The 142663-nt window shown below is 44.7% G+C and overlaps 2 protein-coding genes across 3 annotated transcripts; one reads left to right on the forward strand and one right to left on the reverse strand.

Annotated features, from left to right (window-relative positions):
• Positions 1-8951: 8951 nt before the first annotated feature.
• On the reverse strand, positions 8952-16589 carry PTGS2 (prostaglandin-endoperoxide synthase 2). 2 transcript variants are annotated; one of them, XM_066324692.1, is made up of 11 exons: positions 16514-16589; positions 16052-16168; positions 15797-15940; positions 15229-15372; positions 14662-14843; positions 13723-13806; positions 13323-13569; positions 12127-12413; positions 11820-11967; positions 11340-11671; positions 8952-9819 (listed from the first exon to the last, which is right to left on the reverse strand). In XM_066324692.1, exons 1-11 carry the CDS (start codon positions 16566-16568, stop codon positions 9769-9771), a joined length of 1791 nt encoding a protein of 596 aa, XP_066180789.1. In that variant the 5' UTR covers positions 16569-16589; the 3' UTR covers positions 8952-9768. The 2 variants fall into 2 exon arrangements, with proteins under 2 accessions (XP_066180789.1, XP_066180787.1); XM_066324690.1 differs by having other exon boundaries at positions 8952-11671.
• Positions 16590-52610: 36021 nt separating this feature from the next.
• PLA2G4A (phospholipase A2 group IVA) lies at positions 52611-110980 on the forward strand. Its single transcript, XM_066324693.1, has 19 exons — positions 52611-52647; positions 56515-56617; positions 56777-56909; positions 63123-63204; positions 76973-77121; positions 79569-79682; positions 82118-82155; positions 83878-84016; positions 89100-89236; positions 92633-92855; positions 93598-93712; positions 96097-96234; positions 96566-96658; positions 98014-98085; positions 99847-100089; positions 105109-105293; positions 108150-108345; positions 108548-108705; positions 109543-110980. Exons 3-19 carry the CDS (start codon positions 56877-56879, stop codon positions 109672-109674), a joined length of 2247 nt encoding a protein of 748 aa, XP_066180790.1. The 5' UTR covers positions 52611-52647; positions 56515-56617; positions 56777-56876; the 3' UTR covers positions 109675-110980.
• Positions 110981-142663: the final 31683 nt, after the last annotated feature.

A 142663-nucleotide genomic window follows, 5' to 3' on the forward strand; every position in this document is an offset into this window, starting at 1 on the left:
CATTTCCCAATGCAATGCCCTTTCTCATATCCTTCTTCTAGAACATCCTCACCCCAGAGGTCCTGGGGTTCATCCCCACACTGTGGTGATGGGTCTTGAGCTCAACCAAGGGAGCTCGTGGAGCTTTTCCAAAGGCACTGAGCCAAGCAGTGAATGCTGCCTATTAAAATGTGTGTCTGCTCTGCACAGCCTTCCCAGGAAACTTCTCCAGGTCTTTTTGCCTGCAGAGAGCTCTGCTAGAGGAGAGGGGAGTGAGTAAACACTGGAAATGGCAGAAAGAGGGAGTGGGGAGCTCTTCTGCCCTCACCCAGGAGGTGCTTCCTTTGTTCAGGCTCTTGGAGCAGTAGTCAAACCCTAAATAATTCAATTTAAAGCTCCACAGCACAGCAAGACTGCCAGTCTTGTTGCCAGGACACCCACGGTCAGCACTGCTGACTTTAGGCAGCTGCAGGGCTCTTATCTGTGCTTCTCCCCCATTTCCCTGGCGTCCATGAACACGTGGGTGATGTGCTCAACTTGGTGTCCTGTAGGGGTGTCCTTTGAGAGGTGCACAGAAGGTGCCAGGGCTTTCCTCACACTTGGGATGTGCTGGGGTGACTCTCCCATGTTGCTGTTCCCACCTCCCACAGCCCTGTGCTGGGAACCCCAAGGACCATGGCATCACACAAAGGGCTGGGCTTTGTCAATCAGTGTCCTGTAACTCTGAGCTCTTTGCTGACCCCACAGACAGCCCAAGTCTCCCTTTCCTATCAGACTGTCCCTTTCCCTGGGTGGGGATCACTCTGTGACTGGGCTCTGCTCGGTGACTCCAGGGTTGGGTTTGTGATTGGCTGCATCCCCCCAGCATTCCAGGGCTCTGTTCTGCACAGGCTCTGGGAAGGAGGTGATGCCGTAGCAGAGCCTGCACCCCTCACATCCTGCCCTCCTGGAGTGCATCAGATGCGCCACGTAGGGCTTGAAAATATGAACGGGTTGGTGTCTCTATCTTCACACGCCTTCACAGGCTGACATCAAACAGTCAGAACAAACAAATAGCTAGGGTTTTCCCGACCCAATTTAAATAAATTTGGGTTGCTTCCCAGAAGAAGTTTTGCTGTGCTCCAGCATGACTTTTTGTGCTTGACAATAGCTCCACTTTGCATATGGGGGGAATTTTAAAACCTTTCTCCTTGTCCCAGTTCATTTGAGGGCAGCATTAAATGTCTTAATTTTCCTTAGGCTTTCAAACACCAAACAGCTAATACATACCATGTTAAAAATCTTTTTTTTTTTTTTTTCTCTGATAATTGAAGAAATATGATCCAAGTGCTGCAAGCATATTTTGGCCTTTTGTTTCTTTTTAGAGCATTGTGGTCCTGGGAATACACTGTCCAGGTGATGCTCTCTCTGCCAACTCTAAGTCCAAAGAACTCTACTCCAGGACTAGTGGTAGGCAGGAGAAGATCTGTCATCCTACAAAAATGTTCCTATTTTATGGTGGAAGAGAAATGGAAACCTAAAGCTGTCGGTTTTCTAAATGAAAGAAAGGAATTGATGAGGAAAGAGTGACCCTGAAACGGTGATTTCATTGGGAGTTAATGTACTTGCCCGGAGGATTGAGGCATCACAAAAGCTCATCCCAAGCACTGGCCCAAGAGCCTCCAAGAGAAGTTGAACCTCTGCTCTCCCTGGCAGATTGAGGGGAGGGGGAAGACCTCAGCTGTGTTTTGACCAACACATTCCTTGCTAGACCCGAGAAACACTTCCCAAGGACGCTTCAGTTGAAGTTGGCTTGTCTCCAAAGTATTACATCTTAACAAAAGACTGATTTGTCTGAAAATTTCCATGGGCTCAAGCTGAGAGGTTTCCTTGCTTCCCAGGACACAAAGGAAATGGAAATGAACTGTTTGCTATGGCAGGGGCAAAAGGGGATTCCAGCTCTGGGCGAATGCGGCTCCACACGTCCGCTCCTTACTCACCCTGAGTCCACTCGAGATGCGTAATGTTATGGAGCAAAATAAACTTCCCCTAAAGATGCTTTTGTTGGAGATCAGGAAAAGTCCAGGGCCCAGCTTGAGTCCAAAGGGATTTCCTCAGCACTGGCCATGGCCCACAACATCTGAACAGAGCAATTCCATCCTTGTGTCTGCAAATAGTACAGGGGGGTGGAACAAGAAGATCCAATTCATTCCATGATCCTATGACTTTGTGCTTAGGGATGAGAAGGTTAAGAATTTGGCTAGTAGCCATGCAGGGACATTGTAAGGAGATAGTAATTATTTTTTTTTACAAAAATGAAAAAATAATTTGAGAGTAAAATCCCACATTGCTTTTCTCAATGCTGCACTCAGCCAGAGGGACCTTAGCACTGCCCTCCCATGGATTTTTCCTATTGTGTTCCCCTGTTACCATTTATGTATTTATTTATTTTAAAATTGGCTTCACTGCACCTCTTGTGATTTCTGATATCATTGTGAAGTAGGGCTGAAGCCCTTTATTGCTTGACATGCAGTTTTTTATCTTGATCTCAGTAAGCCTGTATTTCCTTCAAACTTTGCTTTTATTCATTGCAACATCTCTACGTTATATTCTATTCTAAATAAAAAAACATTCTTTTTCTTATAATATGTTCTTAAATTAATATATTATTAAATTCTCTATTACTTAAGCATATATTCTTGTTTAAGTGCTAAACAAGAAGCCTAGAAAAGGTTTTATCATTGTCTGCAGAGGAGTATTTTACATTATCAAGATCTAAACTTAGAAGATGCTTATTATAACTTTTAATACTGGATTGGGAGACACGGTCCAGCTCTTACCTAAAAAGCAATAAACACAAAGCACCCCTCCCTTTCCCCTAGGAATGGTCCTCCCAGGACCACATTCCTCCTTTAAAAATAGGTCTGAGGATAGAACTGGAAAAGGGCCTGGGAAGAAAAGAGGAGGTCCAAATTTTCACATTTTCAAGCTTTTAGATAGATTTTGGATTGGTGAAAACTAGCTCGTTAAAATTACAAAGTAAAATTTGCAGAAAATTTGACTTGTATGAACTTGTTTTACAAGTAAATGCACTTTACTTCTTATCACTTTGGAGTCTCTGCCCTGTCAGGTTATGAGAAGCAGGGAGGGGAAATGAGGAGGGGGCTTGTTAGGGGACTCAAAGTGTGCAATCATTAAATTATTTTGGATTCACCATCACCAGTGAAGTAAGAACTACTTAATTTGAGGAGACTTGAACCTGGCTGTGAACTGGAAGGTGGGGCTGTCTTTGTGCAAGTCAGGCAATGATGGATTGCTCTGTCAAAATGTGTGTGTGCATTTATGGCCCTTTATTATTGAAGAATCTCAATCGTAACCTCCCATGCTGCCTACCCATTCAGGTGCTGATTCATGAGTAATGTAGCTTCTTTTTTAAAGGAAGGATCTTCCTGTGAAAATAGAGCTAGAGGCAAATAAATAAAAATTTTATTAGTCACTCAAGATGATTTACTTGACTTCCAGTTTCCCCAGTAAATTTTGTACTTGCTGAGAATGAGCAAACAGATTTGATGTGATGGGGAACAGCACATCCTTCTCTCAAGGTATTTTTTTCTCAGATAAACTATTATGAAATCATTCCTCAGTCTGTCTTCTGGTTCCTGGTCTCTAAGTGAAAGGACAAAAAAAAAAAAATTAAATTTCTATTTTTGAGTTTGGTCTTGTAGTATCTGTCTGAAATCAGAAGTGACAGAAATCTCATGGGAACCTTTTTTAGGGAGCTTCCCTGTTCATTTTTTTTGCAACGTCAGGAGATGCAGACAAGCTCCTGAGTTTTTCAGAAGTCAGTTCTATATCTGATTCCCAGCTGAAAGAAGAGCTTTTCAGATTGGTTCAGGAGCATCCCGAGGCACTGGTTTTGTGTAGAATCACACCGGCACTTTCTCAGTGTATAACAAATTCCATGGGAAAAGGGCTTTGCATCTCTCTTGCCGTTGCATTCACTCAAGAACGAGGGTGGGAAGTGCAAATGCTGTTTACAACAGCCCGATGCCATGCAAATCATGTGCAATTTCTCCAGTTCCACCTCGAACAGTGCCAGCTGAAGGCACTGGAGACCTGGCTGTTGAATAAACAAATTTTAAGGAAAATGGTGCTCAATGTTCGCTTATTCGAAAGGAAGGCTTAAAGGGATTTACGAGAAATAGCTGCAACAAAGGGTGAATGAGGAAGTGACTTCAAAGAGGAAATCAACTTCCTAAAAAATCAGGAACCCCGGGGATTTTGATTCTCAATTCACATGAGAAACGATATTATTTCTGCTGCTGCTTTTAAAAACATGGCTGTGAAATGCTATTGGTCTTTGCTTGCTGTGAACCATTGCCTGCCCTAATTTTTCTTCTATTTAAAGGGATATTTTAACTGAAAAGCCTTTCACATTTGGCACCTCCTTCGTAAGTGAGCTGGAAAGCCTGCCTGCACTCTGGGGGCAGTGTGGACTTCACTGTCAGACAGAAAATTTCCAGAGGTGCTTTCAGGAGTGCCCAGGAGTTGCAGAAACCAAATCCCTGGGCTCTGCTGAAGCAGATTCATTTTTCAAAGTCTCATCTGTCTTTGAGTGTTCTGATACTTGTTCTGCAGTTATGGGAGACATTAACTTCATGGACAGTGTTCATATGCACCTCAAATTTTTCTCAAAATGAGATAAGCACCCTTTTTCTTTCTTCAGGCTGACGAAAAAGACATGGAAACTTCAGTTCAGTGTTTTATCCATGTCCACCTACTGAGCTGGAAATTTAATTTACAATAGAATGAAAACCATTCCTGATACAGAGTGAAGACTATGTAGAATATCCAAGGTTTCTTACTGTACAATAATGTCATCTTCTCTTTGGAATGATGCTAAATCCTTTCCTTGATTTATAAAAAGGTCTTTCTCTTCATGGTCAGATTCGGAAATCTTTTTTCCCTATCCAGCCTGGGTCAGTTATGACGACAAATACTGAAACACTTGACCTAGCAGGCAGTGAAAATACGGTTCACTGTCCACTGCCAGAAACACACCCTGAGTTTGCCTGAAATTCTACCAATTCATTGGACTCTCAGGAAATTCAGTCCATTTCTAATTTTAAAATGTTTTCTTTTTTCCTGCCTTCACTGAAATTCCCCATGCTATAAAAATCCCAGCCCTGATTTAGTTGGAATGGTCTCTCCCTCCCTGCCTCTCTGGATGTAATAGCTCTGGATGTGATGGCATCAGCAGATGGAACATCCCTGCCTTGTGTAAGAGCTGCTATTTCACCTGTGTGCCAGCTCAGCCAGGATTTGCTTTAATGAGTACCTAGCACTGCTACTTAGGAATTCTATTATTTGTTAGGCAGGATGAATTAATCTTGTCTAGGCAACAGGCTGCAAAGCCACAACTGTGAGGACACTGAGCTGTGTCAGTTCTCAGGGCAGGGTTTTGGAGCTGCTGGAGGAACAGCCATGTTTTGTTGCTCTGTCATGGCTCACTGAAGAGTTTCAGTGTTTAAAATCACACTAAAAGATCATTTTTCTGGGTTTTTACCCCAGAGTCCTGGTGCTTCTCATGGTCTTGGTTTCACCTCCCACCTCTAAGGACCTGCCAGCATAAATTTGAGGATATCCCTGTTAGCTGGAGCCTGTGTGGCTTTCAGATGCTCCCAGAGGACAGTCAACTGCAAACGTGGCAGTTTGGGGCAAACAAATGGGTGTTAAAGCTCCCTGTCAGCAGGGCAGGTTTGGACAGGGATGCTTGCACACACCTACATCCACCATGGAGTGAGCCTGGGCTACACCTGGTTACTGGGAGAAAATAAAATACAGAGAGAAGAATGCAGCTTCCACAGTGCCTTGGAAAGATTTGAGGTTTTTTTTCCTGAGACAGGAGCATGAGCTGCTGCTTTGATCTTGGAGGTCTTTTCCAACCTTACTGATTCCATGATTCTATTGAGTAAAGATCTGAGGCACCTGCAAGCAGGATGCTCCTGGTTGTGTGATACTTTGTGTTTTGCCAGTGTCCTTCTGGTAAGTGTTAAGTAATTTAACACAAAAAATTTATACATACACACACACACACACATACACATACACATATATATATTTATATATGGCTTGCAGTTGGTTAGAAGATGCAAAGTATTTTCAAGTTTCTGTAGATGTGCCCTGCTATGGGCTAAGACAGAATCGTGGAAACCCAGACTGGCTGGGGTTGGAAGGGACCTTAAAGATCATCTCAACCCCCCTGCCACTTCCAGGTGTCCGGGTCACTCCAAGCCCCAAGCCTGGCCTTTGACAGGGAAGGAGCATTGATCCAGAGATCCTCAGTGGGTATGCAGTTTGGGTTGCTTTGAAAGCAGATGCTTTGCACATTATTTGCCTTGTTCCCCAAGGTTTAGGCTTTCCCTGCTTTGCATTCTCTCTGATGGGGAACGCCCGTTGGATGAAAAGTAACCAGCATGAGTCAAATTCATCATCCTCTGTACCCTGCCCTCTCCCAATGGCAAACTAGAGAGATCTCACAAGCTTTAGCAGGTTCCCTCTCTCAAAGGTCCTCAGCTCCCAACTTGCCCAGGCCACCCCTGGCTATGCTTTCTTGAGCTTTGGCTGGACGTGAATGCTGAGACTTTCAGTGCGGATTCAGGATTTTCAGACAAGAAAATCACAGAATAGAACATCTGGTTGGGTTTGATTTTGGTTGTGATGATTGTCCTGCCAATATTAATGAAAATATCTGTATTTACTCTTTAAGTAAGCACAGAAGTCCCAGATTTTATGCTAATAGGAAAAAAAAAAAAAAAAGGACCAGAGGAAATAATTACAAATCGAATCTAATCTTGTTGCTCCTCAGTATGTTACTTGCAAACTGAAATCCCAGATTAAAGGAAGAGAAGCACTCAGGTCTTCCCAAGGAGAGTATTTTCCTTATGATATTCCTTTGGGATATTGCCACATTTCTGCCTTGTGTGGCTCTTTCCATGTGTTTCATGCAAAGGGGGTAGGATGTCTCAAATCACCTCCTTTTCCATATTTAGAGCATAAAGCTACAGCCTGCTCCTTTCTGTTCTACATGTACATTCCTACAACATTAAGGTGTTTTCCTTCCTGGTCTTCCAAAGAGAACAATACAGATTTGCAATAAGCTTTCCAGAGCTGTTCACCTATTTCACTGGCTGTGGACAGAGAGGGAACACGTGACAAATCCATGCCCTCTCTCCAGCAGAGCTACCTGTTGACTTTTCTGGATTGATGCTGAAAATCAAAGGATTATTTTCTTGCGTCCACTTGTTAGTCGAACGTCTCCTGGAATGTGGAAAAGCAACTGCCTTGGGAGCTCAGTATAGAGGTCAGCTCAGCTCAGCTCAGCTCAGCTCAGGTGCAGAACCCAATCTGGTCAAGTGCCTGCAGGGCTCCGACTCAGTGCGTGTAAGGAATTCCTGCGCAGTGGGAAGAGAGTGAGTGATGCTGGGGAAAGCCTTTGGCAGGGATGGGAGGTGACCTGCTCCCAAATCACAGAGCCCTTATGAGCCTGGATGGATTTCCTGCTGAGCCCCCCTCCCTTTTCACACTGCCTAGGGTGAAACAGTTTCCTCAGCCCAGGCTGGGGAGCAAGAATTTGGTAGGGCAGGTTTCCTCTAGGGAACATTCTTGTCTTTTGTGTCATCGGGACGTGCCCCTGCTCAGAGGGAAGGAGGAGCTCCTCCTCGATCAAACTATCTCAGCCATCATGCTCAAATCCATTTGGGCTGGCCCTTCCCTAATTAGGGCAGCAGTCACCCAAAGCACCTTCTCCATGGATGATCCTGCAGCTGCCTGTCATCTCCCACTGAAACCACTGGCCTTGTCTTCACTCCTCCCTTGCTCAGTTTCCTCCCCAAACAGGGAAGTGGCAATTCACTTGTGGGGCAATGAACTGACTGGGTGTCAAAGGAAAAAATCCCACCTGTGGTCTGTACCTGCCCCCATTCACCCACAGGCCAGAGAGGCATTGAAGTGATGCTTTTGCAAGGGTCCTCAGGATGTTGCATTTTTGGGACTGAAGATGGCCACTGAAGTGGTGAGGACTGAGTGCAGAGAATTGCTGGAGGTGCCTGGGTACAGGAGGAATGCAAAGGAACTGCACATCTGTGGAGATGGAAATGAGCTCCAAAGCAGAGGCAGAACTGTCGCACTCTCAGGGCTAGAGAGTTGTTGGGAATATTGACCTGTGGGACACAGGGATGAGCTTGGACCAAAGAGGACTTAGGGCAGCTGGAAGGAAGGTGACTCTGGGTGAAGTACTGTGGCTCTGGGGTTGGTCACTAGGCAGAGGCTGTGAGAGGACAGGGCACCAATATTGGGATGGGGGAGTACTGAGGACAGTCAGCAGTGGGATGATTGAGGGGGCCTGAGGTGACAGAGGCTGGTGCAGGTGATGAGTGACAAGCAGCAGAGTGATCCCCTGCTGCGTCTCCTTCCCAGCTTCCCCTTGTTTCTCACCAGAGGTGGAAATGTAGGAAAGAGGCTGGGGGGCCTCAAAGGTGCTCACTGCAAGAGGGGGACACATTGTTCAAGCTCCTGCTCCAGCTTTCAGGAAGCACAGCCCTGCTCTAGTCTTCTGGAGTTTCCCCTTCTGGAGAATGCCAAGCATGAAAGGAAACAGCTCTGGGCTGTTCTAGCCTGGGAAAAGGGAAGAGAGGAAGGGAAGTCAGTTACACCAAGGCAGTGTTGTGCAACTCCAGTATTGTACTTTCCCTTTGAAACTGCCAGGGCAGTGCTGGCATCTGTGCTGTAGGTAAGAGGAGCTGGCTTCTCCAGGGATGGAACAGTGAAACAGGGAAAAAAGTATTCCATCTGGGGAATTTAAGCTACAGACATCTTGGGTTTGACACATCAGAGAATTTAGTGCTGCTGGTAATGCCCTGTAATTCTCCATGTAATCAATTAAAGAACTGTTCCATTCTAAATACTGCTGAAGGAAAACACAAACAAAGGAGTCCATAAACGTAATGTTTTCAATTTATTTATATAAACAATTGCATTTTAACAACATTGTTGTCCTACAAAAATAAAGTGAAAAACAATTCACAGAATTTTAAATAAATAATCTCAAACATCCACATTTAGTGGTTGCAGAGTACAAAACGCAGAGTGCACAGGAATCCTTGGTGAAGCAGCCTGGAACTTAACCCAAGTGAGATGGTCTGAGGATTTCCTCTGTACCTACCCCAAAATAACTCAGTCTGTCCAGACTTGCCTCCCTTTGACTCTCTGCCAAGCCCTGTTCCTGGGCTGATGGCAGAAGGGTGCTCTGAAGGGTGCCCAGAGCTGGATCTGATGGACAATTTGCATGAGGAACAAGTGTCCGAGCCATGTTCACTCGTTAGCACTTACAGTACTGACCACCTCTGGATACAAGGGGAGAGAAGGTTTTCCCTTCTTCGTGCTTCAAACAGAGAAAGGAAAACAAATGCCCTTCTTGCTCCCACAGCATCCATACCAGGGACCACTCCAGATCAGCCACTGGTATCGATGGCTGCAGGAGAGCTTGGTTCTGCTGTTCATGGCCAAAATTACAGACCCAACCAGCACGAGGCATGGCTGGCTCTACACAAATCCATAGAAACAAAAGCCACAGACAAACTACACTGCTGCCAGAGCTGGTACAATGCACAAGCCTCTACAAGTGCTTGAGAGTTCAGATGAAATAGAAAACTCAAGTCCTTTTCCACAAGTAGTCAAGAAATTTTGGGCAGGGGCACAGAATACCCGGTTGCTGCTCTATTCCAGTCTGAAGTGACATTTTCTTTTTCCCTATAGTTCCCCAGCTGCTTTTATGGGAAGATCATCTTCTACATTTCCTCTCTAGAAATTAAAAAAAGATACCCTTACATGCAAAGTCTGAAGTCCTGTACAAGATCCTGTGTAACCTGTGTGCCCAGATGAGACTAGATATTTTACTGCTGGATTAGGACAAACATGACTAGGACATTTTGTGTTGGCCAGTTTTAAAGAAGCTTAAGCCACTTACTTTAAATACCTCAGTTTATAAATTATAAATTATAAATAAAATATTATCCCTCCTCCCCCACCCCCAATAAATAAAAGTACAAACTGCATGTACAGCTTGTGCACACAGGCAGAGCTACCTCCTGTGTCTGGAAGTGCTGCTGAATCTCTTGTGTTCAGTTCTCTGTGTATTTACAGAGCTCCTCAGTTTACAGCCCCTGTTTTTGGGAGCACAAAGCCGCAGCACACCCTAACTCCAGCTATATTGTCCTTCTGTTCTTAAAGTAACAGACATTAAAATTACATTATCAAGTAGACCAGAGAACTACAGCTATGAAAAGAATCCCAGTGCCTTAGGCTAAGTTTAAGACCTCCCCGGAGTTACATAATAAAAACATCCCTATCCAAATGCAAACAGCCTTGAATTGCAGCCGGAGAGTCAGTTACTGCTAAGCTCAGTATCTCATTCTCACCCCTTACACAACAAATACATCTGTCACACTTCCTTCAAAAAGAAGTAGAACCCAGGAAAAGTACTATTTTGTTTAAATATTTAAAACATTAAAAACATTTTTTAGAAGTTGTTAAAAAATTACCTTAAATATTTAAAACATTAAAACATATTTTTAAAAAAGTTGTAAAAAAATGGACTTTCATCTAAATCCAGACGTGGATTTGCAAACAAGAGACATTTAGTTATGATACAAAGTGCCCTATCTGCAGTGAGGGAGAGGTAGTATCAACAACAAATGCAACGCATTTTCTGACCTTACATAAAGAAGTGAGTCTCAAGTTTGTTTTTTTTGTTTTGGTTTTTTTTTTTTTTTTTTTTTTTTTTGTTAATTTTTGAGTGCTCATATGAAAACCATAATATCTTCTGGCAGTTTTCATTAAGTCAGATTTTTTTTTTTGTACTTTTAGGTCAATAGCTGCTTTCAAGTTGCTGAGAAAAAAAAAAAAAAAAAAGTAGTTTTTGTAGTGTTATGTGACCTATGAAAACTGCCAGACAGAATCAGCACCACTCCCCTTCATCACATATTAAAACAATAATAAAAAGAAGGTGGAACCTCTATCCACTTTGGAATACATCGTTCTGTTACAGAAGGTTTTAAACAAGGGATTCACCACTGTTAAGCGGAAACACAGAAAATCCCTTTTGTAAATGGAAGCCTTACCTCAGTAAGGAATTTAAGGCAACCCCCACAATGAAGATACTCAAGTCGTTGTCTTTTTTTAAATACTACGCCATAAATAGAATAAATAACACAGTTAAATAAATAAATAGATAGATAGCTGGATTTCTACAGCTCAGCAGAGCGCTCTTTCAGCAGGAGCGTGGGGTTGATATCTTCCATGGCAGTTTTTGAGGTACTAACGTTAATCGTGGCCTCGGTGGGCTCGGGAGGCAGGATGTGGAAGGCAGTGAAGGGACAGCCCTTGACGTTGTTGCAGATGAGCTTCTGCAGGGAGGCCGTGTTGACGATGTCGAAGCCCACCTTGCCCCCGAAGGTGCTGGGCTTCCAGTACTCGGGGGAGCAGATGGCATTGCCCATCAGCCCCTTCAGGGAGAAGGGCGCCCCAATCTCCACCATGGTCTCGCCAAAGATGGCCCCGGGCCGGGGCTTCTCCACCAGCAGGCCTGGGTACAGCTCCATGGCATCGATGTCCCCGTACAGCTCCTCTAGCTCTGCTGCCATCTCCTTTTCTCCTGCAACGAGGGAAAACTCTTAAGTGGAAAAATCCTATTTTCCGTGCAAGCAAGCCTGTCTTGCTGAAGGCCAGTAGTGACACTGCAGGACTCTGCAGGCTTCTTAAGACAATGTCTCTCATTTGCTGGGAAGGATGAGGACTGTTACCTGTAAGCTCTTCGAAGGATCGGAACGGTTTCAGCATGAAGCGTTTCCTGTACTCGTTCAAGGACTGGTATCTCATCTGCCTGCTTTGGTCAATGGAGGCCTTTGCCACTTTCTGTACTGCAACAGGAACGTTCTTCCCACCAGCAACCTGTTCACGAAAGAGGAAAAGCTGTAAGACCTCCTGACACGAGTCACGAGGAAGTTGTGCCTTTCCAGTGATTAGTTTTAAATAGCTTTATCCCATTCCATTGTCCCACCCTCAGCTCATGCCTTCGTCAGTTCACCATCAACTTGAGGAAGGACCTACCCTGCCAGCACTTTGCTTGGAGAAAGATTTGACCATATGGGAGAGTCCGTGCTCCAGCATGATGGAGTTGTTGTAGAGGAACTGCTGGAAGGTGTACTCCTGGTCATGGATCTGGAAGGTGTCAGGCAGCAGTGGGTGCCAGTGGTAGAGGGTGTTGAACTCAGCTGCGATGCGGTTCTGGTACTGAAACCTCTGGTTGAACAGCAGCTCAGGGTCAAACTTCAGCTTGAAGTGGTACCCGCTCAGGTGCTGCACATAGTCCTCTATAACGATCTTGATTGTTTCTCCTGTTGGACAGAGAAACAGGAGAGAATGTTAGCACTGCTTCTCCTCTGTGGCAGGGAAAACACCATTTCTGAACTGTTCTGAAATATACTACAGCCATCAGGACAACAAACACTTTTCTGTTATCTCTCCTAGAAAGGAATTTGTATTTTATGTGACTAAGAGGTGGAACAGTACTTCAGATCCCAAGAGTTATGGGTAGTGAGGCTGTGGGCAGTGAGGTGTTTCCTACAGCCTGTTTTCCTCCTCCCAAGACACAATTCCTTGCACCCTCCACAGAACAGCACACACTAGTATTTACACTGTGTTCACATATACAATATCTCTAGGACAGAGGGAGGGGATAATGAAGAAAGTTGACGTCTGAAAGCAAATCTCAGCTTCTGAACTACATAATACAATTGTCTTGGTTTATGGTTTCAGTTTGGGCAAGGTTTTTTCCAGCTTAGAGCACATTACCATTTACATAAGATGAATACCACTGGGCACACAATTAGACAGGAGAACTATGCAGAGTTACATTTTACATAACCATCTGAACTTTAGACTTAATCACAGCCATTCTTTGAAAACATACCTGAGCTGACCCAACCCTAGGGAAAAAAATCCCCAAAACTCCAGATCAGGCAGCCTGAGGTCATCCAGCCTCACAGGCTTTCTCTGAGAAAGAAACCTGAGCATCCTGTCTTTTCACTGCTTTCAGTTCTGCTTCCTTCAGATACGGGAACTGAGTGTCCCCAAGTCTACTTCAGTTCCATCTTTAGCAGAGCTGGGGGGAAGCTGCACCTCAACACAACCCCAGCGACAGGCCATGAAGGGGCCACTCACACCCCAATTTATGGGATAGCTTCCCCCTCCCTGCAGCCATGCAGGCTGGAGCTGGAGCTGCACGCAGCAGCAGGGGCTCTCACCTATCAGTATGAGGCGGGTGGTCTGGAAGAGCTGCTCGTCATCCCACTCGGGGTGCTGGCGCTTGAGCACGTCGCAGACGCGGTTGTGCTCGCGCAGCCAGATCGTGGCGTACATCATCAGCCCCGGCACCAGCCCAAACACCTCCTGCCCCACGGAGAACTGCAGGTGCTCGGGCACGTGGGGCGGGTACAGCATCTCTGCCTGCGTGTCCCGCACCGTCGGAGGGTACATCTCTCCATCGATCATCTGTGTGAGGGGGAAACGACACTTGGGTTAAGCTCTGTCAACTCTCTCAGCTCTGACTCACACACTTTAGATCACCTACACCATTCACATAGCATTAATTTAGGTAATCTGTGCCATCCAGTAAGAAGGCAGGAATTCTGAGCTAAAACATACCTGGTATTTTAGCTTTCCGTCCTTTCGAAGCCTCAATTTAAGTTGTCTCTCCAGAGTCTCTCCATAAATGTGGTTCAAGTCAACCTATAAAATAAAAGCATTTGGGACATGAAGCTCTCCTGCATTTTTTGCTATTTTAGGATAAGTCCCCCTTCTGTGGATACCAACAGGAGTTCACCCCCTAGATGTTTACCTTTTAATTATATTACCGCTACCTTATAAGTATCATGCACCGATATTTAAGATGACGCCAAATTATTTCCTGGCAACTGGACCCATCTCTGCATAAGGGGAGGTTGTCACATTGGCAATTTAAAAGGACTCTGTTTAAAAGTGTCAGCAACTTTTTATTATGCAGACAGCTTTCTATATATACACACACAATTTATAACTTTGGTTTGGGCACAAGAGTGACTTATAGTGAAGAGCTCTTCGTCCAAAGGATGCCTATCTTGTAGGTAAAGATCTTAAATCCAAGTCTGCTTTTGAAGTTCTTTTTAAACTGAGGCTATTAGCAGCACATATGCCATACTTAAGTGCTGGATACAGCTCTTAGGAGCTGACAGAGTCCAGAGAAGTTTTGGATACTCACTACATCTACCATCTACCATCTGCTTTAGGTGAAAGCAGATTTTTGGGAACAACTGGGCAGGTATTTTAAACAGAACCACTTGTGCAGAGCACACGGTTCTGACCCAGGAAGAGATGCTGCCAAACACTGAACTTCGGCCTGAGGAGCAGCTACAGAAGGGGTAATCCCATGGGGCTGTGGCACAGTGTGTGCACAGGTGTTTGTGTCCCCTGGTGACCCGCAGGGTGCCATTCCAGCCCTTGCAGCCTCTCAGCAGCTCCCGAAGAGCAGGAGCTCTGTCCCCAGCTGCGACCATACCCCGTGTCCCCAGCTGTGACCATACCCCGTGTCCCCAGCTGTGACCATACCCCGTGGCCGAGCGCTCTGGTGAAGGCAGGGCCCCGCTTGTGGTCTGTCTTGAAGAACTGGTGGGTGAAGTGCTGGGCAAAGAACGTGAACATCACATTTGTGCCTTGCGGGTCAGGAATAAACTTTCTCCTCAGCAAAAATTTCTCCACAATCAGCTTCGAATCTGGGAGCTCTTTCTTTCCTGTGGGAGAAATAGACAGTGAGATACTCAAGACAACCCCTTATGCAATACTGAAGTTTATTCCTAAAACAAAAAAGACTTAAGACTTCCAGTGCAACATAATGACAGCAGCATACAAACAAGCAGGATTAGCTACTTTTCTGTGCTCACTTTCTTGATTTTATTAGAAATTTATAAATTCCCTGCTTTTAGCATACAACTCAATAGCAAGAACCAGAATAATGTCTTTTAGATCTTTAAACAACACATCGAAAACATGGTTATGCCCTAAAGTCAACTACACTGAAAAAAAGGCTACAGACAAGCAGATCTCATAGTAGCTACTACTTATTTTTTCCTCTTAAAAAAGACCAAGTAATCATTATGTGTCTGGTTTATTCCTCACCTTTAACACCCATTGGTGTTGGGCAGTCAAGTCCTACTGGTGGAAGGCTTCTTGTGTAGTAGGAAAGATTGGAATATGCTTCCCAGCTTTTGTAACTGTAGTCACTATTGTAAGTTGGTGGGCTGTCAATCAAGTGTGATCTTGCTGGAAGACAAATAAGTATTTGGTTATTTTTAACTGTGCATTTTAGTCTCAAAAAGTAAATCACAAAGCCAGATCTTTGGCATATATTTGGCAGCAGTTGTGAATTCCAAACATATCAGTTCCTAATGTTAAATATGATTACAGTTACTGAATAACAGGACTGGATCCTGGCTGATCAGCCGGATCTCACTATTAACATAAGCAACGGGGTTGCTTGTCAGCAAAATCCTGGACTTTTGCAGAAAGCAGAATCAAGCTGTATGTACTTCAGCATGTTTCATACAAGCCTGCATCATGAAGAAGTCTTAAATTTTGGTGTTTCAACTTCAGTGCAATTTAGGCTGCTTGGTTTGTAGACAGATCAATTCAGTGTAATATTCTGGAGTAAGCTTTTAGAGGACTGGAAGAGACAATTCACACTTACACGTTAGTACATATCTCATAATAGTGTCCCGTAAGAAGGGAATGTTGTTGATGATATTCCAGACTCCTTGGAAGTGGGTGAGGATGTAGTGGACAGTGTTTGGTGATGGTTTCAGTGCTAGCCTCAGCCACGTGAAGAATTCCGCTGTGAACGACAATGGGAAGGCAATTATTAATTAGCTCACGGAGGATAACCTGCAACGCTGGAATTGGATTATGCATTTCATTTCCAGGGAGAGGGGTGTGGGATACTCACGTGTGGTGCAGTTCTGCCCGTAGAAGCCTGTCCTGGTGCAGTCGCACTCGTAGCGATCCGGCCCAGCGGTCATGCAGACGCCTCTGTTCTGGCAGGGGTTCGAGCAGCAAGGGTTGGCTGCGGGGGAACCAGAGCTCGGGTTAGCATCTCTGCCATGCACTCCCACCTTCCCAGCACTTTACAGAACGAAGGAAAACGCCCTGGAGTTCACCGCTGGGCAGGAAAGCATCACAGCCACTCTCCATCCGCGGTCACCTCTGCGCTACCGCGGAGCAGCTTTTTAAAGCGCAGGAACTCCCTCCTGTCTGCTGCCAGCAATAACCCCCCTCAGACGGGGAGATAATCCCTCGCAGACCAGCAGGATCTGACACTCATACACAGCAGAGAAACGGCAAGAGAGCGAGGAGCGCGAAAAGCAGCAAGGCAAAGCGTGCGTGAATCCGGAGCGCGGGGCGGACTCACCGGCGCGGCCGGCGGCCAGGAGCGCGGCCAGCAGGGCCAGGGGCAGCAGCTGCATGGCGGGGCCGGGCTGGGCTGGCTCGGCAGCTCGGAGTGCCGGCCCCGGCGGCACATCCCCTATTTATGGCAGCGCCGAGCGGAGCGGGGCTGAGTCACCGGCCGGAAACGATGGGACAGTCCGCTCTCCGCCCCGGCCCGCCCCGCCGGCTGCAGGTGTGAGGGACGGCGCGCTGCGCCGAGGGGCCGAGCGCTGACTGACGGCTTACTATCGCTGTCATTCATCGCGCAGGGGCCCGCAGGGCTGTGATCCCGCCGGGGCTGCGCAACATCGCGCTGCGGAGCGCCACGCACAGCCGGGAGGAAGGAATTTAGTGTTAGTTTAGTTTTAGGGAATTCGGTGTGTCTGACAAGAGCAAATCCTGTTCTTGAGCATTTTTGGACCAAACGGTGCCTTTTCGCCAGCACTTTTCCTTTAAATTCTCCCCCCCCCCCCCCCCTCTCCCCCCTTAGTGGCGCTGCAAACAAACTTTCCCTCATTTCTTTGAGAATACTTTGTCTTTTGGTCATATATTATGTTTTATTAATCAGAACGCCTTACTACTATTTTTAGTGCCCTGTTGCGTGAGGAGCGACAATGAAAGGAGGAGGATGTCATGCGGTTGTGCAACCGCGCAGCGTGGAGCTGCACTTTCGCCCTCGAGGTCAGCATCAAACACCAAAAACCCATAGTGGCTTCGACAGAGATAGCTTGTGAGGCTGATGGTGTTTGAATCGCAAATCCGTGACTTGACAGAAAGTGTAGTCAGGCCAATTTAAACATCAGCTTATTTTTAAAGTGCATTGTGGTCAGTGAGTAATTTGTGTACATCAGTAGTGGGTCTTCCTGGATGTTTTAGGACTGGTACACACAAAGCTACATAATCAAGAGAAGGCAGATAATATTTCTTTAAACATTTGCATGCAGAAAACACAAGCTGGGTCATACACTTAAGCAGGGGATGTCTCTCTTAAGCAGCTGAACTGGGGGCCCCTGGAGCCTGTGGCCACAGCCATGTCTTGCTCAATCTTATCAAAGGGTGATATTTTGTTCTTGCATAAGCCAGATCAATTAATTATGCTGGTTATCCAGTGGACCAGGCTATGGCATGCACAGCACCATAGATCAAGGGTCTACACACATTTTCATACATTTCATGTGTCCATCGCACACTGGCTTTGTTCCATCTCACAAAGCTTTTGTGGGTGCTGTCACCTGATAAAACTTTACTGCAAACAGCAGGCAAGTGACACATGGTGTTTAAATAAAGTGCATAGGAAAATGTTTCTAGAATGTGGAACCAGCAACTTTAAGAGGAAAACTGAAGTAATTATGTGCAGCCAGACAATCACCCCTAAAATTATATACAAAGGTAACTGTGCTGTGATTTAGAGGATCCTGGAGATACGGATAATTGATGATGCTTAAAGTTTTCAATTATTATAATTAATCAATCGGTATGTAAACCAAGAAACAGGGCAGAACTCCAGGCTTTGTGAAGAGGATGTTTCCCCTTGGGAAGCAGTAGTTCTGCAGCTGGAAGACCAGCCAGTGCCCCCCACCCTCCCACCTTCCACCCAATCCTGCATTCAGTGTGACGTGAGCTCTCTCGAGTCTGATTTTGGCTGGGGAAGGTGGTGGGGAAGGTGGGAAGTCACTTGTGTGACCGCCAGCTGCAGTAGAATTGAAAGGATTCTTCAGCTTTCAAAAAATAATGAAAAATCAGGGAGATACAATAGTGCTGCTTCTCTGAAGGCTGCCCTTCCTCACTTGTTGCTTTGGGATTATTTCAGGCAAAGAGCTGGTTATATGTCAGAAAGGGAATTTTTTTTAGAAATGGAAGTTTGCTGTGGCAGGATTCACCACCAGGTGGAGATTTTATGCGTCAACTAAGTGCTCTTTTTGTTTTAGCACATAAACAAACCATCTTTGCTAAGATGATGTTATTTTTCTTTCTGTTACTTGAAGTACCTTTTAGTCCAGGTGGGAGCAGCCTGCGGAACAGAGAACCTTCGTCAACCTCAGCCTTTTTGCATTTGCTGACATTTTTGGAGAGGCAATTCCCTGAAGCTATTCCTGTTTCTATTTTAGGTTTAACTCCATAAATTCACACCTTTCCAAGGCAAGGGTTCAGGACAGAGGATGCAGTGACCTGTAAGCATTGACATGCTTCAGTAATGCCACCAAAAAAAAGGGGAGATTGAAAGGCAACAGGGAAAACATTGTCTCTTGGCACTGGTGCTGGTCCATTTTTCAATGGGTCAGCTGAAGACAGCTGAATTAGCACTGAATTTATCCTTGAGCCTTTTTAATGTACTTGAAATATTTTTTCTCCCTTTGTGACCGTGGCAATCTCATGTTTCATAGCACAGTAGTTTCCTGGGATGTGAATCTGTTTCATTTGCTCTGTGCCTTTTTTTTGCTCCTTTATGGCAGAAAGAGCTCAGTCTGAAGTTTGCTGTCAGTTTGGATACATTGCTCCCAGAGCAAGCACACTCCGAGGCTGATCAGACACAGATACAATCACAATCCTGGATGTTCTGAAAATGTTCTTGAGAACTTCCAGAGAAAGTTGGTGTCTTTAAGCTCCTGTTTGTGCCTTTTGCAGTATTAGAACTCTCTTAACAGAAGGGTTTTGATTATGAAATTTCTTTGTGCTTTCATGGGATCACCCTGGCCAGGCAACTGGGCTCTACTTCTCTGGTCTCTTCCTGCTATGTTCTTACGGAGCACTCTGATCACTTGGGTCCCAGTTTCATTGGCACCCTGGGTAGTGCTGGGAAACATAAGTACTCATTACCTGGTTTGGAGACAAGAGAGGTTTGCTTATTTTCCCCAGGAAAACTGCAGTAAAAAGGTGCCTCGTTTATGGAGTTTCCAGGCTACCGCAATTTTGGAATTATTCGGAACACAAATCAGTTCCAGGCAAAACTACGTATGAATATAGAGCGTGTGAGAGCTGGGAGCTGGACTACCTTACCCTCAGGAGAAATCCCATGGACAGTGATTGGCAGGGAATGTTTGTTATCCAAATCAGCTTCAGTTGGGGTTCTTTTTACTCCTGGAATTTTATTGAAAAAAAAATGTGCAAACCCGCCCCGCTCCTTTTTTTTTTTTTTCTTTTTTCTTTTTTTTTTTTTTTTTTTTTTTTTTTTTTTTTTTTTTTTTTAGAGCAGCTTCCCTTTGGACTTAATTTACTGGAAAACAAAAGAAATCCGCATCTTGTATGTTATTTCCAAACCAGTAAAAGTTTTGAGGAATGTTTTCCAGTATGAGATTTTATTTTATTTTATCATTAACATCTGCAGAGAGTAAACCCTGCTCAACAAACCCTTTCCATGCCCCTGTTTTTAATAACGTCTCTGAATTCTTGTTTTAATTCCCTGGCATTCTTGACAGACTCAGTTACAAGTCAAAGGCTGTAATGAAACAGGTGAGAAGATTGACTTTACATCAGATTTACCTGCAGAGATGAGCTGTGAAGTGAGACACCTGTACAGTGCTGTGTAGTGCCCAGGTTTCTCCCAGGCCTGTTTGCTTTACAAATTCTTTGCCAGATACCTGTAGGATATCATGACTACAGGGCATCTGCACACTGCTTGGGATGTGATACACATCAGTTTGTTACCAAACCAGAGAGGAAAAGAGCACAAGAATTGCTCCTTTTTTTGCTCAGCTTAAATGTGGATCTCCACCCGATCCAAAGGCAGGCTGAGCTCTTTCTTTGGGAGGTGCCCAGACATGTATCCCCATGATTTTAAATGAAAGGGAGCGAATGAAGCCCCTGCAGAAATTGCTTTCAGAACTGTGTTTGTTTGTTCAAATGAAGTGGATTAGACAATTCCTTTCCTCATTGGGACTCCTGGTAGTCACAACTTCAGTCCTACCTGACTAGTTCCTGACAAACAAGCCCTCAATGACTTAAACTCAGCTCGGAGCTCTCTAGGACAACCTTTTTCCAAGGAGTGTAGATGAATGGAGGATGAAGCACAACATTTTTATGCTGTATGGTAGTTTGAGGTAGAGGCTGACTGAAAATTTCATTCTAGCTACGATCTGTCCCATTTTTTTTTTTTTTTTAGGTCACCAGACTTTAAATTCCTTTTTTTTGGTGAATTTAAAGGGGAAGGCCATAAACATGAGCTATTAGATAAACATAAGATTTTGGCAGCCACACTCTGGATTAGACTTGTGGATTTTTTTTTAAACTTTTTTTTTTTAATTTCAAATGATTTTTCAGAGACTGTGTTTGGATACACTTCATCTATGGGGTTTTTTCCCCCCTATATAAGCTGTACATATTAAAATGGAAAATATTTTTCATTCTTTCTTGACTGAAGAAAAGGATGTTTTTTTTACTGGCGATTGTTATTGGCAATTGTTGCCAAAGTTAAGCTGTGAACTTCCCTGCTCCTGTGATCCTGGGATTTTTTGCAGAGCCCCCATTTTTCCCCACGCAGCCTCCGTGTTTCCGATGTGGACATTTGATCACAGGGAGCTCTGAAGTAAGTCATGAGATTTTGTAACTGCCTTACATAAAGAAACATCAGCTGACATTTTATCTGCTTTTGGTCAGCAGCTGCAATTCACATTAAGGTAATTGCTTCTGCTGTGCCATTTTTAGTAAGCATTGTATATTGAAATGCTATCTTTCTGTGGGAAACCTTCACAAAAACCTTCCTTAGAGAGATTTCCAAATACATCCCTCCTCAGTGCAGAATGCTGGGATCTTCTTTTAGCAACTTCTTCCTTAACTTTTAGTGAAATCTGTCATCCAGCCTGATGTTCTTTTGTTGTGCAACTACAATCATGTGGAATTTTCCTTTGCTTTAAATACATGGACATTGAACTGGATAAGGGAAACTGAAGTAGGTTTTGCTGAGTGGAAAATTATTTCAGTGTAATGCTTTCTTACATAAAACATGCCTTTGGGTACTGAAGCTTGTTTAGCTTTATTCATTAACCCCGTTTTTCAATCAGTTTAAAGAAAGGAAATGTTACTTCTGCAAATACGATTTTTTTTCCTACAAGAGCATTTACGAGATTTACAACAGTGCAAAACCTGCTGTTCCACCCAGCAAGCTCTGCTCTGCAGGGTTTTGTAAGGTTGTCTGTGAATTCATGGTTTCATGGAATCACAAAATCCCAGAATGGTTTGGGTTGGGGTGGGACCTTAAAGCCCATCCAGTTCCACTCCCTGCTATGGGCAGGGACACCTTCCACTGTCCCAGGTTGCTCCAAGCCCTGTCCAACCTGGCCTTGGACACTTCCAGGGATCCAGGGGCAGCCACAGCTTCTCTGGGCACCCTGTGCCAGGGCCTCCCCACCCTCACAGGGAGCAACTCCTTCCCAATATCCCATCTATCCCTGCCCTCTGGCAGTGGGAAGTCATTCCCTGTGTCCTGTCCCTCCATCCCTTGCCACAAGTCCCCCACCAGCTCTCCTGAGCCCCTTCCTTTTAGGCACTGGAAGGGGCTCCAAGGTCTCCCCAGAGCAATCACATCCAGGGCTTTGAAAAGGGGGAAGCTCCACTCTGCAGCCCCTTGTTGTGACCTGTCCCTTGGTGAACCTTTCCTTCCACAGGGAAGGTGCCACCAAGGTATCCCTGGGCTCTTCCCTGGGGCCTAGAAGGGATTAAAATATTGATACTGACACACTGAGTTCCTTAAAACTGACTCTAGCTCTTCCCAGCTGGAGGCTGGAGGAGTCATCTGGTGTCAGCCAGGGAAGAATGTTCCATGACACAGCTGCCGTGGCGGCCCTTGGGATGGACAGTGCCCACAGAAATTATGGCTGTGGCTTGTGCCAGGGTGGGGAGGCTCCTGGAGCAGGTTCTGCCCACTGCAACACACCCAAACTCCCAAGGCTCCTCTCTACTCATCTTCACTTCCAGAATTAAATCAAGTCTGTTTTCCAATGGCTTGTCACTTTGCCACACTTCCAATATACCCTTAGAATTAAAAAAAAAAAAAAAAAAAAAAAAAAAAAAAAAAAAAAGTAGGAAGGAATTAAGAAATAAAAGGGATGAAATGATACTGAATGAGCTGGTTACTGGTGAGGGAAAAGGAATCAGTGACCAGATTAAAACTGTGCCCCATGATTCTTTTCTATGACAGGCCTCCAGAAACTCGAATTATTTGTAGTTACCAGTGGGAACTGGAAGCACTTGATGAAATACTGCGAGTTAAACTACTCAGGTCAGAACAAGATCAAGACAATGTACATCTCAGGAGAGACAAACTGGAGAAATTGCTGCTTTATTCAAAGTGAAATTAGATGATTGGGAAGGAGACATAGCATCATATTGTGTCTTGCCAAGAAGTATGACTCTAAGCAAAAGCAAATCATCTGAAAATTGTTCAAATGCTTTTCTGCTTTTTGAGATGGTCAATTATGCAATGGCATAAAAACCTGGCCAGCTCGCTGGGCTTAAAACCCAGCCTCCAGTGGAAACTGTGCCCTGGAGATGCTCATCAGGAGATAAAGCCTCACTGGCTTTGACTCCTCTCCCTAGAATATGCAGCTAGGGAAAATGTAAAATAATCAAAATTACAGAAATAGAAAATAATTAAGGATCTACAAGCCCTGCAATGCCTGTAAGAGCTCAGACCCACAGCCCAGAGAGTTTATATCTGCCAGGAAAAACATCCCATGTCTCTTTTTGGTGCTGGAGCTGTGTCAATCATCCCTCTTCAGGAGCACCTTCCATTGATCATTGCCATTTGGATGTCTTGGGGAACCTGAAGCCAGCCAGGTGCACCATGTGCCTGCAGAAACAGCCCTTTGCCAAGAGCAGAACTGGGGATCACTGGATCCTTAAGGCTGGAAAAGACCTTGCAGACCATCAACTCCAACCATCCAAGGGGATGTGTTCTCACACAAGAGTGTTTGTTCCAGGAACTGAAGTGTCTAGGTTAGGCACTAACTGAAGTCTAGATGAATTACTGTTTTTACAAGTAAAGTGTGTGAATTTATGGTTCCTATTATTGTCCTTCACACAACTCATCCCGTGACATGAATTTTGATGGCGTTTCGTTGTGGAGCAGTTGTAAATTTGGTTTAATACTGACATGTCTCTCTTCCACTATTTTTCTCTTTATCTGGAGGCGGTCCTGACTATACTTTGGGATTTATTTCTCATCCTGACCCCCAGTGTAGCGAAGATAAATCATACAAGCCCAACAGAAATAATCAGCTTGTCTGGTTCCGTGGTTTCCAGCAGCTCTGGAAACTCTGTGCTGGTTGCCTCTCTGTGCTCTGCTTGGAGGGAGTTCATTAAGTAAATGAGGGCTTTGCGGTGTTCTGGCCATGTGTGTTATTTTGGGGTTTCGTTTCGGATGGCATTCTTCCAGGGATTGTTTTGGAGAGAGTTGCCAGCAACCTAGGGCTAGTGGGCTGGAGGCCAGGGTTAAGTGGAAATAGCAGGGTTTATGTCACCAGCACAGAGCTCTGTCTGGGCAGCTAATTTTGGGCTGGTGCTTCTTTGAGGTAGCGACAGTTCTTGCGTGTGACTGTTTCCAGCCATCACAAAGGTTGTCACAGCCTTGGGACAGGCCATCAGTGGTGCCCAGACCAGCAGCTGGTGGCAGGGCTGGTGGGAATCACAATCTCCTGCTGCTCCAGGGAGCGTTTCTATGCCTGCCGCTCTGTAAGTGATCCAGCTATTCCTGGGAAAAGAACACTTGACTCTGTGCAGTGCCTGTGTTTCCTCTTAACTCGATTTCCGTGGGAAGGGCCAGAGCTGCCATGCAAACAACCCCCCGTGGCTCCTTTCACCACAAATACACTCCTCCACCCTCTCTCCTGGGCTCCATGAACTGGGATCATCCGGGGTCGGGCCCGTGTAGGGCGGCTGGGAATGGAAGTGTGGATGTGGCAAGAGACACCTCATGAACTTCCAGCGGCTGAACTTGTGTGAAAGGCTGGAGCTCCTTCCCAGATCCATCAAATATGGATGGTTCCACACAGAATAATTCTGAAGTGTTGCAACTAAGCTCCTGGGGATTTTAAATGTTTATAGACTTCCCAGAGGGTAGGAAAGAGGGGAAATATTTACATGTAGATAATTTCTGTTACACTTCAGCAATATGAATGCTGCACCCCTTGCCCAAGGCTCCTTGCTCTGCAGCACTAATGAATGTAAATGAGTAAAGGCAGACCTGTGAGCAATGCTGAGTGGGGAAAAAAGCCCCAACAAATGCAAAGCACAGCAGGAATGACAAGGTAACCATGTTACATCCTTTTCTGTATGCTGCACCCACTGGGCATGCAATATTTTCGTATCAGGTGATTTGTTACCTGCTCCAAAACAAGTCTCTGCAGCACCATGGAGATTTACATTGCAATGATTTGGATGCTCTTCTTATCCTTGGGCTGGAATATTTTAGGGATGGCCAATTACCTAGAAATCCTCCTCAGCACAAGGCAGTGCAAGATCAGTGTGAAATAAGGAAGTTAAGCACAGCATCAGAATCTGGACAGTTCAAATGTTCATGGTGGACAGGAGTGAGACAAGCCTGTCTGCAGAACACCTCAGATCCAATGGTTTCATACACTGCTGGATAACACTTATCTAACTAACCTGGAAACACTTCCTACGCAAAAAAAAAACCTACACAATTTCAGGCTTGCAGTCATCAAAAATTGTGTTGATTGAGGTTAGGTGTTTCATTCCATACCCTAAGGCTGTTTGGATTTTATCCACATGAACATTTCAAAACATCTCCTTGCCAGGCGTTCTGGTTCCAACTTAATTAGGAGGGTGATTTTAATTTTACTCTTTCTCAGCTGTTCCGTTTTGTTCTGATGCATAACTCAAATATTAACAAAGTCTTTACCTTCTATGCATTAAAAACTGGCTTTTCCACCTGATATAGCTCTGTCCTTATCCTAACGTGAATCTCTTTCTCTCACTTCGAATTTCACATTTGATATAGCCATTTTTAGCCTTCTTTTCAAATAACCAGTATCTGGAATCAGTCCTGATTTGGGGATGGAGTGCTCATCTCTGAGCTCTAGTGCCTGTTGTGCCTGGGATCAGGAATTCATGAACAGGAGCACTGCTAGAGAACATGTATTTAAATTCATGTCTTAGTCACCTTGGGCATATCCATATCCATATCCATACCCATATCCATATCCATTTCCATGTGTGGAGTGGTATATTTGAAGCTTGTGGCAAACAATGTATTCCACATCTGCAGAATTTTTGTTTAAAATACAATTTTTTTCTTGAGGATATGCAAAGTGCTTTGTTTTGACAGGAGCTGAAATTATTTTAGTCCAACCTGGTAAAGGGACTCACCCCTCTGCCCTTTCCATGCATCTGGGGTGGATTAGAAATGTGGCTTCCTGGAGAGGTTTTAGAATCACAGAAGTATTCAGGTTGGAAAAGCCCTCCAGGATCATCCAGTCCAACCTGTGACCACCAGAGTTAGACCAGAGCACTCAGCCCTATGAACCTTTGTCAGCCAGACCAGAGCCCTGAGTGCCCCATCCAGTCATTCCTTGAACACCTACAGGGACAGAGCAGCACCCTTCCAGTGTCTGCCCAGCCACAGTTTTGTGTTAGTAAACCTGCTGGGTACTGTGTCATGGGGGAGATGCAGATAAAAACCTCCGGGGAAAAATAAAAAAGGAAAAAGCTTTATTTTGCTACCCTCAAAACTGAAAGGTAATAATTAACATGAAGGTAAACAACGCTCACAGAAATAAATAGTTTGCTTAGTTACTGAGTAAAGTGCCATTAGGCAAATGAGATGACAAATTTGAATTGACGTGCATCCGAAAATAATCCATACAAATTTTGCAGGAGCGATAGCCACTGCTGTCATTCTTTGAGGTCACATCTCCTCCTTTTATCCATATGACGTAAGGTGGGCTGGGAGCTGTGCGAGCCTTGTTTGCTTTCCTGTTACAGGAGCTGTTCAGCTTGTCAGAAACCCCTGAAACCTCCTGAAAAGTTTACAGAGGATTATAAAGAGCTGCAAGCTCTGGAACACCGGGCTATCCCCATGTCACTGGGATCATGTGTTCAGCTCAGACACTGGATTTGAGGAATAATGGGCATGGCTAGGTGATCACTTTTGGCTTCATGTTTTCTTTCACCAGAGAATAAAGGTGAAAACGTAGCAAGACCAAAAATAATCATTTGTCTTTAGGTCCCCCGTTCCCATTGTCTTCCCACTTTGTTATCAAAAAGGAAAAATGTTTGTTTTCAAAATATTTACCAACTGAAAATGCCCAGAACTTGCTCTCAGCTGGGTGTGGACACACATATGATTCAGTCCATTTTTAGAACCTCAGAGTCCCAGAATGGTTTAGGTTGGGAAGGACCTTAAAGCCCATCCAGTGCCACCCCCTGCCCCTTCCACTATCTCAGGTTGCTCCAAGCCCCATTCAGCCTAGCCTTGGACACTTTCAGGGATGGGGAGCCCACAACCTTTTCCTGATGTTGGTGAGAGTGTGCAAGCCATGGATAGTGATGTACATCTCCTCTCCCTGACCCTGACCTCAGCATTCTCCTGGCCAGGTTTCCAGTATTTATGTTTTATGAAATTTGCTAGATAAATATGTGTAAGGCATAATAAAAGTAATTTAAACAGGAAATTGCAAATAGGAAAAAAATCAAAAATACATGATATTAAACAGATCAAAATTTTGGGGAGACAACATTTTATTTGAGATAAATCATCAGAGAAATAATCTGAGAGCAGCAGAGAATTAGAGCTGAGAATTCAGTCGTTTTTTCACAGAGGGAAGAGTTGGGCAACTGTGAAAATACCTGTGAAAATGTCCAAGAATTGCAGCTTTTGGTTAACATTAGCAAGGTGAAACCAACAATGGTGCAAGGACATCTTTGTTGTACAGAAGAGCATCTGGCTGCCAGAGAGTGATGAGCATCCTGGTGGGAAGCATCATGCCTAATCTTCCAGCTTTCTTGACAGCAATTTTTACCCTAAGAGTAGAGAGGCCCTGGCACACATTGCCCAGAGAAGCTGTGACTGCCTTTAGACCCCTGGAAGTGTCCAAGGCTGGGGTGGATGAGGCTTGGAGAAATCTGGACTAGTGGAAGGTGTCCCTGCTCATGCAGGGGTGGCACTGGATGGGCTTTAAGGTCCCTTCCAGCCCAAACTATTCTGGGATTCTGTGAATTTGCTAAACCTGAGCATGTCCAGATGTAGTGAGGAAACCGCTGCTGGTTAGCATTTCTCCTTTGGTTTCTTTTGCCTTTCTTGGTTTGCAGTAATGGATATTACTCCAGTGTGATGCAGGTTGTGTTTGTCTTGCTTTTTGTGCCTCTTTGTGGCTCATGCCATCCTGGATGGATACATTTATATAGATAGAGAGTGTGTGGAGGTATGTTTGCATATGTGGCTGGCACATCCAACCACATAAACCTTTATCTACAGAGTTTTCTGAGAACAATTTATTTGGCATGTTTGAAGCTCTAGACTTAATTCCAATCTGGCAAAGTAATCTATAGCATGTGCATTTAGAGAGGTCTGGCTGTAGATAAAATTTTAGATAAAATGTAGACAAAATCTTGCTTAACCACTACAGGAACTCGCAGTCAACTTGATTTAGATGTAGATTATTTCAAGCCCCTAACCCAAGTGGATGACATGGATGCAGAGGCTTTTTGTGGTGCTGATGAGTTCAGAATTTCTCCATGCTCTGTGCACCCCGTTTGCACCAGGGGCCTGTTGCACACAAAGAAGGCAAAATTAACACTGGCAGATGGAATTCCTGGTCTTCCTTCTCACTCTTTGCTCCTGCATTCCCATACAATCACTTGAGACTATCGATGGGGAAAAGACAAGGATATTTCTCTAATTTGGGAAGAGAGTTGAAGAATATTTGTGTGCCAGGCACAATCCTAGCGATTGCATAACTGCCGTAAAAGCACGGAGCTGTTCTGGCACTGTCAGAGTTGGCATGGAGGAGGAGCAGAGTCCTTTGCTAGAACAAACAGTTCTCAAGTCAGCTTCACTGCAGGGACCTCCTCCTTGGGATCCTTTCAGTTTTGTGGAGCCTTTTCCTCTGTGCTGACTTTAAACTGGAAATAGTTTTCATCAGGGAAGGAGCAGTTAGTTTTTTCTACCTAATCTTTCCTTGCTAATGGCCCTCTATGTCTGCTGAACTACTTGGGATTTTCTGAGCACTATTAACCTGGATTTATGACCTGAGTTAGAACTGCAAGCACTGGGACCTTCAGGAATATTAGAATTACTACTCAGTTTTTAGAAACAATAAAGCATGTGGATTTTTTATACTGAAGGATAAAAATTTCTAAAAGAAAAGGTCTGGATCCAAGATATGTTTTTGGGATTCCAAAAGTGAATCAAACTTGAAAAGTGAATCAAACTTTTCATTCCTTTTAAAAACTTTAAAAGAATAGTAAATGTGCCCCTTCAAAATTCCAACATCTGTTCCTAGGAGAGTTTTACAAAACTACTGACTGAAGGAGTGATGGCTTAGTATGAAACACAGTTTGAGTGAAGCATTGTCAAAAGGGAGAAAAATGAGATTCTGCCATCTCAAGTACAAACCTCCTTGAAATTTCCAGCAGGCTGATAATAGGTTGATCAGCAGTTAATCAAAGATGCTCAACAGTTATGGTTTCATTACAGAAATAACTTCCCAGTAATTAGGAAGTTAAGCCAGTATGATTTTGAGGTTGGTCCCATCCTGTACCACAGTGGGATGTAATAGTTTTCAGTGCAATTCCACCTCGATACTGTCATTCCCTTCTGAGTAGAGAAGAGCTGGAAGAAGTTCAGACCCAGAAATAAACCAGGTAAATGCCTGGAAGGCTGGAGTTCTGAGAGGGTAATAAAGTAGGTAAATATACAGCACAACTTGGCTCCATGACAGTTCACCTTCTATGGACATACTGGTCGGGGAAAGAAGAGTTTCAGGTGTCTTTAAAAATAGCAGACAAAGTAATGGAGGAAATATTCATCTGGATACAGGGAGGGAATCCTTAGAAAATAATGTCTTGCAGATCATCCCATTCTCTCTCTAAGAAGTGATGGAAACATTGGAGGGTGCCGAGCAGCATATGAAGAATGGAGAAAGGGTGGCCTGGTAGCAAGAAGCAAAGCAGGCACAAACTGCTTTGTGGGAGGCAGGAGAGAGGGCAGAAAGCCCCTGTCCTGTTCTCTCTTTCTCCCAGCCACGTTGGGCCAGTCCCCCCAGTGCTGTGCTGGGAGTGGCTGCTGGAGGACAGCATCCTGCTGAGCAGCCGGGGCTGTTCCCTGTGCCAGAGCCTCTCCAAGCACAGCTGCTCTGAGGGTTTTGTCTCAGCGCCTGAGAATCCCTCCAGCCCTGCCTGGAACGCACATTCCATCTCAATGACAGTGGGATTTTAGGTAGCAGGACAAATTTTAATTGTCTTTTCTCGTGTAGTTGGTAGCAGAGAGCTGCAGTATGAGAGCTTGCGTTCAGGGCTGGACTGGGAGCAGAGGGAGACATCCAGAGGAGCCAGAGCAAGGAATGCCTACTGCCCTCAGTGACACCAGCTAACTGGGGAGTCATGCCCTGGTTAGAGGCAGCCTGGGAGAGCTGGGGGTGTTCACCTGGAGAAGAGAAGGCTCTGGAGAGACCTCAGAACTCCTACCAGCCCCAAAAAGGGCTCCAGGAGAGCTGAAGAGGGACTTGGGACAAGGGATGGAGGGACAGGACAAGAGGCTTCCCGCTGCCAGAGGGCAGAGTTAGAAGCAATACTGGGGAGAAGTCCGTCCCTGTGAGGGTGGAGAGGCCCTGGCACAGGGTGCCCAGAGAAGCTGTGGGTGCCCCTGGATCCCTGGAAGTGTCCAAGGCCAGGTTGGACAGGGCTTTGGAGCAACTTGGGCTAGTGGAAGATGTCCCTGCCCATGGCATGGTAACAGGATGAACTTTCAGATGCCTTTCAACCCAAACCATTCCATGATTCTGTATATTCCATTAATGACAACATTCCATGTCTATTCTTTACTGATGGGTTTTGGGGGTTAGGTTCTTTCCTTTCATTTCTTTTTAATTAGGGAATTTTGTCTGTAAAAATAGGAAGCAGTAATGACTGGGTAGCTTAAGAAGGACAAAAGAAGTGGCCAAGCTCAAGGAAGGAGGACATCTGGTTGCAATTCTCTTATCTGAGGTTGGGCTGGTAAAAGACAGGGCTGGAGTAGCTTGTCCCTGTCTCACCTTCAAAATAGGATGGTCGGAGCTGCTGCCGCTGGAGCCCAACCCAGAGCTCCTTCTTCTGCCATGGGGTGAGCCTCTGCTCGTGAGAGCAGACACTGAACTGGGCCCTGTTAACACCCACCTCACTAAAATAAAGGGACCCATCCCCATGTGCTCGGGTGCCCGGGATCCTGAGCTCGCCTCTCCCTGCTCAGAGCTGGGTCACCTCTGTCCGGCCTCTGCTGCTCCTTCGGCACTGCTCCGAGCTCTCCCTGCACTGTAGCCCTGCCCTTCCAGCTTGCTGCTTCTGAGAGTCCTGCAGGGGCACCGGGATTGCTGCTCCAGGGTTTGGGATGCAAAGCCTCTCCTCCATCCCTTCCCATCTCTGCCAAGCCGCCGTTACCGTGTGCTCCCCGAGCCACAGCGCCCCCTGCAGCCGCGGAGGAATGATCGCACCCACCCTGCCCGGCCGGGAGCCAGCAGCGCCCCCGGTGGCTGTGAGCGGAACTGCACCGACGGGGAAAGTGCCCACAGCCGGGAGAGGCTGGGACTGGGTTTGTGTTCTCTTTGTTGTTATTGTCTGAGTTGTTGTTTGCTTGCTTTGTTATACACACTAGTAAAGAGCTGGTGTTCCTATTCTCAGACCTTTGCCTGAAAATGCCTTAATTTAAAAATTACAGTAATTTGGAGGGGAGGTGGTTATATTTTTCCATTCCACGGAGGCTCCTGAGTTCCTTAGCAGACACCTGTCTTTCAAACCAAGACAATGGGTGATGCTCCCAAAGGGTCAACAGAAATCAGAGGCCTTGAGAACCACATTGGAGAGGTGGAGTATGGGTGGAAAAGGCTTCTGGCCAAAGGATTTGTTTGGTGACCTTTACCCCTGAGCAGTGTTACAATAAATCCTAAGGATACACATAGGAAATTGGGTGTTTGTAGCAAGTAATGGCCTGGAAGAACAGCCTGCAGCCTTAAACAAAGCTGAAAACCAAAGACGTAGCAAATTAATCATTAAGCACAGTAATGGTTTGTTTTCAACAGTTTATTATAAGAAATGTAGTTTTTTATTGTCAAGTATTCATGCTTTAGGATTTTCTCCCAGTTAGTCTTAGGATGGTTTATGCATAGAGAACGCAGAAAAGATTTGGTCTTGGAAAAATGCATGTGTTAATGAGAATTAATTCCCCTGATGGAAATGATCCCATAGGATTCAAAACAAATAGAGAAGGTGGCCATTTGTGACCCATTTCAGACCAGCCTTTAAGCACACAATCAAAATCAAGCATATGTTTATATTTCTTTGACGTCAGTGGGACTTCAACAGGGTGAATGTCCTGACTAGAGAAGCTTCCATCACCTCATAGTTCTGCTGATGTAAACCTGGACTGAAACAGATATCCTTAAAGTCTCCGTGCATTTTTATGTGATGTTCAGTCCCACTGGTAAATGTGTGCACAACAGAATAAAAATGTAGTCCCAAGCTGTATTCAGAACCAGAGCTGGCTGCAGGATTGATGACAAGATTTTATATAGCTTTGTCACCGTTTGTCTCCACGGGAAGCTTTGTTTGGGGGTGTACAGGGAGAGGTCTCATTAGGGAAAAGGCATCAGGGAATATTTTTAAATTCCTTGAATGAGATGCCATGTGGAAAGGGAAGAGTTGGCCAGCAAGGAAACAAGGGTTTCTTCTGATAAGCAATGTGCTGGAATAATCTGTGTGTGCTTGGCATCAAATGAGAGGGGATGCTGATGTAAACTGTGCTGAACCTGCTCTCAGGGTTGGTTTGCTGCGCCTGCTTGCTGAGCTCTGGGCATTGACAACGAATGGTGAACACTGGTAATGGTTTATGCTACTTCTGTGTTTAAAAAAAAAAAAAGGCAAGCGGAGCAAAAGGAGAAAGGTTGGGGTGTGCAGGCTCAGGAGTGGAGGGTGCAGCTGCAGGTGAGGGCCCTGCTCTGCAGTCAGCACTGTTCCACCAAGGCAGCTGGGCGGAATTCCCCCAAACAAAAGGTGGATCAAAGAAAGGAGAAATTCTGCAAAATTCTCAAACATATGAACTGCTTTGTTCTTCTTATTTTCTGCATCCTAACTATTTCTAACAATTTGCATACCTGAGTCCCTTGTTACCATGATGATTCTTCACCAGGGTCTTTGTGAAATTACCAGTATTATCTGTGAGCTCATTCTCATGTGTTTCATTCACTTGCCCTCTCCTGCAAGTGGAGCAGGACTGTGTCCTTCTGCCAGTAGCAGGCTGGTTTGTCATACTGAAACATTCCCATGTCACTTACTGATAAAAATATAGTTTATGCTTCAGTCTGTGGGTATTTTTTTCTTCAGCTGTTTTACTTGGCACCTCCACAGGAGTAATCCCTGTTGGACTCATGGTAGATACAGAATTATGTCCCTTCACAAAATTTATTTTGAGAATATCCAGGAATGTAAAGAAGCATAATCATTGAGGACTAAGCTGTTGCACCCATTTAGTCATTATTAAAAAGGATTATGTTTATCAAATAATAACATCCTCTGCTAATTCCTTTATAAGGTTTGTTTTCTTTGGCAAATTGCTGTGTATTCTTTTCCAGTAGATAGCGATACTTGTAAGGGATGTGTAGATAAGTCATGAATCATTGGGTCAGAGAATATTCTGAGTGGGCCCCCAGCAATCATGGAGTCCAACCCCTGTCCCTGCACTGACACCACAACAATCCCACCCTGGGCATCTCTGAGGGCATTGTCCAAATGCTCCTGGAGCTCTGGCAGCCTCGGGGCTGTGCCCATTCCCTGGGGAGCCTGGGCAGTGCCCAGCACCCTCTGGGGAAGAGCGTTTTCCTGATCTCCAGCCTGACCCTCCTGTTCTGGTGTTCTGCACTCTGATCTTTTGTTCCCCCCAAGGCAGTGGGTAAGTAAGATGGAGATGGAGTTTTATGGCAGGATTGTGGAGAGAAGCCCTCCCAGAAGAGACACTGCTTGTGGGGAAGAAGCTCCCTTTTTCACATAATCATAGGGATCTCAATTTTCTTATGTAACAAAAAAACTACCTTGTCCTTGGAGGGATTAGTTAATTACGGTGAGAGGTAATGAGTAAAAACCCTGGTAGGGGCTAGTTAATTACTGTGAGAGGTAATGAGTAAAAATCCCAGGGCACAGTTCATGTTTAGGAATCATCCTCCACAGAGATTTTAATTCCTTAGGAATTTAGCTGCCTTAGGACCACCCCGTACCCCCCCAGACCCCTCCCTCTCAGTGCGGAGCATGAATCCATAGAGCTACAGAACAGGGATCACAGGGCTGGAAGCCTTTCCTTGCCTCTTACTGCCTTGAGCAGCAGCACCAGGGATGCCAGGCTGAGGCCAGCAGACCCCAAAGTTTAAGAGGATGAGGGAGGATACAGGAAAATTACCCAGAGTATTTCTGTAACTCAACATTATGCAAAAAGACCAATTGGCATAGTCAGGTCCTGAGACATGAAATGCGTTTTTTTCCTTGCTGTATTGGAATGTCCAGGTTCGTCTGCAGAGTTGTAAAAAAAATCCTTCTGCATGCCTCATGTATTTATCAGCTGTTCTGTGTTGATATCTGTGTGATGGCGGCTTTGGATATTTCCAAGTTGTAATTCTGTTTCTTAACTTTGACTTGCAGAATGATCTGTCAGTTTGTTATTCTGGGGAGAGTGATGGCTTGCTGCCGGGCAGGGTGGTGTGGGTGATGTTTGCTTCATCCTAATGTTTTCCAGCTATTTCTGGGAGCAGATGTCTTTAATCACAGGGATCCTCCACTACAGAAATAAATAATGGAAATATTCATCACTGCAAGAATTGACTGCCAAGGATCAATCTGATAAGGAACGGCAACTCACAAATTCAGCTGTTAGTGAGAAATCTTCAGGTTTGCTCTTACTCCAGAGTGCCTTTGACTGTTTATAAGACAGAGAAAAGATTTTGTAGTATCTCAGGGGGGTATGTGCAAGTCTGTACAATACCTGAGAAACAGCTGGCTCCTGATTCCTTGTTTTATTTGTATATTAAGGCAAACATGTTTATCTTCTAGCTGATCTACTCCTCAGCGTCAAGCAAAAACCAAACCTGAAAAAAATACAATTTCCTCATTCTGCAGATGTAAAAAGTTGTTCACTTTTTTGTGTATTCTGCAAATTTGGATTCAATTCTTCCTGAAACAGCAGGTTGGGAGATTGTTCCGTGTAAGACTTATTTTTGATTATTTGATGCTTGGTACCAGACTGAATCAGTACATTGAGGTTCTGCTGCTCTAGAAGTATTTTGAAAACTCAAATTCAGCCTCACAAAAATACTTTCTTTTCCCTGTGATGGAAAAGGACTGAGGGTCCGTAACTCCTACTGGTTTAAAAATTGTCCTATTTGAGTTTAACTTGTTTTACAGAGTGTTTCTTTGTGTTAGTTTCTTTGTTTCAGAGTGTTAGGGAATGTTTTTATGTGCTTTGCCTTTGTCATGACAATATAATAGGTTTAGGACATTAGGGAATAAGGTTTCCTGATAGTCAAAAATTTTGATGGTATCTAGAACCTTTCCTGAATATTAGGACATATTTAAAATAAACCCAGCTCTCTGCCTGGTGTAGTGTCTCATTTCAGTCTTTGATATAGGGTTTTCAAGTATAACTTCATTTATGGGTTTTAGACAAAGTAACAGTCAGGAGAATGAGGACAAAATAACCCAAAGAGATGAAGGCAGTGTTTGTCAGCAGAAGATGCAAAACTCAGCAAACACATTTCTCCAGAGCTTCTTATTGGTCTTCTCATTGGTCTTCTCATTGGTCAGTACCTGGAGCTTTGCACTGCTCCTGGATTTCTGTCATAATTTCTGATGTGGAACCGAGTTTCTTGTGGCCACAGCAGAGCTCAGATTGATTTTATTAAATGGAGAAGCCAAAGAGTAATGGCTGCATGGAAAGAAAAGGAAGGCATTTGAACAGAAATGGGCTCATTTGTGAGAGGGAAATGTGCAAGTTACCCTTTAAGTTACTTGTGTTGTCTTTGAAGAGCCTGAATGAGCCAAAAACCCAGTGACCCATGGTGTTAATAACAGAGTGTGAAGTGAATGTTGATGATGCCATTATTCTCAAAAGGGCAAACAAGGTTGTTCAAACACCTTCAGCTATTTAATGAAAATATATCTCCTCAAAAGTATATCTCCAATATAGTCTCTGGGTTCCTCTCAGTTTTCTTGCGATATTTGAGGGGGTTCTTTGCACTTCTTAGGAATGGAGTTGGCTTAATTGCTTTTAATTTATGTTACTTCATTAGTTACTGATTTTTAGTTTGAATTTCAAACTGAATTGTATTTCTTGTAGCTTTTTGTTTGCACTGACTTTTTCTCTAATAATGGTTATAGGACAGAGCTGAGACTTCTGGATCTGTAACTCCTCACTTCTTCCAAAGGAACATTAAATTATATCTATAAGTATGTGATAACTACATGATTTTTTTCAAGGGGAAATCAAGGGGAAACTGCTGAGCGCAGTTGCCAACAAGGTACTGGGCAAGAAGGCAGGTCAGAAGTGACAGTGGGGATAACAGATCTTCAGAATAATGAGCTTGATGCTGTTCATGTTCTTAAAATGTTTGGGTTTTTTCGTCTATTGCCTCTTTTAGTGACGGATTTTTGTTTAGACTGAGGCAACTTTATTCACATCCATAACGTAAGTGGTACTCCTGGATATAATTTAATAAAATATTTGATCCTGTACTAATCTCATTTTTAATGTCCTAATATAAACAGGATCAGTCTTGGTATAAAATTATTCTAATTTGTTGAAAAGTCACAAGTCAAAGTCAAGTGAAAAGCTAGTTTCCTGTCAAGGAAAGCTGGTAATATCAAGCCCTAGGAAGCCTGGTTTGACCCCAGAGCTGCCTCTACTTTGAGCTGGAGGTTGGATAGGAACCTCCTGAGGTCCCTTCCAGGCATTCTCCTGTGATTCTATCATTCTGTGAGGCCAGACACCATAGATACAATAGCAGCCAATTACAGGGACTGACTTCTCCCTTAATATGAAGGTTTCCCCCGACATGCTGCACTTCAAGCACTCAGGGGATATTTCAGGATCACAGGATTGTGACTGAAACCTGCTGTTATTTTAGCTCTTTGTGTTTGTTTCCATAAGTGCTATGGGTGACTTGCCCACAGCCCCAGAAAACCACCTTGTAGGTAGAAGCAGGGAGAGAAAGAAGGAGAGGAATATCAAGGAATCAGACACCTGACTGAGAACTCCCTCCAGAAGTCCCTTTTAGTGCAAAGTTTTCGCATTCACAATGGAAAATCTTCCAGACTTATTACTTATTTTTTACGTCATAGGGGAAATATTTCCATGTGGGAGTGGGGAAGTAAGGGCAGAGGCAAATTGGCTTGGAGGAAAAGCCATTTTTCTGCAGCCCTGATATATCTGATAAATGGTCTCAAAGTAAAGCGGAAAAAAAGGAATGTATTTACTCTGCCAGATGTCAGTGATAGGAGGCACCTGCTTTAGGCAGAGCCCCAGCTAAACCATGTCAGGATATGCAATTGATAAGCAATTGGCTATTTTTCACTGGGAGACATCTTAATAGCAAGTTTACAGTCCCCTCCACCTCACGGTGCTATAGATAATGATTTTCACCACAGGAGGAGAGATATTTTATCTTGACAAGAGCAAATGTCAGCCTTCCATGGAACACCTCATGTTTGTGAGCCTGACCAAAGAGTGATTTTTCTCTGATACACGGTGAAATGTCTGGAAGAAAATAGTGGGTTTGTGTGAAGCATCTGACAAAATGCCCCTTTTAGTTTACTTAATTGTGTGTTTGTCCTGCTATTCCCACTCTCCCTTTTCCATGGTTTGCCTGAAGCTGTGCCCTTGAGGACACACTAAGAGGGCCCCTGTAATTTGGCATGGCTTCCCTTAAAGTTCTGCTTCAGGAGAGACCTCTCAAGGCCCTTTTCCACACCCTGTCATTGCCTCACCACAGTCCAGGGCTCATTTCCACTGCGGAGCAGCCGCAGGAAGGGAGGGAAGCCCAGGAGGCAGTGCAGGGTCTGGGGGCTCCAGCAGCTCTGGACACACGCATGGCACGTGGGGTCAGGGACACTGCAGCAGGCAGCTCTCAGTGGGCTGAAATAGCCTGAAATTAGAAAAACAAGCTTCACATAAAAGGCAAAGGAAAGAGGTTTCTTGGCGCATTCCAAGGTTAGTTGGTGAGACACCCCACAACACAGGACCTGAAGGGTGTGGGGAAGAATGAGGGATGGGGGAAGGCAGCTGCTAAACTTCCTTTGTCACAGGGAAAAAAAAATCATGAAACCCTACCCATAATTTTCTTGAAGAAAGAGGATTAGGGCAAAAAATAATTATATGAAATAACAAGAACAGTCACAATGTATAAAAAAAGCTTTTTCTTTCTCCTTGCGTCAACAAGAAGGGAAGAGGAATTTTTGACTTTTAGTTACTCAGCTCCTTATCAGGAGTCTGAGTTGTTTCCTTGACTAGGGAGAAATCAGAGTTTTGATAATCAGAACTAACTCTGGGAGTTCTGCTGGAAATGCTGGAGTTCCCCTGTTTGCTGGGGGCTGTGTTTATTCCAGCATTTGCTATCTGTAAAACCGCAAAAACTATAACGGTTCCCTGGGAATCGTGCTTTGGAGAGATTTAAAATGCCGAGAAAGAGTCAGAGATAAACCCTGGGTTTGCAGATGCTCCCTCCTTGACAGAGTTCAGGGACAGCTGATCAGCACGTGGCTTCACACAAGTCTGTGGCTGGAGCAGGGCTGTGCCAGGGAGAAGGTGGAGCAGGAGGACCCCCAGGAATGTGGCTCACACCTCCCTGGGCACTCTCTGCCATCTCTGAGTACTGGGAACTCTGCTTCTCTTGCGCTCAGAAGGGCATCTCTTGGGCCCTTCAAATAAGGACATTTGGAGGATTTAGAGCACAGACAAGGGGGTCAGACCCTCAGCCTTGCTGGTCAATCCCCAGTCAAAGGGGAAAGGGTAACTAACTCGATGAGAACAACTTTGTTCATCCTTTTGTTATCTCTACGTGTCTCCAGAACAATACTGAGTTCCTCTGACACATTTCAGAGTCCTTTCCTACCAAGAGACGAGGTGGTCTTCAGACAGTGGTTGACTGGAAGATAAAAGGACCCAAATAATGGCACCATCGTGGATTCACTGCATTTTTCTGGTTAATGTTCCCTCAAATGGCACACTGAGGATGTGGAGGAGGAGGAGGAGGCTGCCACATCAAACAGGCGCTTTCTGAGCTGGCAGTCCCAGGCTGGCTTTCTAAACACACACTTGCCCTTCTTTGTGACAGCACTTACAGGCAGCTCTTCCCTACCCTGCCTTTTTCCTTCACAAATGAGACAGACCACTAGGTCAGTCTGTAGTGGCCAGAGTGGCTCAGCCCCTCAGTGCATCACAGCAGGGGACCAGTAAGATAATGGAGAAAATGAGGTTTCTGGCTTGCTTTGTGCCCAGGAGTGGCTTGCTGTCTTCTAATTGTGGCTACTGCTTTGCCAGACAGTTAACTTTGTTAATACGATGTGAATGCCACCTACGTGCCACTCACTTGTAGAACAGTATCCTTTGGTTTGCTGCACTTTGAGGAGGTCTCAGTTGAGTCATTTAAGCCTTTTCTTCCCCCCCTTTATCTTTGCTTTTTTATGACCACATTTTTCAAAGAAGTGAGTTCCAATTTAGGCACTGAGTTTGTGCAAAGCCCCAGCGTAAAAATGGGTCTTTGGAAAGAGCTTGACGTCAGTGTTGAAGTGAAACTCAGTCTCGTCTTTTGGTGTGTCTGGAGAAGACCTGGCATCTTCGGGAGGTGTCAAGTTAAGAGTGCAGGTTATGGGTGAGCAGGAGCTGAGGTTTGAGCCTGTCCATCTCTCCCACTGACTCACTGCAAACTCCAAAAGCCCAGGTGGGAGATACTTTTTTGGGTGTTAATCAAAGGATGACAGACTCATGGAATAGTTTGGGTTAGAAGGGACCCTAAGGCACATCCAGTTTGCACTGCAGGGACACCGTCCTCTGTCCCAGGTTGCTCCAAGCCCTGTCCAGGCTGGCCTGGGACACTTCCAGGGATCCAGGGGCAGCCACAGCTTCTCTGGGCACCCTGTGCCAGGGCCTCCCCACCCTCACAGGGAACAATTCTTTCTTAATCTAAATGTGCCCTCCTTCAGTTAAAAGCCACTGTCTGTTTAGCAGGAAGCGATGCAGCAAATAATACAATACAATTTAGAAATATATTTTCCAATTTCAGTCTATTTCAAAACACCTCAATTTTAAATCTATTAAAGCAAAACAGAAAAAAACATGTGAATGAATGGAAGGGAATTCTAAGGTCTTCTTTAATCATCACAAAGGGGAAAAGTGATCGAATTAATAATGGCTTAAAATTCCAGTTTTTAGACGGAGGTGTAAAGTGGACCAAAGGGGACTGAGTGATCAAGCAACACCTTGGTCGACCTGGCCGAGGTTCACGGGGCACAGTCACCGCTGTTTCAACACCTGTCCTTTCAAAACCAAGAGTCTGTTCAGTGAAAGTGTTACACGCGCAAAGGTTCGCGAGGTACTTGCAGAGAACGAAAGTGTTTTGTGGCCACAGCTGCTGGATCAAACACCTTGAGGAAGGCGTATTCCCACAGTATGGGGGACAGCAAGGGGGCTTTAAAGGAAGGGATATTTTAATGCAAATTCCATTTATTTGAATGCTATTTTCTGCCACATCGGACGCTCGCTCCGGCTCCGGCCAAGCGCTGCCCGCCCGCCCCTCTCCTCACGCCCCTCTCCTCCGTCCCCTGGGCTCGGTCACCGCAGCGCCCAGAGGGACGGAGCCGCGGCAGCCCCGCCGCTGTCCCCTCACACAGCCCTGTCCTCCCCTCTGACAGCCGCTGTCCCCATCGCAGCTGCTGTCCCCACAGCCCCGGCTGGCGCCCGGATCCTCCTTAAGAGGCGGTGGCGGCGCGGGCCCCTCCCCGCCCGGAGCGCGGAGTCGGCCGCGGAGAAGCGGGAGCGCGATCTGCGCAGCGGAGCCCGGCGGCCGTAAGCGCGGGGCGGGAGCGGGAGCGGGAGCGGGGCTCACCGGGGCTGGGCGCGCCTGGAGCGGCCCGGGGCGGGCGAGGAGTGGCGCCGGGGCCGGTGCGGAGCCGCCCCCGCGGCGGGACGGGACGGGACGGTCCGGGTTCGGCGGAGCCCCCGCGGGGAGCAGTCCCTGCGCCGACGCCCGCGGCCGCGCCCGCCCCGCTCGCTCCGCGCCGAGGGCTCCGAGAGGTACGCGGGGGGAGCGGGCGGAGCGCAGCGCGGGGTCCCTGAGCGGCTCCGCGCACAGCCGCGGCGGGGATGCGTGCCCAGCCCCTGTCCCCGCCGATGGCACGGAGCGGGCACCGGCGGTGGGGCAGTCCGCCGTGGGAGCTGTGGGGAAGTGCGGCGGGGCGGCTGCAGAGGCGTTTCGCAAAATGCCTGCGAGAGCAGCTTCTCTCTTAGCTGCGATGGGAGAGAAATGCCTGTAAGAGTTCCTGGCCACGGCCTTCAGCAGGTTTCTGTTCACTTACATTGGTGTGATCACGGATCAAAGTAACGGAATGGTTTGGGATGGAAAAGACCCTAAAACCCATCCAGTCCCACCCACTGCCATGCGTAGGGACACCTTCTACTATCCCAGGCTGCTCCAAGCCCCGTCCAAACCTGGCCTGGAACACCCTGGTTTTGTTGGGGCTGTGTGACCCCTGCCCAGAGCCTGTCCACCTTGTGCCTTCCCTTTGGGGAAAATCCCTTCGGGCTGCCTGAACAAGTGTGGAACTCCCCATGTGGATGATGGGATGCAGATCCCGGTTAAAGCTCCAGCCCCAAGGGAGGAGCAGTGCTGTGGGTAGGACCTGTAACTGCAGTGGATGTTCCTGGCCGAAGATGCTGTTCTGCACTCAGTAGGGTATGATGCACGTGAAGCTGTTGATGCATGGGATCAGCTGCTTTGTGGTTACCAAGAGTTGTTCGGCCTGCTAAGGATCCCAGACAGAAAGCATGAATCTAAAACTGATGTGCTTATTTTATTTTCATTTTGTTAGTGAGAGGTTTTCAAACATAGTGTAGAGATAAATGCTCTTCTAGCACTGTTGTCTCTCCAGATCTTCACGTTGGCCCTGTCCACCTTTCTGCACTCTCTTGTTCCCCTGTGGCAGAGATCTGTAACAAAAGAGAAATGCAAATATTGATTTATGCTTGAATCACATAAATTAATTTTCTTCCTGCGTGGCCAGTCAATCTGCACTGGAAAAATACCAGTTTGACTCTTGGCACCAAGTGCTGTTTATGACTTGTTTTTCTTAAAAAATCAGAAAAAAAGCAAAAAAAAAGCTAAAAAAAAAAAAAGAGAAAAGTTAGTCAATGCTGCTGCATCACAAGGGTTGGATACTTGGTTTCGTCTTAACTTGAATATGTTTCATTGGACTTTGGTATCATGAGTAGAATTTTCATGGCACTTTAAATAGGTTACTCTTGCCAGTTGGCCTAAACCAGCTAGAATGGGAAATATTTCAGGTGTTGCCATAGTTTTGCCCTCCAGTTTGTGAATTTTCTTCCTACAAAGAGGAAAAAGCATGAGCATGGGGTGAGCACTGAGTATTTCCCTCAGAGGTATTCCTGCAAATCCACTGAGCAAACTTGAGTGACACTTTGGATAACCTCAGTTCTTCCTGACAATGCCAAGGGCTGAACCCAGTGCAGTGCAGAAATGCCCTTCTGAGTGATCAGAAATAATGGGAACGGCTCTGTTGGAGTGTTTGAACTGATGTGCAGTAAATACTCAGGGATGTGGCAACCTCTGTGACTTCTACGTAAGTTGGAATAGGTCAGCGTTGGCAGTGGAACTGGAGACTTGGGAATTGGGAATTCACATCACATGAAGCCAGTTAAAAGGCTTGGGATGGAAAATACATCGTAGCAGCAAGTAGCATCTCGAGAAGATGTCTCCCCTTTGTAGCCAGAAGTTCAAGTATATGAAAACTGACTACAAAATATGAGAAAATACTTCATTTTTCATGGAAAATTTCTAGCTCAAGAGGTAAAAGCTCAGAGTATGGTGAATGTGGAGTTGAGATTAAATTCCAATTTACTTTTTACCTGACACATAACACTGCTGTGGAGCAGAGTCCCCCATCTTTCAGGACATGTATCCTCTGTATCTGAGGAAGGGGAGTGGCCTTGAGGGAGCAAAACTGAATTCTTAACTAATTGTTTAGTTGGCATTGATAAGCAAGTACATGTCAAAAATTTTGGTGCCTTATAATCTGGACATGATTTAAGCAATAAAAACAGATCCTTCCTTAAAGCTCTGGTTCAGCTAGGAATTCAGCTTCCAGTTAAAGCCTGGGGGCCACTCGCTAGACACGCTTTTAAAGTGAGTTTGCAACCGGTCTGGTTCTATTTCATTTGTCTCTCTAAACAGAAGCTCCACATAATTTGTGGAAGAATTTGTCTTTGATGTGATGGGCAGGGGCAGCAGGATCTTGCTGTGAGGTGATGAACTGTTGTCTGGGTTTGCTGTGGCACTGTGATATAACTGTGTCTTGTTCAGTAGTCTGAAAAACAAATCCCAGAACCTGCTTTGGTAATGGAAATTACCTCATCACTGCCCTAGGTTAAAATAACGTGATGTAGCAACAGAATACTTTCAAAAGAATTCTTCCTTTTTTAAAAAGAAGGAAAAAAAGCAGCCCCTCACCACCTTGGTATTCAGACTTTCCTGAGGGTTTTCACTTGCTGTTTTACCTCAGAGAGATGACCCAAATTTCCTGACTGTACCAATTTCCAGTAGCCTGTGTGTCAACGTCTGGAGCAGAGTTACTCAGCGCATGAGGCAGGGATGGGAGGTGGGCTCTAGGACAGGGGAAAGTGGTCCCCAAAGCAGGACCAAACTAAGCACCAAAAGCTTCCAATATTTTCTTGTATTATTTAAACAGATTATGGGGAAAGCAAAAGGAACCAGTCAACATTTAAACTTTACTCTAATTTTTTTTTTAAATGAAAAGTACTGTGGCAATACTGCAAGTGAGAATTCATGGACTTTTTTTAGAAATATCGATTAGTTCTCCAGCTTGAACACATTATGGAGGTGTCCAAGGCCAGGCTGGTCAGGGCTTGGAACAGCCTGAGCTGTGGAAGGTGTTCCAGCCTATAGCAGGGGTGGGACTGGATGGGATTTAAGGTCCCTTCCACCCCAAATCACTCTCGGCATCTGTGGTATTTTATAGAATGACACAGTTCCTGTGAGGGGAAAATACCAGCCATGGACTGATAGATGTACAGATTTCATTCATTTTCTCACAGGTTCATTATGGGCTGTCAGCAGTGGTGCTTCCTCAGCCTGTGCTGGTCCCGTCTCAGCTGGCAGCTGTGCCAGGGGACACAGACACTGCAGCTTTTCTCCCAGAATGTTTTCCTTTCCCAGAGAGCGGGTTGTGGGGATGACACTTTCATCTCCGCTCTTGCTTTTGCTACATGCTGGTAATTCCAAAACTCTCAGCACATGTAGGGAAGGATGTTTTTGGCATCTGGACTGACATCCAGAGTAGGAGTCAGTGTGGGAGTGTCCTAGACTCTTTAAGTGATCCCTGGAGGAAAAACAGGTGCTTCCATGATAAAGCCCATGTGGTTCCAAACACACATCCCTCAGAGCACAGAGATGATGCACTGGGGTGCCCTTTGCTCTGTGCTAGGGCCAGAGTCTCTGGGCTGGTGTCAGAGCTGGAGTGAGCGGTGCCTGTGGTGTCTCTGAGCACTGGGCTGCTGTCCAGGCTGCACAGCTCTGCTGGCAAGCCCTCTTTAATTGTGAAGTTTAATCTCCTCCCAGATGAATGGTAGTACTGGTAACTTGGAGAGAAGGATACAGAGCTGCTTTTTCTCCTGATAATATCGTTAGTTCACCTTAGGATGCTGAAAGAGTATTATTAAAAATACAGGTAAGCCTGCAAGCAAAAATCTGTCTTGCCATCTTTCCAGCTTCCCTAAATATGCAAGTTCAGGAAGGAGACACAAAATATAGAGTCGGAAGCTTCCACACACACAGGTCCTGAGCTATTTGAGATGTATCAGTCACATCTGTGTTTTTTTTGTGGTTACCTGATAGTAAAGCTGTTGAACTGACTCATCTTTGATATTCATCTGGTATTTTCCTTAGAATGATTTCAGCATAAATCAGTAAGACTCTTAATTTCTTTTCCTACTAATATTATCAGTGCCCATATCCTTTGCCAAGGAATGTGCACTTCTGTAATAAATTATCCTTTCATATTTACTGGGATTACAAAGGTCCTTATTTATGCACACTTATCTTATAATAAGATCTGTACAAATGTGTATTTCTTGCAGTAAGTGGCAGTCCCAGCCCCCGAGGGATTGCATTTTATTAAACATGCATGAAGGACAGGACTGATAAGTGGAATATTGGGATGGATGGAGCTGATGGAGTAAGAATTGGATGCACGTGTCCAGGCTGTCTCATCCCATCTGCTCCATGGCCTTGGCCAGACCATTAAGTAGAAAGATTTGGCCTTACAGGTTTGGTGTGAAGTTACTTTTGATTTGGTGGTGCTTCCTCCCTCCCCACCCATTACCCTATCTGTTTCTCAAGGATAGAGGTTATAAATTGGGTTTAATTACTAAAACTGTGTTTCTCGTGCATTTAACTTACTGCACTGTCAAGTGGATGCTAAAAATAAATGCTCCCAAGCAGAGGTTTCATTCTGTTCCATCTCAGGGAAAGCAAACAGCGCCTGTGGATGATTGCATGAAAAGGGATCAGCCCTGGCTGTGGTGTGCACCATCACTTTGCATGCTCCATCCCAAAAACTGTGCCTTTGGACCTCACATGCAAAACTGGAGCTCTATGCAAAGCCAGCAGCTGCTGACTGATCTGGCACTCCAGGAAGAAACAACATAAAACGACATTTTGGGGAGAAGGTGGTTGTAGACCTGTGGAAGGTGATAAATAGAAACTTTCTGGTTGATAACCCTGTGTTCTGTTTTTCAAAAGTAGCCTATAATGGAGAATTTTAAAAGACTTTTGAGGCACATCTGTTCTTTAATGTGATCAATATGGGTGTGTCATTAGGTGAATGTTGCAATAGTGGCCATCTTTTGTCCTAGCCAATTTCTATAAAATACAGAACTAACTGTTCATGTGCTGCTGTTCTGTTTGAATCCTTTCCTCCTTAATTCAAGCAGAACGGATGAGTTTCTAACCATAGCACTGAGTGTAACATCCTTTTATCTCCTGATAAAGGCAGGACTCTAATTTTCACAAACCTGGCGGTTTTGGACTATTGTATTGTGAAGAAAAAGGAGTTTCCCCCGTGTAACCAAAGCCCTACAGCTGTGACTTAAGGACAGTGCTGGTGAAAAACCTGACACAAATGGGAACAGGAACTTGTACAGCATATAAGAGGAGGATGCTGGGAAGCAGGTCCTGGCTTTTCTTAAATCCAAAATATTTTTATGGGTGTGTGTATTTGTTTCACTGATGATCCTCTCAGACTCCCTGCTTTTCCCAGGCATTGTGAAGTTCCCATAGGGAGCTGCTGTGAAGCCTGTGCTGATGGTAATGAGAACCACCTCTTTGCTAATGGCAAAGCCTGCCAACATCTTGCATTTCTCTGGCATTTTCCACTTGGAACAGCACATGTCCACACAGGTTTTCTTAGTGAGTGATTACATTCAGCTTCCAAGTGTTATTTTGCTTTTTATACTTAAATCCCTGTTTCCAAGAATCCCAAATTCATTGACTCAGTGTGTTTTTCAGTGAGATCTTCAACTCCCCTGTGGCCTGTAGAACGCAGGTTACATTTTTATAAGGGTGTTTTTGATATAGAGAAAATTATACTGGATATTAGGAAGAAATCCTTTCCTGTGAGGGTGGTGAGGCCCTGGCACAGGGTGCCCAGAGAAGCTGTGGCTGCCTCTGGATCCCTGGAAGTGTCCAAGGCCAGGCTGGACAGGGCTTGGAGCCACCTGGAACAGTGGAAGGTGTCCCTGCCCATGGCACAGGATAGCACTGGATGGGCTTTACGGTCACCTCAAAACCTTCTATGATTCTCTGAAATTAAATAGCTTGTTATAGGCATTAAGTCAGATCTGAGTCAAAATCACCATCTGCAAGGAATGCTGTGGGCAGGGCAAAATCTTTCTTCCCCAGCTGAGAATGACCTTTCCTGGCCACTTAGTGACTGTTTTCATTTAAGTTTTGAGTATAAATGGGGTTAAACTCACCCCCAAAGAGTTTTATTTAAACCGATCTGCTTATTTTTTGACAACTTCATGTTCTGACAAATTGACATTTTCTTTATAATAAGATTTCAAGAAAAGTGCTTGAACACCTGCACTATGTAATCTCTGCCCTGTAACGTGTCAGTCATTTCCCTTTCACCACAGAGCCAGCTCATCCATGCTTGAGAGAGCGTTTGAGTTGGCAGGGGAGGTAGTAAGTCCTTGGTGTCTTAAGAAATAGTTAAATTAGAAGCTTAGGTAGTTTGGTAAGAGACTAGTCATAGTTCATTTAAGTTTTGTGAACCAATCCTCTGTGCCTCAGAGGGGAGCATGAAAGTTCCCCTTGTGTCCCAGATTTTGCAAAGCTCTTTTAACAAGGGGATATGTAAATTTGGGGGTTCTCCCTCTCTTTGATTGCTGTCCTTTTACTTTTGAAGTCATTGTTTGTGGCTCCTTAGTGACTGAGAGTTACTGTATCCCACTCCTGAAGGCCTTGTTTAAGTTCCTGTGTTCCTATGGGTTTTGTTACTTGTGTGGGTTTTTTCTGCTTTGTGTAACCTCTGATGGCATCAAACCTCCTGATACTGGTTGAATCCCATTACAGTAAAGAAAATTTTTTTTTCTTATGATGGAGAAAACTTTCCAAGAATTTTATAAATATGTTACTTTCAGTTTTAATCCATCTCCAAAGCCTTAGTTTGGGTGCCTTAGGGAACTGGGTGTTCGTTTGTAGTGGCTTCAGTCCTTCCCTTCATCATCTCAGGGCTTGACTGTGTGTGTGGATAACATTTATCTAAAAATGAAGTGGCACCTGCTTCAAAGTTTTCTTCTTAAATCAGCAGGGCTGATTTAAAACAAACACAGCTCAGCATTTTTGCTGTGGGCACTCTGAATCCATCTGAAATGGTGGGGCAGAAAACTGAAGCCCTTGGAAAAAAGCAGGAGCAAGGCCTTGTTGGCAGGGCAGGGCTGGCAGAGCTGCCCAGGGAACAGAGAACTTGGGGAAGTTGTGAGAGCCACGGCGCAGGAAGAGGAAGGAGCTCAGGCAGGGGCAGTGAGGTGCCTGTCCCAGTGTGGTCTTTGAGCAGGAGGGTGCCACTGCTCGTCCTCTCCAATAGGACAGGACGGTGGTGGAGAGCTCAGCCAAGTCTTGTGGAGAAAATCAAACCCCCTGTGCCAACGCTTTGCCAAGATGAGGTTGCCTTCAAACACAAGCTGGCAGCTCAGGAGCCGCTTGCTCCTGAGAGGTTGTGGCTGCCCCATCCCTGGAAGTGTCCAAGACCAGTGTGGATGAGGCTTGGAGCCTGGGCTAGTGAGTGGCATCCCTGTGGGTGGAATGAGATGGTCTTCAAGGTCTTCATACATCCCTGTGGGTGGAATGAGATGGTCTTCAAGGCCCATTCCAGCCCAGCCCAGTCTGGGTTTCTGTGTAGCAGCTCAGATCCAGGGCTGAAGGTCTGCTTGGCAGGCTTGGCTGTGTGGAGCCAGGTGGGGTTTGCTCCAGGTCTGCCTTTGTTCAGCAGCCAAGGGTTGGATTCAAGACAAAGATCACTGCTGTGAAAGTACTTAATCTCTCCTCTCAAAAATAAATGTGTTGGGCATGTCTATGTTTGTGTCTGTGTGTAAAACATGTATTTATGTTACTTACTCAGACTCAAGCTTGTCAATAGCCATGAAATATTTCCATATAAATTTTACTCCCAGCATTTAAAGAGGCTGAAAAATGTTGGTGTCAGAAGTTTGTTCATGACTACTTTTACTAGAAAGTCCAGACAGATTTCCTTGAGTCACTCCAACTTTGTCATGCTTTAAGTGCTGTGACCAGAGACCAAAGGAAGTGCTGCACAATTGTCCCCTTGGCTGCAGACAGTAACCAGAGCTCGTGTTTGGAGTGAGAAGCCCCAAACCAGAAAGTTGAGTCACATTCTGCAGACATGATGAGTGGAGATGACAAAACACACCTTGTGTGTGCAGCCCTTCCTCCAGCCTGGCAGTGCCAGCAGCCTGGCTGGAGCTACAGCCTGTGCCAAAATGCCAGAAAATGCCCCAAACTGATACCAATTGAACTGAAAAAAAATATGTTGAAAGGAAATATTGACCTTACGTTCAGCTAAATTTATTTTACGTCCATTACCTGACCAGAAGCTAACTGTTAAATTTTACCAGCTCGTTCCATTTTTAGCAGTTCTTGTTGGGTTTTTGTGTGAAACTGCTGTGTAACTGCAGAAGGACTGCCAGCTGCAGTTGAAGTCTGAGTGCATCAGGCACCTTTGCATGTTGCATTCTTTCCCCAAAACCCTATAAATAATTAAATGCAAACTTATTCTAATGTTTTCCCTAGAGTTTTTGTTTTTAAACCATTCCTACTTTACAGCAGGGAGGCAAAGGAGGGGGAATGAAGGTGTGGAGAAGTCAAAGATAGGTAAAAAAACAACCTCACGAGTTCAATACAATCTTTAAAAGGCGTTGGCTGAGAAATACTTAGAGTTGGCTGAGCTCAGTGCTGTCTCCAGGGGACAGGGATGGATTTGGAATGAGATTTTTGGAGGCTGATTCTAGAGGTCTAAGTCATGCAGCAACAGTTCTTTCCACAGTACTAGTGAGGCTTCTGGAAGGGGGATCGTGAGGTTTTGACAAGGCAGCAGCTCTTGACTACAGCACAGCAGAGCAAGTGGAAAGTTTTGCCAACGTTCCAGGTAAGAAAGAAATGCAGGGGAGGTTTTTTTCCTTCCTTTCCCCCTTCACCTGAGCCTTAAAGGAACATAGTCAACAAAAAAGCTCTGCTCAGTCAGGTGTTACAGTTGAGATATCTATCATTTAATTTTAGGAGCTCTTGCATAAGTGTTTGCATTCCTGGCAAGACTTTGGAAGCTGCCGCTGGCAGTGAGTTTTTCCATTTCAGAGGGCCTGGTTCTGGGTACTTGGGGCACCCAATATCTCAGAATTCAAAAGTGAGCCTTAAGCTGGGCTTCCAATAGTGAAAATGCCCTTAAACAAATACCTTTCAAACATCCATGGAGGTGTCCAAGGCCAGGCTGGACAGGGCTTGCAGCAGCCTGGAATAGTGGAAGGTGTCCCTGCTCATGGCAGGAGGTGGCACTGGATGGGCTTCCAACCCACATCATTCCAGGAGTATATGATGGAAAGTTTATTTGTGGAATAACTAGGTTCCAGAATCCTCCTGTATAGAAATGTTGGGCATTTTTCCATCTGCTTTTCCTGATTTTACTATGCTCATAGTAAACTACCTGCAGAGATGATCATGAAATGACACAAATAATAGGTGGACTTGCGTAGTGCATTCTGATTGTTTTAGGTCTACATCCTAATTCTTTTTCATGGAACTTCCGTCAGATTTTTCACATTGCTCTTTGTTTCTTGGCTTTCTTGCTGGAAAACAAGTGAGCTGCTTCCCACATAAGCCTGACCCACACAGTGGGGATTACTGGTCAGCTGCCTGAGGTTTTCTGACCAGTTTTGAGACTCTGCCATCTAAACTCTCTGCCTTGTGGCTTTGATTTCTCTAGCAAAGGATAGTGATTGTTGCCATTTTTAAAGTGTATTCTTGGCATCTCTCAGCTGAGTTTGTTGTTCCCTCTCAAGGCTGTTTTTTATTTCCAGTGCAATTTCAGTTGAAGCAATATATGATGTTGAAGAACAGTTATTTAAACGTATTAACTCAAGGAGCTCTTTTTTTTTTTTCCTTGAATAAATGAACTCCTTATTTTGAATTTATTTAGTTCCACTTGGAAAAATCCTTTGTGAATTCGCCATACAGTGAGTTCACATATGGTGACATGGGTTTTTCTCAAAAACCTCACAGGCTGTTGCAGTGAGTGGTTTTTGTTAAGTCTCCTTTGCGTAAGCAGGATAATTGTAACATAAACCATTGTGCCCTGAATCAGTTGCCTCTTCCTCAGACCTGCAGTTGCTGTTTGTGGGGAAACTACAGCACTTGGCTGGGTTTTCAGTCCAGGGAACTTCCATGGCCAACGTGACACAGGTGGGGGGTATTCAAGCAGAGATGCTTCCAGTGTGAATATTGAATATTCCTTCTTGAATATTTCTCTTGGGGTAGCCATTCCTTGCAGAATGTAAGATAGGGAGAATGTTTTGAATCCAGCCTAATTCAGTTTTATTCAAGGACCGTGTCTGATGCCTCTGACTCACCAAGCCTTGCCTCCTGTAACCTATCTGTGGCCTGATAATTTTGCAATTTCTGTCTTTCTCACTTTTGGCCTCCAAAGTAACCTTCAGCACTAGAAAAGGTGAAATTTTACACTAGTGATGACTGTTGGGACTTTTCCAGAGTTTCAGCCCTGCTAGAGTGTTTACAGCCCTCCTTCCACTGTTGCTGTGTCACCTATACTTTCAGTAATTGCTTACAGGCTGACAGGTTATCTTTAAAAAAAGGTTCATTATCTTTTCATCTATTACCTCCCCTAAAGCAGGAAGTTGAATCTTAAAATCTCCTGTCTAGCTATGCTGTGTCAATTTCCTTGATAAGCTTCACCCCACAGTGTCCTCCAAAAATGTGGCACAAAGGTTGAACTTTTTGCCCTTCTGCTCAGAATTCTTCCTCCCACCCATGCTTCCTTAGCAAGGCATGGGGAGAGAAGTCATAGAACTACAGAATTATTGGGGTTGGAAAAGGCCTGTGCCTGATCCCCACCTTGTCACTTCCTTGGACACCCCCAGGGATGGGGACTCCACTATGGGCACTCTGTCCCAATGTCTGACGGCCTTTTCCATGAAGAAGTTCCTCCTGATGTCCAACCTCACAGCTCGAGGCCATTCCTTCTCCTCCTGTCCCTGTTCCCTGGGAGCAGAGCCTGACCCCCTGGCTGTCCCCTCCTGTCAGGGAGTTGTGCAGAGCCACAAGGTCCCCCCTGAGCCTCCTTTTCTCCAGGCTGAGCCCCTTTCCCAGCTCCCTGAGCCTCTCCTGGTGCTCCAGCCCTTTCCCCAGCTCCGTTCCCTTCCCTGGACATGCTCCAGCCCCTCAGTGTCTGTCTGGCCACGAGGGCCCAGAACTGGACACTGGACACTCAAAGTCCCTCAGCAGTGCCAGCACAGGGCACAGCCCTGGGCCTGTGGCCACACCAGGGCTGGCACAGCCCAGGGGCCATTGGCCTCTTGCCCACCTGGGCACACCTGGGCTCATTTTGAAATTCTGTCCCCAACATCCCCAGGGCCTCTTCCAGCTTCCCAGCCACTCTTCCCCTCAGCCTGGAGCTGCAGGGGGTTGGGGTGACCCAAGGCCAGGACCCAGCACTTTTTCTTGTTGCCCCTCATCCCTTTGGCCTTGGCCCATGGGTCTCCTTGGCAGAGCAGCAGACCATCTACTTTTCCGTTTGTGCTGGAAGTGGAGTGATGGGTGCTCTACACGGAGTCAGAGGTAATCCTTCCTTCTTGTGTGGGAAGCCCTAAATGAAGAAATAACATTACAGTGATTTTCCAGGATGCTAGGCAAAGTCATGTAGAAACAGAGTATTTGTTATTTCTGTTATACAATCACAGGATCAATCTTACCAAATAAAATGCTGTAATCTGATTTGATAGAAATGGAGGGTGACGTTCATACAAAAAGCCTGAGTCATTACTTAGCTTATTCTCTACCCCTTACTCTTCTCCTGATAGATTGGAAGTTAATGACTGTGCTGGTGAGTCATGCTTATTATTTTAAAAATGGTTTGTGTCTTTGATTTTTTTTAAGAAGAATTGGACAGCTTGATATAAACAACCTCCGTCTAATGATTTTTCTTACACTTATGAGGTTGTATTCTGGTGATGATATTTATATTGTGCTGTGTTTACTCATTTTCAGAGCTTTTCCACTTGGTAAGACTAACTCCAGAGTAAGCTTGTGCTCAGCATGGGAAAATTCTTGTTATCTTTTGACATATCCTATACAACTGAATTATCTGTAGGAATGCACTGAGAATGAAAATGTTCTAGTAATGATCTCTATTCGTGTGTGTATGCGGCTTCTTTTTGTGAGTTACTCTGTTATAGTTGGTCTTCCAAGACAATAATCCCTTCTCCACTTCAGTCTGTCACCTCAAGTATGAGCTGAGATCACAGAAGGCTCTTGACTCAAGGAGTGATCGAGCTGTCCACTGATAGCTTGGTACTGATGGTGTCTGAAACTGTGCCTAGCAATGCAACACCCTTGTCCTGACAGAAGGAGAGTTCACTTTTTGGTGAAAGTGAGATTTAGGCTCTCCATGACAAAGCTGAGATTTATGGCACTTGGAGAAAGGGAAAGGCTGGCTCTCTATGACACTGTCAGCTAAACTGTGGCCTGTTTGCTGTGTAATTTTGTAAACTTGGACATTGAGCAATAAAACAATGAGAATCAGAGGGTCATGGAATGATTTGGGTTGGAAGGGACCTTAATGCCCATCCAGTGCCACCCCCTGCCCTGGGAAGGGATACTTTCCCAGGTTGCTCCAAGCCCTGTCCAGCCTGGCCTTGGACACTTCCAGGGATCCAGGGGCAGCCACAGCTTCTCTGGGCACCCTGTGTCAGGGTCTCACCACCCTTGAAAGAAAGAATATCTCTCGTATGTTGAACCCAAATTTCCACTCAGTCAGTTTGAAGCCATTCTCCTTTGTCATGTCACTACAATTCCTGATGCAGAGTCCCCCTCTGGCTTCGTTGTAGGCCCCTTCACATCCTCAAAGGCTGCTGGAAGGTCTCCACACGACCTTCTGTTCTTCAGTTAACTTAATCTATTCTTTGATTACCTATAATAGACAGTTAAGCAGTCTTTGCCAGCTTAGTTAATGGTGGAAGTGCTGCCTGTGGGGTGCTTTTCCTTTAGGAAGGAATGCTGTCAGCCCCAGCAACAGCACAGTCACGGATGGTGATAGCAGCAGATATCAGGGAAACAAAACAATCTGTGTTGGTAATATCAGCGTGTCCTTGAAGATGTGTTTAGAGGCATGGCTTCCCCTGCATCTGCCAGGGGTGGGGCTCACCAACTCCAGCTCAAGTGCAGGACTTTGTGCTTGAGATACAGTCCTATATTAGTTAGGATCAGCCTGGAGGAGGCTGAGGGCAAAGCTCACCAGAAACTGCAGCTCCTTCTGAGGGGCAGCTCCAATCTCTGCTCCCTGTGACCAGAGACAGGACCCAGGGAATGGCTGGAGCTGGGCAGAGGAGGGTTTTCCTGGGTACCAGGGAAAGGTTCCTCCTCAGAGGATGCTGGGCACTGCCCAGGCTCCCCAGGGAATGGGCACGGCCCCAAGGCTGCCAGAGCTCCAGGAGGGTTTGGACAATGCTCCCAGGGATGTGCAGGGTGGGATTGTTGGGGTGTCTGTGTAGGGCCAGGGGTCAGATTGGATGATCCTTGGGAGTTCCTTCCCACTCAGGATATTCTGTGATCCCATGAAAACTTTTCCATTAGGCCATGTGGGATGGCCAGTGTGTAGGGGAAGTGTTAAGCAAGATAATTTTGGGATCACAGTTCTATTTGCTGCAGATGTTTGCAGTAAACATCCTTCAAGACTTTCTTCATGGCTCTTGATGAGCGTAATCGGGATTTCCTGCTAGTGCTGTATTTGGCTCTTCTGCCACATGATGATTTTTAGATCCTGAAATTACTCTGTGTGCTTGACCCAAACACTCCTTGGGTAATGTAGTGCGAGCTTCCAGAGGGTGCGGTGTAATTAACTGATTTGAATTAAATCCACTGTAAGGGATTAAGTATTCAAGTCACTTAAACATCTACTTTCTCTTGAGATGTCCTGCTGGCTCTGAGAAGAGCACTGTCCTCTGCCAGCCCTGGGCCCCTGAAATGGCACCGGAGCGTGTGCTCGTGTACCTGCCTGTGTTTATCACATCCTGAGAGACTCTGATTAACACAGCAAGCCAGGAGCTCCCATCTGGAGTAACGTGGCACGGGCAGGGCTGAGATGTGCCGTGCTGGTGGTTGGGGCCGTGTGGGAACCCGGGATCCCGGGGTTTGGTGTGAGGTCTCCTTGCTCCTGGCCCTGCTGTCCCCGCTGAGAGCCCTGCCCGTCGCCTGCGCTCTGCGCGGGTGTCGGGATGCAGTTGTTGATGACGTGGTTGCATTTTTGTCCATCTGCATGATCCTTGCCTCATCCAGCATGGAGGGCAGATGGCGCTTGGGGACTCGTCCTTGCCCTGCAGCCAAAGAGACTGTTGTCTGCAGAACCACGGGCGTGCTTCCTGCAGATGTTGAAACAAATGAGGCGGGGGGTTGTAGGGAGAGAGAACATGACCTCATGTCTGAACCAGTTAAGGGATCATCTGGGGAACTGAAACTCTGCCTTTAGGATGTAGGACATTAACTCGAACCAGGCTTTTCGTCCCGGATCTAACCTGTTCTCTTATTTCCCTAGAGAGAGCAGTATCCTTGGCTTGGTTTTGTGTATCCTCTCAAAGTGAGCAGGAGAGTTGGCTATGCACTTAGGGGAAATGAGTATTTTCTGGTTTTACAAATTTCCTCTCCATGATGATGACTGGGTAGCTCCTGCTGTTCCCTTTCCTGGATTGCCTTCAAAGATGGCAGCAATTCCTCCGGAAATTATATAGCTGGGCACGTTTACCATGATTCTCCAATGCTGAAGTCTTTCTTATTCACATTTCCTCAGATAAAAATGATGAAATAAACCCAGGGTGATTCCCAGCCTCAAACTATTGTTAGGGCTGACAGGAAAGGGTGGTCAGGCATGACCAGGGAAGTGCTGGAATCGCTGTCTCTGGAAGGGTTCTGAAAACATGTGGGATATTGGGACGTGGTTTAGTGATGGACCTGGCAGTGTTGGATTAATGGTTGGACCTGAGGATCTTGGAGGGCTTTTCCAACCTTAATGATTCAGTGATTAAAAAAGGACATTATAATGTTCTAGTGATTGTAATGAAACTAAATCTTTTATTGTCATGCTTTCATGTAGTTGCTCAGGAGCAAAGGTTTGGGAGTGACATAAATTGCCATTTAGGGCTTATCCTGCCATTTCAGAATTGAGCATTAGGAATCATTCCCTTGAGACCAAACCCCACATGGTGCTTCACTTCTTTTCACTTTGAAATTTCTGCTGATGGTTCAGGTCTGACCATGGTTCAGCTGGATGGGAGAACTGATCCTGTCCAGCAGTTCCCAGGGTTTTTTAGAGACGCAGAAAGATGTAACATCTTTGATGGTTGAAAACAGTTCTGGTACTTTGATGGTTGAAAACGGTTCTGACTTTGAAGGCCTCTGGTGGCCCCTGATCTTCCAGAGTGCTCAGAGAGCAGTGGTCTATGGAGAGCCTGTTGAAGAGCCATGAAGTCCTGGTTTGCAATTTGCCCCTCCAAACCTCTGTAACATCTCCAGACAGCCGGGGTTGGCTGGGAAGTTACATACAGCTCCAGTTGGAATGCCTTTCCTGGATTTACAGAGGGCAGTGTTGCTGCTCCTGCAGAGCTCACAATCCTAATCAGGAGTGTAATGCGTGGAAGCATAAATACTGCAATATATTTATGGGATAAATATAATTCCTCTCTTCTTTGTTTATCTGCAGAGCTGCTAGAAACACTGGGTTGACTGGAATTTAAGATACTTGATTTCTGCTCTTACCCTGAGGTAGAAGAAATAAACACATGACATTTCTCCAGCTCAGGCAGGTAAATACCTATATCTCCATAGCTTATGTGAAATTAAGGTCTTGTAAACAAATGAATTGTGGAAACCTTCCGAAAGAGTAGGAACTGATTTGCTCTGTAAAATATATTTTAAAAATAAGAGATGAATTTTAATTATATCTTCTTTTTTATTTATTAAAGGAGCTTTCATACTGAACTCTGCTCTGGAAAAAGGAGAAGCCTCTCCTGTGTAGGACTGAAATAGATACTTGGCAGTTGCCTTGAATAAACTAAGGCAAAAATGTCTATCATAGATCCTTATCAACACATTGTGGTAAGTAGCACTGAACCTCATATATATATATATACCATCTTCTCTGATATACACTGTCTTGTTTAATGACTTCCCTGCTGGAAGTTACTCTAAATAAGCACATAACATTGGAGTTGTTACTATTTCCTTCAAGAAATGGTAGATGTTTCTAGCTTTCTTACTTACAGTGTGGATTGGGCTAGGGCATGGGGTTTGTACTCCTCTCCTTTTTCATTAGTATCAGTGGAAGGCTAAGTTGACAATTTGGTATATTTAGATCTTAAACTGGTGTATATCACTAATGTTGGTTCAGAGAGAATCCTCAAAATATATCATGCAAACTCTGAGTGAGATGATCTGTGCCACTCAGCAGCACTCTGTGCCCCTGCTCCCTTCCTCCTATGCTTTATTCCATTATTCCTGCTGGATCCTTGTCCCAGCTGTCACTCCCTTGGGATGGCAGTGATCCAATGGATCCTGGTGAATGAGCAAAGGGCTGCTTCAATACAAAAGAAAGACAAAAATTTCTAAGGGATAAATCCTTCCCTGTGAGGTAAGTGAGGCCCTGGCACAGGGTGCCCAGAGATCCCTGTGTGCCTGCTGTGGCTGCCCCTGGATCCCTGGAAGTGTGCAAGGCCAGGCTGGACGGGGCTTGGAGCAGCCTGGACTAGTGGAAGGTGTCCCTGCCCGTGGCACTGGATGGGCTTTAAGGTCCCTCCCAACACAAACTATTCTGGGATTCCATGGAAGGATTAGAAAATCTGTTCTGTGCTGTTGGAGGTGGCCCAAGAGGAAGAAGAGGGTGAGCTCAGTCTGTGGAAGTATAAAAGTAGTAACAGGGGAAGGAGGAGGGAAATGGGAGCAGAACTGCCCTTTTGTGGGGTGAGCTGTAGCTCAGCAGCCTCTGAATGCAGCTGTGCTGGAAGTGAGTTTCCAGAGCAAACACTGGAATGGCAATTCCTGGCCAAGCCAAAATCTGGAGCCATGCTGGGTGTGTTCTTATCAGGGGTTCTCATAACAGTGCCAGGCTGACAGCAGCAACAGTGAGGTGTCTCCAGCAATAGCTGCCACACACTTGTCACAGTGTTTTACTTTGGCATGGCTAAAAATACTCCCTGTGCTTCCTAGAAGTGATTTCTTATCAACCTTGTGGTTTGTGCCCCATGCACTCACATCCTCCACACCAGTGTGCAGCCAGCAGATGTCAAACTGGCTTTTACTCCTCCCCAGTCCTGTGACCTGCTGGGAGGGAGGACAGACCTCAGGGTGATGTCTGTGTTAAAACAATACTGACTTAAATCCTTTCAGCATCAGTGCCCTCTCCTGGATGGATTGCCTGGAATGATCTGTACCTTTATGGGAGAGGTCTCTGATGCACTCGGTTATATGTCATTAAATCAGTTACATAAAAGGACTTTTTGATACCCATAACCTACAGAATGGATCTATCCTACATATATAATATAATGAATAAAAAGTGCGTAGAGTAAACGGAGTTACAACTGCCTGGGAATGCTGAACTATTGCTGATTCCAGAATCAACACTGTTCATGCAAGAGCTGATCCTTTAATTGCTTGGAAAGTGAATGGAAATCTTTGAAGTTTTTAAATTTGAAAACTGGAATCCCATTGAAATTTTGAATAGTCATGGCCAGCAGGCTCACATCAGTGCAAAAACCTTGGATTTAAATGATATTTGGCATTAAATTACTCAAAAGGATTCTACATTTTGCAGAAGTCCTTGTGCTGACTGCTGCGTGTTTTCTGATTTATTTTTTTCTCATTTTACGAAAGACTCTGAGGTATAAATTAAGATGTTCAAAAAGCTGCTGCAGGTGCAGACAGAACTGACTATTCAAAAAACGCAAAGAATTAAAGTGTGTAATACATCTTCATTTACTTTGATACGGGGGATAAATATTATACCAACGGAAAAAAAGCACTTCAAGATAAAAAAATGTGTGTAGGCACAGAAGTTTCTCTAAATTGTAATAGCCAGTGAAAGAAGAGCATGAACTCCATGAGAATCAATTACTTAAGTAAGCAGGCAAATATTTTCACTTGTCCAGCCCCATTGTTAGCTCAAGTGTCTTTAACACGAAGGAAGTAAACCCACTTTAATACTTGTGCAGTTAGCCTGTGCCAGGGCTTCCTGCTTGCCTGGCACACGGAATGCCCATGTCCTGGCGGAGCTGTGACTCAGCAGTCTGGAATATGACAAATGTGATGTGGAGCGCATGCAAATCCCTGCCTTTCTGGGCAAAACCCGCCCGCCTTACGGGAGATCCTGGGGCTGTGTTCCTGGTGGGAAGGATGTGGTGTTCGTGTGCTCTCAAATGCAGGGACATCCGAAAGAGAGCAAAGCAGGTAATTAGGGAAATTTTACTGAGGGGAAGGAAAGCGCTCAAAGGTGAGAGAGGAGCAAAGGAGGCAGGGAGAGCTGAGGTGAGGTGTGGAAACAGGAGATGCTGAACCATGGCTGTGCAGTCATGGAAAACCTTGTGGATTGAACAGTGAACACTGTCCACCTGAGTTTCCATAACTTGGAAAACCCATATTCAGACAGGGCATGGTGAAAACTTTTTGGTTTTTTTTCTCCTTTCCTCTCTAAGTGTATGGAGAAGGAGGAAGTGAAATGAAACACATGTGTAAAGTGAGGTCACTTTGGACGGTGTATTTTAGCTTTTTAAATCCACAGAATCCCAGAATGGATTGAGTTGGATGGGACCTTAAAGCCCATCCCACCTCACTGCCATGGGCAGGGACACCTTGCACTGGAGGTAATAGTGAGCTTTTGAAATTTGTAACCTGTCCTAGATTTTTAAAGGAATGTAGATGTTGCTTCTCTCAGTATTGCAACATCTAAGTGATTTATTTATGATTATGTGTTTTTCAGAAGTACTTGAGGGATTTGTTCAGATTTTTATCAAGACTTAAGGTGAACATAAGTCACTTGAGAAAATGCAGCTTAGTCATCTAAACTAGCAAGGGCTGGATTTGTAAAGACATTCAGAGTCATTACATTTCTCATGGTGTTTTCAGGGAGCTTCTTCAGAACTCCTTCTGAAAAACGAATAAAAAAATTGCTTCTGAAATATGGACATTTAGGCCTTTTATTTTACTTAAAAACTGGATCCTAAGTGGAAAATTGCCCTAATTTCCGCTTGCTCTTAATTTGCATGAAAAACCATTTATTTTGGTGTAAGAAGAGATCTAGACTTTCAAGCTTCTTGTGTCTATCTGTGTATTTTTTTTAATACTAAGAGGGAGAATGTTTATTTCAGTAGTGGCAAATTTCCACCAAGTGTATGACTATGGCCAAATATTAATAACTGTGTATAATTGTAATCCTCAGTGTGTTGTTTTGGGTGAGGCTCAGGGAAAGAAGATACTGCTTTTCTGTTTTGCCAGGCCTCTAGGTTCTCACATGCCTTTCAGAGGATCCCAGTCTTAAACCAGGCTTAATTTTCTTGGCAGTACAACAGCTGGAATGATGGGGGTTGCTGCTTAAGTCAATAAAAAGCAATTTTTGTGATGGCATTAGTAAAACAGTTATCAACTTGTAATAGAAATAGTGGTGATCTCTGTGCTGCTGGGAAGAGAGCAAACTGGTAAGTGGTGGCTTGGCCTTGCTTTGATGGTGGGCATATGAGTTTAGGTGTATGAGTTTAGGCATATGGCAGAGGCAAGCAAAACACTTTACAGAGTGCTTGTTGTCAGAGAGTATCGTGTGGTATCCCCCTTTTCCAGCCAGAGCTGTGGGACATCAGAACTGCACATGAATTTCACCTGTCAGCTGAGAACTAAACCCAGCACGCCCATGTGCCATCCTTGTCACTTCATGATAACTCCTCTTCACTGTTAAATGCTCAGGGATCTCTGATTTGTGGCCTCCAGCGAGGACAAGCTCTTTCTTGACAGCTGAGAAAAAGGAGGAGGGTAGTGTGTTTGTACTTTGGGCTGTTTCTTTTAATTACAAGGTTGAATATGACAAAGGAAATGTTTCAGTCTGTATGAAGAAACAGGCCAGTTGTGAAACCAGCTTCATCAATCTGACATACTTGGGAGATAATACAATAGGGAGATAATAAAGCAGACATTTGAGCATTTTCAGGCAGCAAACTGAAAATAGGGGGCAGCGAGAGCCAGTGCTTTCTGGAGAGTTACAGCTTGTAAAAGTTCTTGGGGCAGGGTAAATGACAGAGACGGAGTGACTTCACATAGATGTGTTCCCAGCCCTTCCCAGATACCCACGAAAATCCCCATTAACCCCGCTATGGAGGAAAACTGGACTTCTTTTTGCCCTGTGGCAGAGGCAGAAATTTGTTCAGGGAGAAGTCACATCCTCCTTCCTGTTCATCCATCTTGGAAGCTGCAGTGCAGAAGGTGACAGATGTCACTCAGTCATTGGGATGTCTTCATGTCAGCCCATGGAAGGCTGTTAAATAGGTGTTGCTTCTTAGGAACTCTGGGTTCCCACAGCTGAACCCTCTCTGCTGGGTTTCGAGGTGAGCAACATCCCACTGGGAGTATTGAGAAGAGTCTGAATTCCCCGTTTCCTGTGGTTGCTGAACCACTTGCTGTGCCATGACGGTTTCAGAGTTTCCCCCTCCTACCTGCTCACTTGGTCTTGGACCCAGATAACTCCTGTGGCTGCCGGGGGAAAATTCCAGAGCCATGCAGACAGTCCTGGCTGGAGCCTCCAGCAGCTGGCACAGCGTGGGGGTGGTTACAGCCAGATAAAGCTGATAAACTCAGTGTCTGGGTCAGGCAGTGAAGTCACCTTCTGTATCACTGTGGGCTTCTTCTCCTGGAGCCTTTGCCATGGGGATGTGGCTGTGCCTTCCTCAGGCTTCTGCAGTTGGTACCACTGGAAGTGCTTTTTAATGAGTCCTGACTCATGTCACTTGAGCACTCACAAGTCACTTTTGCTGCCTTTAGAACATCAGTTGTGGCTTTCCTTTTTTTTTTTTTTTTTTGAGAAAATGGTATGTAACCTTTAAGATGTTAACTTTTTTCTTTATTCTTGTGAGAGGGGTCCAGTTTGACTCAGGTCTCTGGGTGTGAGCTGTAGACACAAAATAAGGAGGCTTGGCTGAAACAACTAGTTCTGAAAAAAAAAAGAAAAAAATAGGAAGTATCCAGATTGAAAAAAAAAAAACAGGAAAGTACCAGGCAGAGCCTGAATAAGCATGTCCCATAGCAAAGGTATTGACTATGGTTATAAATTAATTTCAGTGAATTTCCCGACAGTGGCCTTCTCCCTGGTTGTTTTGGTCCCAGTGGCTGATAGGCTGTGTTTATTTTACTGTACTTCACAAGGTTGGTGGATGGTTAGCAAAAGATAGAAAATACACAATTGTGAGACCTGATCCTGGCTTTAATACCTCGCAATTCCTCCCAATCTCTGTAAAGCCAGTATTGGCTGCCATGCAGTCTGCAGTGGTGATTCTCAGTGGTATCCAGCAGGTTGGTCAAACTCAGGGCTGTGTAGATAAAGCAACAGTAGAGCTGATTTGGTGACCTCTTTTTATTAAGGCTTTTCCTTTTTGTTTCTTAAATTCACATCTTTTCCTACTTCCCTGGTTTGTTGAGGACACGCCTGCTCCTAGGAAAGCAGCTCCTGCTGTGTGTTTGGGCTTTGCAGGAAACGGGAACCTCCAGAAAGTGCATGAAATGTGCTGCTGACTGTTTTAACAGCTTGCTTTGCACCTTCCTTACATTGTCTTGAGGCAGCTTTCACACTGAATATTGATGTGTACTAGAAGGTACAGCACTAAATTCACCCCTTCTGTGTGCAGTGTGCATTTATCTGCTCCAGAACACAGACTTTGAAGTAATTCCCGCCGTTCTTTTTAGCAGGGGAAGGCAATTATCAAGACAAGCTGTTTTTATTTTATTTTAAAATAGCCCGGTTTTATTTTTCCCTTGCCGTACTCAGTGGTTCCTGCCTGACTAAATGCCTCGGAGCAGGTTCTGTGGTGAGGGGGAGTGTTGTTGGTTGAGATTAGTAGGTGTGGCTGCAAGAAAATCCAGCAGCCCCAGTGCAGGTACCTCTTGGTAAAGCTCCAGGGTGCAGATCAGCTTTAGGATGCTCTACCCAGTATGAGTTTCCCTTACGTTTTGACTCGGTGATTTTGCTCTCTCTGGTTTTGGACAAAATGAAACCTTATATCGATAGATGGATTTTTTTTGGTTCTGGAGCTTAATCACCTTTCACTCTCTGACTTTCAGGTGGAACACCAGTACTCACACATATTCACTGTGACAGTAAGGAAAGCCACGAATGTCACCAAAGGAGCCATTGGTGACATGCGTGAGTATCTCTCTATTTTGCCTTTCTTCTATGAGCCTGTTGCCATGCGTAGGGGGAGAGGGTGACTCTTTGTGCATTAAATGGGTGTCAGTGGGCTGCTGGTGGGCTTCTGTCTGACTTGTAAAGCCAGGGCAGTGTCCCCGTGTCTCTGCTCACTCTCACTCAGAGAACAGTCCTGCCGCTCCTTCTTTCCATTGATCCAGAAGGGCTGAGTGAGTTGTAAACGATTTGCCTACAAGCCAGCAACACCTACAATTAGCTTTTTGGCTCAGTCAGAAGTGCTGTGTGAGTGCAGTGAAACTGGAAATTGCTGCCACCTCATAAGGCTGTGGTTTGGTGGGGGAAAGAAAGAGCCCAGAGCTCTGCTGAGTCAGTGCAGAAGCAGAAAAAATATAAGGCCATTAAAAAATAAAAAAGAAACCCACCCAGATGGGTCAGCGGATCTTGTGGTGGGGAGATGGGTGACGCCAGCACTTCTTCCTCTTTCTGGGAGGCTGCTGAGCCTCTGGACTTGACAGCTAAATAGGAAACCACCAGGAAGAACAACTCTGCTCTGCTCTTAAGGAGGGAAGAGGGAGTACTGACTGAATCTGCAAAAAGAATATTCTTGCTTCCTTGGGTCTGTCGGCTTTGCTGCCAGGCCATCTCTCCCTTTTCCCAGGGCTCCCCAAGGCCTGCAGGCTGGGGTGAGGGAGCTTGAGTGTGACCCTTGGCTCCTGCTCTCCCATCAAGCTGATTTGACATACAGGTGTTTCCCAAATCCTGGAAACTACTTTTGGGTCAAACTACAGTAGCAGCTCTGACCCACAGCTTTGCTTCAGGGGGTTTTCATGACTGAAGTCTACTGTTGATGTTAGAATTGCAGGAGGGTTACTTGAGAGGGGGATATTCAGCTGCCACAAGTACAAGGGAAGAGAGAGGAGCCCTGGCCAAGGGGAAAAGAGGGAATTGGGAGTCTGTCATCCCCTGTGGGGTAAGGGGAAGGAACACACAGAAAAGATGCAGTAGTGGGTGTGTGCATGTATACAGATAAATATAATTTCATATACATGGTGGTCTTTAGATAAGAAGATCGCAGGAAAAGTGCCAGCAGAGTGGAGCAAGAAGCCCATGAGTTAGTGTGTGTAAGAAGATGAGCTAAATGAAAAGATACAGAGTCTTGAATGCAGGTGTCTGTCACGAGACAGTGTGGGCAACATGGGCAGGGAAAAAAGGGAGGTTGAAGTGGGGACCCCACGATATGATATTAAAAGGAGTCTGGAAAGGGCGAAGAAAGCCAGAAGATTACAGCAACTTTGTGCACCAGCAATTATGGCCCTATACTGTACATCAATATAATTGTATCTTTTTTCTAGAAAAAAGTCATCTTATCTTAGCAAGTCATCAAAATCAAGCAGCTGCTCAAGAAGAATGTTTTATTTTGATAAAACCTGCCAGAGTGATGCTGTAGGGCCACTGAAAACCTGCCTGGCTTCTTGTCTGAGGTGACTGCCAGTAGCCTGAGGGACCCACAGTCTGGGGCATCTCTGGGTGAGCTTCTAAAGACCCAGGGCCGGTCCTTGGGGTCCTGGCAAGTCCCCCAAAATGAGAAAAAACAGATGCTTGCTTCTTTTTTTTAATTTTGGGAAAATTAAAAGTGTTTTTATTCCTTGTCCTGAGAGCCTGGCAGCTATTTTGATCAAATAAATGATTGTGTTAATTACAGTGAGAAATGACACTCAACTTTAAAAATTTCAAAGGTTTATTAAACCTTAACAAAATACAACAAAGGACTGGATAAGGAAAAAGGGCAGTACCGAGAGCATGGAATTAAACTGGAATGAGCTTCCCTCCAAAATGGCTGCTCAGCCTTTTAGACCCCTGGTGTGGCCTCAGGCAGCCCTGGCCCCGCCCAAAGCCTGTCAGTCAACTCTTCTTGGCCGTCCATTGGTGGAGGCTGCTTTCTTTGCAGTTTGATTGGCGGTCAGGGGTGGCTATGCCACGCCCCCTGGCACCGAGCCTTCCCCATTGGCGGCTCCCCCACGGCAGGGGCGCACAGGGCACAGCCCGGCCTGCTCCTGTCCCGGCTGCCGGGGACGGCCCTGGGGAACATACGGGGAAAGGGCACTGTGGGGACAGCAGGGGACGGCCAAATGACAATAACACAGCTATACTGCAATGAAACTTCACAGCATATTCATCCCTTAATTGGGAGAGCCAACCATCACATCACCTATCTGTAACATTACTGTGGGGAGGTGCTGGAAGCTGTGAGTGGGGAAGGGCCTTTACAGGTGATTGTGCCAATGTGTGTATATATATATAGTTGTTTTATTTGATTTGCCAAAAATGAAACATGTTGAGGGACTTGCTGAACTTTCTCATCAGGTTTTTTGTCTCAAGGACAGGGAGATGGCCGTGACAGACCATGTGTGAACGCTGTTTGGGGTGGGTGCCTGAATTTCACTTCCCTCATGGATACTCCCAAGCTGTTGACTCTCCTAGGGGTTAATTTTTTCTGTTGGTGTTGCTCCAGGTTATGAACCAGAGGTGCTTTGGGAACAAGAGAGTTAATGTTACATTGTGAAGTGATGGAGACCTGGGGTGACATGAGAGATTTTGTTTATTTTGCCTTTCCAAGACTTTCTGGAACACCTCTGAGAGATCTGAGCGAATCTAAGTTTATGAAATATGCTGAAGTGCTCCGTGTGATATTTTTCATCTGGGGGCTCTGAACCCTTCCTGTGGTCAAGGAGTTTTAGCTGGCAGGTCTGGTGTGTGTGGTGCCCCACAAAGCAGGTGGCATGGAGACACTGACTCCTCTGGCATGGCCATTCACTTCTCTGTCTCCTCAAGCCCAGGCTGGGCAGATAACCAGTATTTCTAGAACAATTTCCAAGATTTCTTGAGCTCTTCATGAATGGGCGGCGTAAATGGTTGCGTCATCCTCAGGCCATTTTGTCATTCTGTGAATCCGTGTGTGGGGGTGATAAATGAGATTTCCTGTAAGAACTCACCACCCAGGATGGTGGGGAGGGGACAAAAAAAGTTTTAGGGCAGACCCTTTCTTTCTCAGCAATTCATTCAAGTCCCTTCTTATTTCAGCTCTTTGCCTCTGTAGAAGTCCTTCCTTTACTGGTGTCACTTGTTTCAGTGTCCCTGTCTGGGTGACTCCCACGCCCTGGGTACCATCTTGTAAACATCCAGGTGATGCAGTTGTAGCTTTACAAAGGTTTAAATCCTGGTTTAGAGGCTGCTGCCCTGGTAGGTGTGCTCAGCTCCTTTCCAGGCTGGAAGGTTTGTGAGCTGAGTAAGTGCAGCAGATGGGTGCTGTGTTACCTTGGCTGGCCCGCTCTGTCACTCCCTCTGTCAACAGGACGGGGAGAGAACATGATGAAAGGGTCAGCATGAGGACAGGGACAGATCTCACCTCTTACCCACATAGGCAAACGCACTCAGTTTGAGGAAATGACTGTAATTTATTGCCAGTTAATTGCAGCAGAGTAAGATAGTCAGAAATAAGGCTAAACCCACCTCCTGCTGTACACATTTCCTTCTTTCCTGCTACTTCCCTCTACCAGCTATTAATGGAGTTGGAGTCAGCCAATGGACCCTGCTGAATTGGCAGAAACACAGTTCAATGAAAAAGAAGACCAAAAAACTTATTAGGAAGAAATTGTTCCCTGTGAGGGTGGGGAGGCCCTGGCACAGGGTGCCCAGAGAAGCTGTGGCTGCCCCTGGATCCGTGGAAGTGTCCAAGGCCAGACTGGATGGGCCTTGAAGTGACCTGGGCTAGTGGAAGGTGTCCCTACCCATGGCAGGGAGAGCTTTAGAGTCCCTTTCAACCCAAACCATTCTAGCATTCTATAACCCTGCTGCCCAAAACCTGTTACATAAACCTATTATAAGGTGAAAAATCAGAAAACCTGCGTGGCTTTTGTGAGGATTTCATTATCTTAATTGGTTAGCTTGCTGCTGATTGCAGACCTTGTAAAATAACTTCTCTGACTGAATCTCTTGAAAAAGACCTTGCCTCTGGTCCAGAGAGTTCTTACTTAGCAGATGTGTGGGTTTGAGTCTACTCAGGTGCCACCCAAACTGTAGAGCCTTTCCTTACTTTCATGACAGTACAAGAACTTGTAAGAAAATAGACCAGTCCCAAACTGCAGCATCATGGAAGAGAAATGCCTGCAAACTGGGTCTCTTTCCCATAGCATCTCTCCCCTTCTGGACTTTCATGGATCTTGGTAGAAAACTGGGTCAGAGGAAGCATTGTAAAATTTGTCTTCTGTCTTTAAACGTCTGTTTAGGTGTACTGGCTTTCACAACAAATTGTGGCATCTACAGAGGAAACCAGTTGTGTGACTCTGCTCTTAACGATCACTCATCTTGCTTAATCCTGTTTGGGATTTGCAGCTTTTCCTTGCTTCATCTTGTAATGCTGTGGTAATGAACAGTGTCATTCTGGGTATTTTTAGGAAAAAATTCCCTTAAAAATGTTTAAAGTTTGATGGCTCACAGCACTGGTACTCAGCTTCTCTCCCAGTTGCTGTTCACCCCGTTAGGATCAAGGATGCATTTCCACTGCAGTTAAATTGCTCAGATAAACAAATCCTGAGAGCAGTGCAGTCACCAGAGCTCAACTCTGGTTGCAAAACTTGCCCAAACAGAGCTGGGAAGCAGCTCCTGTGTGGCTCTTGGCATGGTCAGTCCATGTCACTGCAGCCAGCTGTGGACATTCCCCCAAATTCAGGAGATGCCCTTCCTCATTGCGTCTTGCATCTCCGAAGGAAACTGGGATGGGAGCACACACACCTTTATCTGTCTGGCCCTGGCTCTGGGACCTGGGAATGAGGAAGGGATGTCCAGCATTCACTGTCTGTGCCTCACACCCCTGTGCCCTGGGGCTGTTCCCGGTGAGCCAGAGCTCCTGGGGTTGAAGCTGGCTTGGTTAAACCCAAGTCACGGCAGTTCAGGCAGGTGTGAGCAGGGTTTTAAACTTGGCCTAGCTGAAAGGAAGGAACTGGAGATTTGCCTGCCTGTGTTATGGTTTATGTTACAGCAGCTCATTCAGGACTCATCCAGCTGTTTTCTGGACTAGAGCTGGCCAGTCCTGCACTCTGAATTAGCCACAGTGCACTTACCTGTCGGAGTGCCATCAGATAAGGCTCTTCCTGCAAGGCCCTGGAGCAGGTCCTGATTTTTGCAAGGGGAAAACAAGCTAAACTGCTCCTCTTTTCCAGCCTAACAGCCTGGGAAAAGTAGGTCAGAGTTGGCCAATCCTCCGCATGCTACAAGCTGCATGTGCAAGTCTTCATGTGGCTGAAATATGGATCCATAAAATGGATAAAAAAGAAGAAATCTTAAATGAACTGTGCTTCTAACAACTGCTAAAGATGTCTGCTGCAGATCTCAGTCTAACTCTGAGGCAACCAAAGGCTAGATTTCAGTTTCCTTGGCACATCCAGTATCCTTTCCCTTTTGTATCCAGAGATATCCAGTGCTGGGAAGTGGAAGTCATGTTGGAAACCTCTCCTCTCTCTCCTCTCTCCTCAGCTCCCTGAGCTGGATGTGCCTTTGGAGTAATCAGCTGTCACTGAGTTTCTCCTGCAGAAAATTCAGTGGTTTTCCTTCAACCCACATACATCTTCTCATCCACAGCTCCTTGGGTAAGGAGTTCTGCAGGTTGCTGCTGAAGGAGATTTTCAATTAGTTTTGAAAATGTTATTTTAAAAGCATGAGCTGAAGAATCTGAACTGGGGTCAGTTTGGGGCCCTTCACAACAAGAAAGGTACTGAGAGTCTGGAGTCAAGGAAAGGGGGAATGGAGCTGGGGAAGGGGCTGGAGCACCAGGAGAGGCTCAGGGAGCTGGGAAAGGGGCTCAGCCTGGAGAAAAGGAGGCTCAGGGGGGACCTTGTGGCTCTGCACAACTCCCTGACAGGAGGTGACAGCCAGGGGGGGTCGGGCTCTGCTCCCAGGGAACAGGGACAGGAGAGGGAATTGGCCTCAAGCTGTTCCAGGGGAGGCTCAGGTTGGACATCAGGAGGAATTTCTCCTGGAAGGAGTGGTCATGCTTTGTCAGGGACTGCCCAGGGAGATTTGGTGTCCACATCCCTGGAGGTGTTCAAAAACCATGTGCATGGCACCTGGGGACAAGGTTTAGTGGGTGAACACCGTGGTGATGCTGGGCTGATTGTTGAACTCAGTGGTCTTGGGAGACCTTTTCCAACCTCACTCATTCTGTGATTCGTCATCTGGGGACTGCCTTGTATTTTGTAGGATTCCAGCTGTCCCACAGATCCATCTGTACCAAAGAAAAGCTCTTACAGCTCAAGAATGTTCATTTATGTATTTCTGACTGCACGTGTTCTGAAAGGGAGGGAGAAAATGATCAGCCTTCCTCATGTTTGCCACCACAGTAAGGAATATTTTTGTAAAGGATGGTTTTTAGTGACAGGCTTTATCAAAGCATCCAGCCAAAAGTGTTACATGACAGTTGAAATCCAGGGAATATATGCTCAGTGCTGGGTTTTTTTAAGCATTCCTGACAGTTGTGTGAATTAAAAAGTCAAGGGAAGAGACTCTTCTCCCTCACAGGCCCTGAGGTTGCACATCAGCAATATGGGAAGTCAAGCTCTAGGGCTGCTGGGGGAGTTCCAAAACCTCTAAAGGCTCCAACACCAAACACTGACCCAGTGTAAACTTGTTCTGCTGATTCAGAGCACACTGCCAGTGTGAATCTGTATTAGCAGGGTTCATGCCAGACTGGGAGTAATCTCTACTCCATCAGATAGCATAAATGTGGACTAAAAATCGTACTGTGGGTTTGGAGTAATTCAGCAGGAATGTGATGATATACCTGTACTTACTGGAGACCAGGTTACCCTGTCCAGGCTGGCATTTCCATGGACCCACAGTCAGAGCTGAGCCAGGCCTCCTGCTGTCCTGCTCGTGTCTTTGGTGGTGGAGTGTCATGGTTTGACTCTGGCCCAACACCAGGCACCCACCAAAGTCACTCACTCAGCCTCACCTGCCACAGGTGGGAAGATAAAAGAAAAATTTAATGAAGGGTTCAGGAGTTGAGATAAAGACCAAGAGAAAACACTCCAAGGCCAAAACAGACTTTGCTTAAAAGTACAAGGTGAATTTATTACTAACAAAGTTAGAGTAGGATAATGAGAGGTAAAATAAGCCCTTGTAACACCTTTTCCCCCCATCCCCTCCCAATTTCCCACCGACAGCACAGGGAGACAGGGCCTGGGGGTTGGTCAGTTCATCACCTGAGGTTTTCTTCTGCTGTCAGGGAGAGGAGTCCTTCCCCTGTGAGCCCCTGGGGTCCCTCCCACAGGAGACAGTTCCCTGTGAACTTCTCTGCCATGGCTCCACTCTCAGGAGCAGCAGCCCCAGCACACCTGCCACAGCCTGATCCCTCCTGCAGGCACACAGCCCCCCAAAACTGCTGCAGCCTGGGGCTGTCTGCCCACGGGGGCAGTCCTCAAGCACAGGCTGCTCCAGCCTGGGAGCATCCCCTCTGTCCACGGGTCTGCCACTGGATCACAGCCTCCTCCAGGGATCACCTGCTCCATCCTGGGCACCTCCATGGGCTGGGGAGGGATCTCTGCATCCCTGTGCATCCCCAGGGGCTGTGGGGGGATCTCTGCATCCCTGTGCATCCCCAGGGGCTGTGGGGGGATCTCTGCATCCCTGTGCATCCCCAGGGGCTGGGGAGGGATCTCTGCATCCCTGTGCATCCCCAGGGGCTGTGGGGGGATCTCTGCATCCCTGTGCATCCCCAGGGGCTGTGGGGGGATCTCTGCATCCCTGTGCATCCCCAGGGGCTGGGGGGGGATCTCTGCATCCCTGTGGATCCCCAGGGGCTGTGGGGGGATCTCTGCATCCCTGTGCATCCCCAGGGGCTGTGGGGGGATCTCTGCATCCCTGTGCATCCCCAGGGGCTGTGGGGGGATCTCTGCATCCCTGTGGATCCCCAGGGGCTGTGGGGGGATCTCTGCATCCCTGTGGATCCCCAGGGGCTGGGGGGGGATCTCTGCATCCCTGTGGATCTCTGCATCCCTGTGGATCGCCAGGGGCTGTGGGGGGATCTCTGCATCCCTGTGGATCCCCAGGGGCTGCAGGGACACAGCTGCTCCACCATGGTCTCCCCATGGCCTGCAGAGGAATCTTGGCTCCAGCACCTGGAGCACCTCCTGCCCCTCCTTCTCCACAGATCCTGGTGTCTCCATGTTGCTTCCCTCACGTGTTCTCACCTCCTCTTCTCTGACTAGGAAAAATTTGTGCCCCACTTTGTTTTGATTTTCTTCTGAAACCTGTTATCACAGAGGCACTGCCATCATCTCTAATGGCCCAGCCCTGACCAGCAGCAGGTCCATCTTCAAGAGCCAGCAGGGATTGGCTCTGCTGGACATGGTGGAAGCTTCCAGCAGCTTCTCACAGCAGCCACCTCTGTGGCCCCCTCCCTACCAAACAGCAGGCTGTACAAAACCAACACATGGAGTGAGATACCTCACTGGTTTAACAGTGAGAACTAGGCATTTAAATTCATTAAAAAACCCTAAACCCCTTAGACTCTGACACACTACTAGAAAAATGTTATTTTGCTTCAGTCACTTTTCAATGTATGTCTGCAAAGTGAGATAAACTAGAGAAGGCAATGTTCCTTTGTTCTTGGCACTTCTACAAATGTGGTTTGACCAGAAGCTGACTTGTTTGGGGTTTTTTTTTGCCCTTACAAAGCTGGATCAGTGGAAGCAATGGTGTCCTACAGCAGTGAACTGGGTGATAGTGCAGTACCTGTGCTGGGAGCTGGTTCTTCCCTCCACTGAAGTAATGCCAGAGATGAAAAGCACTGTCATAAAAGGCACAAATAATTTTTAATGAAGGTGTTACCTAATCCCAGGATTTCTCAAAGCATAGCTGCTGCTTCAGAGCTGCCTTACTTCCCTCGGAGTCACCTTCCGCTCACGAAATCTGGCACTGCATCACCCCTTTGCAAAATCCTCAAAGCCAGCAGCCCTGGCATTCCCTGTGGTGCCTTAGACACAAGTAGCAGTGAGTACTCCTGGGGTTTTTAGGTGGCTGTGACCTTCTGGGAGGTCTCCTGGCATCTGCATTACTGCTAGATTGTGGATTTGTCTGGAGCAGCCCAAGTATCTATTCCATGGTTGGACGGACAGTTACTGATAAGTACAGTTTTTAATCATTCTCCTTTTAAAAAACAAAAAAATCACATGAAAGTGGGAAAGCCCATGAAATTAAAATCCATTACTTTTTCTCCATGGCAAAGACACCACTTATATTTCTGTGCCACTGTGAGGTGCCATAAAATTCACAATTTGACTAGAAATTCTGTTGTCGTTTAGTTTCCTTCCCCTTCAGGGAAAGAGGGGTCACCCAGCAATTCCCATTAGCAGCCAGGCTGCTCAGCTGCATGTGCTAAACAAGTTGGATTGTGTTGCAACAAGCCAAAAAAAATGGTGGGAAATACACAAAGATGGTCATTTGGGACCCAGTAAGTTTTTGTCAATGGGATTGCACTTAATGGTGGATCAATTAGGTGTTATTGCCACTTTTTATTTTGAGATAGATATGCATGCATCTCAGTATTATATTTGAACAGGTTCTTTCTGTAATTTCTTTATGGTAATTATGCTGTTGAAGTAATTGAAATTGGAATGACTGAAATATAAATCATGTATCTGAAATATTAATCATATTAATATAGAGACCTGATGACAGCCATCTCACCAGACTAATAACATAAGATCAAATGGTTTCCAGTCATTGCAGAAAACTCTACATGTTTCCCTAACAGCCAGGTTGCTTAAAGCGTTACTCATTTTTCTCTGTGAAAATGTTTGACCCTAATTTCTGTCCACTGTGTGTTTCACTTGGTGATTCATAATGTAATTTAAAGGGAGAATCCTATAACCATGACTTAACTAGGAGATAAATCACATGAGGAAAAGTCAGTGAATCCTTACTTTCTACCTCTCAGCCATTCCTAAGGCAGCAGTTTAAAAACAGCAATGGGGATGCTGACTCTGCTCTTGGTTTTGGATGTGTGTCTTCAACCCCTGGAGCTTTGGATGAGGGGCTGTAAATCTGAATTATCACCAACATTTTGTTAATTACCTGAGACTTCATCTGCCTCCAGGCTGCTAATTGCAGGACCCTCGTTGGCATCAGTGCTGAAAGCCTTAACTGTGTTTTTTAGTGTGCAGGTGGGGTTTGAGATACTTGTTCTTGATTGTTGGTTCAGCCTGCCGCCTTGTTTCTGAGAAATGGTGATGGAGCCTTGTGTAAGGAACAGCCCCAGGAGGGCTGAGCTGCACAGAAACTCTGCTTTCCTCAGAAATGTCCTGGGAACAAGGGCAAATTGCCCAGGGGGCTGCTGTGCTGAGGATGCTGTGCTTGGTACCTCAGGCACAGCATGCAACGAAAGACTGGTTCCCCAACAGTGCTGCCCCTGCACAAAATCCTTAAGGCTGGAAAAAACCTTCAAGGTCATCAGGTCCAGATAGAGATAATTCTCAGATATGGATAATTCTCTTGTCATGACTGAACATCAGCTTTTGACCCATACACCATAACGATTCTTCCTTTAAAAATCAAAATATAGATGGCAGCCTTCCAGGGCCTAAAGGGCTCCAGGAGAGCTGGAGAGGGACTTGTGACAAGGGCCTGGAGGGACAGGCCATGGGAATGGCTTCCCACTGCCAGAGAGCAGGGAGAGATGGGATACTGGGGAGAAATCCTTCCCTATGAGGGAGGTGAGGCCCTGGCACAGGGTGTCCAGAGAAGCTGTGGCTGCTCCTCGATCACTGGCAATGTCCAAGGCCAGATTGAACAGGGTTTGGAGCACCCTGGGCTAGTGGAAGGTGTCCCTGCCTATGACAGGAGGTGGCACTGGATGGGCTTTAGTGTCTCTCCCAACCCAAAACAGTCTGGAGTTCTGTGGTAACAGTGGTGATCAAACTATTTTTAGTTATGTTTTCAGCTTAGCTTTTTTTAACATTACCTGGCAAATCAATTAGCAGAAGCCCAGGCAGGAGGAATAAAAACACTCATGCTGAGAGCGCATGCTGACTGTTTAATGTACATTTGATAACTTCAGGGTTTTGAAATACATTAAGTGAATACTTCTGTGTTATTTGCCAGGTTGCTGGTAGTTTTTGGTCCCCATCCAAGGAGTGAGATTTTGATTAATACAATATATCTTAAGGAAGTATTTAGTATCGCTTACAGCAATATCTTAATCAGAGCAAGCAGTCTTACCGTATATTTTCTCTTCATCTACAGAAGGAAGTTAATAATAGATTTTCATTTTCTTAATTGAAAATAGCTCCAAATAAACTTTCAAACATGAAAGAGCAGGTGATTAAATCTTTACCTTAGGTTGAAAAGCTAGTAAAGAGATGGAGTGAGGTGACTTGGCAATACAGATCTACCAAGACTGATTTTTCCAAGTTTAGTTGATCCATGCCTTGGGTTTAGTTTCTGTTTCAACACTTACCAGGGTTTGCCTGATAGAAAGTTAGTGATGGATCTGCATGTCAGAAGTCTGGGGTTTCTACATGCTTTGGGTAGGAAACCATTTGCTGTTTGTGTTGATAAGAAAAATTGGGTTTTTGTAACAGAGTTGGGACTGATCACAGCATGATCTGAGTGGAGAGGGAGGCATTGATGTTTTGCCCAGAACTCTGCTCAGCCATCAGGGTTTTGTGTAAAATCCAGGTTTTTGTAGGCAACTTCAGGCTCTTGGCAGAGCAAGCCTGGGTGTTTATTGCCCAAGTCATGCTGGATATCAAGACTTAGCAAATGAGACCTTGTTACTTCATGGATTTTTGCTTTCAAAGAGCCTTGCTTCTCTTGATTCTTTTCTTTGTGGCAGAGCTTTATGTAGTAGTTGAAAGGAACTAATGGAAAAGTTGGCAAGTTGGAACATCTGCTGGTGAGGAAAGACTTGGGGCTTGATCCCCCAGTTCCCCTGCCCATAACCAAGAGACAAGATCAGACAGAATTCATAAGGAGCTAATAAAGGTTGCTATTTAAAGCTTTCCACACTGATCCCCAGCTTTAAATAGCTACTTTTTTGTTACTCAAGGAGCACTGAGACCACCTCAATGTAACAATTACCTGAGCCCCACAGGTATGGAGCACAGTGAAAAACTTGAGAAGTTGGATTAGGATAACACTGAATAGGGTTTGCCTGGGGACACATTCAGAACCTCCTGAGTGGTTTCCAAGAGGCTTTTTTTTTTGGTTGTTTGGTCAGGGTTTTTTCCCCAAAAGACATTTGATTTGATTTGAAATTATCCAACTTCTTTGTTTTCCTCTTTTCCTTCTTCTCCCAGCAAGAGGGAGAAGTGGTTCTGGGCCTCAGGAATCTCAGGGATAAGGTCTTGTTGAACTCCCAGAGTTTCCAAAATTGGCCTTTATTGAAAAAAAAAGGTATTTTTAGACTTAAAATGTGTACAGGGAGAAATGTTTGGACTTGTTTTTCCTCATGATAGGATTTAATCTCTTTCCAAAACAGGCCTTTAAGGAATTGTTTGTAGTGGGTATTGGTTTGCTTGATAACATTTCACTAAAGCGGAGGACAAACTTGGAGGAGAGGATTCAGTTTCCTCCTGAGGGACAGCTGTGGTCTCTGCTGCCTCTGGCCAGGGCCAGGACCCAGGGAATGGCTGGAGCTCAGGGAAAGGTTCTTCCCCAGAGGGTGCTGGCACTGCCCAGGCTCCCCAGGGAATGGGCACAGTCCCAAGGCTGCCACAGCTCCAGGAGCATTTGGACAGTGCTCCCAGGGATGCACAGGGATTGTTGGGGTGTCTGTGCACAGCCAGGAGCTGGACTGATGATCCTTGTGGGTCCCTTACAGCTCAGGATATTGTGTGATTCCATGTTTCAGTGTTGGAAAGACGTGGGTGTTCTACCACAGCAGAGCAGGAGGCATTTCATGATCTACCACAACCACAGAAATAACTTCTCCTGGGAAGCATCTGAGCCCTGGCCCCATTTGACACAGAAAACCCCCCCTCATTGTACAGAAAACCCCTGCATGCTTTGACTTGTCAGAAAGTGCATTTTTAGGGCTGCATTCTGTGCTCTCAGGAATGGCTATTTTTAGATCCATCCGATGGGATTTTCCAATATTTTCTTTTCTCCCCCTGGTAATTCCTGTCAGTTGAGTTGCCATATCTCTGTTTCCAGTCAGGGTTCTGCTGTGTAAATAAGGACCTGATCCTGTGGTGACTCCCCAGAGCTGTGGTGGTGGCAGTGTTTCAGGGCTGAGTGCCCCTTATGCTGTGTGCTGCACTGCAGTGCTGTGACTGATTTTCTCCATCACTCCCAAACCAGCAAAGGTGAAAGAGGATCCAAAACCCACAGCAAACCGCTTGTTTTCATTGTTTTGTGGGATACTTGCTGCTGTGACACGAGCCAAAGCCATTAAAGGCTAGAAAGAGAGGAAGAAGTAAAAGCTTTTAAAAACACCACTCACTGCCTGGCAGGTGTTTGCATATTCCCAATAAACCTGACTCAATCCCTGTGCCATTGTGTTTGCTCAAGGCTTTTCCCCTCCCCTCCTAAAAGCCTAATGGATTTTTGGGGGAGGTTGTTGGTATCATTCCTCTCATTACATTTATGTAACTTACAGAGTGCATATCTTTCTGCCCTTGACCATGAAGGGTCTGTGGTTGCACGAGATTTTATCAATTATTCCAGCCCAAACTGGAGTTTTCCCTTGCCTGACCTGTGTTCTGCTCCTCAGTTGACACTCCAGATCCCTACGTGGAGCTGTTCATCCCCACCGCCCCTGACTGCAGGAAGAGAACCAAGCACTTCAACAACGACATCAACCCCGTGTGGAATGAGACCTTCGAGTTCATTCTGGACCCCAATCTGGAGAATGTTCTGGAGGTAAATCCCAGGGCTGGGCTGGGGAGATGGAGGGTAAAATAACAGTGTGTGGCATATGATGTCTCAAGATCACCCCTTAGTTTACAATGTTAAACCTGGGTTTAGCTGTGGTGCTAAGCAAGAGATGTTGGATAACTTGAATTATTCAAGGAGTAGCCTGAAGAGTCATTACAGGGTATGTCTGTGAGTCACCTCTTGGACAGCTCCTGAGGGATAGTAGCTTGTTACTCCTCACATCAGCTGTGGAGTACTTTCTGCTTCATACCCTGATTCAGCTCTTACTGACAGGGAATAGGTAGGGCTTAAGTTAAGTGTCTGCCCATTGAGACAAAGCAAAGGGCTGATTCTGCTGTGTCCTCCTTGCCTGAAGCCCACCCAGGGCTCTTCTGGGGGACTACTCCATGTGCAGCCTTGTTGGCCAAGCCTCTGTTCAGTCTCAGTGTGTTAAACTTCTCCAGGCTACACACAAGACCTTAATGCTGGGTGTGTGCTCTGAGTGGGTACAGCAAGGATTTAAGGTTAGCTCAGGTCGTCTGTGAGCTCTCTTCTTCATAGAGGATGGCCCTGCCACCTGCTGTCTTCTGACCCAAGCTTACTGAGTTCACTCTAAATTGGCCAACTGGGACAGAGGCTGCAGCCTGTGAAGGTTTTCCTTGAGCTTGTGACCATCAGACCTTGGGTCTGAAAGGGAATTGTCCTTCCTACAAGTTCTCTTCATTCCTGGGGAAGGCTCTACGATTTGAGCATTACACCCATGGATCATGAAGAGCTATCCCATGCATCCTGCATTAGTGACAAAAGGAGGGAATTTACAATGATTTCCTGGGCATCAGTTCCTGCCTGTTCCTCTGGTGCCACTGCTGGGCCTCCTGGAGCAGAGCCTCGGCCCTGCTCTGAGCTCTCTTACACTTAGGCAGCTTCCCTAGGAATGTTTGAATTTGTTGAGGACAAAATTTGGTTCAAGGGTTTTGAAAAGGAAAAAATTACTGCAGTCACAAGCACAACAAGATGGATTATAGGTAGAAATGTGTCTTCATGATAACTAAAGGCTGTTGCTGGTTCTGAGATAGTGCAATAAAATTCCCTGAAAATTGCCTGCAAAGAGTTGATGATAACATTTAATAGTGGTTAATTGTGAACTTGGTAGTGTAGGCAGGAGCCTTTGGATTCTGCAATGGAGTGCAGTGTCAGAAGTATGTAGTCACCTCCTCACCCAAACCCTCTGTGAATTCCAAAGCTCAGACTCCACAATCCTTGTGACTCCTTGGATTGTTTTAATCTACATCTTTATCTCAAGTGCAGTTTTCCCTGTGAAGTGTAAGCAGCTCTTCAAAATCCCACTAAGAAATTTTTGCTTTTGGTTTTAAGAGACAGCGCTCAGAGATTGCAGGAATGGCCATAAAGTCCTGCAAGGAAACAGAACAATGTAAATACCATTCAAATAACGAGCTCTGTCCTGAAATAAAGAGAATTCATAGTTTCAAAGGGTTGCTTGTGGCAGAGGATGAAGAAGATTCTTAATAGCTGAGAAGAGGCTGATCCCAGATGTAGCAACTAATTATTCAAGTGATTGTATCTTGATTCCTTTTGTTTTCTGCAAAAGATACAGTCCAAGCCATGAATATGTGATATTTTAGAAGATATAATGCCACAAAGTGGAAAAAAAACCCGTAAGTCAAATGAGTTTGGAGATCTTATTTAATAAAAACCGTGTAAGTGATAATTTGAAATTCTTTCTGAATAACTTACTTGAGGACTGGAAAGCAGCCATTGGGGAAAAAAGTCTGCTAAACATAGATCCACATGGATTAGAGCAAAAGTGTGGAATGGTGTTCTGCCATATCCACATCCATCTTTGGATATTATTACATTTTGGAAAGGTCTCTGCTCTGACATGGCGAGGATGAGAAGAGACTTGAAGGTCTGGCTGGATACACAGAGCAGTTTTGTGTAAGTTGGAATGTTGCACATTTTGCCAAGTCACTGCTGTAACAATCTTGATCTGTAGAGTCAAGGCTGGGGTATGTGGATTCCATCTTCTCTGAAAAGTTGCTGGATGTTCTTTTGGCCTATCACAGTTAGAACTATACAAGTTTCTCCATAGGGAAGTTTTACTGACTGGAAATTTGAAGGTACTGTGCCTTATACGTAGAATTTGAAGGTATTGGAAAGATGATGAGATGTGCTGCCAGAGAGGTGCTGGGATGGAAATCCCATCATGAATAATCCTGGTGTGTTCTTGCAGTTCAGGTCCTTGAAGTGCCACCTATGCCACCTACACTCTCCCATGTGCTGATCCTGGTTTAAAAGAAATCCATTGACTGGGTTGGGTCAGGCCCATTCTTTTTCCGTACTTTTTTTTTTTTTTTTTTAATTCAACCATAGGCTTGATGGAATTAAAGAGGGATTTCTTGCAGTAAAATTGAATATCCAGATATTTCTTCCAGGTTACTCTCATGGATGCCAACTATGTTATGGATGAGACTCTTGGCACATCCACGTTTCCCATCTCTTCTCTGAAACTGGGAGAGAAGAAGGAGGTCCAGTTAACTTTCAATGATGTAAGTTGGACATTCATGACTCTGCCCTGGTCAGAAGTTTTCTGAGCATTCACTCTTGCCCATGGATAAATACAGAGCCTAAAGACAATTTTAAGCCTTAATTATTTATCTTCTAACATCCCTGCTGAGAGGAGAATTAAGCAAAACAGTGCCACTGAATGCCTTGGTGTCCCTGCTGGAAGAATCCTCTTTAAAAGTCTAGTTTGGAACTTTCTCTGCCTAAAGCAGTTTCTTCCACACTTGATGTAGTTTAGTTTCATGGCCTGAGTTAGTGTGAGGTTACTCAGAGTTTACTGGTCAGTGCATTGCCCCTCCTGCTGCTGCCTGTGGCTTCCAGAAAGCTGAAGGAATTCTTTTATTATTACATGTTTCACTTTCTGTAAGTGGCTTGTTGTAACACAGTCCTGGTTAACATGCAATGATGCAGTAATTAGATTATTCCCTTTAAACAGGTCTGCAAATCAGATGGAGTCACTTGAACAGGGCTTGTCTGCCTGCACTGTAACTCCTGGAAACTGTTGTTAAATCTGGGTGGAATTGAGCTTGTTCTGCACATATTGAAATCTGTAAATACCATCTGCATTTCTGATTTGGGATGTAGTTTATTGTATAATCAGAGATCTTGATTTGTCACCACTCCGCTGTTTTCCATGTGAAACAACTTTAAAAGTGTTGTTACAGCAAGTAACTGGTTAAAGGCCTGTTTATTGGAAACCAGAGAGTTTCAGATGTAAGGTTTAGCATTTAATTTGGCATAGCCTTTGAGCAGTTGGAATTTTGATACCCTCCATTATTTTTTCTTTTTAAAATAACAGCTTTTTATTTTTTTAGGTTTCTGCATATTTATTTCACTAAGTGTTTCAGTAACTCTTGGTCTTCCAGAGCATGAGTTGAGAGCGGGTCCTGGTTCTGCCAGGCATGAGAAAGAACTGATGAATATATTTTGCAAACACAGTTCACAAAGCCCATTCCATTAATACAGGGCTTTGCCTTGCTTGAACTTCTCATCAGTATTCAGCAAAGCTTGGTAGGGAGTCATAGTGGAAAAAAAACAATGCAAAAAAGGCAAATGTACTCTGAAATTTTTAAGCAAATAGTTAAGGGAAATGAAGTCAGGTTGAGCCCAGTGTAGACATAGCATGTATTCCTGAAATGTCTGTGGCAGTCTGTATAAGGTATAGAAAATGCCATGATGTCTCCCTGTTGGAATGCTTCCCTCCAAGGGTTTATTTAATATGCATACATTTTTATAAGTATTGGATCACTGCATGGTTTCAGAATCTCTTTCTAAATTAGTAATACCAGGTGGGGAATAATGTAATTGCTTCCCTGCCTTTGAAGTGCTTCCTCAGTGACTCTTCACTCTGTTTGTTCATGTCCTCCCTTTGTTGTTTCTCTGTCTGTTCTTTTCCTCCCTCAAACTTGCTCATGCCCTGCCTCATTTGCAGTTCCCGTTTCAGGAATTGGGTCTGCATGTGGGAGGCAGAGGCAGCTTTGCATCTCAGAACCTTCACTGCTGTCTGAGGGTCAAGCAGATGTTCACTCTGGGGTGTTGTGGCTCCATCCCTGGTGCTCACGTGCCCCAGATGAGGAGAGAATTTGGTTTTACACAGAGGACACTCTGAGTCTGTCACTCCTCCAGGGCTGCACCCCCGAGGCCATTGCACAGAGAGAGGGTGAAAATATCTCCATTCTGTCTTAGTTCCACAGCCAGTACTCCTGGATTGTGCCTGACAGGGAACTGGTGCTTTAATCATAATTTTTTAACTTCTTTCCTGCAGGCAACCCTTTCAGTGCTCTGTGAAAGGCAGAGGAGGCCAACCCATAGCTCTTGGCCAGGGAGTTCAGTGTGGTTGGCAAGTGAAGCCGTTGTGCAGTGACATTTATTGCATTTTCCAGCAAGCTGTTAACAATCACCCTTCCTGATTGCTGGTTAGGGCCTGTTTAGCTGTGCAGAGACACTTGGTGGCTCCTGTGGAACACAGAGCAGTGATTTCCTCACAGAAGTGGCACTTAGATGTGATCCCCTGGTTCTCCTGCCAGCTGTGGGTGGGTGAAGACAATCAGATCCCCTCAGGACAGAGATGAGTTGCACTGTCAGAAAGGGATTAGCAGTGCAAAAAAGGCAAGACAGTGGGATCTGTAGAATGAAAGTCAGCAATTACCAACATTTTCCACTGTATTCAATGCTAGTCGTGTATTTTGGAATCACACTGTATGCTTTAAAAAAAATCCATAGAAAAGAACCTCATTTATATGTGCCAAAAATATCCTCCTTTAAAAAAAAAAAAAAAAAAAAAAAAAAAAAAAAAAAAAAAAAAAAAAATGAAGAGGAAAGAAAGTGAAATTCTGATGATAGTAGTTGATGTTCCAGGTGTGCTTGTGGGTTTTCCCTCTCTAAGTGCTGTAACCATATTTAAATATTTCTTGTTTAGGTCACAGAAATGACTTTGGAATTGTCTCTGGAAGTATGGTGAGTATCTCATATTTAAAAAAAAAGAAAAAAAGATTAAAATATACCAGCAGCAAAGGATTTTTTTTAATTTTAAACTGTTCATTAAAATTTTCATGGACTCACAGAATATTCTGAATTGGAAGGGACCAACAAGGATCATCAATGTCAAACTCCTGGCCCTGCACAGGACACCTCAAGAGTCCCACCCTGTTGGGATTTTCTTAAAAACATGTGAGGTAGAGTGCAAAAATTCCTTGTTGTAGCATAGAAATGCCAGGTACTGTAAAAGTGAGGAAATTCTACAATTTTGGTTTATTTTCATATTATAATTCTGTTACTGACTAAAGGCCCTTGCTGGGAGTAAGAGGTGTGACCCTTCCCAATGTTTGCAGGAATAAGGCCATCCCATATAGATCTCTCAGCCTGGTTGATGTGAAGGTCTTTCCTTCTCAAGATCTTTGTTTCTAAAAAACCCATGGACCTCACACAGGTGGAGCTTCATCCTTGTCCTGTTTAACCTTCTCTGAGTACTTGGCCCCTCACGTGAACTTTCAGCTGCTGTTACAGAGCTGCCCCTAAAATGTATTTAAATGTAAATACCACACAGTGAAGATTCAGGTGAAGATTTAGGGCCAGGAGTTCTCCATGTAAAAGTGAAGAAGATGCCTACCTTTATTTGTCCGTTTTTTTCCCCTCTCTAGCTTTCTCCCTCATTCTTTACCTACCCTGGCAAAAGACCAAAAATCACATTGAGGCATAATCAGAACAATACATTTCACTTCTAAAAATGATTTTCTGAGAGCAAGGCATTTAAGCAGTCATTTTTTTGTCTGTAACTATAAATAGGAACACTGTAAAAGTCAAATTACTTCCTGATTACTCCGGAGACTGACAAACATCCCCCAGGGATAATTTTTGCTCATCATGTTGTAGTAGGAAAATGCATTTGTGGGTGGTTCTTGAGACCACCCTGAACCAGCCAGGCTTTGTACATTATACAAGCATTTCATATGTCTTACATTAAATAAACAGAAGATGCTTGGCTGTGTCTTCTTCTTAGGCTTTGAAATGTAAAGGATCTTATCAAGTTCTGCTGCTGTTTCCTGGTATCCTTGCCGATTGTGGGTATCTTCATGGAACATTGCTTCTAGGGAGTCTTTTCCCCTCTTTACTTAATCCTATTAGTTTATTACATAATAGTTTGTTTTAAAAATCCAGGGAATTATTATCTGAGCCTCAATGGGTCTATTTCACCATTGTGTGCTTTACAGTGGGAACCAGGGTGGATTTGTCCATTCCTCCTCTCTGCTGTCCATGGGAAGTGGCAGCTGAAGTCGTACTTTTATTTAAGTACAATGCTGAGATCCTTATGCAGCCTTGTGTACATTTTCAAACCCACAATGTGGAGAAAAATACAAAGAAAAGGGTTTAGTTTTTCCTGTGGTGTGCCACTATCATTTGTAACTGTATATGAGCAGAGAACTTGCTTGCTGTATTTAATTATTTGCTTTTAATGACTTCTGTATACAATGCATGTCTTAAAGCCATGTTGTACTTTGTCGTACATGCTGTGCGTCACTGCAGAGCTGATGGATGGTGTCACATGAAAAATACAATTTCATTTGGTCTTATGTGAGTGGGTGAGGATTTTGTGGGTGGGTGGGATTTATCCCAGGGTGATGTTTGTGCTCCTGTTGGGAACTGAGTGTCCTGTGACAAGCCTGTCCCTTTTCCCCACAGCTCCTCCACCGACCTGCGGTTCAGCATGGCCCTGTGCGACGAGGAGAAGAGGTTCCGGCAGCAGCGCAGGGACAACATCATGCACAGCATCAAATCCTTTCTAGGAGAGAGCAGCCAGAACCTGACCACTTCCCGTGATGTAAGTCTGGAGAGTTCCCATCGGGATTAGCATCCCCTTTGGAATCCTTCATTTGCCTGGGAGAGGAAAGAATGAGGCGTGCGAGGTGGAAGGGTTTGATGTAGAAAGATTATAGAATATAAAAATTCTTTTCCTCTATGAACATACAATATTTAGCCTGGAGAGTAATTTTTCTTGGCTCTAAATTTATAAATTAAAGTTTATGACCGGGGGAAGCTATAAAAGGGGAGATTTAGATTAGATATTAGGAAGAAATTCTTCCCTGTGAGGGTGGGGAGGCTCTGGCACAGGGTGCCCAGAGAAGCTGTGGCTGCCCCACCCCTGGAAGCATCCAAGGCCAGGTTGGATGGGGCTTGCAGCAGCCTGGGCTAGGGGAAGGTGTCCCTGGGATGGCAGAGGATGAGCTTTAATGTCCCTTCCAACCAAATCATTCTGCAGTTCTGTAGTTCATTTGCCCTTTCATCAAATTGCTCCAATTTTTCCCTTTTTAATCCCAGTCTTTGTTAAGGTGTTGGCTCTAAGGGGAGATTGCCATCTGAAAAGTGCCTCAGGGTATGTGAAATACCTGCCGAGTCCTGCAGTGACTCTGGGCACTCACCCAGCACAGAATCTGCCCCTGCATGCCCAGTACCCATCCCATGCTCTGTGACCTTCATCTCTGAAAGACTAGGCAGGAAATGAGCTGGTTTAAATTTAGAGTCAGATTGGAAATTAGTTTATTTCTTTCCTTCCTTCTTTTCCTTCAGCCAGTTGTACTGGATTAGGGTTATGAAGTTTTATTTCTTTGAAACATGAGGAACTGCAGCTTTCCTTGACTTGCTGGTGCTTTGAACCAAGACAAAAGGAAGGGAAGCCAACAGATCTCAGTGGGCTGATGGTGGCTTGGGTCATATCACAGAATCAGGGAATGGTCTGGGTGGGAAGGGACTGTAATGATCATCCAGTGCCACCGCCTGCCATTGCCAGGGACACCTTCCACTGTCCCAGGTTGCTCCAAGCCCTGTCCAGCCTGGCCTTGGACACTTCCAGGGATCCAGGAGCAGCCACAGCTTCTCTGGGCACCCTGTGCCAGGGCTTCACACCGCAGTGAGGAAGGGGCCCAGATCCTACTGAGGTCTATGGTGATTTCATAAAACACTGCATTATTTAGAGTTAGTTAAAAATCCACTTGGTACAGATCTACTTATTTTGTTGTAGCTTTTCCATTCTCTTCCTTTCTTGCCCATTCCCTCTCCTGTTCTGCTTCCAGAATTGTGACAGGAAAACTGTGCCCGTGGGGGTGTCAAGCAATGAACAGAGTCCATGAATTAATTTGGGTTGATTCCTTCATTGGCATTGAATTCCTTTTGTGCATTTTTAATATAAGGAGAATGTGACAGTCTTTTGCAACTAGCACTGAAGAATATCTTTTACATTTCCATGAAGTTTTGAGCAGGTGGTAAATGTTTTATTGTTGTGTGCTCTTGAACTCTGTCTTGCTTTGTGAATGTTTTTCTGTGTACTTTCTGAGGAACATGAAAGAATTTAACAAGTACTGAACATATATTAATTGGACTGAGATAAATTGTGTGTATTGCAGTGGAACATTTTCAAGGTTTCTTAATTTTCAGTTCAGTTATTTTAATCTTAACACATGCAGATCTTATCAGAGTAGGAATCTGTCAGTGTGACATTGATGTGACCTAGAGCAGAATAGGATCATCCTCAGAAAGGATGTGGATGTTCTGCCAAGCTGCAGTTGGAACTGGAGTGATACTCAGTGCCTCAGGTCTCAGTTCCATGCAGGTGGTGTCTGTGCACAAATTATTACAAAGGATTGCTAAGATCTCTTACTCTTTGTGTCATCATCTTCCCTTGGTGTCCCTCACTGACTCCAATACAGAAATTTTATCAGTTAAATTGCATCTTCCCAGACAGTAACTGCAGGTATCCTCCCATTTTTCATATGCCAAATGTGTATTTCTAAGCTGACTTGTCAGAATTTTTATCTGTTTCTAGCAATGAAAAAAATCCCTTTTTGTTCAAATTAAACTGTAGTTTTATTGCTACAGATGGAAGATAGCAGGAGGATTTATGGAATGTTTGAAGTCTTAACATGAAGTTGGGAGACACTGAGTAGTCTTAGCTGTCTGTGGGCCTTGTTTAATCTTGGACAAGTCACACTCAAAGGTCACCCAAGTTGCTTCATCTGTGAGTAGGCTGTGCTTTGCAGGAGGCTAAGAGACTTTAATACCTGAATTCATTATCCATGTCTGGATGGGGAAGTGAGTAGTTCCAAATTTCCTAACTTAATCCTGAGGCCCATTGTGGAAACACAGAGGTAGAGATTTCTCATACTTCTCTTCTTGCTCTGTTTATTTTTTTAATTTTCGCTGCTTCAAGCAATTTTCTAAAAATACCATAATCTTCTAAAGAAAGCATACAGTTCTCTATGACTGGATTAGCAGAACAATTTTTTAATAATCATTTGTGTGCCCTATGGCATTCTTTTTCCTCCACAGGTACTCAGATTTTGTGCACTGTGTTTCCAGGGCATTTGGATGAAGACATCTGCACTACTCATTTCCAAAACAAGATTTAGTATGGTTTAGCTTTTCTTGCCTGATTACTGGAAGATATGATTAGGAACCTTTTAGTTTGAGTGAACTCATGTGCTGGTGGTTCTGTACAAAGGATTTGTGGTTGAGTAGAAGAATGTGCAGCCCTTGGTATTATCTTTTCTCTGTTCTTCATCAGGACAAGGTTTCTTGGTTCTTGACTCTGGATGCTCTGGCTGCAGCCCCTTCCCCCCTCCCCGCTTCTGCCCTATTTATCCCATAAGGCACCTTGCAGGATGGGTGTATTTAATTTCAAATTTTACTGTTTTGTGTGCTTAAACACATCAGAAACTGAATTGGAGCTAAAAAGCTGGTGTAACAAACCTGCCTGCTTCCTCTGCAGAGCAGGAGAAGACTCTGAATGTGCCTCACTTGATTTATGCTGCAGCTCAACTTCTATTGAAATAATTGAGCAGAAATACGCAGTAGGTACTTCTCTTCAGTTTAATTTTTGTTATAATTTTAAATTTATTCACTGTGCAATGCCCACGGGGTGCTGGGGAGACTCAGAGGGGACATGTGGCTCTGCTCAGCTCAGGAGGGCACAGACAGGGGGATCAGGTTCTGCTTCCAGGGAACAGGGACAGGAGGAGAGGGAATAGCCTCAGGCTGGACAAGAGGAGGTTTAGATTATATATTGGAGAAAATTTCTTTATGGAATGGGCTGTAAAGCATTGTCAGGGGCTGCCCAGGGCAGGGGTGGAATCATCCCTGGAGACGTTAAAAAATGTGTGGATGTGGCACCTGGGGACAAGGTTTAGTGGTCACACGGTGGTAGTGCTGGGCTGATGGTTGGACTTGATGATCTTGGAGATCTTTTCCAACCTAAATGATCTTGTGATTCCATAATCCACCTTCCCCTTGCTGTATCCCCCCCCATCCCAGTGCAGGACTCTGGCAAGCCCAGAGTGCCTGTGGATCCAGGAAGCGTTTGCAGTCAGGATGTTGGTGACTCTCCTGGACATTCCCATAGCGGATTCCTCTGCCTCCTGAGGGACACTCCCCTTTTCCCTGGTGCCAGTGCACTGATGAGTGGGGCAGTGGTGCTCTGGAAGTGTTCTCACATACCTTCTCCAGGCTTGCATCTGCAGGTGACATCTCCATCCTGTTGGGATGTGTCTGCTCAGGCTGAGTGGGCAGTCCTCCTCAGGAGCTTTCAAGGCCTCCCCACATTATTAAAGGAGTGGTTACTGACATGGCTCTTCCTTCAAAGCAGCTGCTCCGTTATTGGGGTGTTGGCTTAACAAAACATATCCTAAATCCTTCCCTGGGCTGTGTCATTTTTGGGATAGATCCCTATCTCTGGAGCTGCACGATGAATGTGGGGCCCAGAGAATACCTGTGGTTTCTATTACTAAAGCTGAACACTTAGGATGGAGGTAACAAAATCATCTCACTGCGTCAAGAATAAGCAGTTTTGGGGAGTGGAAGCCTCAAGAAACATCTCAAGTGCCTTGGTCATTGTTCACGGGCATTTTCTTGTGACAGTCTGTCCCCAGGGGAGTTTCATGGCTTGGAGCATGGAGTCTGCAGAAAGAACAGGACTCTGTCATCACATGGATCCTTTGCTTGTCACTGATCTCATCTATTGGCACCTGAAATTGCCTTTCAGGGAGATTTTTGACAGATTAACAGATTGATCAGATAGGGCTTTCTGCACAGCTGTGCAAGTCTTTTTGTGCTCAGTATCAACCAAGAGGTGGTTCCTTTGTCACCACTGAACAGTGGAAAATCCTCCTGGGTTTTGGAAACTGGGAACCATATGACCCCTCTACTTAGGCTAAAACATATGATAGTGGGAATATTCGAATTTTTGTTTTATTTTGTCTTCTTTTCAGATACCTGGGGAATCTGTGCAGTTGAGGGGAACAGCATGGATGTCAAGGCTGGGCAGTGAGGAGAAAAGTGTAAAATAAAACTTCTGTGGACACAATTTTAACCTGGTGCCATAATAAATATGTCTAGTTCTGGTCACTCCTCACTTGGTGGCTGATTAGTTGTCCAGATCTCCATGAATTCCCATTATCTCTCTGGTATTTTTTGCAAAGTGGTGGTAGAATTGAGACTATGCTATGTAGTAATTCATTCATTCTGTCTAGTAATGCTGGATGTTTTTATTATAAAACTTGTTTTTAAACTCCCAGTCAAAATATTATTTGTCTCTGTTCTGTTTCTCATTAGTAAATTCTACTGCCTTTGGCTCTATCACAATGATAGGAATTGGATTAAAGCTGATGTTTAGGTTGTTTTAAAAATCTCTGTGGTCTTGTAACTAAGCAGGTCATTTAATAACTGAATGAAATATCTCCTCTCATTTGGATCGTGGATAAGAAGGACAGACATTCTAAAGAAATTCGGAGTGTATTTTTATTTAAAAATCTTGCTACGAGTGGTGACTTCTTCAAATAAATCCTGATTCTTCTTGGGGCTCTCCCAGGGTGTGTCCCTTGTCACTGATGTGTGCTTGTGTTGCTGTCACCCCGCAGGTGCCGGTGATCGCCGTGCTGGGCTCGGGAGGGGGTTTCCGGGCCATGGTGGGCTTTGCTGGAGTCATGAAAGCACTTTATGAGTCAGGAGTCCTGGACTGTGCCACCTACATTGCTGGGCTCTCGGGATCCACCTGGTAAGGCCTTCCTCTTGGTTATCCTCAGCTTCCCTGCAGCAAGTTCTGAAGGAGTTGTCACGGGAGCTGACTTATTTCTGTGGTTATAATTCACAGCACTTTCAACGCATCCAAGTTTGCTGGGAGAGGTGTTCCGGATGCCCTGAAGGGCAAGGACAGCTCAGGCTCCAGGTGCTCTTCCAGGAGCTTTGAGTGCAGGAATGGATGGAAAGAGGTGCCAACATATGCACCCATATTTCTATATCAGCACTTAATGTGTGTTGTTTTATTTTCCCCGTGAAATGTGAAAAACAAACAACAAAAAAATATCCCTTGTGATTTAAAGCTGATGACTCAGTCAACCCAAAATATGTTGTATGCTTTGGGAGGGCTTTTAGAGCTCCTCAAAATCGCTGGAAGATCTTTTGCTCCATTTTACACCCAGTGTAAAATCCTGGTGGATTTACTGGGAATGTCTGGGGGCTGGCTGCCACCCTGCAGGGCATCCCACTGTGGATTACCCACTGCCTCAGTCTCATTGGCACTGTTTAATTTAGACAATACATCAGGTTTTAAAAGAGTTCATTCAGCCTTGAGGAGCAGGCACAGGTATTGATGGGGGGCAATCTTACTGTTATCTTCAGTTCCTGATAATTAGGTGTAAAGAAAACAGATTCTTTTTGGAGATGCCCAGAGAAAGGACAAGGAATGACTGGATTAACTCTTAGAGAAACTCTGTTGCAGTGAGAGTGGAGAAGTGCTGGAATGTGTTGAGCCATCCTTGCCTGAACAGGGTAGGGAAGATGTCATCTTCTCAGTGACTCAGGCAGTGCTCATGTGAAAGCTGGACTTGACTGAGCCCAGCCCTAAGCAGCCTCATCTGACTTAGGCTGGATCTGCACTGAGCAGGACGCTGGAGCAGAGACCTCGAGGGTCCTTTCAGACTCAGGGATGAGATTATAGAAATGCCTCAATTCTTTTTGAGAGAAAAAGACTTGTAATATAAACAAGCAGGGAATCTGCTTGGGATGAGTTTTATCACTTGGTTTAGCTCTGGAAGGAAGCATATGAATTCTAATTCCACACTCTAACCCTAAAGTTGATTCTTGAAGGAGATAATGATCAGTTCTGTTCCTTGTATGGGGTTTTTTTTGTCAATTATTTTGCATTGTGTGAAACTTGCTTTCCCCCCTCCCAGACTAGGGGTAAGCTTTCAGAATGCCAGGAGGTTTTAAAATGCCAGAAGTGTCTGTGAACTAGAGTAAATTTCTCCTTTGGATTGGACTGTAAAAGGTTGGAACACACATTTCCTGTCACTGGTGGTGGGGGCAGATTCATCACTGTCCATTGAGAGATATGGATGGACTTCTGTCACAGCTGTGAAAAGCAGAAGGTAGATGAAGAGTAGTGGAATAGTGCAATGTGATGTTAAAACATTCCCTGTGTTTCTAGGGAAGGGTTTGCAATCCCTGCTCAGGACAGACGTCACCCTGCTGGCTATGAGGTCTCTTTTGGGGAAAACCCAGGGGTGAATTCATAGTTGATCTAATGTAAACCTATAAAATCTGAGTTAAAATAGCAAGATTATCTTAACTGCTCCAGTCAGAAACAGATTGGAGACAGTTGTGTTTGAACAAATTTACTTTTGCTCTCTGATGTCACCCTTCAGTCTTTCTTTGCTTGATGAATAAATAAATTGACACTTTGGCACTCCCTTTCTTTTCTTCCTTTTCAATGCAGTCTGTCACTTGGGAATAATTCTCTTTTCTTTTTTCCTGAAGGGTGGAGAATTCCTTTCCTGGCGGGAGAGGCAGGTTCTTGCTTGCCCCCCTCAGCTGCATGCCTAACCTTGGAGCAATGCTTTTCTGCCATTTTGCTTCAACCTTTTGCTGACTTCTCCAGCTGCATTTCCCTTTTCCTGCACCCAGGAGCTGATGTGGAGCCCGTGGATGGAGTCCTGGCAGCCCACATGGGATGGGGTTGGTTTTATTGTCCCAGAAATGTCTGGGCATCACTTCAGGGCCAGGCTGACCCCATGTGTGTCTCAGAGCTGTGCTTGGAGTAAGGAACGTGTACCTGAGCCAGGTCATTGGGTAAATAGTAGTAAATGAGCCTCTCATAGATTAGAAGGGCCTGTCTTGAGTCTTGGTGTGGCCTAACCAAACCAAGCAGAAGCCAGGGCTGCCTGCACGTGTGTCTGAGCTTTGTTGGCAGTAAAATTAAACTTGTTTCTCAGTAACAAACTCATCATTTGCCTCTTCCACATGCTCACAGTCAACTAACTCTCTGCACAGTTGCTGTGCTTCAGTTTATTATGGAATTAATAAATGTCCTGGAAGGTGGGGCCATATCCAGGCCAGAACCCCCTGTGCCCAGGGCTGAGCTCCAGTGCAGGCAGCAGGAAAGGGATTGGGATTCTGCCCCTCTGCCCCTGGGCTCAGGTGAGAGCCACCTGCAGAGCTGCCCCAGCCCTGGGCCAGCACAGGGGGGACCTGGAGCTGCTGGAGAGAGTCCAGGGGAGGCTCCAGGATGAGCAGAGGGATGGAGCAGCTCTGCTGGGAGGAAAGGCTGGGAGAGCTGGGATTGTTCACCTGGAGAGGAGAAGCTTTGGGGTGACCTCACTGTGATCTCGCAGGGCCTGAAAGAGCTGACAGAAAACATGGAGGGAGACAATTTCCAAAGGATGGAGTGACAGGGCAAGAGGGAATGGCTTCCCACTGACAGAGAGTAGGTTTAGACTGGATATTGGGAAGAAATCCTTTCCTGTGAGTGTGGTGAGGCCCTGGCACAGGGTGCCCAGAGAAGCTGTGGCTGCCCCTGGATCCCTGGCAGTGTCCAAGGCCAGGCTGGATGGGGCTGGGAGCTGCCTGGGACAGTGGAAGGTGTCTCTGCCCTTGGCAGGGGATGTCTCTAGAGATGCTTTAAGGTCCTTTCCAACCCAAACCATTCTGGGATTCCCTGATACACTGAGACATTTTAGGAATTTTTCAGTAGTGATAATGAACTGGAGGGCAGAGAGGTGCCTGTTACAGGGGGAGAATGCATGTGTCCTTCTAGGACCTCCAGTCTGCCAAACAGCTGTGCAGACTGGAAGAGCTCCTCTCAGCTTAGGATGTTCTGTCTGTTATCCCCTGAACAAAAAAAAAAAAAAAAAAAAAAGAAAAAAAGAGAGAGAACTCTTTTATCACTTCATGTACATTATAGAAAATGCGTGTAGAGTGCTTGATCCTATGCTTATATTTAGAAGAAATTGCTCAGCTTTCTGTGCTTTGAGATAAAGGAAAGGACAATTTGCTGTATAAACGGAGAGTTAATTAACCTGATTTAATCAGTAGCTCACTGATGAGCTTTTCATAGCTTTCAGGCAGCTGCCACTGCAGCAGGTTTGATGCTCACAGAGCCTGTTTGCCGTTGCAGGTACATGTCAACTCTGTATTCCCACCCAGATTTCCCGGCCAAGGGCCCGAAGGAGATCAATGAGGAGCTGATGCACTCTGTGAGCCACAACCCGCTGCTGCTGCTCACCCCCCAGAAGGTCAAACGCTACATTGATGCTCTGTGGAACAAGAAGAGCTCAGGGCAGCCCGTCACCTTCACTGACATCTTTGGGATGCTCATAGGGGAAACCCTGATCCATGATGTGAGTGCTCGCTTCTGATGCTGTTAAAGCTGTCATACTCTTTTAGATAATTCCCACTGTTACTATTTTTTTTTTTTTTGAAATTACATTAGTGACATTTAATAAAGGGTGCACATTTTACTGTAAGAAACAGCATTTGCTTAAAAGAATACTAATTTCAATGTGACAGATCCTCCTGTTTTTTTGTTTTGTTTTGTTTTGTTTTTTAAAAAGACAACATGAGAGCTTCATACTGTTGTATTCTAGAATTGAAAATTCCTAATTGGCTGAATCAGACACAAAGACTTCCAGTTCAAATGAGTTAGGTGAGCAGCAGCTGGATTTGATCCTATGGCAAGATTGAAATGTGCCAATAACTTTGCAGATGTGTTTTATACACTTCTGTCCCTCATGAGTGTACACCGACAGTGGGCTTTAAACAATTTAAAACACTGAAAAAGAGGCAACACAGCTTTTAGTGGCAGATGTATAGAATCCTGATGCTGAAAGTCTGTTAATGGTTGTGTGAGGTTGGTTAGAAGTCCCTGTTTACCAAGGGGTGAAAAAAATGCACAGATGTTTCATTTAAATCAGAACCTGACAAAATCAGTGAAAAACTTTCCTTCTCAAATGTCATTGACAGGAGTTGTCTCCCAGATCTTTATATAAAGTAAAAATAAGTGATATTTATATATGTGTATATATGTGTGTATATATATCTCAGCAGGATGTGTCTGTGACTGATGTCTTTCTTTCCCTGCAGAGGATGGACGCCACTCTGAGCAATATGAAAGAGAAGGTCAATAATGCCCAATGTGCTCTGCCACTCTTCACCTGTCTGCACGTCAAACCGGATGTCTCAGAGCTGATGTTTGCAGGTGTGTTCCTAATCTGTGTTGAGTCACTTGTGGCAAGGAGAGAGGTGTGTGGCTGGTTAAAAAAAGAACATTTTTTTTAATGCACCTGAGACTACTTGCATCTGACTTCTGGGAATCTGACAGAGTGTTACTCAGGGATAGGTGATTGCATATTCAGGTAGGAATGCCAAGCCAAAGAGAAACCTGGTGACTCCAACAGGGAAGAGATGTTTAAATTAGTATATCAAACAGGGAAAGCAAAATATCTTCAGTCATCTTCTCTTTCAGAGAAGGGTGAAATCATCAGTTGGACTCAATGATCCTAGAGGTCTTTACCAACTTCAATGATTCCATGATTAACACTGGACAAACAAATTAGATATAATGCCTCTCCTTCACTTCTTGCCCAGTGTGAAGCACTGTTGGTGGCACAAAAAACCCCTTTTACTTGTATTTGTTCCATAGGTTTTAATCCCCTCTGGTAACTTCAGTTGAGAGTGGGTCCAGTTGAGGAAGATGCTACACAAAGATAAGGATGTCTGCATATATATATATATATAGTTATATAGTTATATACAAGATGGAAAGGGAAGTGCCAGGTGGTTTGCCTCAGGTTTATATGTCACTGTATTTCCTAAAATAGTTATTTGGAGAAGGTGCTGTCAAAGCTTTGGCTGGAAATAAAAATGAGAAATTGTAAATTAGGCTAAATATTTAATGGAAAAATGTGTCTTTTTACTTAAGAAACTGATACATTTTTGTTTGAAAATAGGAGTATTTTGGGGTTTGGATGAACTTCTGTTTTTCAATAAATTTTATTTGGGTTATTGTTTTAAAACCAAAATCACCTTTTGTTAATGATGCCTTTCTCTAAGCAAGATCAGGATCACACCTGGAGGCTTTACTTTCTTCTAAAAAAAGGTATTCCCTGTGCCAGTGGATCTTGTGTCTGCCTTTTGAGGCTGACATCTCTGTCATTATAGAGGGTGCTAGATCTTGATTGCTTCTTATTTTAAGGTCTGTTCCTTCTTTTAGCTGTTCCTGATGGGAGAGCTACAGTGAATATTGAACATAATATTGACACTTCCTAACTTACATTGGATTTAAGGCAGAATTTTTATTTCCCTGAGCAGGCTTTGTGATTTGAAGAATCCCCTTCAGTGCAAATGCAAGCTAGAGGTGGACTAACACAAATTAATTCTAATTCTCAGTTCAGCTTTGCTGTCACACTGGTTCTGAATACATATCTGCCAATTCATGTTTATACAGCCAAAGGGAAATATGAAATTCCTGGACTGGGTCTTCAAAGGAATTTCCTTCTGCTCCCATGAACATGAAGATTTGTGGGCGATTTATTTGGAAAATAGGATGTATTTGACTTAGCTCAGATAAGCATTACCCTGTGCAATGAAACTCCCAGCAGTCATGATTAAACCTTTCCTTTTCAGGACAGGTGTTCACCTTCTGCTCCACACGTCAGCAGGAATATCCTGAGGGTGGATGGCGTTCCATGACATGTGGGGATATTTCAAAGCTGTCTCTTTTGCCTTTCTTTTTCAGAATTACGTCTGATTAATTTCCAGTGAAATCAATCCCTGCTAAAAATAGGGAAGGTGAAATAGATGAATGGGTGACATACTAAAAAGAGAAGTCATATTTTGTTTCTTACTTGCTCCCTTTTTGAACTGAGTTCTCTGATGGAAGCAACTCCACTGGTATAAAAAAAAGTGTTTCCAAGTCAGCTAAGATCCATTTTCAAAGACTTTCTATTGCATTAATAGAATGCAAATCACTTCTGATCTGCTAAGATCAGAAAATGCATTTGAACATTTTATTCCATATTTTTCTTGAGCTCTCTGCTCGATAAAATGGACTTTTAAAGATACCTTTGGCAGTGGTTGAATTGATGAGTTTATCAGCTGCCTCTCAGCTTTGCCTTTTAATATCGGATTTCCTGCAAAACTTCAGGTTTGGATAGAATCCAAATGCCTCTGCTAGAATATTTCACAGCCCTTGGGATATTCAATGATTGGTTTTGTGCCACCTCTGTCACTGCTCTCCAAATTTTTGGTGGAATTGCAGTGAAGGAAAAGCAGCTTGGAGCTGAGACCCATGTGTAGCAGGGAATGAAAACCAGATGTGACTGTGTATTGCTCATTTGTGATCTCTCCTTTTATACCTTTGGCTTTCCAACCTCATTCTTTTCACCAACGTTTATTGTGATAAGAGAGAATGAGGATTCTTTCCCTGCTGAGACATCACTGACCTTGATTTGATATTCATAATTATTATCTGGTTTCCCATTTCACTAAAATTTCTTTGCTTGGTTCATTTCTGTGTTTTCCTCCTCTGTTTCTATTCAGGCTGAGATTTCTGACTGAGCAGTTTTGTTTCTGACTTTGCAGACTGGGTGGAATTCAGTCCATATGAAATTGGGATGGCCAAGTATGGCACCTTCATGTCTCCTGATTTGTTTGGAAGCAAGTTTTTTATGGGCACAGTGGTGAAGAAGTATGCTGAAAATCCCTTGCATTTCCTGATGGGTGAGTATGTGACAGAAAGAACTTTGAAAATAAAAGCAATTTCAGTAGTTTATGGACTTCTAAATGCAGTCACACAAAGTGGGAGACAGGAAGTAGAGCTCTCAGTTTGTTGGAAGACACTAATTTGAAAGATTTCACAGATATGGATTGGCATTGTTTATTGGTTTCTTGTTTCCATTGGTTGGTTTTGATTTGGACATCGGAGCTTATGACTTGGCCTGCTCCAAACTCAGAGGTGTGTTCAGAGAGCAACCAAGTGCTTATTAAGATACGTGGAGTTTATTTTCTTTCTGCCAAGCACCATTCATTGTTTATTTTTTTTCTCTTTCAGGTGTCTGGGGCAGTGCTTTTTCAATATTATTTAACAGAGTCCTTGGTGTCTCCAATTCTCAGAATGAAGGGCCCACCATGGAAGAAGAATTAGGTACTATTAATAAATAATTCCACTATGCAGAGCAATTACTAGCAAGATTCTCCCTCTGGAAGGATGGCACTGCTGGTAGTCATTTAAGAATCTGGAATTAATTACCTTTAGTAGCTGGCACTGCTGGATGCTGCTGACGTGGGGAAGGAGCACTGGGAGTGTTCTTTCCTTTCTTTCACTTCTGTTTCTGGTCAGTCAGAGCTGCTGAAAGTCACATGCATCTATCCAACTCTCTTCTGGTAGTTCATAGAGTCCTCTCTTTATGTTGTTGTGTGAGTTTTGGAGGGCAGAAGCTGACAAGTATTTGATAGTTACTTGTGTAGTCTCTTGACATTGGGCTGTGTTATTAAAGGGATTAGCAAAATGGACCTAAACTTTCTTATCTCTGGGCTGTTAAATTGCTCCATTCTAACCACAGCCTGTTGGTATCTGGTCCTTTGCTTGCTAATTGAGTGGTTTTGGTTTCACTTCTGGCACACAAATGGCAAGATGACTGTAAACAAAGAATTGTGGCTTGGTTTGGATGGACTTTATCAAGTTTTATCTGAGAATGTAGTTAATGATAAAAGGTTTTTTACACTTTCGTTTCCTATTGAGAAGGCAGCATTACAGGGGAAGATCTGACCAATAAATTGTCGTAGGCAGCCAGATCTTTCTGAAGAGCAACAAGAGAAAATGTAGATTGAGATAGTTTTTAAATAATACTCTCTGTCTGCCTCCTAATGGATGGAATTCACTCTTTGATAATCTCTTCTTCATGGATGAGAATGCGACCTCCAGGTTCCTATTTCTGATACAAATCATGAGTGTTAACTGCTCATGGAGGTTCCCGGTCAGTAAATGTGATCATGGAAAAGTCCTTTTGAAAGGTAGTGAGAACACAGAATGTTACCTGTGACTCATTTCACATATCATTTAAAAAATACTCTTTGAAGTGGGATCAGATGTGAAAATACGCGTGTGACTTGAACCACAGTGTGGACCAGAGCTGGAGATGTCCCAGTTCCACCTTGACACCACAGTGACATTTTCCTAGTTCAGTAGGAGCTACTGAGAGGACACGAGCTAAACATCTACGTTTCAATGAAAGTTAATAAAGTATGTCTGGTATGTGGTGCAGAGGGGAGTGGGAGGGATTGCTTGAGGGTTACATTTTCTTTTCCAGCCCAAAAATTGCAGACTAAATCCAATACCTGCTGCTCACATTCTAATGTCCACAGCAGATCCCATCTCTTCAGCTGTATTTTCTATTACGATGAGTGTGAGAATTTTATGACTCAGATTGCTTTGAAATTCTTAACTTTTCTGCCAAATAAACCCCAGCAGTTTAAAGGAATTTCTGTTTCTTTCAACAGAAAATATTAGGCTAAAGCACCTTGTGAGCAATGACAGCTCAGACAGTGAAGATGAATCACAGCATCCAAAAGGTAAGGAAATGCTCAAATTCCATTTCATCATTTCCTTTTTCCATTAGCTTTTGTGTAGCTCAGCAAAGTAGAGAACAGGAGACCCCAGGAGGTTCTGGGCTTCCCTTCATGTCTCCTGCTCAAGCTGATCATCAAGTGATTCTCTCACATGTCTGGAAGTCTGGAATTGCACGTACACCCAAAAATGTGGTTTGCTGAGCCAGAGCTCTCCAGAAGTCTGTTTCCAGCTAGCTGCTGAGCACAGAGGCACCTTGGAATTGCTGCCAGCCCCCTAAACCAACACTCCATCGTTTTCAAGGGCTTCTTGATCAAATATTTACCAGATAATGGTTTAATGGGTGTTTCCAGCATTCACAAGTGTCTTCTAGCACCTTTACAAATGACATCTAATACAGGTAATTCCTCCTGCATGGCACAGTGTTTGTAGCAGTGCCCAAATCCAGGTGCCCAGAAGAGGCACAACCACAAAGGGAATGTTGGGCAGTGGGAAGAAACTATTCTATTGACGATTATCTCTAAGTACCTAAAGCACCTGGAGATTTCTGGTGTTCTTAGTCAGCTTTCTGTATTTGATGATATTTTTGGGGTGATTTTCACCTGCAAAAAATCTGGTTTTATTTTTAACAAGTGGAGAAAAGATGGGATTGCAGCTGTTTGTGATTTCAGGATCTACAGAAAAAAAAAAAAAAAAAAAAAGAAAATCCTATACGGTGAGAGAGATAATTATGTCATTAGCTCAGCTCAGTGATTGCTTCTTCAATTCCCTTTATGTGTAAAACTGTAGGTGGTACCAAGTTTTGTGTTTATTTATGGATTTCCTGTTTAAACACTACTGCCAGCACCAAACACATTTCTCTCCTAGTTTGTATCCATAGTGAATAACCAACAAATCTGGGATTGTAAACACTTGGAAATCCTTCTCACTTCCATAGAATGTTATTGGACAGTAATTGGACTTCTCCTGATGCTTCTTTTCTCTCTACTTACATAAAACTCAGCTCCTTTAAAACCTGGGTTGAAGAGGCAAGTTTAAAAGCTGGATTTAAAGTATCAAGCTTGAGCCTGAATTATCTTCTTATCCAAAACACCCCAAAAAGTCAAGTTTTGACAGGTCAGAATGAATGCAGGGTGGTGCCAGTTCAGGTTATTTTTAGTGTGAGCTCCAACAGCAGACATCTAAGTCTGGATCTTTCATTGTACTCTTCAGTTAATTAAAGCCAGATATTAATTGTAGTTTACAGTTTACTGTAGTGATAATTTCAGGTATTTTAGAATTTCCATGCTATAGCATTATCCTTTATGCAGACCAACTCTGCTTTCCTAAGGAAGGCTGGATTTCTAACAGGCAGGAAAGATGAAGAAGGTTGTCAGTGCACATTCAGATGAATTTATGTCTACATCAGATACAGGTCTTGTCAGCTCAGGTCTATCCCTGAGCCCAGCAGAGCTTACAGAGAAAGGCCTCAGACTAATTAAGTCTTGCTCAGGTCATCTCACATTCCCAGTTTGTTTTCCTGATGGACACACTCCCACTACTGTGGTGCAGATGAAGGGGTTTCCCTGGGCTGTGAAGTTGCAAGGATGAATTCTCTGCACTCCTCTGACATCCCTGTGGCAAAGCTCCATCATCCAGCCCCCGGCTTGTTGAAAGCATTTTTTTTTTTAGTTTTTGTAGGTCCTTTATTTTATAACGCTGAAATGCTGCTGTGACACTTGCTGTGTTTAAATAGCACTGCTGGGTGTTTCCCTTGTTGTGTGCAGGCACGGGGGGCGCCGAGGCCAGGCGGGAGAGGCTGCAGGAGAGCAGCCAGGAGAGCTGGGTGCAGCGCATGCTGATGGCCCTGGTGGGGGACAGCGCCCTGTTCAACACGCGCGAGGGCCGCGCTGGCAAGGTGCACAACTTCATGCTGGGGCTGAACCTCAACAGCTGCTACCCCCTGTCCCCTCTGGCAGAGCTGCTCACCCAGGAGTCCCTGGAGGAGGAGGAGCCGGCAGCAGTGGCAGGTGAGTTCCCAGAGAATGGTGCTGGGTGTGGTTGCTGATGGAGCCAGAGGCAGCGAGTTCCCAGCGCAGTAAGGTCACAGCAGCACAACAGCAGTGGAGCTTGTGAGGGGACTGGGAGGCTCAAAGGGCACCACACAGTGACCTCTGTCTGCTCCCTGCCCTGTCCCTTGGCACAGCATGTGGAACAGGCACTGGAGGGACAGTGGCTCTTCGTTTGGCAGAAGGGGACCAAACTGCTTTTGTGTATGCTGCGCTTTGTTACAAACACTTCCTCACTGTCTTGGCTTCTCCAAAGGGTATTCCGGTTGTTCCATGGCTCTTATTGATGCTAAGCCTGCTGGTGGAAATGAAACCTTTCCTTGTTCTGCAGGGCTTCCCTGTTGCAAAACCTTTGTAGCTCATCTGCTGTCTTTGTCTTTTGAAAAAACCCTGGAGGCAACATGCTTCTTCACTTGTGGGATCACAAAATCAATGAATTTTGGAAGGGACTTACCAGGATCATGGAGTCCAACTCCTGACCCTGCCCTGACACCCCAACATCCCACCCTGTGCATCCCTGGGAGTGTTGTCCAAACTCTCCTGCAGCTCTGGCAGCCTTGGGGCTGTGCCCATTCCCTGGGGAGCCTGGGCAGTGCCAGCACCCTCTGGGGGAAGAATCTTTCCCTGAGCTCCAACCTGACCCTGCCCTGACACAGTTGATAGGTTCTTACATTGCTGACACCATGTTTCTCCCAGTGTGAATCCACCTGACAAAACATTCCAGGGTCCCTGATGTGCAGGTGCACATCCACATTTTACGTTGGCTTAAGCTAGAATGCGGATAGAGGATAAGAATTTCAGAAAAATACGAATTTGTAAAAGAAGTTCAAAGTCTTCCCCCACTCCATAAAAGATGTGGTGTGTGAGACAGTAGCTGTGAAGAATAATTGTGTTTGGTTAGGATTTTGGAGCTTTTGCCTTAGTGTTCACTGCAATCTGCTCAGTGAAAGGCAGTTAATTTCTTGGTGTTCTTCTGGCATTGGAAGTGTCCAAGCCCAGGCTGGACAGGGTTTGCAGCAACCTGGGATAGTGGAAGGTGTCCCTGCCCATGGCAGGGAGTGGCACTGAGCAGTCTTCAAGGTCCCTTCCAACCCAACCCATCCCATGATTCTGTGATCCATCAAGCAAAGAAGAGCTACACCTATCTGAAGGGGGTGTTCCCTCCAGGCTGATCCTCCCAGCACAGCCCCACCAACCATCTTTGGCGACAGCAACAGTCTCCTCAGCCCTCATTTCCTATTCAGAGGAAGGAGATTGTCCCAACCACTCATTAAGCAACAGTAAATACCAGATGTCATTTAAAAGCTTAAATAGCAGCCGTGCTCTAATGTGTATTTGTTGATGTAACAAATCCCTTGCAGGGCTTGAAGAGTAATTTCCATCTGGACTCCACTTTCTAAATATTTCTGTCATCTCAGAGGTGTTTACAACTGGGTAGTCTTAATATTTATAGTAGTGGAAAAGAGGCAGGAAAGTGGGTAGGAAATTTATGGTAGGAAAAAATGACAGCTGTTGAGAATTTGGCATAATTAAGACACGTGAATATTCTTCAGAATCAACTATCAACTTCCTGGGATTTGATTTCAATGGAAATAAATTGCTGGTTTGATAGAACTCTGCACCTCTGACACAATTACTTTGGCGTGTCTGAAACTTCTGTGGGTTAAAATGGGAAAAGTTTGACATGACTGCAGTTTTTTGCTGTTAGCCAAAGCCCACATTCATAAACCTGCAGTAACAGCTCAGATCTGACAGCTGTGAGTGGTTGCAACATTATAGTCAAGAATAGTTAAAAACCTCTTGAAATGTCAGTAGTTAATATAAAATGTAATCATTCAGTAGTGTGATGAGTGTATCTACATTTTAATGCTGTGAATTTTCCTGATATATGGAATAGCTGAGCAGCCCAGAGGCGCAGATAGAAAGGAGACTGTGGTGTAAAATTTAAATGCTTAGATTACCGTGGCACTGGATGCATTTAAGCTGTGCGTATTTATTCCTAGCACTGGCAGTTTACCTGTCAGCTTGAGTGCAGAGAGAAGTCTGTATTGCTTTAAGACTTGCTCTCCTTTATTGCCAGACACTCCAAAGGAGAAGTAAGTGAATAAAAAAGGATATCAATAATACTTTCCATCTCCAGTTGTCCTAAACCCTCTGCAGAGGATGAACTGTGGCTGACCTAAGGCAATCTTACAGTCATTACTGAGGATTGAATTTAGGGTCTGCAGTGCCTGCAGCAGAGATCCCAGCTGCTTGGGCTGGAAGTAAAACCCTTGGCTTTGCTTTTCCACAGATTCTATTTGTGGAGGTGATGATAAGCATTTGCTTATTACATCAAGGATGATTTCATTGTAAACTCAAGAGTTGTTCTGTGTCTTTGCTTGATGTTACAACACACCAGAACGATTTGAGAAAATGCCAAGTGCCTAACAATGGGGGAAAATAACCCCTAATCTCTGCTTCCTTATTTCAGTATTTATGGAAACAGCTGTAGTAGATGGACGTCAGTAGCAAATGCCCTTCTCATCTCCCCTCCTTCCACTGGAGCTGTGGCAGATTTGGTCTCTAGGATGTGCCCTCTTTATGATTTCCTAACAAATATCTGTGTATCCCATTGCTGGGAAATCAACTGAACTGGCTAAATATGGAGCTGGGCTGGTAAACACAGACCCACAGAGTTGTTATGGCTGGAAAAGACCTTTAATCATCAAGTCCAACCATCAACCCAGCACCTGTCCCCAAGTGTCCCATCATCCCATTTTCTCCCAGTTTGCTGTTTGATGGACTGGAAGGTGCTGGTAATAGGAATGCATCTTTCCTAAAAGGCTGAAAATTCATGTCCCAGGCTCTGGGATTCTATGAAGACTGTGATTACTGAAACCCATTTATATGGCTGTTATAAATTTATTGACAACATTAAGCTGTTTTCTCCTTCAAAATATAGTAGGGTTATTTTGATAAATTTGATTTTAGGGTCATGAGGGCTGTAAGCAACTCGTTCTTCAGTGTTGGGAGGAAGTTTGTGTGGCAGTAAAAACACTCCCATCACAAACACTGTTATAGCTGATGCCATTCTTGATTAAAGGACCCTTCAAATTCAAGTTTTATAGCATAAGAAAAGACAAAACTTGAAGAAAAATAGTTTTGCAATTCCTTAGAAGTTCTAGTGAGAACAAGGGTAAAATTATATTTGACGTGTTGTCTTTAAACAAGAAGAGGAAAACAAAATTGGTCTACTTGTGCTAAAGGGAGCTGTAGTCAGTGTGGGGTTTTTCCAGTTTTTTTAATTGTGTTTTTTTAATTTTAATTGATATATTTTCATTCATTTATGCTCATTAATGATTATGAAATATATCTGCTTCTAAAATAGGTTTATAAACACACATAGCCCTTTAGCAATAGGCAATGATTGAAGTGTGTTCTCTCCTTTAGAAATCAAGGCAAATAGTGGGGAAAATGGTGCCTCATGACTTAGAAAAGGCTCCTCTTATAAATAACAACAGAAATAAGAAAAAGAAATCATCCGTTTTAAGATTTTGTTTGGTGCTCACAACATGCTGCTCCTGAAATGAGAGGGACAAGAGTTAGAATTAATTTTAATGGATTTTGTTTGCTTCAAAAATACCCTATTTTTTCTTTTCAGATTACTGTCATTATCAATAAGTAGGTGCCAGGAAATTCATTTGCCAGGTGATGCCAGGTGCCAGGAAAAATAATTATATTTTTCTATTCAGCATTCCTTACATTACACTGCCCTCTACAGATATGAGCATTAGATTTTTGTTAAAAAGCAAAACCATGCACTGGAAATATTTGTAAGGTCTGGAATTAGAAAAAGACTGTCAGGGGAAAAGTTTGAAGTACAGCAGGAGTAGTTTGGTAGTGTCCAGAGTGTTCAGAGTCTTTCATTTTCTGGTGTCCAGAGACCTGGATAAGTGTGAAGACTCCCAGGGAAGGAATGTTGGGGCTAGAGAGAAACATCATCACATTGGGCTTAGAGAGAAGAGTGGTGGATATCACACTGGGACAGCACCAGCAGCAAGTGACTGACAGGAAATTCTATCCAATGCCTAAATTATGGATATGGATATGGGTCACTAGTTCTTTTTGTTCCTGGTGGAGTGGTGAATGTGGTGAGGTCATTAGGTCTGGCACAGGTTTGAAAACAAGACCTGATAGTCCCAGTTTAATGAGCAGAAGCAGACACAGACAAGTGTCACAGAAGGGCAGAGCCACGCTGAGGATTTTTGGGCAAATTTGGGAGTGCTGGGAAGGACGTGGGATTGGGAGGGAACCTGGGGGAATAGGTTTGGGCAGGGGCTGTGGGACACTGAGGGGATCACAGAATCTTAGGGTTGGAAGATCTCTGGAGATCACCCAGTGCAGCCCCTGCCCAGGCAGGGTCACCCAGAGCAGGTGACACAGGGCCACGTCCAGAGGGGTTTGGGATGTCTCCACACCCTCCCTAGGCAGCTGTTCAGGGCTCTGCACCCTCCAGGGAGAGAAGCTCTTCCTCATGGTGAGGTGGAACTTGTGTTTTAGTTCATGGCCATTGCTCCTCATCCTGTCACTGGCACCACTGAACAGAGTCTGGCACCATCCTGTGGCAGCCCTAGATGTGCCCTAACATCCCATAAACTTTTTCCTTTGTGTATGGATTGTTTGGGATGAAAGTGAAGGTGGGAGGGCTGGGATCAAGTCTGTGTGTTTATCCCTTTTGGTTTGCCTCAGGCCACCTCTGGGTCTGCCTCTTGCACTTGGCCTCCTGAGGGCCCTTCCAGGTCTGGCTTTTCACCTCACTCTCCAGTTTTTAAGAGTTTTAGTTACAATTGAGTTCATGCTGTGTTTACCTGGGATCCACTGTGCAGTCCAAATGCTATACTCTCTCCAGAACCAAAGGAGACACTGGAAAGCTCATCAGAACCTCAGTTCCTAACTCAGCTGTCCCTGCTTGGTTTGGTTTTCCCGTGTTCCACACAGATCCTGACGAGTTTGAGAGGATCTATGAGCCCCTGGATGTGAAGAGCAAGAAGATCCACATCGTGGACAGTGGGCTGACCTTTAACCTGCCCTACCCGCTCATCCTAAGGCCCCAAAGAGGTGTGGATCTCATCATCTCCTTCGATTTTTCAGCCAGGCCGAGTGATTCCAGCCCTCCTTTCAAAGTAAGTGACACAGGCCCTTCCTTTCCTGGGTTCAGGAGTTTAAGGTGACTCAGTTCTATTCCATATGGTCCCAGAAAAACCTTAGTGCTGTTGCATCTACAGCTTTGGAATATTTCTTTCCACGTCAAGGCAGAATATTGCCCTGTGCCTCAGTTCCTGTTTACATGCCTTCCATGAGGCAACTGGCACAAAGAGGGATAATGAAATTCCTTTGAAGCAGAAGCTCAGTTGTTTTTATGGAAATTTTGCTTTGGCACTGATTTCAGAGTTTTATTTTTTGTCAGAGTTAAACAATTAAGTCATTCTCCCTGCCATAGTCTCCCTCTGCCCAGCTGCTCTCCTCTGTGTGCTGTGATGTAAATGGATGGTTTCATGTCATCATCTTGCAGAAATGCATCATCTCAGGATTGCTAAATAAATAACCTTTTGGAATCGGGGCTAACTGTTCATGTACATCTCACTGGGATAATCCCAGCACTGGTTTAAGTGGGACTCTTAAATCCATCCAGACCAGAGCAAAACAGCGACAGGAAAACAGGGAGTAAGTGCCTTGGCTGTTTTCTGCAGCAGGTGTGGAAAGCACAGCTGTCAGTCTGTACAACCTGCACATCCACACAGCTCCAGCTGATCCCAAAGCCTTTTCATGGAGCATTTTGGTAACTGCTACAGAAAAGCCAGCCCTTCAGAGGCTGCTGTGAGGTTTTGTGCTGTGGTTTAGTGGGCATGGCAGGATTTGGTTCATCTGTGTGATCTTGGGAGGTCTTTTCCAACATTTTCCATCCATAAGGCATCACTTATTTCAAACCCAAATAGATTTTTAAAATATTTTTTAAGGGAAATCAGGAAACATTCCTGTTTGAGAAACAGCTGGCATTTCTTGTTGCTTTCCAGGCAAATTTCAGTTAGAACAGAGAATTCTTTTCCTTCAGCTGCTATGGAGTGACAAAACCCCCAAAACAACATTAGAAAATAACAGCAGTAGAAAAATGAGCTTGAGATCAGTGCTGCCAACTGCAAAGCCAAATTACAGGAGAATAAAAAGGAGAAATTCCTGTAATCTTTAGGTCTCTGGGGGCTACTGGAGAGAATAAAGCACTGAGAAAACTTCCTTGAGATCCTTTGTTTTTCCTTAATTGACTGAATCCCAGAGTTGTTGTGTTGTTTTGTTTTTTGTTTTTTTTTTTTTTTTTAATATATTCTATTTGCATTAGAAAGTATCTCTTTTTTTTTGTCAAGAGTGTTTGCTCCAGCAGCTAAATTTGCTGACACAGCACTGCCATTGCCTCTGGTACATCTTTGTCCTCCGTTTTTTAACATTCCATGGGTGGAGTCCATGCAAAAAGCTGTATATGGTCACCCCTACTACCCTTAGCATTCTGTCTTTGCTAGCTGCAGTTTTCTGGGCTGTTTTGGGGAGCATGGAGAGATTAATTAGCACTCAAGTGGCACCCTGAAGGTTTTTCTCTAAAATATCATTTTCAAATTCCTTAACACAATAAAAAATGCTGGGAAAATCAGGTGGTGCCTCAGGTTTTCAAGGAGCCTCTGTTGAAGGGACTGGTCCATTGTTCCTGAAGCACAAGTAAGTGTGTGCTGTGGCAGATACAGGTGTACTCCTGAGGCAGAGGACAGGAACAGGAACCAGTTCTGTCCCACTGGTGCATTGCAAAGAGCAAATGCCACTTGAGAAGAGGGCCTGTACCTATGATATCACTCTAATATTTTACTGCAGTGGGGAAATCAGCCAGCTGAACTCAATGACTCGAGCCTTGGTTTACCATTTTACACCCACTATCTCCTCATCTCTTGCGTATCCAAAACAGTCGTCCAAAGAAGGGTCCTATTTCATTGAAAACCAAGATTAAAGATGTTTGACCTTCCCTCTCCTCCCTCTCACACACCCTCATTACATGCTTTTGAGTCATTATTTACAAATTATCTTGTTTACTGAGTTGTCATGAGGAAAAAGAAGCCTGTTTTCCAGAGCTCTTCACTCGGTGTGCTTGGAGAAGCCGCGGTGTGCGGGGATTGGCTCTGAGCACAACAATGTGTGGCCTGATGTTTAGGAGCTCTCAGTGGTTGCCACAGCACCGGGACTGCTTTGCAAAATAAAATTATGGATGGCTTCTCCCTCGCTGTCAGCTCTGTAAATTCACTCTCCCAGGTTTCTGGGGCAGACCGCATTCCTTCCTGTGACTCATTACGGCAGGTGGTGGAGCCTGGGCAGGGTGAGTGAGGTGCTCAGTTGGTCCTGCTGGGTCATCTGTGCTGAGATGGACTTGATTAGTCCTGAGAACCACAGGGTGGTTGGGGCTGGAAGGGACATTGACCTCATCCCACCCCTGCCATGGGCAGGGACACCTTCCACTAGCTCAAGGTGCTCCCAGCCCCATCCAGCCTGGCCTTGGACACTTCCAGAGATCTAGGGGCAACCACAGCTTCTGTGCCAGGGCCTCCCCACCCTCACAGGAAAGGATTTCTCCCCAGTATCCCATCTAAACCTACTCTTTGGCACTGGGAAGCCATTCCCCCTTGTCCTGTCCCTCCCTCTCTTGTAAATTGTCTCTCTCCATCTTTCCTGTCGGCTCCTTCAGGTGCAGGAAGGCCACAGTGAGGTCACCCCAAAGCTTCTCCTCTCCAGGTGAACAATCCCAACTCTCCCAGCCTTTTCTCCCAGCAGAGCTGCTCCATCCCTCTGCTCATCCTGGTGCCTCCCCTGGACTCCCTGTCCTTCCTGTGTTGGATACTTAATAATTTATGGATTACAGTAACCACTCCACACAATCCCTGTCTCTGCAAACCTCCTGACTTCGCAGTGGAAGCTTTTATGCACCTGAGTCTTTCTCCTCTTTCCAGGAAATCCTGCTGGCTGAAAAATGGGCCAAAATGAACAAGCTTCCTTTCCCCAAGATAGACCCCAACGTGTTTGACCGGGAGGGCTTGAAAGAGTGCTATGTTTTCAAACCAAAGGACACCTCCTCAGAGAAGGACTGTCCAACCATCATCCACTTTGTGCTGGCCAACATTGACTTCAGGAAGTACAAAGCTCCAGGTGAGCTCACAATTCCTGATGCTGAATCCACTTGTTGCTCTGGAGTCACTTGGTGGTTATGTACTAGGAATGTTTTGCCTCTGAAACAGCTCAAGCTTTGTCTGCAGTCCTTAGGGAATTAATTCAAAGGAATAGTTTAAAATAAGGTAATAAACCATCAGCCCTAACATTTGGATGGAATTTTTGTATTTGTCCTCTTCAGGCATTCCCAGAGAAACACAGGAAGAGAAGGATTTTGCAGACTTTGATATTTTTGATGATCCAGATACACCTTTCTCTACCTTCAACTTCCAGTATTCCAACGAGGCTTTCAAGAGGCTCCATGACCTCATGGAGTTCAACACCCTCAATAATATGAATGTAAGTATGGTGGGTTAAAGGGGCTAGATTGTTACAGGGGGAGGTGGATGATGTGAGTAAAGCCTTAAATCTGCTCTACAGAAGGTACAGGGTTTTGCCTTAGTGTTTGTATGATTTTCTCATTCGGTTCTTGCCTTAGTTTTGCCATTTTACCGACCCAAGCCATTCAGGATAAGTGAGCAAAGGGAACTCTTCAAGACATAAACATCACGTGCAGGATTTTATTCTCAGGTTTTTTCTTCTGATTGGACAAACAGGACACTGGAAGTTTTCTCTTAAGGAAATTTCTTTATTAGCTAACTCAGTAATAACAATTTGTGACTGATAGTTGACGGAACATGACATCATGATCCCAGTGTCTGTGGAGTGAGAAGTGTAATGATCATCCCAGACAAAGATATGGCGGTTTTAATCATTATAGTGAAGAAAACTTCACTATATTGATTAAACTTATTTTGTTACCTCAGCACTAAAGAAAGAAAAGTGAAGATTTAATCTTTCTCAGTAATTACTTTCTACATCCTCGAAATATGGATTTTCTCAATGTTTGGATTTACACTTCTGAGTTTCACTGGGGCTTTTTAAATTTTGTGCATTTTTGGGCGACTTTTTTTCGTGATAGTGGCGTCCCTCATATTTTTACTAGCCACATTAAAATCAGTGTTTTGTACACCCAGGAAATACTATTTGTACTAAAACTCGTCAATCCCTTTGCTCAGTGATGGATGGAGCAGAGCTAAAAGTGGGAGCAGCAGGTGCTAACAGGAGCAGGGGCTGTTTCTGTCCCTCCCAGAGTGGTTCAGATGTGAGTTTTCCTGCTGGCTGTGCTCCCTGCAGGTGATCAAGGAGGCAATGATGGAGAGCATTGAGTACAGGAAGCAGAACCCCTCGCGCTGCTCCGTGTCCCTCAGCAGTGTGGAGGCCAGGAGGTTCTTCAACAAGAGCAGCCTCAACAACAACCACACGTAGAGCCTGTGCCTGGCCCTGCCCTGCCCCAGAAGCTGCTCCTGCCTTTGGAACTGGAGTCAAAAGGACTTGAGTGGAGCGTCCCTGCTCTTCACAGGGCTGTGCAACACTCCTGAGCTCATCTTCTTGTGAATGTTCACGTTCCAATAGCATTTTGTACTGCTTTTTTAAGAATAAAAACATTTCAGTAGGCTGAGATCCTCGTTTTTAAAACTGTGGACTTAGCTGGAGATCATTTGGTTTAGCATCTTTTTTCGTTTTCTTATAAAATTATAAACACTGGTTTCTTTTGGGGGAGTAATTGATTTTTAATTGATGTAAACTGGGCATAGCTTGAAGAGTAAATGGAATTAGAAAAAAAAAAAAATTGACATTCACTTTACTGCTATATGAGAATGTCTGTTCCACTCAGCAAAAAACGAAACCTCTGATATTTTCTTATTTCATCCTCAAAATTACATTGCTTGAACTCTTGAGCTACTGGCAACCATGTGTTAAATTATTGTCAGTTTGTATACTTCTGACCTGAATGTTTCTTCATAAATTGACAGTGATTTTGCATTTGATTAAAATAACACATTTCTGCAAAGGGACAGTGGCAGTGTTTACTGGCAGATTGAGAAAACGTGCCCGGGTAAGAATGTGAAGCCTTACTGGCTATTTTAAAAATAAATTCTTAGTGCTTTGAATAATGAAAGACTGTGCAGAGCCAGAGATTCTTTTAGTACCATCTCAACCAGTATTGCTGTAACTCGGCAAATGCACAGAAAATGCAGCTGCACCTCTGAAAACTTTAATTGCTAAAATCAGTAAATCCCTGGGAAGGGAAATAATTACAGTGCATTTCTTTTAACAGCCACTGCACCAAAGAATTGTGGAATGGTTGGAGGTGGAGGGGACCTTAAAATTGATTTCATTGCACCCCCTGCCATGGGCAGGGACACCTCCCACTAGCCTAGGTTGGTCTATATGCAAAGTTCTGTGGTTTAATAACATTTCCTGTATTGATCAATAGGTTTTATTTCTGTTTGAGTTAGTGCATGTTTAAAATCAAGAGGGAAAATAAAAGTAACTTATCTTAGTGCTGCATAATTTAAACATTTTCCATAAATTCTGGAATACAGAAAGGAACTGGTACCATTATATTACTGTAATATTTTCTTTTAAATGTTGTCTTTCCTTTTGGTAATGTCATATTTGTATTTTTTTATTTTATAATATGTACCTACTCTGTTTCATGGAAGAGTCTTCATACAGTTTATATTATCACAGTGTTACCAGATGATAAAAAATAAAACTATATTTGTCACCTGCTGTTTTCAGACAGTTTTATTTTGATAATTTGTGGGCTATTTTCAGTTCTTTTGTGAAGAAGTGTGGAGCAGCTCAATGGTAGGGGGCAGCTCACAAGACAGTGCACAGGATGAGTCTTTGCTACCTTTAATCTTGGATTCCTTATAGAGCAGGGAAGTTCTTTAGACGTTATTAAAAATTATGTGAAAGGAGAATAATAATGCAGGAAAACCCCTCTTCTGACACACAAAGTGACACCAACAACAGAGTTTTCCCACACCTAGAAATGTGATCCTTTGTTTCGCATTTTCCCCTCCCTTTAATCCAGGTTTTTCTGCTTTGTGTGTACAGTATTTTTTTTTTTTTCCAACCCAGCATGTGATCCCTACGAGGCAGAAAAAGGTGGATTTAGAGAATGAATTGTTTGAAGCTCCAAACATTACTGTAGGGGTAGCATATGGAAGATCCTTAAAGCTTGAAGGACATGGAAGTGCCATCCTGCACTGGTGAAGGTGGTAAAGCCTTAGGGGTGAGCTCAGTTCCTGGAAAACAGCTCTGGTGTGGTCTGGAAACCAGCTCTGGTGGGGCCTGGGAAATGTGGGCTCTGGAAAACAGCTCTGGTGGGCTGTGGAAATGGCTGTTGTGGGCCCTGGAGGACAGCTCTGGTGGGACACCTGGGACACCTGGCACCACGGCCTTGAGCTTCTCTCCTTGGGACCTTGGAGCAGGCTGCAGTGCTGGGATGGGCATTGGAAATCTGTGCCTGCCTTTGCCTTTACCAGCAGAAGGGAATGCTCAGAATAAATCCCACTGACCTGGGGAGCATTGGAGCTCCTCCACGTGTTAGTGTTGGTGAGAAGAAAATCCTTTTTGGCAGGGAATGGGGCGGCACCAATGCCCTTTTCCCGTTCCCCTGGGCATGTTTTGTCTATGGCATGAAACCTGAGCGCTGAGCGTGAGTGATCACCTGCAGAGCTGCTTCTACACAGCACAAAGGGCTGGTTTTCCAGGAGAGCTGCTTGTGCCCAGGAGTGGATGTGGGATCCAACGCCAGGAGCCTTGTTGTGCAACTACTTGTGTTGACATAACAGGTTTTTCTCTGGTGTGCACTGGAAGCAAAGCCGACCGAGCAGACGTTTCCTGGAGCTGTAAATTCACCCTTCACTGGCTGCTGGCACTTGCGATGGACAGGTTTGTGTAGGGTGACTCACCCAGGAGGTTACACAGGGCCCTTCTCACGAGGGGTGGAAGGCAGGGGCTGTGAGGGTTCCCAGGAATTCCCCATGGCAACACAAACACAGCACTGCTGTGCATGCGAGGGGCAGGCACTGGGGCAAAGCAAGGACACCGCGGCTCCTTAACCTTTAGACAAACCAAACCCCACAGGACTGGGTCCAACAGGAACAGGATTTCTCATGTAACCCTTGAGTGCCAAGCCCCACAGACCTGAAATCAGGGAACAAAGGTCAAGCCAAAAGACTCCTGGTTTCGTTAGGTTTTGTCAGGAGATATCTGGGAAGAGAACTCCCAAAGCAGGCAGCCGTGAGCTTGGAGAGACCCATCTGGATCTCAGGGGTGCCAGGAACACAGCCAGGGGCACAGAAAGGGGAACCCCAGCTATGATGAGGTCACTGGTGCTGGTCTGGGAGCTGGGTCTGATGTCTGCAGAGGGAACTGTTGTGCAGCACCTGGGGCTTCCCTGCCACTCTACCTTCATCTGCAGCCAGCAGCCCACCCGTCCCGAGACCTGTCAGAGAAACATCAGGGAATTTAACATCAAACCAACTTTGTACTTAAATATTTTGTCTTTAATCAGTACAATGCTCTTACAGTGTGTCCTCCACAAGGACTGTGACCAAACTGGCCAGACCTGGGAACCTCGAGGTGGCCTTTGTATCTCTCTCAAATCCTCACCCAGGTACAGTGTTTTACGCAAGTCAAAACTGAGCAGGGAAAAAGCTCTGGGCTTATTTGGGTGTGAAACTGTAATTTCTGCCTTTGAAGAATAAACTGCAATGGTAAAACTAAACTCCCCCATCCCTAGAAGCGTCCAAGGCCAGGTTGGACAGGACTTGGAGCACCCTGGGATAGTGGAAGGTGTCCCTGCCCATGGCAGGGGATGGCACTGGATGGGCTTTAAGGTTTCCCCCAACCCAAACCATTCCATGATTTTACGATTCTAAAGTTATATCATTTGTTTGGAACCATTTTGTAATTTAACTGGATTTCTGCCCCTCACCCAACTTTTTGGATGGATTGGGAGGGGATGGCTGGGCCAGCAGTGACAGCACAAGAGAACGGGGCTTGTGCCAGGCACTCTGTAAATTCTGGGATGAGGAGGAGAACGTTGGAGACACCCTCCACCTCCCGCTGGTGCTTAACTCCCTCCAGACGTTTTCTCACAGCTCGTTCCGGGCGTGTGCTGGAACACACAAACCGGAATTAACACCGTGGCTTTAAAAGAGATGGAGGGAAGTGTTTCTCCAGCGTGGTTGGGAAGCAGAGACACTGATGCTTTGCAGCTGTGGATTCACTGCAAACCCTTCCGGTCCGGTTTTCCCAAACCCCAGGGATTTGCCAGAGGGTATTTTTGTGTGATGGTCAGCCGCTGCTTCTTCTGGCTCTAATTAATGCCTGGATGGTGCCAGCGCAGGCAGAGGCACCCTGGAGGGCTGGAGAGCTGGGAAGGTCCCTCAGCTCCTCCGTGGGGCTCTGGCTCTTGGCTGTGGGCTGTGGGTTGGGATGAGGGACGGGAGCAGAGGCTGAAAGGACGGAGGTTTGCATCCAAACGTGTGCCGTGGGCCGTCCCAGAGTTTGTTTAGGATTTCCCTTTATAAGGCTGGGAGGAAGCTGTTTTGGACTGATCTTTTTTGACCTTGCAGAAGTCCAGAAGTTAGTGATGCTGTTTAACTCTCATTTGCTTAAGCCTATTTTAACACGTTGTTTAAAACCACTTTTTAAGCTCATTTTTAGGTAAAGAAATTTATTCTAAGGTGACACAGAGCAGGTTTCAATACCCCAACAGACCATTGGCCCTTCTCTGGTGTTGCCTCCATGTCTTTTCTGTCTCTTTTTCCAAGGGCTGCCACAAAATAAATGAGAGAATAATTTGACATCTGAAATCCACTGTGTCTTTATTGCTCACTTCCTTTTCTTTTATTTTGGAACCCAGGGATCATGGAATCATTAAGGTTGGGAAAGACCTAATAGATCATCAAGTCCAACCATCAGTCCAGCCCCAGCATCAGCACTAAACCTTGTCCCCAAGTGCCACATCCACGTGGTTTTTGAACACCTCCAGGGGTGGGGACTCCACCATGCTCCGTGACATGGCTGTGAGCTGGGACAGCTGGAAAATCCAGCAGCAGGTGTGGGGTGGTGTGAGGGAGCAGTGTTTCAGTGTAAATTGTTTGAGATACAGTCTTTATAAACACAGGTATTTATACAGTTAAATATATGTATTTAAAATTTATGTTCAGCTAATGAACTGTCATTGCTCAAGATCAAACCCACCCCACTTTTCTTCTCACCTCTAGCTGCCAGTGCATGTTTCCAGCTAAAGGAAGCCTTTTAAAGTCCCAAAGATCATTGTCCTGCTGTTTGGTCCCTGTGTCAGGAAAGAGCATCAGTGTTGGGGTTGGGGTTTGGTCTTTGTGCTTGTAAAATGATTTAGGACCAGTGGCGAGGAGGGTGAGTTGTGCAGGCAGCAAAATGTGATGAGAGCAACCTAAATTTAATAAAATGGCTAAAAACAGTGAGGATGTGAAAAGCAGGTGAACACTGAGGGACACCGAGTTACCTGCTGTGGGCTTTACACACTCCCAGAGTCAGAAAGCCTCTCTCTGTCTTGGATGTTTTGTACAGCATACACTTTAATGTAGATGTTTTTCTTCCAGGCAGTGATAACTGCCCACAATATCAGCCAAATTCCCATCAATCTGAGTGAAAATGTGAAGGCACAGAGTTCAGACTAACACAGAATTTTGCACTAAACCCAACCATCCTTCTGCTGTGAGTTCTCCCTCTGCCAAACCAAGGCAGTTCTGACTTCTTGTAACCTGGGACATGAGTGGTCTTTAATCAGTGTCTTATGTATATCCCTTTTTATTTAATGTTTTGTTTTAGAAATTGTTTTTGGTGCGCTGATTTAAAAGGGTTTAGCAGGAGAGATCTGGACTGGATTAATGGCGTGGCTGATGCACAGAATAGAAAATGGATAAGCAAATGTTACAGAATCACAGTCAGGTTTGGGTTGGGAGGAACATTAAATTCATTAAATTTCATCCAGTTCCATAGACACCTTCCACTATCCCAGGATGCTCAAAGCCCTGTCCAGCCTGGCCTTGGACACTTCCAGGGATCCAGGGGCAGCCACAGCTTCTCTGGGCACCCTGTGCCAGGGCTTCCCCACCCTCACAGGGAACAATTCCTTCCCAATTTCTAATCTAGTGTTGGTGGAGCTGACTGAAATAAAACGAGCTCACCAGACTCTGTTTGATTCCTTAAACAGATGTTAGCAGGATGCCCAAAAGGGCCAGGTCTAAACCCAGCAGCCCTTCATGTGTGTGTGGCTGGAAGGGTGAGGCCAGAGCTCCTCCTGTAAAATACAGCAGGGGCCAAGCTGGACAAATGTGCCCTGGGAGCTGTGCACAGGAAAGCTGCTCCCTTGAGCCTAGCATATGGATCTGAAGGGAATTTGCTGTTTGAAGTTTGGGTTCCTTTCAAAGCAGAGCGAGGAGCTGGAGCCCTGCAGCTGCTCCACGTCTGAACAGCTCCGTTTGGTGAAGTTTGAACATCTCACTCCAATGTAAAATCCCAACGTTTGTGTTCTGCAGCGTGACCGAAGCCAACTCTTCTGCTCTGTTGTGTAATGCAATAAATGTCAGCTTGACAAATTCAACTCCATTGAAATGGTTTTTTATAATTGCCCGTGGTGTTGTAAGATGCACTTAACAAATATTTGTTGGCTCGAAGGATGTCACTGAATCACTGTTCTCTGATGGCAAATCCTTGCAGTGGAAAACAGCCCTTGCTCATATTTTCCCAGTCCCCTGTGTGGTGAGGAATGCTCTTACAAAACAGACAACCCGGTGCTATGAATCCACAGGTAACAGCCGAGCAACGCTGCTTTTGCCATCGAAACAAACACAGGCTGTTTAGGAAAAATAAAACCCGTGGGAAGAGCCACCCTTTGCTTCCCAGCAGGAGCAGGAGGAGGACACGGTGCTCGGGTGTCCCCCGGGTGGTTTGGTGTCTCCATATGTCCCCAGCCCCGCTCGGTGCTGTGGGCTGAGGGTTTTTGGCACAGCGGTGTCACCTGGAGAGGGAAGGTAATCCCGGGGACAAGGGGGACATGGGGCTGCTCCCTGCAAAACCTGGGCACCTCCAGCCTCCCTCAGCCCGCACAGGTGAGGAAGGAGAGAAATCCCTTTGCCAGGCCGGCAGCAGGTGCTAAATGCTGTGAGGTACGAGGCCGGAAAATGAGGATTTAATGATTCTTGACATTTCCTCTTGGGTGCACAAACAGCTTCTTGCAGGGCCTTAACGCCAGGTGCCTGTGAGCATCTCTGAGCTGTCCCTCAGGGAACCTCGGAGTGCCTCAGGGACATCCCAGTCACTACTTCAGGCTGCAAAAATGGTGATTAACCTTGGGACAGGAATCATCTCAGTGGAAAACAGGACAGGTTTCAGCCGTCCCTTACAGGAGGCCTTGGCTTCCCGTTTGTCATCAGATTTTCCTCAGCAATCTTACCCCAAAACTTGATTTTCTCTTTCTCTACTTCTCAGTGGTAATACAGGAAAAACAACTGGAGGCCTTCTCTCTTTCTTTTTGCCTCAGAATTCCATACACGGACACAAGACGTTCATGACCGAGCAGCTGAGCAGCTTTATGTTTTTGGGATTCTCTAGGTAAGTGTAAGGAAAACGTGGAGAAGGCACTGTCATTAGTGTGCCCTGAGCCCCCGAGATTACCCCAGCCCCCTACACCTCTGCTGTTCAGGACTCTAAATTTAGTTAATTAATGCACGGTTAATTGCCAAGTGACATGCACATCAATCCACCCACTTCCTAGGGGCTGTGCCTATTAAAGCCTTTTCCAGCTCGCGTTATGAACAAGGACAACTGCGTGTAAAAATAAAAAGAAAACAAACCTCTGCATCTAAAAGTAGGAAAAATGAGGTTCCCGATGATTTTGGGATGCTGACAAACCAAGGCAGAGCTGCTGGCCCTTTCTCGCATCCAGCAGGAATTGCAGGAGTCAGGGAGAGCCCGGGACAGACCTTGGCACTGTGGCTGGGAATTGCAGTGTGGTATCTGACAGCATCCTCACGTGTCTCCCGTATTTTGCTCTGTGCCTTATTCGTTTTCTTGCCTTGAGGTATTTTCAGCTGTGAAGAACTAACAGACAAGTAGCTCGTAAATTATTATGTATCACTCTGAGAAGGCAAGAAACAAATTGAAATTCTTTACTTGGGCTTAGTTTTAAACTTTGAGACTTCTAGATGCAGATAAACACATACATTTATTTACAGCAGTTGTTCTTTAGAAACAACAGAGACAACTCAACATTCAAGATGTGTCAGATTTAACAGCAAGTTTTTAAGGAACCCCTGGCTTTTTGTGAGCTTTGGGTTGTGTCTTGGGTAAAGTTTTCTGGGTATGCTCTACTGCAGTACTTCAGCTGCCATGATTGACATTCCATATTTTCATCCATAAGAATCCCAGAGTGGTTTGGGTGGGAGGGGACATTTAGGCTCATCTTGTTCCAACCCTCTGCCGTGGGCAGGGACACCTTCCAGTGGATAAGATCTGTTGGTTTGCTGTAGATAATTTACCTGTGCTGTGTATGATGGGAGGTTTGATCTCAACTGGTTAAGTTGGTTTTTTTTGTTTTTGTTTTTGTTTTTTTTAACCAGGAGCAAAAATTCCTGCCACTAGTTCCTAAACTTGTTTACTCTTCTCTCCCCTCTTTATTTCCCCTGCTTTGGGTCCTGAGGGTCACACAACCCACCACAGAGTGGCCTCTGGCACTTCTTGTCTTTTGTCAGCAGTAAGGGGAGATCTCAGATTAAACATTTTCTATGTCAGAATTCCATAGTAAGGGGACTCACACGGAGGCAGGGTTAGGGGAAGCGCACTGGCACAGGGTGCCCAGAGCAGCTGTGGCTGCCCCTGCATCCCTGGAAGTGTCCAAGGCCATCTTGGATGGGGTTTGGAGCAACCTGGGCTGGTGGAAGGTGTCCCTGCCCATGGCAGGGGTGGGATGGGGTGAGTTCTAGGATCCCTTCCAATTCCAACCCAAACCTGTCTGGGATTCTCTGAAGAACAGGAGGAATGAAGCACAAAAAAGAAAAGAAAAAAAAAATTCAGCCTCTCTTCCCCACATTGCCATGGACATCCCTAACAGCCTGACATCCACCAAAACACCAGTGGAAGTCATCCAGCTTTTTTCTGTAGCCTCTGGCTACATTTCCAAGCTCCCTGACCCTTCAGCCAAACAGGAGCACTAATGAGCCACCAGGTTTTTCCCAGGCGTGCACAGCATTGTTTAAAGTCTCCAACCCTGAACTAAACAAACTTTTCATCCCTTCTCAGTTAATATTTACCTGCAGAAATGAGGCCGGATTATTTCACAGGTTAGTTTTTCTTAATCGTTACCTGCTTTATTTTGTCTTCTTGACAACAAACCACAGAATCCTGAAGCTGGAAGACCTCAAATATTGGATCAAACTGTGGCTCAGATCCATCTGATTCTGATTAAGGAAGTTGTGCAGAATCTGTTTTTTTTATTTTTATTTTTAACCTCTCTCCAGTTAGTGGCTAAATTTGTTTTGGTATTCAGCAAATAACTCCACAATGAGAATTGTTCTTAGGAACTCAAGGAACTTCTCAGGATTGTGTAAAAGCTACTACAAATATCTCTTTGGAAATCAAGGGAAATTCAGAATTGTGTAAAAACGACAAGAAATAGCTCCAAAAGTCATGAATTTGTAACAGCAAGAAATGTTAACAATTAATTTAACACTTCCTTGGTTTAAAATTAGTACAGGATATATTTCTTTGATGTGAGAAGAAAAATGATCCTGGATCCTGGAGAATATTTTGTTGCTATTCTGAAATGGAAATGAATGCAAACTTTTCAATGACAGCTCCCTCCAGCACTAAGCCAACTCTGGTTAGTGGCACTGTGGAAATGGAGTGGATTCAGTAGGCACAAAATCGATGGAGTTGCTCAGAAGTCCAACATTTTTGCCCTGTTTCCACCTTAAAAGTTCAGTTAGATCCTGTGTTTGCAGCAATGCTTCTATTTTGTCCCTTGTCTCCTAAACAAAATGTTCACTTGAGGCTCCATCTGGGTCACCCTCCCAAAAGTGTCCAGCTGTCCCATGTACATTATCTCTAAATTAGAACGAGAATATTAATTAGGCAGCACAGTGGGTGAAATATGTCATTCCAAACACTGTACAGACTTTTTGTTGAAGCTGGTGAAGTGTTAAATTCATATGTCATTTTTAAAGGAGTAATTTGAAATAATTTGTTTATCTGCTTGGGGCTAACAAGAAATGGTGTAAATAAACAGAGAGCATGCACTGGGCTGGGTAGAAGGTTCATTTTCCATAAAAGTCAGATGGAGGAGACAGAGAGTGGTCTTAAACAGGAAGTTTTGATACGGCCTTAAATGTGGAAGACACAAAAAGGAACATTTCCTACTGGGAAACCCTAAACCTAACCCAAACATCTGACCCTTACACAATCCCTAAACATAACCATAAACCAAATCCTAACCCATTTCCTACTGGAAAACCCTAACACTGACTCGAATCCTAACCCTAAACCTTATCCAAAATCTAACCCAAACCCTAAACCTAACCACAACCCAAACCCCTAACGCTAAAACTAACCCTAACCCTCATGCAAACCTTCCACCAGACCAGGTTGCTCAGGGTACAAATCCAGACAAATGCATTTTACTAAGGTGATTAGAAGGTTGCTTAACTTTGGCTCCTTTCCCTTGATAAAAACATGGGGTGGGTTTACAGGATGTTTTCTTTGCTTCTAATTGTTAAGTCCTTCATCAGTCTTCAGAAAGGCTTGAATACATCAGCCACAAAAAGCTCAGCCCGTAAGTTACAGCACTCAGTCAATGTCTGGGGACTCTAAAGTACTGCCTTATCAACTTCTCAAAGTGTAAATATTTTCCTTCTTTTTTTGTTTTTGGTTAAAAAAAAATCCTGTTTTTTAAACATTTGTAATGTCTTGCCTCAGTGAAATCTCTTTGCAGTGAATTTAAGTGACAAACTTTAACCAGATTTCCCCCCTTTCTCTTTTTTTAATCCTCTTCCAATGTGCTGCTGATCATCAGCTTGTGTTTGTAATATGAAAAGACCAAGATACGATAGACTTGTACTTTGAAGTTTTTCTCCTAGCTGGGTTAATTTCTACTGTAAAATGTTTGTTTTTCTCCATTCAGCCGTTTGTCCTCAAAATGAGTACTGCATATACGGATATATGGATATTGAATATATCCAAATAGGAATACATGAATATTGAATATTCACTTCTCACTTTAAACCCAAGACATTTTAGCTTAAGGAAACTGGAAAACACAATAGGGATTTTTTTTACTGGGAAATATTGCAATTTACTCTGTTACAAAGTTCCTGTAAAGGGCGCGTCTAAAACTGAAGCTGAGGCCAGGAGAAGGAGCCGAGGGTCAGCCTGGAATAAATTGATAGCAAAGATGTGGAGAAAGAACCAGCTGCTGATGTGATGGGTGGGCAGCCGCAGCAACCTGAGCGTGGTGCTTTTGGAGCAGGAGGAGCCCTGAAAGCTGCAATTGGAGGCTGGGAAGGGCTGATCCTCATTTTGCACGGTTTCTGTGTGGGTCCTGAGGTGTTTTCCAGCCGCACTCCTCAACCTCGTGCTGGGAAATGCCCCGGCACAAACCAGTCCCACGGGCAGCATCTCCTGGGTTCAGGGCGCCACCTCTTGGTGCTGGGGTGGCTCCTCCTAGCGATGGGATTGCTGTCCTTCAGCCGGGAAAACCATGGGAGTGTGGGGCAGCAGCTCATCTCAAACCTCCCAAGGGAATGTGAAGTACCCGCAGCTTTGAAACCAGTTCCAAACCTGCCCTTGTGAACGACACAGGTGTAAGCTGAGAGGTTTATTTTATTATTTTATTTTATTTTATTTTAATTTATTTTTGGGGTTTTTTTGTTTCCTTTCCTTTCCTTTCCTTTCCTTTCCTTTCCTTTCCTTTCCTTTCCTTTCCTTTCCTTTCCTTTCCTTTCCTTTCCTTTCCTTTCCTTTCCTTTCCTTTCCTTTCCTTTCCTTTCCTTTCCTTTCCTTTCCTTTCCTTTCCTTTCCTTTCCTTTCCTTTCCTTTCCTTTCCTTTCCTTTCCTTTCCTTTCCTTTCCTTTCCTTTCCTTTCCTTTCCTTTCCTTTCCTTTCCTTTCCTTTCCTTTCCTTTCCTTTCCTTTCCTTTCCTTTCCTTTCCTTTCCTTTCCTTTCCTTTCCTTTCCTTTCCTTTCCTTTCCTTTCCTTTCCTTTCCTTTCCTTTCCTTTCCTTTCCTTTCCTTTCCTTTCCTTTCCTTTCCTTTCCTTTCCTTTCCTTTCCTTTCCTTTCCTTTCCTTTCCTTTCCTTTCCTTTCCTTTCCTTTCCTTTCCTTTCCTTTCCTTTCCTTTCCTTTTCTTTTCTTTTCTTTTCTTTTCTTTTCTTTTCATTTTTTTTTGTTTCATTTTATTTTGTTTTATTTTATACTTTTTTTTTCTTAAATGACAATCCGGTGATTTGTGTCCCCCCCTCCCCATTTCTTTCCCAGCCAAACACAGGATTTTGACTCAAGGCTCTTACAGGTCCTTTCCAACCTTAATGATTCTATGATTATAAATGCATAATGATGACTATCATCGCTATAATTTTTTTAATAATTACTTTCTGCTGCCCCAGCCGTAATTCAATGGCCCAGCTTTGTTCCATGGATCTGAAATTGCTGCGAATGGGTTTGCTTGGAGTCGAAAACCGGGGTGGGAATTGCAGACTCATTTCCAGCAGCAGAAAGGAGCTCTCGGGGGTCGTTTCTCACCTTGTTTACCCCACAGGCCACCCTTAGGATGTGTGTCATTGCCTGTTTCCCATGTGGCATCCCAGGGACTGCTGCTCTCCTTGGCTGCCTGCCCCAGGCGAAGCTGGGAGGCTCAGGACATCGATCCGGCCACCCCGAGACCCGTAAGGCTTCCAACACTGCACTAGATTTCTGGGTATTTGAGTTTATCCTCCTCTGGTTCCTGTGTGCTGAGCAGTAAAACTGGAATTATTCCATCAAATCTCTCTCTCTCCTTTTTTTTTTTTTTTTTCTTTGCCTAGAATATGGCCAGGTTCTCCTGTGTCTGGAGCAAAAGGCAAGGGGAAAACAAGGAAAAACACGTAGAAATTGAGCTTGCTAAAAATAAAAGAAGTGGTTCCTATTTTCTCTCCTGTTTGGTAGGACCCTGGAAATAAACTGGAGTAAAATCTCTGATTATAACAGTTTTATCTGGAGATGAATGAATTTTTTTTCTTTTGAAACAGAAATTTCAAGTCAATTTGACAAGTGTGGGATATGGAAGTGTCCAAGGGCAGGTTGGATGGGTCTTGGAGCAACCTGGGGCAGTGGAAGGTGTCTCTGTCCATGGCAGGGGTGGCACTGCATGAACTCTGAGGTCCCTTCCAACCCAAAATATTCTGGGATTCTGTGTGATGTCTGTCGAGCAGATAGGAGTCAAGGCACAGACTGAGGAAATAATTTCGGTAAATTGGGATTTTGGGAAGTGTGGGTGCGTGTTCGGGGCTGAAAAGAGACTGAAATCTTCTTCTACTCTTTTATTCCTATGAGGGGTCAGGAAATCTGCAAATGGCTCAAGGGAAAATTGGAGGGACTGGTGTTTTCATCGGACCTTGCAAAGCTGGATTTTGGAGGGAGTATACCCCAAGAGGTCAGTGTGTGCTCGTACATCCAAAACGCTCTGAAAAATGCAATTAATTCCCCTTTGTAATCTCACCCTCAGCTTTGACCTCAGGTTATTGTTCAATACAAACTGTAAATGAGAGAAGGCGGATTAGCATTGAAACAGACTGAGTAGTCCAAGAGAGCAGTAAGCCTTACAAACCAATTTAAGAATTAGTCTGAAATCTGTCTTTTGTGCCTAGTGCGGGCTCTTAACACCTTGTTCAGGTTTTTGTTTCTTGGAGGGGAGGCAGTCAGGGAGGAGGAGGTGGGAACGATGCTGATGTGTCACTTCGGGTCCAGCTCTCCTGGATGCTGGGACAGAGAGGTCGGATAAATTCTCAGTGCACATTTATGGCGCTAAATTGGTCTTGTAGCTGAAGAGAACTCAGCCCCTTCTCGAGATCAGATCTGTCTCTAAAGGTAGAGGAGTAAAATGTGACACTGCTGTCCCTCAGGGCTGGGAGCATCTCATCGGGAGAGCCCTGGGAATGAAGTCAGAGGGCCCTGAAATGAAGTGCTGGGTGTTTTTGCTTTCAAGGCTGCATTATCCTGGTCTGCATGACCCACCCGAGGTGATGATTTAAAGGTTTCCTGCCTTCCCAGGGGATGGGGTGGTGGAGGAGCTCTGCAGGAACAGATTTACTTGCAATTTGCTTGCTTAGCACACTGTAGCACACAATTTATATTTTTCCAGGGAGCCAGGAGCAGCCTCTTCCTGGGGCCTCTTTCTCTCCAGGTAGTTTTTTAACTCTGTACTGGTTCGGACCCCTTTTTTGGGGATCCTCAGGAGGTCCCCAGGCCCACCACATGTGTACATCACACCCAGGTGACAGCTCTCTGTCCCACACTGTCCCTGCTATCGCTGGTTGCTATTTCTGAATTCCACTTCAAGCTCATTCCCTGCAGTAAAATTTTAGTGGGAAACTTAATGAGGAATTTTTTTTTTTTTTTTTTTTTTTTTTTTTACCTCTGGGAATTTTTTTTTAAAGCAATCACTTATTCACAGTGACTCCAATGTGTTTTCAGGGGTGGCAGGAGGAGAGCAGAGGCAAGGGAAAGGCACGTGATGTGTTTTGAGCCGATGGGAAAACCAAACCACGCTGGTTTGACCTCTCCAAAAATGAGAAACTATCGAAAGGCAGCAAATCCCACCATCAGCTTGATCCCTGGCAAAATTAGCTCCCAATTCCTGATGTATTTAGGAGTTAGGCTAAGACCCCCACAGGTGGGATGCAGTTCTCAGGAGCAGCTCTGGAAGCTGTAAATCTTACAAAAACACACGTGGAGAAGATACCAGCCCTCCTGGACTGGATATTCCCCTATCACAGCTGGAAACTTCCCAGCAGGAGCTGGGGCAAACCCTGGAGGGGGCAAGAACAAACATTTGGGAAGAAGAATAAATCAGCCCAGATCTGACAGCCCTGCAGAGTTTGCCCCAGAGAGTGTAAGCTATTTAGCTCTTTAAACAATATTTCAAATAACCATTGATTCCAGTTGGTTGGGAGTTTCAGAGGATAATCGAGAGTGAGGACAAAGAATTTCTTTAAAAAAGAAACGGAAGGAAAATCAAGAGCTGCTGGTACTTTGGTCTTATTTGCACATGAATCCGTGTGAATTACTCTGCCTCCTGATCTCTTCTCTGCTGGGGTGGATCATTCAGTGGCACCCCGGAGAAGGGCTCTTTGTGGAAATAACTTGTGCTGGTGACTTATTTGCTCTCAAAAATAGGAGAACACAGCAGAGAGACCCCAAAATGCTACCGCGGGGAGCTACAGAGGGTGTGGGGCTTGTGAACACCTTCAAGGATGGGCACTAAGGGTCCTTCAGGGGCGCGACAAGGACACTGATAAAGCTGATTTGGGGAATAACAAAGGGAACAAAAAACAGGAATCCAGCATACAGCCCATAAAAAAGGAAAACTGGATGTTTTAGTCTGTGATTTATGCACTAATGAGGAAGAAGCAAGTAAGCAAACCGTTCAGAAAGCCACAGACTAGAAAGGAAGAAATTCTATTTACAGTCAGAGCCCTCCTGGTGAGGAAGGTGGGATGCTGAGGACAATGAAGGGACATTCAGGGATGGGTGGGTCGAGAAGCAGAAAGGGAGAGCTCCCAGAAAAAAGGGGGAGGTGTGAAAAATTTCTGCGTGTCCAGGTTGTAACCACCCCATCGCTGTAAAAGGGCTGAGACAATCGGATGCTTTGCACCCCAAATGTTTGTATCCTTGAGTTCGGACTAATAATAATTCCTGGATTGGACTGTCAAGGCTTTAATTAACCTGTCAAGAAATTCTTTGCCCTGCATGTATATTGTGTTCCTTTGGCTCAGGTGGGTCGGCAGGGTGAAGTCATCTGCCCTCTAAAATCTGGGTGCAACAATAATGTAGCTAAAGGGCTTTTTTTTGTGCCCTTCCAGAATGAACAGAAGAATCCTTGGGCAGAAGTTGTGGTAACAGCTGCAGCTTGACTTCCAGTAAAAGAAGAGAGAGAGGTCGGTGAAATCTGCCTGGATTTTTGCTGCTTTTTTTTTTTTTTTTTTTTTTTTTTTTTTTTTTTTTTTTTTTTTTTTTTTTTTTTTTTTTTTCCCAGCTCTGTGTGCGTGTGAAATGAGCTCTGACTTTAGTAAATGTGTCATGAAACCAGAAAGGAGGAGACTGTGCCCTTCCAAAGCTTGTGCTGGATGTCTTCTGGCACAGGGACACTCAGACAAGGTTGCAAACCCAGCCAAGGCTGTTTGCTTTGAGGCAGCAGGAAATTATCTTTCCTGCTCAGAAAAGCACAGGTTGGACTGTACAGCCAAGCTCATTGGTGAGTTTTAGTGAAAACTGCCTCTGTTATAAAAGCTACTTCTGGAGGGGAAAAAAAAACAACGAAACAACAACAAAAGGTGGTTTTTTTCAAAAAGATTTCCTAATACCTAGCTCTTAATTTAGTCTCCTGGTTTGGATTGTAGTTTTCAGATGTTTTGTTACACGAGCTGATGTTTTTGCATCCCTCCTCATCAGAGATGAGGCTTCAGGTGCCTGAGCCAGGTGACCTCTGCCACTGCTGGCTGTTAATTCCAACATCATGGAGAAATAAAATCCACCCTCTTATCACAGAATTCCAGACTGGCTTGGGTTGGGATGGATTTTACATCTCACCTTGTTCCACCCCTGCCATTGTGGGGACACCTTCCACTGGAGGATCTCCTCCTTCCCGCAGTCTGTCATCTTTCCCCACCTGCTGTGGGATTTGTGGGATATTTGTGTGTGTGTGTGTGTTATTAATTTACCTCTTTTGTCAGCAGAGATGCCAGAACATCCCATTTAAACCTGGCAAAGCGGGATTTGACTGGGGCTGTTTAAGCAGCTCTGAGAACAACGGGGAAGGGGTAAAGGCACGCCCTAATTTTCTCCCTTAATCCCTTCCCATTCCCGAGGATGAGCTTTCCCTGCTCTGGAAGTTCTCCCCGCATCCTCTAGATGCTCCTCGTGCTCTGCAGGAGCCGCAATTCCTGAGCAAAACCCGGTCCGGAGCTCCTTCTGTGCCAAACCCAGCAGCCTGCCTCCCCTCCCCTAATTCTCTTTCTCGATTGTTCCTGTCACATCGAGAATTTACAAAATTGCCACTTAAGAGGAGAAAGTGACAATTTCCCTCGAAATCTTGTGGTTGCAGGGACCTCTGTCGCCTTTTTCCTCAGCACATTAAATGCGCCCGGTGAGAGGCGGCACTTTGGAGAGCAAAGCAGCAAAAAGCTGCCCATTTTAACTCTCCCCCGAGTCTGAGTTCGGTCCTGTGAGGGATTTCGAACGAGCTTTGCACTCCCTGTTATTAGTTCAGGGATCAAAGGAATGCGTTGTGAAGTTAGCCGTTAATTTAAATTTTGGGTTCTCATGTTTTCACCTGCTGTTCGTTGTTCTGTTGGATTAGCACTTGGGAGAATGTCTTTTTAAAGAGAATTTGTGTGTCTTTGTGTCTCTTCTGTCGTGGTTTTGCCCGGCCACTGCCTGGGGGAAGGACCTTTTTCTGATTTCCAGCCTAACCCTCCTCTGACACAGCCCCAGCCATTCCCATGCTCAGATTAATTGTAAAACTGAGTTTTATCTCACAGGCTTGACTTCTACTCTTTTTCCTTCCACTTCACTGGCACACCTCCAGCAAAACATCCCAGTGCAGAAAGGCAGGAGGAGCTTTTCAATCCACTATCACACTGAGGGGTCTAGGGAAGGTAAAACCATCCATGTATCCTGCTGGATGGCCCCAAAATCACCTCAGGCTGCCTGGAGGCTCAGCAAGGTGATGCTGCATGGGTTACCCATAAACCAAAAATCAATGGCAAGCTGGAACTGAAGCGTGAAGCAACAGCAACAGCTTCTGAGGCTTTACAGAGAAATCCTGGACTTCACAGGATTAAAATGTTTAAATCCCAAGTTGCATTCCTGTGCCAGGGCTCTGCTGGGTGGCCTCAGCCTCTCCTTGCCTCTCCAATCTCACTCTGACTTCCCTTCCTCATCCATTCCTGCAGTGAGCAGGGAGAAGGGCTTGTGGGCCCAGCTGAGTGTCAATTAATAATAGACCGCTTTAGGCTGGGGAAGAGCTGCTTGTGTGCAGTTTTGGGTGTTCTTTTCCAAGGTCAGAAAAGGCATGAGCAGCAAACCTTCCATCCCTCCCCTCTGAGGGGATGCTGTTTGGATAAAAGCCACAAAATCCTCCCTCGGGAGACACAACTACATAGGTGTGGTGTGAAACCTCTGGCCACACGTGAATGTTTTCAGAGGAAAAATGCAGCTTTTCCAAAGCAAATCCCCGTGGCTTCAGCTTTGAGTTATTCCAGTTACTTCTGCATGAAGCGTTTTAAAATGTTTATATACAATCTAGTTAATATGAAGCCCTTCATAAATTTTAACTGTCTGTGGCAACAGCTCAATAAATTTTCTTGACCCAGCCAACTGTGTCTCTTGTAGGAAGTATTTAATGTCTGTAGGGAGCCCCAGGCAGGTGGGATTTGGCAGGTTCATGGTTGGCTGAGGACAAGCAAAGGGAGCAGCCTGGGAGTGCTTGTCCTGCCCCAGCCCAGGTTGTGCTGGATCTACCAGAGGTTCGTGGGGCTGGCAGAGAAGGGGACAGCAGGATCACGGGGAACTGGTGCTAAAATGTGGGATCTCTTCCCTAGGAAAGTCATCCAGGGCTCATGGACATCAAGGCTTGGACCTTTCTGGTCTAGTAGAAGGTGTCCCTGCCCATGGTGGAACTGGATGAGCTTTAAGGTCCCTTCCAACCCAAACCACTCTGGCATTGTGTGGTGACCCATGTTACAGCTGTCTCTTCTCCCTGAAAGGTTGGCTCCTTCTTGCTGCCTGGAAGCTCAGCTTCCCTTGGGGGTGACCTCAGTATGGATATTACCTGATGATCCCCACCCCAGCGGTGTCAAAGGCATTCCATTTCTTAAATTCCTTTCAAAAGCACAGAGAAATTTTCATGCCAAACAATTCTGCTGGGTCACCTGCCCAGATAATTAATGCTTGCTGAAGTGAGGGAGGTGCTGAGCATGACCCTGCTGCACAGAGCTGCTCCTGGTCCCACCCTGAAGTGTTCCAAGACCTTCCTGTCCTCTCTCACAACTCAGCAAAACAGGAATGTGGACAAATTTCTCTTCTTACATGTTGTGTTTGCACAACACTTGGTTGTGTGCCTTGTCCCAGCTTGAAATGTGCAAAGTGTTGAAAACCCTTCCTTTCTCTCTCCTTGTAAGATACTAATTTCTATTTTTGCTACCTGGCTGAGAATCCAATGCTCTTCTGAGTGCTCCTGGGAAAGAAAAACTATGCAAAAGTGCTGGATCTCATCCCATCCCCAGTCATTTACTTCCTTCAGCAGATCATGAAAGAAAACAGAGCAGTTCAGAGATTATTTTTATATCAGAAACGATGCCCTTTTCTGCTCCAAAGTGCTGACTGCACCATGCACGTGGTCCTTGCACACCCTGGGACCAGCACCTGCAGCTGCTGCGCTGCCCCAAACACCCCAATTGTTCCCAGAGGAATAAAATGAACAATTTTGGAAAGTGCCTTGGGGATACAGGCTGTCAGCCTTTTTCAGACTGTTGTGCTTTTTGCTTTTACTGAGCCTTTTCCTGGCAGTGGCTGCTCCAAATGATCCCAGAAGGGATTTTACACAGGGTGTAAATACAGTCTGATGGGTGAGGACTTTGATAGTTTGGAGGAGTCTACTTTCATGTAGGTGTTTTGCAGGTTTAATTTCCATTTGGTTCGGTTTGGTTTGTGTCAGGAACTGGAATTGGATGGGGATTTCATTGCTACAGATGGTGCCTTGACAGAAATCTTTGGTCTAGTACAAATGGAACAGAAATTTCAAATTATGCCCACAGGCTCAGAAGAAGAGAATCCAGATCAGTAATGCAGCAGGTGTTGGCCATTTGTAATTCCTGCTTCCCCATTTGGGTGATATCAAGCAGCCCTTCAGTCCTGGGACTTGTGCAGCTTTGGCTCTGATGCATTGATGTCAGCAATACCTTTTATTTTCCCTGAAACACAATCTCTGTACATGTGATTCAACCAGAGTTCAAGCTGAGTGCCAGCCAAGGCTTTGTTAACTTCCTTTTTGCCCGTCCTTTGGGAACAGCTCAATTTGCACCTGAAATGATCATGCTGAGCTTTCCTGGTGCCTCTGCCTAGGATGATCCTGATTTAAAAGCCCTGACTGGAAACTTCAGCAGCCTTTGGTTCTGGTATTCAGAAACATGGAGTATTTCCATGGTCTTGGTCAGCTTGGTGTTTCCTCCTTGAGAATTAAAGGGGAAGCTTGAAGATAATGATTAGTCTTGTGTTTTTCTAGTGCTGTACAATTTACAGTGGTAAAATTTCCAAAGGAAAGGAGACATTAATCTTGGCGCCTTGCTGGAATTTATTTTAGATGGTGCTGGTACACATCTACAAGCCTCAGGTTTTGGCTATACCACGTTTTTGGTATGGAAGAATGGTATTTCTTAAAGCAAGCTTCACCCTATGCAGAAAACATTTACTCAAAGTTGACCATAATGGGATAATAATGGAATGTTTGTGAACCTGCTGTTTTTTTAAAAAGTCTGTCTATACCAACAATTCTTCCTAGCCTGATGTATAACATAACATGTTCCATTTAAAAATAAAAAGTGCATGAGGAAATATTCTTACCATTTAGTTTCACTTTAAAAAAAAAGGGTGGAACATATATGTTAAAAAAAAAAAAAGGAAAAGGGGGTTTAGAAGCTATTTAGGTATAAAACATTCTTATAAACATATAGGTATAAAACAAAGGATCATTTGAAAGGACCATCTCCAAACTGTTAAAATACATAAATCTCATTGTCTGCCTTGGTTTGTTTGATGGCTGTTCTTGTATCTTGGAACCTTCCTACAGGTTTATTGGCTAAAATTGAATAGTCCAGTGCCACATTCCTCATATTGGTGCTTTTGATACAGAACTCCAGGATTCAGGACAAGGTCCTGGCACGCTCACGTGTGGTGTGTGTGCTTTGGCTTTAGGGCCAGATTTCAGCCTTCTCCCAAAGCTTCCCTGGAGGAGAGTGTTTGTGTGTCACAGTCATCTGAGGGGTTTCCATCCTGAACCGCTTCATTAGCTCAAATTAGCTCAATTTAATTGATTTTGGCTTGTGCTGCCTGGCTGCAGCTAGGAAGTCCTTCCTGGCCAGCCCCCAAAACGTGTCTCTTTGAGGGATAATCCTCTAACATTTACCTGGAATATGCTCATGAATTCTGGTTGTTCTCTGTCTTGTCAAACTGCCTGTCCCCCCATTTGTCAACTCTATGTGGATGCAGTCCTCTGAGACTCAGGGAACTTCTTCCCTCTGCTTTCCAGCCACCACTTGCCACAAGGATGGGATTCTTTCTTTGGACTACGACTCAGAAACTGGGATTTAATTGCAGATGTCACAGAATCACTGTGACCGGTTTGGGTTGGAAGGACCCTCAAGATCACCTTGTTCCACCCCTGCCATGGGCAGGTGAGAGGTCCTTCTCAGTAGGGAACCTTCCACTGCCCCAGGTTGCTCCAAGCCCCATCCAGCCTAGCCTGGAACTGTCTAAACCACCATGAAAACCAAATCAGGGCAGGTGGAGAGGTATTTTCTGAGCTCTGAGGGGAACAGCACCCACAGAGGAGCTCAGTACAAAGAAGGATCAATAATAGGAAGGTAAACCTTGAAATAAAAGCAGAATATTGCTTTAGGTCTTCACAGGAAAGTGAAACAAGAATGCCCCAAGAGCAGCAAAGGAGAGTGTGAGGTTGACACCAGCTCCTGTTGGTGTAGACACAGAATTCACTCTGTGATTCTTGCTTATTTTTTATTATTCTTGCTGTTCATTATTCAGAGGGGATTATGCAAATGGATTCATTAGCATTTTAGCACAGATCCAGCTGAACTGCTGGAAAAGAACACTCTCAGACCTTTGAAGGAAGGAAAGAAGGAGTTAATCCTCACCACTTGCCCCAACTTGTGGTATCTGCTCTTTGAAAATTATTTTGCACAAAAGTGGACAGAAGATAGTGTCTGATATTGGAAGTTGGAATGGAGCTCTTTTTCCCAAACTGTGTTACCTCACCAGGTGGATGCTTATCCTCAAATGCCTGATACACAGCTGAAGGATAAATTGAAAGCCTCAGTGGATTTCTTGGTTCCTCTCCTGGTTAATGTGAAAAAAATCCTGCCAGGGATGACAGGGACTGGCCAAAGGATTTGTCTGAGAATAACAAAGCAACAGACCTTCTGTCTGTTGAGGTTTAACCTCTCCTCCCAAGGTGGTGATGAGGACTGAGAAGAAAGTAATTTCATAATTGAAACAAAATAAAATATAATAATAATTGTAGTGAAAGGGAGAGAGACAGAGGAAAATAACAGGAAAGATGAGTGATGCCCAATATCTAAATCCCCCAGCAGTGATTGTTCCCTCCCAGTCAGCTCCCCCAGTCCATGCACTGGGCATGGCATTCCATGGTATGGAATATCCCCCTGGCCAGTGGTGGGTCAGCTGTCTGGGCTGTGCTCCTGGCTCCCTGTGCACTCCTCAAGGAAAATCTACTCGAGTTTTGGGAAGGTGAATAAATAACACATTGGCAGATACGCAACACTGGTACTTGTATGTAATTTTAATGAATGTGGAGCTGGAATTTAAGTGCTGTTTTTCCATCACGCCTCTGCACATACTGTGAAAGAGGTGAGGGATTGTGCAGAGTGGGCCACTAAAGGAATGCAGTTATATGACCCTGGAGGTCTTTTCCAACTTTGATGATTCTGAGCTGCTGTCTTGCGAATCAGAGACATTGCTTTCTACAGTCTGGAAAAGTTGTCTCTATGAATTCCTAACTCTGTGTCAATTAACTCAGCCCAAAGCATTGAGCTGGCCTTTATTTGCATAACCAGTAAGCATTTATTGTGGAGAGATCAAGACTTTAGAAATGCTATCATTATCACTGTGGCCAGAAAGAAAAAAAAAATGCGCTTTTAAAACACAGTGTCTCAGAGGATGAAAGTTAACATTCCTGAGGGAAGGGGTGGGGTTGGCAGCACACACAGAGCTGATGCTGTTCAAAGTGGTTGAATCCTGTCACTGTTTCAGATATGACTCCAGAAAGGACAGCAGAGCTGACCTACATCCCTTTGAGTTTAAGGATGTTGACGAGGAGTTTAGATAAAGGAGGATAAAACTCCTTTAATCTGCCAGCCGGTTATTTGATTTTTTGCTGTTTTAAGAAGAATTCCTTCTCTCTCTTTGCTTTGACTGCTAAAACTAAGTTGCCTGGGAAACACAGAAACCAAAACTGTTCCGTGCATCCCTGGTGCTCACTTGGTGATCCAACAAAAAAAATGTGCTCCCAGGAAAAGCAGCCGTTCGCCGTGTGGTTGGATTTATTTTGCTGGGTGTTAAAATCTGCAGAGCTGCACGATAAAAAAAAAACAAAAAAAACAAAAAACAACTTGGAGGAATCAACCTTCAGTCCAGCACGGTTTTTATCTCACCCTAAGTATGAGGGTCTTAACAGCTCCATTTTCCTTTGTATTACAAGTTCTTTCTTATGGTTAATCTCCTTCCAAGTCCACAGCAGTTGATTAACCTTCTATTTTTTTTTTTTTTTTTTTTTTTTTGAGAGAGAGAGAGAGAGGAAAATCAATATAAAAACTTGATAGCGCAAATTCATTTTTATTTTTGGAAAAGCCTTAAAACCCTCAGTAAGCGAGGCTGTGTGTTGAGGCTGAGCACCAGCCTTGTCTTTGCCATGCTTTATTTTTAGAAGCTCCTGTTCTGGGCTTTGCCATTTGCGCCTCAGATCCGATCTAATTGTGGAAGACAAAGAACTGCTCTGGCAGCCTCTCCCAGGGATAATCTCTTATGCTGAGAAAATCTTTAGACTTAATTAAGACAGTTTTATCATTCCTGTGAACTTGCAGAGTGGCACAAAAAGGCCCTATTAATGCTCAGGAAGTCTCTCTATTCTAATCCAGTGATATTAGGCAGAGGTTTATTTCAATGAAGGTAACGACCCTCTCCAAGTGGGACTTGTTTTGCACAGAGCTGTGGATCATTCCTTTATCTCCTCTAGAGATGTAACTTGAAAACTTACTCTACAAATAATTATTTTTACATCTTGAAAGTGGTGCTAAACTCAAGACCCCGACTGAGCTGTCATCGGGAAAGTATAAATATCCTCTGAGTTTACCTCTTATAAGGCCTTTTTATTTTTATAACTGTTTAACAAGAAATGTAAAGTTATGCATCTGATCAAAGCAAGCCCCCTGATGTTTTATGCAATGCATCTGCCTTTGACTAGAACAAAAAATAGATCTGAGAGCACTTTAATCTGTTGAAAGCAGAACTATACTTACAGTGAGCGTCAGATCTCGATTGTTTGAAGTGACTCAGGGTTCTCTCATCTGACTTGACATTGTTTTACTTCATTGTTCGTGCATTTAAGATAAAAGAAAATCATTACTATTTTAAAGTTAACACAAAGAAAGTAGTCATGATCAACAGCAAAGGTTCCCAGCTCCTTGTCTGTGGGTTTTGGGGATGCTGTTTGTGAGTGACTCCGTGTGCGCTCCTTATGTACAGTTATGTATTTATGTTGAATTACTAGTGCTCTACATTGTGGTATTAAAGAGCTGGAGGACAGTACTGTATAAACAACAAGAAGACTCTTTCAGGTCTTCACTTTGGTTTGCAAATTTGGGCTTGGATTCTTGTAGAAAGATTAGTGCTGTTTTCTGGTGGAGTTTACACACTGGTTGAACATGAAGCCTTCAGTAAAAGGGAAAACGTGTTAACTTTAGAAACTTGCTTTTGGCTTGAGGCTGCTCATCACTTCCTCTCCAGTTGTCAGAGTTTGTTTTACTGACTCTCAAACAGAGGAATTAGGAGGATTTGCTTCCACCTGGATACCCAGCAGCTTACTGGCACAGGGTGCCTAGAGAAGCTCCTGGATCCCTGGAAGTGTCTGAGGCCAGGCTGGATGGACCTTGGAGCAACCTGGGCTGGTGTCCCTGCCCATGGCAGGGGGTGTAATAAGAGATTTAAGGTCCCTTCCAACCCAAACCTTTCTGGGATTCAAGTCCAACTCCCATCCTGGACAGCAGCAGAGGGTTTGCTGGGAGGGGAGCAGTGGAAATGGCACGGAGGTGTTGCACTCCTGACGGGAGCCTGAGTGTGCTGGGGGTTTGGCTCCATCCCATCAATGTCTCCCTGCCATGGGCCCTGGGGAATGGCTGTGTGCTGCCTCTAAGGCATCTTTGCTGCACTTCCTGCTTTTCAGATTACAGATTTCTTCCAGTTTTAGGTCATGGTTGAACCAAATTTGCCACCCATAATGCTGGGAAATTTGACTCCTGCTTCTTGAGGCTCTCCTCTTCTTACTCCCTCATTTTCTCCATCAGCTCTTCATTCCAAGCAGTCATTTCATCCTGAAGAAAGACTTCTGGACAAACCATTCCTTGAAACTCATCCCCCCTCCAGTGAAAACTTCTGACCTCAAATGATCTGCAGGGAAGGAAGATGTTTTGCCAAACCCTTCCCCATTTGCTCTGCTTTATGTTCACTCCTTAGTCTGTGTCTTAGGAACCTTTCAGCACAGACCATAACACTCTGTGGGGTCTGTGCCTATCCCATAGGAGACTCTGCCTCCTGCTCTGTGACAGTGGCTTCCTTTGTGGACAGGGACTTGTTCATATCCAGTCTTTGGGCCAACCCACTCTGGCTGCTGCAGATATCAAAGGGAAAGATCTGGGAAGGACCTGGGAAGGACCCGCCACAACCAAAATCTGCTGTAGCTTTAGGTGTTCCAGTAGTTTTGTTCCAGGGCTTTGCTAAATTACAGGTGTTGGACAGGTAACAGAGAGGTGGTGGTGGTGTGAAATATTCTTTAGCTGCACAATTAGAATAAAACCAGGACAAGTGAAGACCAGTAAAATTTCTGTCCCTGCACTTTGTACCTGGTACATCCTGTGAGTTCTGCCATGGCTCTTTTTTTTCCACTTGAGCTGACATTGCATGGGGCTTTTAACATGAGAATTCTTCCCAATCAGGAAGTAATTATAATCACAGACTGAAATATTTAATGGAACAACAATCACAGTTTTATTTATTTTTTATTGCAGCATATGTTTCTCTCCTGAGTTTTGGAAGACGTTTTGTGCTTCCTCTTCAATCACAGAAAGGAATGAGCCATGACGTTTCTTTTTAATGAAAATGCTGATCTAGTGTTATCTTTGTAGAGCTAAATGAAAAGTTTCTAAGGCTGATTTGGTCGAATACATTTATGGTTTAGCCTGTGGAGTGCTGATTTAGTGTTGGTGAGAAGTTTGGTATCTTTTTTTCATGTTGAGGCTGATTTTTAGGAGCCAGGGAAAACTTGGCCCACTTGGTATTTGGTAGGACGGTTTTATATTGTAAGAAAATCCAACTGTTGAGCAGTGACACATGTCTGTTAGGGCTGTTCAAAAGGGTCCTTTCCTGCCAAAAGGGAAGCAGTGCTCAGGTTTATCTTTGAGGAAGGGAAAGGATCCTCCAAGATGATGTGTGGATTGGTTGGGATTTTTTTTTTTAAGGTACTCTAGTGTGGTTCCTATTTGGTTTTTTCTTTAGTTATTATTTTTATTTTCAGGGAGGACAATATAGTAGGGAAATAAAACCAGTTGTCCTGTTTTTCTCAGCTCTCCCTCAATCCACAGAAAAAACCTGGTTAGCCTCTCCCACTTCTTCAGAAAGATCATATCCATGACAGCTCCCTCTCCCACCCTTCTGCCCTGCTGATGCTTCTGGGGAGGATGGTGGGGTTCAGAGGGATGGCAGGGTCAGTGTCCCTCTCAGCTGGACCAGTTCTGGATCCTTGGGAAGCTGGGACATCCCAGGACAGGCTCTTTGCTCTGTATCTTCCTTGCTGTGCCTGAGGTGGCCACGACTCTGCTGCCCTCTCAGCACAGGGTTCCTGGGCTTGGAAAAGCCAAGTCCAAGCCGTGCCTGTTCCCCACCGTGTCCCCAGCCCAGAGCTCTGAGTGCCACCTCCAGCCCTTCCTGGGACACCTCCAGGGATGGGCACTCCAACACCTCCCTGGGCAACCCCTGCCAAGGCCTGACCACCCTTTCCATGGAGAAATTCCTCCTGATGTCCAACCTGAGCCTCCCCTGGTACAGCCCAAGGCCGTTCCCTCTCCTCCTGTCCCTGTTCCCTGGGAGCAGAGCCTGACCCCCCTGGCTGTCCCCTCCTGTCAGGGAGCTGTGCAGAGCCAGAGGTGCCTCCAACAGTGACACCAAATCTCCAAACAAGCCAGTCTCCACAAAATGTTCTTAGGTGATTTGAAAGGAGTATATTTAGGTGTCTGGCAGGAGCTGGTTTTCTGCTGTTTGCAATGCAGTGCTTGAATACTTGACTGCAGCAGTCCTTCCTCAGGGCCCGACGTGCAGAGTGCTGTTAAACACTGAATTTGACTTGCCTTGGTGGCTCACAGAGGGTGGTTTTCAATAAACAAAACACTTCCCACGGTGGTGGTACAGCACATCCACACAGTGTGCCAAAGGACTCCAAATAATGCGTGGTTGGCTTGGGGAAGCTGCCATTTGTAAAGAGCAGAATTACTGCTTTTAGTGCAGGTACCCAAAGTCACTGAGACTGCCTTGGGCTCTCTTCAAATAAGTGGTTTCATAGCCCGTTATCAAATAGTAACTGGGAAGGTGAAAAAAAAAAACAACAATGGTATGTTTTGTTGGTTGAAATTTCAAGGCTTTCACACATAAAAACATTAACAAGAGTGAACTAGAGATTTAGAGATATAGATATATTTGTGAAATATATATATATATAGCATTAGAGCTTTATATATATATATATATATATATTTAGCCTTAGAGATGTTTTAAGACAGTACCAGTAAATCCAGTGCAACAAGTAGAAAAATCTTTCCTGCAAGTTCAAACCCTTCCCTGCCCCATATTCAGAATATTTTCATTTGAAAGCTATTTTTGATATGTTTCAAACACTTTATAGATTGATGTAAACTAATTGCAACAAGTTGGGGTAGCACCTTTAAAGACGCACACAGGTTTTAGTAGTTTTTTATTTATCCAAAACATCTCCTTGAATTTAAACTTCCTCATGTCAATATTCTTTTAAGACAATATTCTTTTTATCTGCCTCCTATCTCCAGTTGTTGTTCCACGTGATCTCAAAACATTCCTGTTCACACATGTGTTCTTTTAGAATCATTTTAGAACAATCAAATCATTAAGGTGAGAAACCTCTCAGATCATCCAGTCCAAGCAATCTTTCCAGACTTCTCAGTCCTGAGGAAATTACATCAGTAGGGATAAAAGAGTATGTGTTGGTGTGGGTATGTGTGTTAGATAGGTAAAAATTATATAGATAAATATTATATTACACAGGAGACTTTTGGACTGCATGGTTTTAGCCATAAGTCATAATGTAGCCAATTATAAATCATAATGTAGCCAATTACTACCAGTTTTTCTAATTGCAGCTAAAGAAGTCCAAAGGAAGAAGAGGAAGGAAGGAGAAGTGCCTTCTGTTTGCACAGGTTTCAGCCAATTTTAGGCAAGTTTCCTTGATTTTCTTTCCCTGACCCTACTCCAGTAGCTGTTACTAGCAAATAAGTATTTCTAAATGCCCACACTAAATATATGAATATACATGGCATGCATTTCTCATTGCTTCCCTCTCTTGTGAGGTTCTGCTCTGGTTTCTGCTGCTCTCATGCAGCAAATTATTTTTCTGCTCTAGATTAACAAAGCTGCAACACTCAGTGCCAGGGGCCAATCCTGATGGATCTGCACTCCTGGATCAGGGTGGTGATGAATGGTGACAACTTTGCAGAGCAGAGTGTTCAAATGATCCCATTCCACAGCTGGAATATAGATAATATCACTAAAAAGACACAATACTTCATGTTGCTTTGCCCTGGGAAGAATTTTTTTTTTTTTCAAATTAAATTAGGTAGAGGGGATTCTGATGGGATTAGTAGGTCTATGGATGATGCAAGTTTGACAAAAGGTTGTGCCAAACTCTGTCCTTTCTGTCTGAAATCAACCATCTCTGCTGTTGTCCTGCTCTGAAATGCCCCTTCTTCTGCACCCCACTGTGTGTGTGGTGATTTCATGGGATGGGGATTCCCTGAGTGAACTTAGGTTGTGTTTGTTCTCTCCAGGTCAGACCAAGGAGTTGAGGATCCTCCTCACCCTTTTCTTGCAGGTCCAAGTGATCCCACATGAGTTTGGCCAAGCTCCAGAGAGCTCTGTGGAAGCAGATTGGGACACCTCACTGGGATGAGGCTGAAACTGGGCTGAGAGGATTGTCTGTGTCTGGAACAGGGAGACAATTCCACTTTTTCCAAGGTCCTTTGTGCTCCACAGGTGCTCATATTTGAAATATGTATCCAGAATCCCCTGAGATCCAGAAAAAGCAAAAAAAAAAAAGCCCCCCAAAACCCCCCCACCAACCTCTCCCCACAAAAAACCCCCCAAACAACAACAAAAACAAAACAGAATAAAAAACAAAACAAACCCCCCAAAACAACAACAACAAAAAACAAATAACCCCCAAACAAACAAAAACCAAATAAAACCAACAACAACAAAAAACCACCCCAAAAAATCCCCCCAACCTGTTGCTTGTGAAATTCCAGTTTGTACAATGTCCTGAAGTCCTGAATTTGTCATATTTGTCATGTATTCCCTCCATCCTTGCTCTGATGTGAACCTGTTGAGGCTCCATTAGCAGAGCAAAGATGTAAGATGATTTTCCTGATGGGATGACAGAGGGATAAAGAGAATACACAAGGGAGGGGAGATTTTTTTACCTGAATGAATAGAAGCTGCATTTGCATCCCTTTCAACTGATTTCAATAAGCACATTAAAAAATGTAAAGTAAAATAAAGAGGGAAAAATGCTTTTTTACAACCCCCCCTAAGTCTGAATTTAGAGACTTTTATATTGGGTGACAAAAAGTACAAGTGAATGGCAAAGTAGCAGCAAATCCCTAGGGCAGGCCCACATGCCATGTTTTATGAAAAAGATATGATACAAACAAGCATCTGATTAATAATTAGTTGAGGTGATTTGCATTTGTACAATTCTAGTAGAAGAAAAATAATTATAAAAATTCAGTTTTAGGGCTACAACAACATAAAAGCACCTCAGTGTAGATATGAAAATGATGTCTTGGTTGGGTTGTCAGCCACAGCCTGAGCTTCTCTCCCCTGTTTGGCTCTTCCTCATGTTCAAAAGGTTGGAAACTCCAGGAAAATGCAACAACCCCTGTTGTAAGGAAAAGATACATATATAGGTCAGGACCCAGTTTAGCCAAAAGATGGTGCTAATGTATTTATGGAGTTGGTTAGAGCCAAAACTGAGCAGGGGAAACACTAAACTCACCATGCTGTGCTGCATTTTAAATAATGAATGACCATTTTTATTTACGGTAAGCCGTGGTGAATGTAAACAATTTAATTTTTACACATAACATTCAGCTTCTCTAAATGGATTATTAGATATTAGCAGCTTGGTGGGATATTTAAGAGCTAGAGGATAAATGAAAATATACTTGGATGGTAACCTTTGAATTTCACAATTATATTGCAATTCTTGAGATTTGCCTCTCTTCTCATTTGAAAAATAAAAGTGATTGAAACTGCACAGAAAGTAGCAGAAATGTGTAAGTAGGATAGAGACATATTGTACTTTCTGCCTAACCAGATTTGCACATTTACCTTGATTTATATTAGTTTAGATTTGACTCACTTCATTCCTGAGATGCATCACAGTTTTGGAGATCTTGCTAAGCTCCACATTTCCAAAAGACAAAATTCCCCCATAACACCAGAGAGGAACTTGTTGGCAGAGAGTTGCAGCCTCTCAAATTCACTCTGGATTTTAATTTTTTCCTGTGTCCTCCAAGGATTTTGCTGTCAAATGCTAGAGGAGGAAGTGCTGGCACAACACGTTTGCTGTGCCACTTCTCCGTGTCCCCTCCCTGAGTTTTTCCTGTCACACAGAAGGTCCTTCAGCCTCTCATATGAACATTTTGCTTTTTTATTTCACCAGAGCACACTAAAATTTAAGCAAAATATAATCCTGGGGAAATACTCCTCCCTTCTCATGCCCTGCACTGAGGTTCCAGACTTTTCTGCCCTGTTCTTACTTGTGATGAGTAGGAACCGGTGCAGAGCTTCAGAGAGGAAAAACAGGGAAATCTTTTATGGCAAACTGTTCCTCCATACCCTTTTATCCATTTGGGGGGCATTTTGGGGGGAATCCTTCCTGCCTGTGTGGGCAGTCCCCAGCAGACCATTCAGAAGTTGTGCCTTGCACTGATAAATTTCACCTTTGATTTTCAACATAATGCTTTAAAACCATAGGAGGTGACTTCCCAGCCTTGTTTTTTTCACATCACTTTGGTTGCTAAGTGGTGTCAGCATCTTCTCAGACATGGTTGCTCTACTTTATTTTTTTAATATTATTTAGAAAGAAGGAAAACCCCACACTTTCAAGATCTCCTGATGCCTTCCTCTCAGCAGGAACATAACCCACAGAGCGGGTCACCAGCTACATGGAATAAAAAATGATGAGCCATTTTCTAAAAATTCGGCAGCATCAGTCCGGTTTTTGCTTGGTTATTGCTTCCACTCTGGGTTTTAATTAATAGGTGCATTTTTGACAAGGAAGAAGAACAGACAAATGGTCTCAAATTGTCTGAGCCTGTAAGGATTAAAAGTGGTCACATTATTAGTGGACTGAGTTGTGGTAGTGACTCACAGCGTTTTGAGATTTCTGGCCTCAGAGCAGAAGTTCTGTGTATTTAGCAAGAGAGCTAATTGCTAAATTTGATCTGAATTCATATATATCTATGTCATACCCCTGTGTTTTCCTGCAGATCTCTGTTAAGCCAAGCTGACCAGGTCCAGGAAGTGATAATTTTACACCCTGACTTTCACTTTTCCCCTGGAGTTGTGGCCTCAATTGTTATTTCTGTTTTGTTTGCTTTGCAGACTTGTCAGTCTTTAATTGCACCATCTGATGATAAATATAACCAAAAATGCTTCTACAGCTTCATTTTTTTTTTTTTTTTTTTTTTTTTTTTTTTTTTTTTTTTTTTGTCTAGTGCACAGAAACTGCCTCAGCATCTCTACCTGTGTCAGTGTTATTAATGGAAGGAAGAACTTGTGTGGAACAAACTTTGGCTTTTCCTCATTATGTCCCAAAGGAATTGTTATCACAAACGGGCAACAGAAAAAGATATTGAGCATCGGGAAATAAAATGTGGAGGGATATCTCAGGTTTTAAGACTTGTACATTGCAGAGTCTAAAAATACTCACGAATATGTTTTTCCTGACTGCAAAGGGTAGAAACTTTTCCATCTGAGTTCTCATAGACCGTGTCAAATGCTTATAAATAGAAAATGAACATAAATTCCAAAACAGTTTGGAAATTGAACAGATTGATTTTCTTTATGTACGTGGCAATTTCTTGGAATAAAGAAGCCAAAAACTATAAATATGCACTACTAGGAATAGTGTACATTGTTTTCTTGTGATGGCATTTTTCAACAACTGCAAAACGAAAGCAGAATGATGTATGGAATTTAAATCCAGGTGTGTTATTAGGCTTTTCAAATGAAATGATGGCTGACTAAAACTCCTTCAATTCCCCGTCAGGACATTCACCCACCTCATTTAAATATTCTTACTTTTGAAAAACGTATAAATGTCTGCATAAGTGGATTTTTTTTTTCTTAATTCCTGTAGGTGTCTGGCATGTTTCTGGTTGCTACCTTTATATTTCTTTCACAGAAATGCAGGAATTTGCCCAAGTTTGTGTTCTACCTACCTAGTTTCCTTATGATTTATGAGAGAGGAGTGAATTGGTTTTTCTTTCCCTGTGTGCTGAAGCTCCCCTTGCTGCCTCCTGCTCCTCTGCAGCCTGATCTGGAACAGAAACACGAGCTGGGCCTGCTTTGCACAAATGAGATGGAATAGCAGGAATTCCAGGTGGGAAATGAGCAATGTATATGCACTGAGAGCCATTTGCACAGACTCATAGGCAATACTGAGCCCTGTGTTTTAGGCTGTGGTTAAGCTGATTTAGGATATACAAATGGTGACAGTTTCTGCCCAGAGACTTTTGTTAGGTTTTAGAGATGACTGTAACTGCAGA

This window comes from Sylvia atricapilla, chromosome 9, assembly GCF_009819655.1.
Source record: "Sylvia atricapilla isolate bSylAtr1 chromosome 9, bSylAtr1.pri, whole genome shotgun sequence".
In the NCBI taxonomy this organism is placed as follows: Eukaryota; Metazoa; Chordata; class Aves; order Passeriformes; family Sylviidae; genus Sylvia; species Sylvia atricapilla.

What these genes read in the sequence shown, in the direction of transcription:
- PTGS2 (XM_066324690.1), bottom strand. Translation starts at nt 16,568, where the DNA reads ATGCAGCTGCTGCCCCTGGCCCTGCTGGCCGCGCTCCTGGCCGCCGGC. An exon ending in CCTGGCCGCCGGCCGCGCCG is followed by an intron (nt 16,169 to 16,513) that starts GTGAGTCCGCCC and finishes GTTCCCCCGCAG; the next exon opens with CCAACCCTTGCTGCTCGAAC. An exon ending in CACCCGCCTCATACTGATAG is followed by an intron (nt 12,414 to 13,322) that starts GTGAGAGCCCCT and finishes TCTGTCCAACAG; the next exon opens with GAGAAACAATCAAGATCGTT.
- PLA2G4A (XM_066324693.1), top strand. Translation starts at nt 56,877, where the DNA reads ATGTCTATCATAGATCCTTATCAACACATTGTG. An exon ending in AGGAGCCATTGGTGACATGC is followed by an intron (nt 63,205 to 76,972) that starts GTGAGTATCTCT and finishes TCTGCTCCTCAG; the next exon opens with TTGACACTCCAGATCCCTAC. An exon ending in ACACCCTCAATAATATGAAT is followed by an intron (nt 108,706 to 109,542) that starts GTAAGTATGGTG and finishes TGCTCCCTGCAG; the next exon opens with GTGATCAAGGAGGCAATGAT.